This window comes from Furipterus horrens, unplaced genomic scaffold (assembly GCF_987537825.1).
Source record: "Furipterus horrens unplaced genomic scaffold, mFurHor1.1.pri manual_scaffold_10, whole genome shotgun sequence".
Classification (NCBI taxonomy): Eukaryota; Metazoa; Chordata; class Mammalia; order Chiroptera; family Furipteridae; genus Furipterus; species Furipterus horrens.
In genome coordinates, this window is record NW_028327180.1 from 1,420,373 (window position 1) to 1,560,137 (window position 139,765).

The 139,765-nt window shown below is 57.2% G+C and overlaps 2 protein-coding genes and 1 long non-coding RNA gene across 3 annotated transcripts; 2 read left to right on the forward strand and 1 right to left on the reverse strand.

Moving 5' to 3' along the window:
- Window positions 1-10,354: 10,354 nt before the first annotated feature.
- On the forward strand, window positions 10,355-83,344 carry SYNPO2 (synaptopodin 2). The gene is made up of 5 exons (XM_090288382.1): window positions 10,355-10,500; window positions 56,430-56,581; window positions 59,513-60,324; window positions 62,596-64,745; window positions 82,227-83,344. The coding sequence occupies exons 1-5, from the start codon at window positions 10,396-10,398 to the stop codon at window positions 82,758-82,760; spliced, it is 3,753 nt and encodes a 1,250-aa protein (XP_090144508.1). The 5' UTR covers window positions 10,355-10,395; the 3' UTR covers window positions 82,761-83,344.
- Window positions 83,345-105,929: 22,585 nt separating this feature from the next.
- MYOZ2 (myozenin 2) lies at window positions 105,930-125,020 on the forward strand. Its single transcript, XM_090288746.1, has 6 exons — window positions 105,930-106,092; window positions 106,558-106,646; window positions 117,441-117,610; window positions 119,834-119,963; window positions 121,815-121,998; window positions 124,588-125,020. Exons 2-6 carry the CDS (start codon window positions 106,571-106,573, stop codon window positions 124,820-124,822), a joined length of 795 nt encoding a protein of 264 aa, XP_090144872.1. The 5' UTR covers window positions 105,930-106,092; window positions 106,558-106,570; the 3' UTR covers window positions 124,823-125,020.
- Window positions 125,021-129,297: 4,277 nt separating this feature from the next.
- Window positions 129,298-131,972, reverse strand: LOC149999160 (uncharacterized). Its single transcript, XR_016513449.1, has 2 exons — window positions 130,629-131,972; window positions 129,298-129,569 (listed from the first exon to the last, which is right to left on the reverse strand). It is a non-coding gene; the product is annotated as an uncharacterized LOC149999160 (long non-coding RNA).
- Window positions 131,973-139,765: the final 7,793 nt, after the last annotated feature.

Sequence of the window (139,765 nt, forward strand, 5' to 3'; positions counted from 1 at the left end):
CTGCCCTCCCCCACCCCTGTTGCCAGGTGTCAGCTCTACACAACACCTGAGACCTTTCCCCCCTGCTCTCTATTGTGCACAGGTGTGTCCCCCAATAACTCTCTTGTGTGGCTAACTCCATGTTGCCGTCAGCTCTCCCGAGACCTGGACTGGCCCAGTCTCACAGAGGGGAGATTCGAACAAAGCCTTGGAGGAGGGAACGGGGCCAGCCCTGCAGATCACGTGGGGCAGAGCGCTCCAGGCGGAAGACGCAGCCCTCCGAAGCCCCTCTGTCAGAGAGAAGGGTTTCTGGCATGTTCCAGGAGCGGAAGGCAGCCAGCCAGGGACAGAGGGGAAGCTGAAGGAGAAGAGGGAAAAGGTCGAGGAAGGGCAGATGGCAGTGGGTCCACTGTGGAGAGGCTGGCTTTTACTCTGCGCAAAAGAAAAGTCATTTCAGGTTTTGAAGGGAGGACTAACATGCTCCGACTTACTTTCCAATACTTTTTACTTATGGAGGAGGCAGCAAGTCTTCATAAAAATGTGGTGTTCAGAAACATTTATTTCCCAAAGTCGCCATGAGACTTTAGGCGCAGAGATCTGTCCTCCAAGCACTTGGTTTTACGTCGGTTTTCTCGGGCACGGCTAGGACCTGGGGACGACCGGCCTGCAGTTCTGTCGCCTGCTACAGAAGCAGGGGGGGGGCGGGACCACGGGCCTGCACGCGCAGCTCAGCCCTTCCTCCCGGCTCGTTCCTGGGGCACTCGGATGAGGTGTGACCCCGTGTTCTCACTGCACTGGTTTTCTTGACCTAAGGAAAGAAGGCAGGAGAGCAGGCTCCTCAGGGGTGAGTGAACCCCAATTTTTACGTAACAGCCTGCCTGGAAGGAGGGTCCTCCCGCCTTCATAATATTGGAAGCTTGTGCTGTGACCTTCCGTTACAGACATTTCCCCTTTCTGCGGTCAGGACTGAACTGGGAAACAAGGCACCTGGGACTCCCTAAAGCAATGGCGGGCGGAGTAGAAAAGGCACTGACAGCCGCGGAAGTCGGCGCTCGAGAACTCGGTCATGAAGGAGCAGAAGGAGTTTTCCTTTGACTCCTTCCCCAAACCCACGTATGTGATTAACTAGAAAAATAACGCAATTCTAGCTTTCGGCTGTAAATGGAATAGTAGACGCTGAGGCTGGGGGACGTTACGTGTGTGACAGCGACGGCTGACTTTTTCTGGGTGATGCCGCGGGGCATCCCGGTGCCGGGCTCCCCAACTGGCTCTGGGGTGACAGTCCCCTCCCCGGGGGCAGTCACAGCTCAGTGCTGGTTCTGACAACCCCGGGGACGCTGTGGAACGGGGGGGGGCGCCAAGTCCCCGAGACATGGGGCCAAGGGAAGCAGCTGACAGTGGTCGCAGACCCAATGGAGGTGGGTGTGCGTGTGGGCCCGTGGCGTTTGCCAGGCGTCACGGAGGCCTGCGCTGGGTTGACAGGTGAGCGGTGTGGGCAAAGGGGCCCTCCACCGACACGGGGGAGCAGCGGGGGCAGCGGGGGAGGCCGGGACAAGCGGAATGGGAGTCACCCCAGTGTGGACCCAGGGCTTTCGAGCTGAGGCCGGGGCAGAAGTCTGGTCGGGGAGAAGACGGCCCCACGGCCTCGGCTACATCCCCTGCAGGTCCCCATGGCGGGGGAAAACCCAGTTCACTGTCCGCGCAGACGCGCAGGGCCGCGGCCAGGAGGGGCGGGGGGGGGGCAGGGCCGGGGGCTCGGCCTCAGCATGTTAATGCTCAGGGACACAGCTGTCCAGTCTGCGGAGAATCTACTTCAGGTTGACTTCTGTGGGAGCTGGGAATCCTGGGCAATGTCTTGCAGTATCATAGCCGATTTTTCTGGCAACGCTTTCTTAAAAGCGCGATCCTTTCTTTTACTGAAATTCTGAGGGGACTTTGTCATAAATCGTGTGTGTGTGTGTGTGTGTGTGTGTGTGTGTATTATATACATGTTTCTGGGTCTCTGCTTTGTTATGTTGGTCTATTTTCTCGTGTGAGTAACTTTCTAAAGCATGCATCTGGGTGGCGGCATTCCAAACATAACAAAACAAAAATAAAATAAAATGACCACCAGATCGCCCGCCCCCATTTCTCATTTGCTTCCTGAAGAACATTCTGAGCTCTTGTCTGCCTTCCAGATAAAGATCCCAGGACCTTTCCCAGCTGCTCCCAGCCCCAGCTGGCACCGTCTTCCGTCTCTAGCCGAAGGGCACAGTCCTCAAACTGATACCTGCTTGTGCCTGCACGGCCCTGTCAGGGCCCCGCCCTCCCTGCCAGCCTCCCCGCTCCTTCCCCCCTGCTCCCCGCGCCCCCTCCAGCTCCAGGACTGAGGTCCTCCCCGCCGCAGCATCTCAGCAGCACCCGGTTCATCACCAGCACCCACACAGCCCTTTTATTCTCTTCTGAGACACCCCAACCTGCCTCTGCCTGCTACAGCAGCATCGTGTGTGCCGCGTGACTGGCACTTACCCCTGGGCTCCCCACCAGCTGTCTGCGGCTGGGGAGCATGTTCCACCCGCCTTTGTCCCCAGCACCCCACACTTTGTGCAAGGCACGGAGTAGGTGCTCACCAAATGGCCCGTGATGGGAAGGCTCTGTGTGTCGCTGGACCATCTCATAGGCTTGAACACCGTGGCGGTTCTCAATAACTGCTTTGAAGGAAGCAACCTTGTATCTTCCTGTTCCCAGAGGTTAGCACCTCCCTGGGTCTGAGGTGCCCACTGGCAGACGGGGAGGGTTACGGAACCTGCCAGGGCTGCCTGCCAAGCCCTGTTCGTACCGAGACACGTAGCAGCCACTCCAGGCCACGGAGTCGTCTGAATCTGCATTTTCCAAGCCACAGCATTTCCTCCTGTCCCGTTGCAGGTGTGAGCGCGGGGCCTTCTGCCGCATAGAAACGATGGACGGGCTCCCTTATGTTCACTCTACGTGGCGCTTTAACTAGAGGATGCAAATTTACTTTGTTTTAAAAGCACCCTATGAAAATTCTTTATTCAAAAAATGTATTCTTTACAAGTATATACCGAAATACAGGCTTTGATTTTTATAATTGAAAAGAAAACCTTGGCTTCAAAATAACGTGTTAACAAATGTGTCATTGGGCTACTTATAGATTGTACTGCATTAGACCTGGGGCGCTCTTCGCCCCACCCCGCACCCCGATTCTTCCCCACACACTGAAGGAGCAAAGGAGAGACACGCGTTGCCCCTTGGTGCTTCTGTGTTGGAGGCGCTGGGCGACTGAACAGGGCCGTGCGGAAGGGTTACCCGCGTGGGGGCAGCGCTTCCGTCCAGGGCTGACTGCAGGGGTCCAGGAGATGTCACGAGTGGTCACCACGTTAACCTGAGGCCAGGCCATGCTCACTGCGTAACAAGTAAGGAAGGGGCACCCCCAAAGGCTGACCAGGACCCCAAGAGTTAAAGCAGACCGGAACACATTGGATGGGAAAAACTCACAGGCGGCTGATTTCTGGATTTGCCTGGAAAGGACTATGTGGAGCATACGGGGCACTGAAGCAGGATAGTTTTTTGTTTTTAAATCAAATGTTATAGGTAGTTTGTGAAATCACTAAAACTTTACATCTCTTCACAGACCAACATCACGTGGAAACCAGTTATAAGAAAATCTCTGCGTTTCCTCGTCAGGTTTCAGCTTGTGTCAAATGCCTGGTTTAGCAGAACGCTGTCGTGCGAAGTTACAAGGGTTTCTCTCGCGTGGGACCATCTGTCTGCGTGACATCGGTCATGAGACCATAGCTAAGGTGCACTCAGAGTATCTTATTTGCTACTAGGAAAGTGGGTGGCATTTTGGGGAGGTTAGCTATTAACTTGTAGAAGAAACTTGGGGAAAGCAGTGACATCGTAAGACTTAAGGGACCCAGAGGTGGCGGTCCCCTCCCGCTGTGCTGACGTTCCTCTTGCTTGCATTACAGTTTACACTTGCTCGTAGCTGAAAACAAAAGGGGTTCTGACCTCTGACCACCCATAGGTGGTCCTCTGGGCCAGGTAGTGAACTTGTCACTGGGGTTGGCACTGTCCTATGCACAGCAGGCCATTCAGCTGCACCCCAGTGTCCACTCACAGCAGCCAGTAGCCAGCCATCCCCTCCCACCCTCGTGAAATCAGAAATGTCCCCAGACATTGTCCTGTGTCCCCTGGAGACAAAATCACCCCACTGCTCTCGCTCCAGGGGCCCGGCAGAGGCCCCGCTGTGCCCGGCCCCGGCAGCCGCCCTCCCTGGGCAGAGCTGCGTTCTCCCCTCCGGTCCCCCCGGATCTTGGCACCCTCTCCCCCCGCTGGCTCAGCATTTCTGACGACTTTGAACAGGTGTTAAGCGCATTTACCTGGCTTCCCTGGGAGTTCTCTGGGAGTCTTTCTCTGCGGAACGGCATCCCTGAAGTCCAGAAACAAAGTCAGAAACAACTACCTTCAGCTGCTGGTGTTGAGTCGTTGGCTTAGTTTTACTATTTTCCCATTATTCTAACTGACTGCTCAGCGAGCTTCAGCCCACGGGCCACATCCAGCTCCTGCCTGTCTTGGAAACCCAGTCTCATGAGCACAGCCGCACCGTCCCATGCATGTTGTCTGAGGCTGCGGCGTGGTTGCCACGGAGATCGATCCAGGGTCCTCCGGCGGCGGTTTACCGGCTGCTCTAGATCCAGGCACCTCGAGGGTAGGGACCAAGAGCCGTTCCCCTAGCGCCTGATAGTTTGTAGCCGAGTGATTCATGTTTAAATTTTCTCAGATTCATCAAAAAATATGAATTGAATTCCGTTGTTTCCTTCGAAGAGCTGCTGCTGTCTCTGCATTATTATGTATCAAGTCAAACAGCTCGGCTGGTTAAAGGAGAACACTAACGGGTTAGCTTTAGAGCGCAGACCAGTTCTTAGCTGCATCTTTTAGATTGCCGCCTTCCCTACCGATGTTCCAAGAAGAAAACCAAAAGCACCATTTTTTACCAGGAGACCAGGACGAAGCGAACACATCCGTCAGCACAAATTCGTCATTCCTGAAGGTTGAGAAAGCGCAGGGTACCTATTAAAGGGGGTGATTGTCTTCATCTTTCGGTTACAAGAACGGTTCCATATGTACTGTTTTGCATTACACATGGACATATTCTCTTTGAAATTCATCTGAAGAATATAATAATTTATATTTGATAGACTCGGTAATGTCGTATTTGATAAGAAGTGTATGTCGTTTCTGGCCAAAGTGGGCAGTCCTGGCCAGGTTACCCTCTTCGCCCCTTCCATGGGTACCCACGAGGGTGAGGTCATGAAGAAGGTGCGTTGTTTGTTAGGTCAGGGCTGCTGAGATTGGTCATCCTTGGATTGAAACAGTACTTGTCTCCCAAGACGGTGGTCCCCGTGTGCGCCCATTTCAGAATCTTATCGTTCTCACTCATGGTCCGTCCTCCTCAGCTCCAAGGGCGCTCCCCAGCCCTCGTCCTGCATCTGGTGCCTCACTGTGTGTCCGTGTGCCACCCATTAACTCTGAGACAGAAGCACGCTTCCCACACGTCACACCTTACCAGTCTTTGAGAGAAGGCACGGCAAGCCTGAGACCCATCGCTGTATGATTCTGAGTTGTACCTGGGGAGTGTCTGTTATCTGTCTACTTGTCTCCTAGGGCTATTGGTCATTTTAATGATTTACATCCCAGGGGTTCCTTAGCCAAGACAATTTTGTAAAGAAACGAAAGGGCTCATTTTCCAAGTGAATGGCCGCACTCACTAGAGAGCATGTCCCTGCTTTGCTGGGCTTCAAACAAAGAGTCTTGCATCATCCCCACATCCGGATCTCATTTCTTGCCAGGACAGGAGAAGGTGGCTTTGGAAAGAATGACGAGGAATCCGTTTTAGTGATCGCTATCTGATTCTCCTCCGGGCTGAGAATGTCCCTCCGTGACAGGCTCTGTCACGCTGAGTGTGCGCGTCATAGGAATGAAACTTCCAGGGGCCTAATCCACGCCTCCTCCCCCTCTGACTTCAAAATCGCCCCCAAAACTACGTAATGAGGAACGCTGGAAGGAGGGACCTCATTTTACTTGACATTTCTGTGCCCTGGCTGGGTCACATTCCACACAAACGTCGTCCGATTGCCTGCGGTTGTTAAAACACTGTATTCCTTGAAAAACACAACAGACTTGCTCTAGAGTCTGCACTTTCTCAAATTACTCCTGGATTTTTAGGACGTGTTCAGAAATGAACTGCACCAGAAGCAACGCACGTGGCGTGTCCCGTGGGCCGAGAGTCTCCCTGGTGACCGCGGAACGGCGCATTTCAGAAGCACCAGTGGGTGCAGAAGCCCGGCCTTTCTCGGTGTGTTCGGGCGCCCTCTTGACCTTGTACTGGCATCTGGCAGAACAGAGGACTTCCCAAACATTTCAACGTTTTGATTTAAAAAAAAAAACTGTCTTTTAACGAAAGACGGGAAGCTTTTCCAAAGGCATTTTGGATGACTGCAGAGAAGGGCTTTGCCGTGTGCGATGGCCGTGACCGGAGCCTGGCCATTGGCAGCAGTACCCCCCGAAAAAGGCAGAGGCGGAGGCTGGTTGGTGGAGCTGGGCACGCGAGGGGAGACCAGGGAGCAGTGCTTTCCGCGGCGGAGCGGGTGCTCCTGGCGGCCGGGGCCGGGGCTGGCTCAGTGCCGGGGACACCCAGGACACGGGAGGGGACGCTGCGCTGCGGCCGCTGAGGGTGGCACCGGGCGGGGGCTGCGGATGAAGTGCAGGGGAGCCCTGCGCCCACCGCTGCGCCGGGAGGGGCTCCTGGCCCGCTCGCCCCGTCAGCTCCACAGTGGACCCTCAGTAACGAGGATGCGCTTACCTCCCCCTACCCCCGCTTTTCAAGCAGCGCCCCTCCTCCCCGACCCAGGTCTCAGCTGCTCCCGCTCCGGTGCCTCCCGCGCCCTCCTGCGACCGCATTGCTCCGGAGGCTCCCCGGTGACATCTGCACTGGCCCGCATCTCCAGTGCCACGTGGGCCTGGGACTTCCCCGTGGCTGGACCACATGGGAATTAGCCACCGAGGCCAGGGGACCGTCCTTGATTTAGGCCTTGGTTTGGTACTCACTCCTGAACGCATCTCTGTATCATGGAGAAAAGGCTACTCTGATTGCCCAAGAAAAGCAAGTCACCAGCTCCCAGGGGGTGGGACCACAGTTAGAGACTCAGCCACTGCCTGTCCCACGTGGTCTCTAAGTGGCTTAATCAGGAATTGCATTCTACTTACAGATGGTCCCAAGTCACGTGACCTGGAGAAAAGAAAAGCAGTTGAAACTCTTTCTTTTCTATACCTTCATTCTGGGGAGTCCTATCCACCCTTTTATTCTATGTATAGTAATTGAGCACCAATTCCGTGTCAGGAATGTATTAGACTTGGGCATACAACGCTGCGTAAGTCAGAATGAGCCCTCATGTGACAGCGTTAATAATTCAGGCAGATTCAGAAACCACGGAATGACAGGGACAGCGTGGGTGGTGGCAGCGTGGGTGGTGGCAGCATGTGGGAGGAGCCCCTGACGCAGACACGAGGGTCAGGGAAGGTTTCCTGGAGAGCATGACGTCCACCCTGAGGCCAGAGGGACAGGAGGGGCCGGCAGGTGACCTGTGTGTGGCTGGTGACACCCACCCTGAGAGCAGAGGGATGGGAGGGGCCGGCAGGTGACCTGTGTGTGGCTGGTGACACCCACCCTGAGGCCAGAGGGACAGGAGGGGCCGGCAGGTGACCTGTGTGGCCTGGAAGGAAGCCTTAGCGGATGGAGCTGTTCTGCACATCAGGGGACCTGGTGGTGGCTGTGCGTCTGAGCCAAGCGACTTAAGGTGAGGGCCGAGGTGGGCGCAGACGTGAGGGGTGGGAGGCGGGACGGGTTGTCTCTGGAAAGGAGCTTGGACTGTCCTAAGACCCGGGACGACTTCAAACAGAGGAAACCAGGACAGAGGCCGCGCCTCAGAAACGTCACCCTGGCGGGGTCCACAGTGAACGGGGGTGGGAGTGAGGCCGAAACAGACAACCCAGGAGACACTGGGGCCCTGCGGGGCAGCGGTGGCCGCAGCCGTGGGATGGCGTGACAGGCAGCTCTCTGGTGCGAGGCGTAGGATGGGCACAAGGAGGCGCATAAGCCTGGAGGCAGAAGCGCAATGCCAGAAACACGCACTGAAATTCAGGCAGGCAGAAGTTCGAAGCCCGGTTCTCCCACTTAGGATCTAAGGGCGACACTAGCACCTACCTAGCATGCGCTGCTTTGCGGATAAACGAAATACTGTGTGTGCATTTCCTGAGTGTAAACCATCCGAGTCCCTGGTTCTCCATCCTGAGGGCCTGGCTGGCTGAAGAAGGTCTTCACTGAGTGAGGCTGTCGGCAGTGTACTGGCTCCGAGCGGCAGGGGTCTGGACCCGCGGCAGGTTAAGCAGATACGGGTTACTGGTCTCGCACAGCGGTCGGCATTAATTAGTCAGGACTGGCGTTTTTGCAGGTGTCTCCAGCCACCCCTCATGGTCACAAGAAGGCTGCCCCAGCTCCAGCCTTCAGCACCACAATTAAATTGAAGTCAGAGTCAAAGGGAACCAGACCTAAGAGAGGTGTGATTAGTTAGTGCATTAGCCTGAGGCGTGGAGCACAGGAGAAGCAGAATCTGGGGAGAAACAACAGACTGGATTTTGAATATATTGAGTTTTAGGGTTCTGTGACACAGTTCACAGAAACCGCTTTCATGGGCAGGGGGATATATTGGCCCCTAGTGAAGGAAAGATGTCTGAGCCGGAGGGGAGGGCTAAGTTCTGCGGGTGCAGGAGAGCCCTGTAAGGACTGTGGGGAGAGAAGAGACGACCAGGACTGAGCCCCGGCACGGAGCAACGGTCCACGGATGAGGAGAGGCGAGAGCTGCCAGGGGCTGCAAGGAACTGCGGGGTGGCGGGTGGGGGGGGGGGGGCAGGAGGCCAGCAGGGGGCAAGCTGTGTCCTGGAAGCAAGGGGAGCGGCTTCAGGAGGCCCTGGGGAGCAGCCATGCCAGGCCCACCCCGGAGCCACGAGGCGCAGTGACCTTGCCGAGGGCCGTCCCCACCGCGGGACAGGAGCTGGACGGGGCAGGGCTGAGGAGCGGACACGTGAGACCGTGGAAGGACCAGTGAAACACGTCCTGTTTTCTGTTCTGTTCTTCGAGTTCACATGTTAGGATGTCACTTGTAGATGTCTTGTCTTGTTTCTGTTAAAGAAAGAGTTTGGTACAGAAGCTTCAGTGTTTGGTCTTCGTGACCTTCCAAGGGTCTGCAGTGGCACCTTCCCCTCCTCCCTCGCTCCCTCCCCCTCCTATGAAGACACATGTGCCGTCCTCACTGGCCCGGCCTGCTTGGAGTGGGGCGGCCTCTGTGGGCCGGTCTTCTCAGCAAAGTGCTTCCTGCTACGCCGACGGGCAGTGGCCACGTCACCCGTGACCACTGCCCAGGTGACGTGGCCACTGCCCAGGGGACACAAACTCCCTCCCCGGCCCTGTCTCTGAGCGTGACTTTGTGTGCGTGACTGCTGTGGAAAATAAAAATGCTCCGTTTGCGTAATCTTGGTCGTTTTAAAACACATAATTTGCATCACATGTAAAATCGGCTTTTGCGTGGGACCACCCAGACCCAGCGCACACGCCGCGGGCTGTGAGCACAGAAGCCCGCAGGTGCCGCGGTCTGTCCTATAAGGATGTGGTTTCCGGGAGGAGATTCTCTCTCCTCCAGCCGTGTGTGTGTTTGTATGTAACATATAATAGACACGATGTATATGTAATTAGTTCAGAAGACACTTTGCAGAATAGGTTTCTAAAAGCAACTATTCTGCTTGCTTTTGTCTCTTCTTCAGGGGTTGGCTGCACCGGCTGCAGACGGCAAAGCCTAGAGGAAGAAAGAAACCCACTCCGGCTCCTTCCGTCCCTTCAGGCATGGGCGTGGGCATCCTCCAGACTCCTGCTGGGGAGACTCTCACCCTCCACGGCCGGGTTCTCGGAGCTGAGCGGCCTGGAGGCGGGACCCTTCCTGGGGCCTCGCTGGCTCTAGAACTATCGAAGGAAGGCTTTGCCATCACTGAGCCCCTGAGGCGCCGGCCATCGCCCGTTGGTGCTGGGAGCGTGCGCTTCCCGCCCGATCTTGCCCCAAACGCCGGCTCCTGCGCGCTCCCCGCGCCCCCCACCCCCGCGGAAGGTGGGCCGAGCGAGGCCGTGACGCAGCAGTGGGCTGTGTCCCCGCCGCCCGCGCGCCTCGGCGGCCCAGAGCGCGGCAGGCGCAGCCCAGGCTCGGTCCGGTCCTGCGGGTCCCGCGGGCGCTCGGAGCAGCCAGCGCGCACCCCCCCCGCGCCGCCGCCCGCCCGCGCCAGCCCTGCCGCCGCCGCTGCTGGGAGAGGATGGGCACCAGGGACTTCATCTGCGTAACCATGACCGGAGGGGCGCCCTGGGGGTTCCGACTGCTCGGGGGCCAGGAGCAGCAGCAGCCCCTGCAAGTGGCCAAGGTAGGGTCCCCGGGCGGCGGCCCCCGCGCGGGGCGCGGCGGGCGGCGCGGAGAGACCTGTTGATGGCGCCTGGCTCCCCAGGCTGGGAACGAGCTCGGGGCGGGTGCTCGGGGTGGCTGCTGTCGGTGAGTTTTCTCTAGGACGTCGGGCTTCTTTGTTGGCGTAAAGGAAACTTGGCTGAAAAAATAGAGCTTGCATATATTTCCCCGTTGATGGGGGGAATGTCATACTTCCCAGCTCCTCTGACAGCCGGCGGGACCCCTGGGAGGCGCCCCCGAGGCAGTGCTGGAAATCCCCGCTGAGGCTTGTTGGGAGCCCGAGCCCACAGCCCGGGGATGGCGCTCAGCGCGGCCCAGCTGGCGGCCCGGCGACTCCGTGGGCTCCTAGGAAGTGCTGGGACCGACGTTTACAGGCAGCGTTCGTGAAAAGGCCACGGGGCAATGAGTTTTAAAGTATGAGGATGTCATAAAATCCATTTGGAAGCATATTCACGCAGGACTTGACAAAGAAAGGCAAAGCCCAAGCACTCTGTCCCGTTCGTGGGTGCTCATCTGGGGGAGGGCTCCGAGTAAATTCAGAGACTCTCAGAGTAGCCTCTAAGTAACTCAGGTAACTTTGAAATGCATCTCGTAATGGCTTTTCACGTTTCAGATGTTTTTGCTGCCACTGGATCGCTCACTTCTGAGCTCAGTACGCTCCTCTCTGCTGGAGGGGACCTGCTTGCTCTCTGGTGGGGGCTCAGCGGCAGGAAACGCTGGGGTCCGTGGAGATGAGCAGGCTTCTGTCTGTGTTACCACTGCACCGTGGCGCCGTGTGAGAGAGCGGGTCTGAGCCGCGTCCCGTTTTGTTCTTACATGAAAATGGATCGAGCTCGTTACGAAGTACACGGGCCACTGGGCTTTGTAGATCCTTCGTCCTTGGCATTTTTTCTAATGTTCGCTGTGGGGAGGAAAGGGGCTTCTCTGCAGCGCTCCGCCCGGGCTCCCAGCAGCCGGCCGCTCACAGTGTGACGGGGGAATCCTGCCACCTAGCGAAAGTTCCACCCAGGAGACGAAGCGCAGCCTTTTAGAACTGAGGGTTTCTCCGACCTCCTGTCCTGCCCCAAGTGTAGGTGAGGGGAGACTCAGAGAGGTTAGGCGATTTGCCGCAGGTCCCGGGGCTGCAGCTGGCAGGGAGAGTCAGGGGTCCAGAGGTGTTTCCCTGTGCTTGGCTGGGGGTTGGGGGGCGCAGCAGGGGCAGGCAGCATCACCAGATGTCAATGCCCCATTCTGCGACTGAGCAGGCATGAGCCTGGGGTTGTTATGGGTCTAGATAGCAGCTGGCTGGCTCCAGGGACTGAGATTTGGGTCTCATTCCAGCTTCGATCTAGCTTGCAGCCAGGCCTGAGACAAATCTCTCACCCTTCTTGACACGTGTGTGCGTTTGCATGCACGTGTGTGTGCGCGCGCACGTGTGTGTGTGTGACAGAGAGTGAGATGCGGTAGCCTATGTGACAAGGGCCTGGAGAGCCTTCTCTAGAAGACACAATTCCTAAATTACTATGGTAACCCCACTTCCTAATCTACTTTGCCCGTCCTTTCTCATCTCAGGCTTAGTGTGTTTATCCCTGTGTCCTAGCACACTTGTTGTGGAAGCCCTGGGAGCCGAGTGCTTGTCACTCTGGGTCGCTGCTTCCCACTTAACACCCTGAGTTCCCTGGACTCCATCAGTGCTGTCTCCTTGAGTTCAAGGCTGCCTGGGCACAGGCTGTCTCGTCTCCCTAGGACTGATGATACCTTATCAGGCCAGGGCACCTCCATGTGGAGGAAGGAGACAGGAAGGCTGGGCAGGGGAGGGTTACCGGCAAGCAAAATACTCATTGTTCTGAAGAACCGGCAAATGATTAATTTGGGAATTAAAGAAAGTGCATATTTCCAAGGACTAGAAAACTTCCGACAGTCCTTGAATCTGCCCACTAAACCGTGAACGCTACAAACAGTTCTAGAGATAACAACTCAGCCTGCAAAATACCCAGTGTTCAGATTTCCATCATTCCGTGTAGAATGAAAATCTAACAAACTGAAATAGCAAAAGAGAAACCAGTCTAATGTTATTCAAATGATTAGAACTTGAATGGTTTTAAATGCCCCATAAATATCTTTCTAGCGACATGTCTAGTTACTTCTGAGAGATGTTCAGACATTCTGAGTGTTAGGCTGGCTAACCAACCTGGAGGCAAAGCCCAGCTTTCAAAGATCACTAACAGAAATCTTAATAATGATAACTTGACGTCGACATTGAAACTCAAGGCCATAAAATTCTGGGTTTTTAATTTTTTTTTTTCAAGAATAAATCGAATCTTAAAGAGGCCCAGCTAACCAGTAATTTTACCCTGGTTTTAAAATGCTTTTATGTCTTTTAATTTGCGTTCTAAATACATATGATAGGAAGCAAATATTTTCCATCTGGAGGGACAGGACAGCACTCTGCCACATGCGTCTCCCAGAGAGCGTCTGCAGACAGGGTTCACCAGAAAACCCACGTGTGTGTGTGTGTGGGGGGGTGTCCTCATGGACGCGCGCCAGCATTTCTACTCCACCAAGTTGTTTTTGGAACATGCACTTACATGGATATGTCTCTGGACATGCTCTTGGCAAACCCCTTTGAAAAATCTTTATATAAAGAAGTGGGGAGAAATTTCTGTTTTACAAACAAGTCTCCTGAACGATTCAGAAATCACTTGTGTTGGAAAATAATGAGCACCGGAACGTTTGGGCTGTTTATCCTTTACATGCTTTACCGTTTAGGAATGTGAGCCCCACGCCAGAGTTGCAGACCACTCAGCTTCTCATTCTTCCACCACATTTTCACTCAAGGCTTCAAACGCTTGCTTCTTAGTATTGAAATGACAAGTTACCGTCACCCGTCGTGGGAGGCAGAAGGGATTTAGTGATTCCCACCTATTGCTGCCTTTTCTCTCTTTAAAACTTTGAATAAAAATGTGTTGTTCAGGCAGAACACATTCAAATAACATAATTCCTGTCCCTGAGTGCCATCAATGTGGTTCCTAACATGGTTCAAATAAAATAATGCCAGAAACATTCTCTAAAGGGGAGCACTGTCAGCGTGTCTGAGCGTGTGTGTGAGGGTCAGGGTTCCTTACGACGCACTGAGAGCCGTAACATCTTCATTAGAAATATGACAGATCACTTCATTTTTACTGAGGGCTGAGCACTAACTTCCCACAAACTCTAAACCAGGCGCGCGTCCGGAGGTCAATGCGCCGGCCGAACCTGTGGGGCAGCCTCACGCGCAGTCTTCATTTGGGGGTGCGCGTGTGAAGGCTGGTCCCTGCTGAGTGTCAGTGGGACGCAGCGAGGACACCACACACCTTGTCGTCATCTGGACACAGCCCCCACGCGGCTGGCTCTCTCCGGACCCCACCACGGGCCAGGGCAGGTGCCCAAGTGCTCGGCAGGTCGTACCTCTCAAACGGCCCCCCGACCTAAGCAGGATTATGAGGGGTGGCCTCAGGCTAAGGCACCGGCCAAAGTCTTGAAACCACGGCGGAGCGCGCTGCGGCCTGACCTCTCCCTCTGTGTGGCCGACCCACGTGCCCAGAGGACGAGGGCAGGGCCAGGGGGTCCCGAGGGGGGAGTTTAGGAAAAACAGTGCCATCTCCACCCAACTCGGATTTCATCAGTCAGGGGGGCCCCGGGCATCTGGCGGTGACTGGTACCTGGTCAGGGGCGGGCCCACTGCTGCAGGAACTGAGGTCAGATGTGTCCCCGCACGGCCTCCTGGCGGTGACACGGGCGGCAGGCACCCACTGCCCCTTCCCCGGGGAGGTAAGGGAGGAGCAGAGAGAGGCAAGGCTGGCCCAGCCCCCGCCTGTGAGTGGGCGTAATGATGCCGGGAGGACGTGCCCTTTCTGAAGGCGAAATGGGGAGGGGACGGGGTGCTGGGCGACTCGGGAATGGGCGCTGCAGGGGCCCTGGCAGGTCACCCCCTTTCTCGGGCCGTTGCCTGGTGTCCGCTGGCCCAGCGGGAAGGGGAGGGGCCGAGTAAAACTGGAGACAGACATGGGGAGGCGGCGGGAGAGGGAGACAGACAGAGGCTGGACGGCACCGTGCCCGTCCACGGGCAAGGCACGGCTCCTGGCCGCTCCTCGGGTGAAGGCTGTCCCAGGAAGTGGCTGGACTTCAGCCTCAGGCCACCACCCTGTCCCCGCAGGCCACGCCCTTAGCCAGGGCTGGCAGGAGGAAGCCGGCAGGGGAGGAGTCCCTGGGGCCTGGAAGGGACGGGCGGCTGGGGAGGAGCCTGTTCTCCATCCCCCACCCGCTGTCCCCTGGCAGGGAACTGTGGGCGGTGTGCCCTCCAGGGCCCCTAGGGAAACCCCGTGGGTGCCCCAGCGTTTAGACACCAGCCACAGAAAGGACAGCGATGGCCACTCGTATTATTAGCCACAGAGAAGTGCCACCTCATTCGGTCATGAATAAACATGTCAGACTCTCCTCCCTCTCCAGGCTTCCTTCCTGCCTTCACCCTGGGGGGGCGGGGGGCACTAGAGGTGGCAGGAAGCGGACCCCCCCCCCCCCCCCCGCCTGTGCGTGCCCAGGAGCCAGCAGCCTGGCCCAGGAGCTGAGGGGGAGAGAACTCAGGGTCAGGCAGGCGGTGGAAGCTGGGGTAATGGCCCAAAGCCGCCAGAAACGCGTGGGATCCGGCCAACATGTGACTAGGGAGGGAGCTGACTTGATCGCGGCTGGAAGCAGGTACTGGGAGAAGCAAACCTGTGTTTATGATGAAATGGGTTTGACAGTTCTCAGAAAGGCCGGCGGCACCACAGGCTCCTCTGATGGGTCACATGAACGGGATGTATTCTATGTTAGCTGTGAGGGTTTGTCCCCAGCCTGTGAGACCTCCACTGATAATCCTGTTGACTGTGTTTCTAGGGACAGTTACCACCCACCTTTGGGCTTAATAAGAAATGTAACTCGCTCTTCCTTTGCTTCTTCTTCTGTTGACTGGGCATCAGCACTTTGAAAACCCGGGTGCCCTTTGCTCTTGCGTGGGTGTTGGCTTTCAGTCCGTCCAGGGAGTCAGTTCTTGAATGTCCCTGTCAGCGTCCAGAACGCTCCCGTTAGAAGTACATACCCTGACCTTTTACTGGCTATTGAAGTAAAATGATTGTTGTTTTTAAAGGAAGTCAGTGTGTAATGTCACTGTGATGTGGACACTCTCCCTGACTAGATCACATTTGCGTATTTTTCATTGTAATGGTCCTAAAAGGCGGGTTAGCTTCCAAAATAAGTGTTCAGGAATACAAGCCAATTTATATATTTAACTAAGAATATTTCACACGTGTATGCCTTCCAGACATCTAGGAGGGTTGACATGTGTTACCCCATTTGGTACCAGTTGGGTAAGCAAAGTTTTATCACTCTCAGTTTATACATTAAAAAATCCGATACTTCAAAAGTAATTTGCATAATAAAATTACGTGAACGAGTCCAAAGTCCACGCGTCTCTTCCCCTGTCGCAGGGGCACCCTGCCCCTCTCTGCGTCAGCCTGGGGGAGAGGACTGCGTGTCGCTTAGTGATGCTGAAGGTCGCCGTGACATCCGTACAGAGCCAAGTCCAAACCTTAAACTGTTTCTAACAGTTTCTTCTCCGAATGGCCTGCGGAAACACCCCCCCTCAAGCTCCAGACCAATGGGAGACGAGACTGGAAAGGGACCCCGCTCACTTGTAAAGACACTGGAAACATGCATGTCCTCCAAGGTGCTGGGTGCGCTGTCCTCGCTGAAACCTAATGCCAGGCGGTGTCTGGACCAGGGAGCAGGTGGGCGTGAGGCTCTTTGGGGGAAATTCCTGTCGGACCAGCTCGGTGAGAACATGTTGATAGCGCTGAATTACCTTAGATCCCTTATTTTTCTGAACCATCTACCATTCCTTTAAAAAGCAGAGCTGGCCAGATTCTCAAAAAACTGTTTGCAGTCATGGCGGAGTCCTTGGCCGGGGGCGGGTCGCTGGCAACAGCGGGACACAGTCTCCGTGCTCCGGTGGTCTGGACATGGTTTTCCTGAGCAAACACGTAAATCCGGCGTGTTTAGATAAATACACTAAAAAACTGTTGGGTTTCCCATCTGAAACGTTATGAATGAAACACCTTGCCCTGGGCTCAAAGCAGCTGCTTCAGCGGTGACTTTATTTATATGTATCTCATAAAGCATTGATTTTATTTTCAAAATAAAGATTTCATTTACTTTTGAGCACTTACCTCCAGCCTCTTCATCTTTTTTGGTCTTGGAATGGAATCTAATACATACCCTGAGCAGAGGCCTGCCAGAAACACACGCTCCTCTGTCTAACTTCACAGAACACGTCCTCCAGCAAGATTAGCTTGCTCTTATCTTATTTCTGCCAATTTCCTGCCTCCTTTTCCTTTGCATCTTCAAAAATATTTGCTTACACCCCCTCCCCCAATAAGGTCTGTCCAGGGGTAGCCAGCCATGGAATATGGAATATAGAGACATTTATTGAAGAAGATACAAGCTACAAGAAACATTGTACAGAGGACAATGCCACCTCAGTCCCTTCTAAGTAGGCACCTTGGGACCTCACACAGGTTTCCCAGTGCCTCTTCCATTGTTCAAAATACTCTGAAAAATCCTTTGTTGGAATCGCCATCAGCTGCCCCATCGTATTTCCCTGAATCTCATTGAAGCCCTGAAATCTCTTTCCTCTCAAAGATGATTTTAGTTTTGGGAGAAACCCGAAGTCGCAGGGCGCCAGATCTGGGCCGCAGGGGGCCGAGTCACCTGGGTCGTCGAGCTTTGTTGACTGCAGCCTGTACAGGTTCAGCATCCTAAGGTGCCCTGCTTGTTACAGGCCTCCCAGGGTGTGGATCACTTTCAACGGGTTCTCGACCACCTTTGAAGGGTCTGGGCCACACTTTTATCTGTGCTGCCCTCACTGCCTTGTCCCCAGAGGCCTTCTGACTCATCCCAATAGTTTCCGCGGAGGAATGCTCAAGCTTAAGGCAAAACCTGATGCAGATTCATGGCTCTACTTGCTCCGTCATTGTGAACGTGACAGCCACACAGTGCACATGCTCACTCAGCAGCGTCTACCGTTCCCACTGACTAGTACAGTGAGGTCGTCACTGTTCACGCGTGCACAGTCCAGTCCCCTCTCCATGTTGCACAAGCTGCTCTCGTTAGATTAACAGCAGCTGGAACTTTTCTCGATCGGCCTCATACATCTTGGTTTGTTGCCATATTATATTATTTTAGCCATTTTTGACTGCATCTATCAAGAGCTTCCTGAACACGATCGTTTGGTTTAAATTCTGTAAAGTTTTAAATCAACTATTGCCTGACTTCCGCCTTTTTTGAAAACCAGATCCAGAAGGGTCTCGTGTTCTGAGCGCCTGGTTACTAAACATGTTAGTCCTGACCACTTCGCTCTGACATGGGCTGGTGTCATAGAGGCCGAGAGGCGGAGTGACCCTCTAACAAAGCGGGCGTACGCCCACCTCCCAACAGTCTGCCTGGGGGTTCTTAGTGTTCGGCCTACCTGTCCCACGTGAGGAGACAGGAAGGGTTCTCCTCTCACGGCCTGGCTGACGGCAGCTTTCTGTGGGCACGCGGAGAAGAGCCAGGGTGGGCCATGGGTGCCCCGTGGGCGTGCGTCCTGGGACAGCTTCTTTTCAGGAATGTTTTAAAGCTGGTGTCATTTTGTGAGCGTTGACACTAGATAACAACCCAGACATCCACTTATTCAAGCGCCATGAAACCTCGGTACAACCACATGTCAGGAGGTCCCTACCGGGTGGGTCACCTCAGGCGGTCTGCACCAGGGCCCCGTGCCGGTCTTGGTGTTCACGCGGCTGCAATGGCATCAGTCGGCGCTCGCTCCTTCCTCGTTCTGTAGGTGAATGTGTGTCTGCAGGAGCGCCTGGGGGCTTGGCCGGCAAGCGTGAAGGTTGGGGGAACTTCCAGGCATGGGGCACGCGCAGAGAGAAGGGTCCTGGGCACGGCCAGGCAGCCGCCAAGCGCCAGGGCAGTGGGCACATGTTTCCGTGAGGGGTTGCGCCAAGAAGTCCTGTCTCTCACAGTGAAAAACTCTGTCTCCTGGGACCCCCAGCTGTGGAACAATCCACTAACGGGTTCTAGGAGAACAGCTGGGACCTGTCCCCTCTCCTCTGTCTCCTCATCCATTGCAGCTTCTCATGACGGGCTCCTGGCCGGTCTGCAGAGTTCTTCGGTTATGTAAACAATCACCACCGCTTCTTCTGTAGAACTTTGGTTACAAATTCTATTAATCTTTCTTTTCCTCTGAAATTGCTTCTCCCAGTGAGAGAAGAAGAATTTAGGGAGTGTCTCGGCGAATTTGATACAGAGATCCTGTTTATTTTGACCCTGGTATCAGACCTAGAGGAAAGAAGAGTTTTATTATTTTTTCTAACATGTCTCAGTTTCATCTCTCCTTCAAAAAGGAAAGGACCCATTTAGACCGTGCGTGCAGCCCGGCCCGTGGCAGGGCGGGTGTGTTGGGGCTGACGGCCACCCGCTGGCCCTGCGGCCTCGGCCCTGGGCTCCGGTCTGCTGCCGGGTCGCAGCTGCTGGTCTGCAGGTGGAGGTGCTGCCGGGCGCGGATCGGAGCCCCGGGAGTCGGTTCCCGGGGTATTTGCAGCACTTTGTCAGGACCGCGTATGGGGAGAACTCTGGCCGCGGCAACGGTGCAGGAAAGAAGCCTGTCCCCGCTGTTATGTCCTGCTCAGAGGGGGAGGTCACTGTCTTCTACACAGGTCGGCTTGCTTCCGAAACTGAGAAAAGCGACAATCCAGGTCCTTGTACTCCACACAGACCGAGGCAAGCGCAGGGCCCCCAAACCAGTCAGGGACGTTGATGGCTCTTTCCTGCTGTGCACGTGTTCAGATTCGGTAAAATGCAACATTTCACAAAAGGTTCGCAGTGTGAATTGCTCATTCGTATTTCTTCGTGACACAGTTGAGTCAGTCGGAGGCAGCGGGGTCCTGGAGCCATATATTTTACGAGGCTGGATAAAACGAGCGTCAGTTACAAGCAGTACAGATTCCTGAAAGGAACACCCCTCAGACTCCGCAGACTCGGCTGTGGCACGGTTATGTCGAGCCGGGTGGACAGCCGGGCGGCCCTGGCTGGGGCATCACCTCAGTCCCTGTGCTCAGCTTCCTCATTGTAAACCTGTCCCCAAGGACTGTCCTCAGGGCCAGAAACTGCACACGTAAGGGACTTACACGCCATGAACATTCAGGGCTTTCAAAGAGAAGTAGTCTCACGTGTGTGGTCGTCGTGATGTTGTCTAGCCCACAGGCTGGCGCTGAAGGGCGGCCCCGTCTCTGCCACGCGGTGCCGCTGAGGCTGGCTCTGAGGTCGGGGAAGGGCTCCCGCGGTCCCGTCCCTCCCCGCCTGGTGGCACGGACCGGCTTCAGAATGTGGCCTCACTCTCTCGGAGGAGAGCAGCATATGGAAGTCATCACCACCAGAAGGGATCGTTCTGAGTGCTTTGGAAATATAAAGGAAAATAAATTGTCCCTGGTGAGTGAGTGCCGGGCGCTGATCCCTGAGCTGTGGGGAGAGCCCCTGGGCCTGTGGGGGAGGCCGTGAGCGCATCGTTCCCCGCCGTCCCCCCCGCCCCCCATCTTCTGAAGTGGAAGTCATTGCTATATAAGGCTGCTTTCCCGAGTGAACGAGAGGGTGTCCAGCCCCTGGTGCTTCAGCTTCTCGGACAGCAGCGAGTTACGCTCACCCAGCGAGGCCAAGCTAGTGAGAAACGAGATTTGTGAAAGGCCGTGAGGGTCAGAGGCGACCCCGGAAGTCACTTTTATTTTTATTTCTTTCATGAGAGACGTAGCATCTCCCACTGGCCGGTGCGCAGCATGACTGACACTGGGCCGAGCTGTGCGCACGTTTCCTGGCTGCTGCAGGGAGTCGGGCTGCAGAGGGCCACGCCAGGTCCCCATCTCCCGGCTGCCTGCCTGCCTGCTGCTGGGGACATGCTGCTGGGGACAGGCTCATCTGCTGCCATCGGCAGAGGACACCCATCCCTGCGCCCCATGGGCCAGATGCCCATGTAGTGTGTTCTGGGGCCTCGTGACCGCGGGTCCCCCGGCCAGGCACGGGGCTGAGTGTAGACGCAAGGGCAGTGAGGATGCCCCCTGGCGACATTAATCCTTTCTCTTCATGGCGACCTCTGACAACCCGACCCTCTGCTTCTCTCTTTGGCCAAGGAAACCCCGCCTCTCCCTTACCTCCCCATCCTCTTACTCTCACGCCTCCCTCACGTTGGTCTGGTTGTTGTACCCCTGACTTCCCTCCCCCACGGCCTCCTAAGCTGGCCGGACCCTCCAGTCCGAGGTTGCCTTATCCGCAGCAGAAAGAGGAGGGATCCTGTGCGTGTGTGCACGTGTGTGTGTGTGTGTGTGTATGTGTGTGTGTGTAGAGAGAGAGAGAGAGGGAGGGAGGGAGAGAGAGAGTCACCGGTTTATTGTTCCACTTATTGATGCATCATTGGAGGATCCTCGTGTGTGTCCTGACTGGGATCAAACCTGCAACCTTGGCTCATGGAGGTGACACTCTAACCTTCGGAGCTCCCCAGTCAGGGCTGGGAAATCGTGGTTTTAAGAATTTCCAGTTTCTGCTAATCAGTAGGATAGACTGGGAAGACCGAGTGCTGATCTCTGAAAAAAGAGAAATGCTTTCAGGGACGAGTGGCCTCAGGGGCTTTAATGGATTTCATAGATAAGCCAAGCGGTTTCCAAGCTCACTGGGCCGGGGCAGGGGTGCTGACCCACGGCCCATTCTCAGCGAGGTTAGAGGAACACGGGCCAGAACGAGCCTCTCTTCCTTATCTTATGTGGCCAGTTAAGTTCCCTAATAATCCTTTAAAGTTCAGTTCAGCCCAGCTGTTGTCATGAATCCCTCCCCAGACAAAATACGAGTTCTTCCTCTTCTAACCCATCCGTGGGGTTTATTGTCACTTTGTCGGTTACCTGTTAACACGGACCCGCCACGCAGCGCTTGTCTGCTCCCCTCGGAGAAGCCCCGGGCGCGTGTCGGAGGCTGACTCAGTCTCTGACTTTCCCCGCCACCATTTTCTCCCCTGTCGCATCCTGTCACCTTTCAGATGGCAGAGGTGGGAATGTCAACACGTTCTCTGAAGCCCGGCCCTTCATTCCCCCCGTTTTCTTTTTCCACTTGCTTTGTGCGTGTGTGACCGGTTTGAGCCTGTTCCTCTAACATTAAAAACTTCCCATTCTTCCTCCATAGTCCGCATGAAATCTCTGTGTCAAAGTCAAAGGGAAAATCTTTTCGTTGGTGGTCACGACGAAGGTCTCACCGTCTGGCCTCTGTGCAGAGCTGAGATACAATAGAAGCCCTCATTCCGGGAGCTGAGATAAGACGTGCACTCAGAACAGAACGAGTCCCGTGTTCATCTGGAGAGCCTTCTTGTCTCTCTTCAGGGTGGAGCAACAGATCTATTGTCTACAGGGAGAACACAGCCTTGTTTTATAAAGAGGACTTTCCCCAGAGGCCAGGCATGAATGAACACATCACATCATCAACAGGAGTAAGTCCAGGTACCAGATAAACTGACTGCCGACCGCAACAACTGAAAACCATGGCAGGAACTCACAGGACCGTAAAACCTTGGACCTGAAAGGGACATCTCATTTGGCGCAACTTGCCCCTTGAAGGGGGACCCCTCTTTACAGCGTCACTAACAGATAAACAACTGGCCCCTCAGGAAATAGTTCAGGTCTGGGGACCCAAAGAAATCTAAATAATTTCTTGTTGGTCGCCATTATCCAGAGGAAAAGTTTCCCAGTATTTAGATGACATCTGCTTCTTGTAACATCTACTCATTGATTCAAACTCTGCCTTCGATGAAATATCAAACGGTCTGCTCCTTCTTCCCGCGCCAGCTGTTCAGATAAATATTTGTGGAAATTCCAATCGTTCTTCCCCGGAATTTGCCCTTCTAATGGAAGACATCCACCTCGAAGGCCTCATTGTACCAGTAAACGCAAAGTTCTGCTTTTAATTAAAAAATCTATTTTCCTGGCTGGTGTGGCTCAGTGGACTGAGTGCTGGCATGAGAACCAAATGATCACCGGTTCAATCCCCAGTCAGGGCACAGGCCTGGGTGGAGGGCAGGCCCCCAGTTGGGGGCATGGGAGGCAACCACATATGGATGTTCCTCTCCCTCTCTTCCTCCCTTCCTTCCCCTCTCTCTAAAAATAAATAAATAGAATCTTTTTAAAAAGGGGAAAAAATCGATTTTATAAGTTGACGGGCTAGATAGCAGTTCAGAAAAAGGAGACCTTCCGGGTTTAAGTCGGCCAGGCCCGGTGTTAGTCGCACTGACGTTCAGCAGTGACAGGATAATCTTGGGCATCGCGGGTCAGGAAAATGCGGAGCTAAGTGTTGGCGGCTTCAGCCCCATTGTGAGAACTTCTTCCCTGTGATTTACCAACGCGGGTCTCCAACTATCAGAGCAGCAATTTCAGGACAAAAGCAGCCACACTGCCCAGGTGTATGGGTCCGGCCTGATTGTCAGCCTCGGCTTCTGACACTCACTGTAAGTAGGTAGGCATGCCTGTCGCTGGCTCTGGGGACAGCACTGTCCTGATGTGTCTTTTCTCACATCACTAAGCATTTCCCAAGCCTCCGCGGCCAGTGCCTGGATGTCTGACCCATGCGGCTCAGTTCCAACCCGGCCTCCCAGGGGAGAGGCCCACGCCCCACAGGTGAAGGTTCGGTCCCACACGATTGCCCCTCTTCAGACCCCACAAAGCCGGGTAGTTCCCTGGGCTTCGGACCGGCCCGCTACAGATCGAAGGCGCCCCAGACCACCCCCCCCCCCACCCTGGGCTTCTGTGAGTTTGTCAGAGTGGCTGACAGGACTCAGAACAGGTGCCGGTTCATTATAAAGGGTCGGTGACAGACACAGATGAGCGGCCAGGTGGAGAGGCCGGCCGGGCGGGGACAGCAGCGTTTGTCCCCATGGAACCGGGTGCCCCCCTCCGGCACGCGGATACGTTCATCCACCTGGAAGCCCCTCAGTCTCATTGTTCAAGGGCTTCCCAGCGCTCAGTCTGCAGCCCCCTCGCCTCCCCCGGGGTCGGGGGGTCGGGCGGGGAGTCCCCCCCTCGCATCACGTGGTCTTCCTGGTGACCAGCGCCACCCTGAGTCACCTGCTGAGCATCCAGAAGGCTCCTTCTGAGGCACAGAAGACACCCGGTCACTCAGGAAAGTCCAGGGGTTCAGGAGTTTCGTGCCAGCACCCGAGACAAAGACCGAATTTATGTCTGGCTTTGCCACAAGCCTGCTGGGTTCTGGCGTGAACGAGGCTTTGTCCTCGCTCTTAAGAAGCAAACGTCTGTGGGAGAGACGGACGGGGAACTGTTGTACGAGGTGACGAGGCTGTAAGGACAGAAGCACCTGCGTCCTAAAACGAGTCCCGAGGAAACTAATGCTGCGTCGCAGCATCAGGGGCAGCGCAGGCCCTGAGTGGGGCGGGGCGTCCCAGGCCCCGGAGCCCCTTCTGCGGGGACGCGCGTGCCTGCGAGAGCAGCGTGGGGCGCTCCGCGGCGGCCGGCGGAGATAGGGGTCTGCCAAGCACCCGTTCCGTGCCGGTGCGGCGGCCTCTCTGGTGCTACAGGGTGGGTGTTGGGGCGTCTCGTGGGGGACAGAGTTCCCGCAGAAGGGGACGCCCCTCCTGGGTGCCCGAGCCTGCCTCCTCTTTGGGTCTGTCTGTCGGGAGGAACGCACGTCGGCCCGTCTCCGTGGCCACCCTGGGATCTCCGCGCTGCAGGGAGTCTCCGCTTTGGGAGGCCCCTCCCCGTCACGGAAAGGCTGGGGAGGCCGAGGCTGAGGATCTCCTCGGGCTGCTGACCCAGGGGCGGGAAGGGACCGGGGTTAAAAGCCACAGTCCCTTCCTTCCCGGCTCACCCGTTGCTCTCCACGGATGCTCTCCGGCTGTCCCTGAGGGTGTCTGACGAGCGCGTGGCACGCCCTCCGGGTACCGGGAAGGGTGGCTGGTGGCCTGTGGGGGCACTGGCAGGCGGGGCGGGGGGTGGAGAGCTGCGCGGGGATCACAGTCCTCCCGTGAAGGTGACGGGTGAGTGACGCGTGAGGGGCCCCAGGTTAGAGGAGCGGAAGCAGGGACGGGCGGAAGGGCAGTGGGGGTGGGTGCCGAGAACGGGGACAGCGGGGCCGCTCAGTGGGGGACGGGCGTGGTGGTGGCTGGTGCGCCGCGTGGGAGGGCAGTCGCGGCGAGAAGACCCTGCGTCTAACCTCGAACCGGCCCCGCTTCCATGCAGCGCTCGATACGAGTTCTTTGCAATTGAAAGGCCATGTTTTATAAGTTTCCTAGAAACTGCTGGCCACCCCCCCCCCAACTTTTTTTTGCTTTAAAAAGCACCTTTAACAAGGTAGCCAAGATACAATTCCAAACTGAGACCGGATGTCTTCCTGTTCGCAGAAAAAGAAGCGCCCTTTGTTCGACGGCTCTCCGCGGGCCCCGGTGCCCGTGGTCGTGTGCTGTGCGCACGGGCTGCAGGCGGCGGGACGGGAGGCCGTCACGCACCCACAGACGCACGGGCGGGGCGGGGCGGGGCGGCCGGGCGGCCGTGGACGCTGTAGGACGCTCTTCTTCCGCTGCTGAGGGCCTGTTCAGATAGAAGCGGAAGCGAAGTTTATTGCCAGAAACAGGTCTGATTTCCTTAAAAGGCAGTTGTTTCTCTTTTCCTTTGCTTCTCTGGAGAATTGGCTCCACACTGGGCATAGCTGTCCTCTGACTCACTGGCAGGGCAGCAGGACGGCCGATGTGCGCAGATAAAACGATAGTGAGGCGGCCCCTAATTAGACCTCGTGGGGCAGGAGGGTCACTTGTAAAAGGACATTTTAGGGATTGCATTGTCTGAAATCTACTTGTAGACAAAATAAATGTTCATTAAAAAAAAAACAAACCCAACATTGGAAGAAGATTTCATTTGCCTGTTTGACTGAGTGTATCTGGTTTTTGTATTTTCCAAAAGACAGGACACACATAATTAACATATTGGGCAGTGACCCTGAAATTCCTGCTCTTCAAGTCTCTCAAAGGCCAGGCAGGGGCTGTTTTAGGTCCTCGGTCCTCAGATGATGGAGGGGAGCAGCGCCGTGCCTGCCGGGCCGCGCGGCTGAGCAGAGGCCGTCACGCCGTGGGGGGTGCGTCCTAAGGACTCTGTGGCTTTGGCCAACCCAGGCGGCCTCGGCGGGTTCCGCACGGTGTCCCCGCGGTGAGGGCGCTCTCTGAAGACGCAGACTCTGCCTCACGCTTGCTCAGAGTCAGGGCTTTGAAACACGTGTGAATACTGATCACAAGGACATGCCCATTGATACTGGCATGGGGCGTGGGGGGCATGGTGGGTGGGGGGTGTGGTAGGCATGGGGGGTGGGGGGGCACGGGGGCAAACAGAAGGCAAGACACGGCCCTCCTTCTCCACCCAGAGCCTGACTGGGTGGTCTGCCCGCCCCCTGCCCCCTCGAGCTAGTACCTGTCAGCCATTTGCAATTGATTAGAGCTGGCCTTTGAGCCAAAATCTCTTGGCACTTGGCATTTTCCCCTAATATTTTGGCCACTTTTATAAATCAATGTAATTAAATGAAAAGAGAAAAAAGGCATCCCTTTGAATATCAATTTTGCAAACTGTTCTGATGTCAGTAAACATCCCCTACGGCCGACCCTGAGTCAGTGAGGTCCTGGGAGGCAATGGTGGGGACTGTGAGGTCCCCGTCCCCAGCGAGCTCACAGAGCGCAGCGGGGTCGAATGCGGATGTGATCCGTGCGGCGCAGCTGTGTACGTGTGACCGTAGGGGAGAGTGTTAGGGGTACCGGCAGGTGCAGGAGGGAACGGCCAGAGCTTCTCCGAGGAGCTGGCTGTCTCCGCTGAAGCTTGATGCCCCAGAGGACATCAGCCAGGGTCATGGAGCGTCCAGGAGTGGCCTCAGGCCTGAGCCGGGACACCCGGTCAGCGGGGGGCACTGCAGGGTGCAGCCCTGGGCCCCACTGGGAAAGGCGGAGGCGTGGAACAGCAGGCAGGAGGTGGGAGGGGCTGGGCAGGTGCACACGGCGCCAGGGAGTCGGACTTGCAGAGAGGCAATGGGGGTCCCTTCAAAACGCTGTGTGCATTTAAGGGGCAGCATCCTGAACCCAAGGAGAAGGACCCGCTCAAGTGGGAGACGGCCGCCGGGAAAGCCGTCACAGGGGACAGGGGCGAGGCCAGAGGAGAGGGGGACGCTGCCACCGACGGGAGGCGTCCGGGTCTGCAGGGCCCGCGGCTCGCTGAGGCCGGCAGGTGGGGAGGGACGAAGCAGACCGAGGTGACATGGGCAGATCTGAGTGTCCCGCCTGGAGACGGTGACGGCAGCAGAAGGCCCGGACATGCGGGGAAGGTAACAGGTTCACTTCTCTGCACTGGAAGCACGAGGCTGCCGGAGGACCCCACGGTGCCTCGCTGGCTGCTGCGCGGAGGAGCTGCGGGGGGGAAGGGCGGGACTCGGGTCCGTCTGTGCTCGGCTGGGTGGGGCGCAGCCATGTAGCGAAGATGACCGCTCCCCACGTGGCACCCACAGAGGACGCGCCCCCAGACCCCGGGCGCCGAGGACCAAGACCCCGTGGAGCGGGACGGCAGGCGGTCCCCGAGGTGTCCCCTCTCCACCAGTCTAAGCAGCCCCTCGCAGTGCCGGAGGGCGGGATGGGTGTGTCCCGCTCCTGCTTTATTAAAACCGCGCACCGGAGCAGGTTTGCTGACGACGACGGAACCTAACGAGAATTTTCACAGTGCGCATGTGAAGCCCTGCTCTGGACACCAGTCTCGTCGTGGGCGGACTGGCCAAATGAAGCGCAGCCTCCTGCGGTCAGGGAGGAGGGCGGCCCAGACCCGCCGAGGGTCCTCCCCAGCCTTCCCGTGCCGCTCTTTGAGGGTCACGGTCGCCCACCAGACGCACCGCCCTTGCAGATGGTCCCGCCCGCAGGGGCCCTGCGCCCATCGCTCTGTTCATGGCGCCCAGCCGCTGTTTGCACCCCGGATCCTGCACTCAACCCGCCCTGTCTCAAGGCCGCCTGCCTGGTCAACCCCTTCTGCGCCCCCCACCACCCGTCCTGCCCTCAGGCAGTCCCCGCAGCTCGGACGGCTCACTGTCGGGCCTGGCAGTCCGCCCAGATGGGTTTTGCTCTCCATGGTTTTCAGCCTACATATCTGCGAAACCCACGTTCTGTGCTCCTACCTGCGTGTCCCATCGGGGCCCACACCTCTACGCACAGATGCACATACCATGTTCACTTATGAAGCCTTTTCCAGCACGCGAACTGCAGGCACTTAAATTTCTGCTGGCTGTGGCCATAAGGCAGGTGTTGTAAAGGGACAGACAGACGGACTGTGTCTTACAACTTAAACCCAAAGGGAAGGTGTCTTGTGGGAGCACGTGACACCCAGGGATGGTAGTCGGCCACGGGCTCAGCCTGCTGAGGAGAAACAGGCTGTTTCCCGGAGAGGGACCTCCCACACGGTGTGGCCGCCGCCCTGGGACCGGCCGCCCTGTCTGTGCGCAGCCACCCTCGGTATGTGCTGAAGGAACTGCGGCGTCCAGGTCGCTTGCATTTTGCGGCGGGGGGAGCAAAGTCTCCCCTGCCATACCGCGAGCATGGTGACAGCTGCAGAGTGTCGGTGTTCTAGCCAAATTCCACGCACCATCTGTAGTCTAAGAACGCAATGTTGACCTAGGAGGTGGCCCCCTGGCTCTCAACCTGAACGAGATGGGTCACTGAGGGCGCCGCCCCTTCCGGGGTCCGGCAGCTGACCGTGACAGTGCAGACGGCCACCGCAGAACGGCGCCGGGCCCTTCCCTCCGCGGCAGCTGGTACGGCGTCTCTGCTGGCGGCTCCTGCGTGCCCCCGAGCCCCTCCTGCAGGAGACGCGCTGCGTGGGGACAGGGCACACATCTCAACAGGACGCACCAAAAGCCCCCACGGTGCCAGTGCACGAGGCAGCCAGCCTTCCTGAACTCCAGTTCACGCCGCTCTCAGCTCCAGTGGCTTGCCCGTCTGTGGAATGTGTGTTTCTGTGCACATGCTGCTGTGCCAGGAGCTCCCAGGTCTTCAGGTCTGACATGTGTGTCCGTGAGTGAGTGAGATGGCGGTGCCCGGGCTCCATGTGGGTGGCCATGGGCCCCAGCAGCCCGGGACCTGCAGAGCAGGGCCGAGTGGCCGGCCTGTCACCGAGACAGCCCCCTCCACGGCGGCAGGGCCTGCAGGGCCTCTTTGCCCTCCTCCCTGGACACCGGGGTCTCCAGCCCACAGAAGAGGGGCCCATGGCCTGACTCTGATGAGAAATGCAGAAGCTCCTCCTTGGGCACTGCCTTTTTAGGGGGCGGAACAAAGCCGGGGGCACTCAGGTCATTCCTTTGGAATCACACGGCTCGTCGGAGGGTGAGAAGATGCCCCCAAACCTGCACCGAATGCGTCTGCCACATGGCCACCAATAACAGATGCGTAGCAGCAACGACCAGGCCCTGCCATCCCTGCCTGCCCCTGCCGTCCCCGCCCGCCCCTGCCGTCCCCGCCCGCCCCTGCCATCCCCGCCTGCCCCTGCCGTCCCCGCCTGCCCCTGCCGTCTGTGGCCACCTCCACAGGCCCTGGCCCTGAGATTCTCACAACCGCCTCTCTGTGGACGCGGTGAAGGGCTGAAGACTCTCCAAGAAGATACGCAGACCCTTTCGTTCCGGCTGTGCCTCCCCCGGCCAGGTACATGCGCCCCGTCCCAGGAACGCAGACAGCGGCCCTGCCGACACGTCCCGTTTCCACAGGGAGGTTCCTCCGGGCCGCCCTCCAGGCAGCAAAGCGGGGGCTGCCGGGCCCTGCTGTCAGTGTCTCGGTGGCAGAAGCCACGTCGTGCGCACTGGGCGGAGTAGCCGGCAGTCCCTGACCTGGGGGAGCTGCCGCACGCTCGGCTGTGCTGCCCCAGGGACGGAGCTGTCCTGGGACTGGGCGACGCTCCTCGTGCGGCTGGGCTTCTCTTCAATTCATATGACTGACAATTGCAAAGGACCCTAAAGATCCCCTTCTCCAACCCTGTCCTTGTCTGGGTGAGGAAACCGAGGCCCCGCGCAGTGAAAGGAATTGTTCAAAGCGACGCAACCAGGGAGTGTTGGAGCTCGGCCTGCACTCACGCCCCCGACCCTCAGACAGGGTTTCCCGTTACCATGCCGCTTCCCAGAGCTTCCCTGAAATTGCACCAGGAAGAGAAAGAAAGAAGCATGTCTTTTAGGTTTAAAAACATCAGCTCTCTGCTGGAAAAGAAGAATTGTCAAAAACGCGTTTGTGACTGTACGTTCTGCCGGTACTGCTAGGCCTCCGCGTCCAGAAACGCGCACCGGCTCCGCGGCGCGCACCGGCGACCGCGCTGGGGGGGCTGCGCTTCCCGATGGGAATCCGCGGCCTGTTCTCTCCTAAGGACGGCGGCAACGTCAGGGCCGCGACAGAGCTCTGGGGGAGCGGGGGCTCCGTGGGCCGGGCCGGCGGAGGGTCTGCAGAGGCTGTTTGTGGCTGCTGCCGACCCGCTGTAGTGGCTCGTGGTGGTATTTCATTCTAAGACAGAACCTGAAAGTTTGGAAAGTCACCCATTCTGTCCGTCTTGGAAGAAAGCCTCCTGCCCGTATGGGCTGTGCTGCTGTCACCCGGAAACTGGCCAGGAGACGGTGCTGATCTAGAAGGATTAAGTGTCTCCCCCGTTTTTACTTCTCTAAGATGCTGTCTTAGGTACGTACAGGGGCTGGTTACAGAAATGAGTCCAGTGTGCCGTTATTTAAAAAGCATTTGGGAATCATCCCGGACTCTGCGCTGGCGGGCAGGGAGCCTGCAGGGCGCTCAGGCGCTGCCCGGGCCCGGCCGCCTGGCTCCCAGGGCTGGAGCGTTGCTAGGTGACCAGAGGCGCTTTCAAACAAGCCGGGCTGTGCCCACCTGGCCCAGTGCCACCTCCGGAGGCAAGGAAGACGGCAAAGCAGGGCGGACCGCGGTGGCTGGCACGTTACCCTGGAAGACGTGTTGATGTTTTGTGGCAAGAGGTTTATTTGCACAGAACTAATCAGTCCATGTAGGGGTTTATTAGCTAATTGGTCAGGATCAGAACTTATAAAGAGGGCCTGGAAAAGAGTCCTCAGTAATTGCAGCGCCGGAGAAAGCGCCACGCGGGAGTCGGGAGTGCTCATCTCTGGGAAAGCCGGCCAGCCTGCATGTAAATCTGTGTGGGAAGAAACAGATTTAAAATATGTCCTTCTATAGTAAATTTTACAAAGCTTCTCCCAGCAAGGAAAACCAGCTGGTGCAGGTCTCGGCAGGCCATCACCGATACTTGGAGACTGGGAGGCCCAGACCCGTTCCAGCGACTTCCAAATGTTTGCCGTGACATTTCTTTTGCTTAAAAAGCTCAGGTCGTTCCCACACAGATACAGAAACAGGCGCTTCTAAAAATGAGATGATACAGTCACTACCGTAACAGACAGGCTGACCTGGATTGAGTCCGACTCCACGGAGCAGAGGTCTCAGCCAGGGAGGCCTCGTGGGCGTGCGGGCTGCGTCCTGCTTTCAGAAGGAAAAGGCGAAAGACTAAGAAAGCAAGAGGGCAGCATTGATTTAGTAACGAAAATCATATCTTAATATCATGTTGGATTAGGAGATTGGGGAGTGGAGCGTATTTGGAACACGCGTGGGCCAGCTGGGCCTCTGGACACAGCTCCTGTTTCTGCGAACTTCAGCTTCTGGACGAGGAGGGTTCCTTCCCCTCTTTTCTGTCTCCTCCTGATCAGACTTCCCTGGGGCCTGTGCAGTCACCGCGCTGCTCTGGGTGACAGCAGGGTCCCAGGGTACAGATGTCACTCAGACGCCCTCTGCCGCGTGAGGACAGATGGGGAGCAGGCACGGGGTCTCCAGGCGCCCCCAGAAGCCCGCACGCTCTGTGACAACAACGAAGCGCTGGTGTGTCAACAGTGAATTTGACAGTGTCTGGCGCAGAAATGGAGACAGAAATACTCTTCAGTCCTGTAGTATTTATAGCCTCGCCAGTTCGGCCGCTGTGCCCTATTTAGGAATATTCTTGAGTGAGCTAGACTCAAATGCCCAAGAGCACAGTCCTAGGTTGGTGGCAGGGACGCTCAGGCTGACGGCAAAAGGTGACAGGCCCACTTCCACGAGGGGGGGATCGAGAGGGACGCCACGTCACAGAGACATCCCCGACTCCTGCGCACCTGGCGGAGAAGCACGGGGGGCAATGGGCGGCCACGTGGCAGTGTTGCGTAGTGCTCACCCTGCCTCTGTGGCAGGCGCTGCCTTCCTGCGTTGGTGGGGCAGGACACGACCCTGAGCTGTGTCCACTGGGGGCTGCCTTGCTTTGCGGCCCCCGGAGTCCGGGCAGAGGCGGCTGCCGGGCGCTGCGTAGAGAGGATGGCTGATGGGACACCGGCTCGGGGTTGCAGGGCGGGATCCAGGCCTGGGGGTTAACGAGCTCTGGGAGGGGCGGGCGGTCTCCAGCCAGCCAGCAGTCCCTCCCCTCCCCGCACCGGAGATGTTAAAACGCCGCGAGACACAGAAGACGCACCACCTGGGGGGCGCAGTGCCCTTGCCCCTGCGGTCCCCTCGCCCGGGCTGGCTGAGCCTCCGGCGTCCTCAGGGCGGGCGGGCTGTCCTGCTCCCCCACGACACCCCGGTTAGGCGGTGACAGACTGAACGGGCTCCTTCCCACTGTCGCGTGTGCGGACGGTGCGGCCTGGGAGGCACCACGTTTTCTCTGAGAGCAGATTTTGTTACATCAATTAAGGAAAATATATGTTTACTTGGTTTGAGCGTGAGGGCCACGTCCCCGGCCCAGCCACGGGTAGGACTCGCGCCCTGCGACGCAGGCAGCGCACCTCTACGGCCGTGTGGGTCACACTGCTTCCCCCCAGGGGCGCTTTCGCCCTGCAGGGGGCACGTGGCCGTGTCCGGAGACACGTCTGGCTGTCCCGGCCGGTCTCCAGTGGGCGGAGGCAGGATGCTGCTCAGCACCCCGCCGCCCCTCTGTCTGGCAGGTGTGTCGCCCCTGCGCCTGGCCAGCTTCACAGCAGCGGCAGGCAGGTTACACATTAAATACGCCTGACGTCACGGGCAGCTCTGCAGGGGTGTCTGACGTGCTGTGCCAGGTCAGCTCCTTGGACGGAGTGTATAACCTCCCGGGGCTGGAGGGAGGTGTTTTCAGGGAAATACGCCCCCGGGGGGCTGGGGGTGTCAGCGGGACGTTATCGAGGGTCATGTTGCTTTCAGTGCCACAAACACATGTGGCCGTCACACCAAGGCCGCGCACACCGACGTCTGCTGGCGTGATGACGTCTACAACGGGGCTTAGCGGCCGGTCATCAGTGAAAGGTAGTGCCCCCCCCCCCGCCGTTTTATTGGGACACACTTGGCGTGTGACAGCGCGTTCCTTAGGGCGCACAGCGTGGCCCCTCGATGCGCGTGTGCGCTGCAGACGGTGAGCAGGCGAGCCCGGTGAGCACCCGTCCTGTGACCTGGTTCCAGTTCTTTCCTGTGGGGAGATGTTTCCGGATCTACTCCCCCAGCGACATTCAGACACAGCGCCGAGCCACTACCTGCAGCCACCGGGGTGTGCGTGGTGTCCCCGGGACCCAGGGACCTTGCAGCCGGAACGCGGTACTTGGGACCCCGTCACACCAACCAGGGCGGTCAGATACGGAACCGAAATAGTCAACAGTGTGCCGCCCACCCCAAAGTTTCCCTTCGAGCCGCCTTGAAAGCAGCTCTTTGGCTGAAGAGTTTAATACTCTTAGAAAACAGCGAGGAGACTGCCTGGGGAAAGCGCGGTGTGTCCAGCACAGGGCGTTGCCATAAGGGGGCCGGGCCCCATGGTCCCCGCGCAGGTAACCGGGGCAGGCCGCGAGCAAAGGGAAGGGCCCCCGCACGCCGCGCTGTGAGTAGGCCCGGATGCCACACACCTGGGCTACGTGCTGGGCTGGGGGCTCTGGGTGTGTTTTCTGTGCCAGGCCTGACGTGGAAGGTTCCGGAAGCGAGGCGAGCGCCAGGCAGAAGCAGCGCTTTCTCGCCAGGCGAGGGTCGGGCGCGCGGTGCGGGGAGGCCCGGTGCTGGTGTGGGGACAGCTGGTGGGGAGCAGGAGAAGCATCGGCTCTCTGGCTCTTCCTGGGACCCAGTTTCAGCAACTGCCACCCAACGCGGAGAGCCTAGTGCTCCGAGGACCCCGCCCGCTGCAGTCGGACCCTGGGTGGTCCTGCCCGTCATGGGCTCGCAGCCCGCTGTGCTCAGGACTTGGTCACTCCTTCTGTGACCTTGTAACTTTACTATGATCAGGGCAGTCCCTTCCGTGTCAGCATTGTGTTGCTGAAGACTGTAAACCCCAGAACATTCCACTCCAGTGCGTCAGCCTCTTTATAAACCTACTCTGACATTGCAGACCCGTTACCGCTCACTGAGCAGCTTCCCGTCCTAAGTGTCCCCTAGAAAGCGCGGAGGAAGTGCTGAGCTCCTTCAGAATGAGCTGCAGAGGTCTCTGTTTTCTGTGGGAATCGGCGTGCGGAGCAGCAGCGCATGGTGTGGGCGAGGAATTCTGGGGCGGGCCCTTTGAGTTGACTGGTTTTCTCACTGAAACAGTGAGTGGTCCTGCTTTTGTGAAATGACAGCTAAAATCTTTGACCAGATACTCTCCTGCATCTCTGTTCTGTTGAGAGGAATTTCTTGCTGGCGTTTGAGGGATCACCAGAGATCACACTTTCCCTCGGCTTCCAGTCTGCTTGGTCCACCTCGAGGCGCGCGCTGGCCTCCGTGGGCTCCGGAGCCGGGTGATGAACGGCGCTGTCAGCTCCGACCGGCTCCTGCCCGGCCGGCGGGGCGATGGTTTACGTCAGGCCGCACAGGCTGCCGTGCCCTTTTATGGGCAGGAGGACACACGCGCGGGCCGCTGCCTCCCCGGAGCCCGGCGCCCGTGGGACGGCCACCTCGCCGTGGCGCCTGGCTTCCCACACGAGGTTCCCCTCACTGAAAGCGCTGTGCGCTCTCGAAGAGGGGGGGCCCTCCAGGCCCTGTGCTCTGGAGTCTGCGGGAAGCCACCCAACATGAGCGTATGGCAGCCAGCACTGCTCTGCTCCCCCTGCGGGGCCAGAGTCAGTCCCGTCTATAAGGCCTGGCCTGGAAGGGGGGCGCTGTCCCACGGCCACCTGACGGGGGCCTCCGCACAGGAGGAGGAAAGCCCACCAAGGCTGCATTGCCACACAGCGGTCCTTCCCTGGTGCCGGGCCCGGCGGTAGCGCTCCCTTCCTTACCTCTCATTGTTTTGTGTATAGTACCCGGGACTAAACCTCATAACTGATGAGAAAAGGGGTGTCCTGTCTGAGCCCAAGTGACCTGTAATGGTGCATTCTGGATGAACTCTGAGCGATTTTATATATGATTCTCAGATTCCATTCCCGTACGGCTACCGATGGCTGAGAATGTCAGCCATCCTCGGTCAGTAAGTGGACCAGTAGCCTGTACGCATGGATATGAATCTCACTGTCTGGCTGCTGGTGTTGGTTGATCACAGAGGGCAGCAGGGATTTCACTCCTCTTCCCAGTGAGCACACTCTTCGCTCTCACGTGTGTGTGTCAACAGGGAGGATTCGGTACCTTTCAGCAATGATACTAAACTATGCTGTTTATCAGGGACTTTAAGTGTCAGACACTGGGACAGATGCTTTATAAAGCTTGATTTCTAATCATGCAACAACCCTGGAAAGAATCACCATTGTCCCAACTTTAGGGATAATCACAGGAGCAAACGGAAGCTCAGAGAGCTTGAGGAGCTTCCCCAAAGCCACACAGACGTGCGGTAGTGAAGCCAGGACTCGAACCCAGGACACTGCAAAGCCAGCTGCCTTCCTGCCCACCAGCGCCCCTGGGCCCCCGGGAAGGGACAGAAAACAAGGCTGCAGCTCCATGAGCAGGAGGAACAGAAGGGACCTTGATCTTCACTTGTTGGAAGCGTAACGAGGGATAAGAGGACGACCTCGGCAACCCTCACGCGGGGGTATAAACTCATGATCTGTTTTCAGCTAAAATGTTTGGTTGATTCATCCAAACGACGTCGAGAGTTTAGAAGAATCTGGAGCAAGTTTTCCTGCGCAGCTTGTGATTGGAAGCTCTCAGCGGCCCCACCACTGTCCCCCAGGCTCTCTGGGACTCTTATCTCACGGGACCGGCACCTGCCGCTGTCAAGTCGAGAGGAAAAGGACACCTGTCTGGAAAGGTCGCTTATGTCCGGTTGCTACCAGCAGCAACTCGCAGAGACTGTGGGCCTCGTTCCCCAGAGAGAAAGGAAGATCAAGAACAAGAGCAGGGGCGTGGGAACGAGTAGGGGTGTCAGGCTGGCCGCCATGTGCGGGGCGCGTGGGAGGCCCAGGAAAAGCGCTCGGGCCCCTCAGATGGGGGTGCGTTCTTCAGGTGGGCAGCCTGGACATCGACAGGTGGGTGTTGAATTAAAAGCGACCAAGGAAGACAGAAATTCTGGAACTACGCGCAAGGAACTCTCATAGGAATTGCCCGGATGATTGCGGGACCCTAAGGGGAAGCCTCGAGGATACCTGAAAGGTTTTAGGCCTGGGAAGCCGAGTGGCGTGAGCCCCACGGGAAGAGCGGGCCTGGCCATCCTCCTCGGCTGGGCCCTGCCCCTGAGAACGAGCGGAGCAGGGCGGGAGGGGGTCACAGGCCCGAGGGGGAAGCGGAGGACCTGCTGCCGTCTTTCTTGCCGTCACAGCCCTCCAGGCCCGCGGCCGGCGAGCAGACACGCAGCTGAGCTGACGCTGTCCCTGCAAAGGGCTGCTGGCGGCCGGGCTGCCGGTGGCCGGGCGTGACTCCTTGGCCCCCCCGGCTCCTCGACGCCCTTTCTGCCGGGACGTCCAGCTTTCGAGGCTCTTCCCAGTTCACTCTGAGCGTCTTGACTCGTACATTGTTTTTGTCCTTTTCAGCCCTCGGCCCGCGGTGGCCTTCGTGCCTGAGGTGCCTGCCTGCCGGGGTGACCCCTGTACCCGCAGGCCCCCCGGCTCCAGTCCCCGCAGTAAGTGGACCGAGGACGCCTTCACCCTCTCAGAGGGGGCACAGAGCTGGCCCAGCCAGGGGACGGAGCACTTCCCGGCGCCAGGGGCCCCTCCTCCCGTCCCCCATCTTAACTCACACACGCGGCCTCTGCGTGAGAGGTCCGAGCCCGTCAGTGCCGCAGGCCGGCTGCTGAGGCCCCAGCGGGACTCCTGTGAGCCCGGCTGCTGTTACTGACTCCTGTAATCAACCAGCAGATACTTATCCTGCGCCTTTTAAACAGAAAGCGAAGAAAAATGCAGAACCAGCCCCCGGCTCTCCGACCAAGGAGCTGTGCTGCCCAGACTGTGGGGGGCAGCATTTTCAGGGCGGTGAGGGCCGCAGGCCCCTCCTCCAGACCCCCAGGGTCAAGGCCGCGGAGAGAGCTCACCCACTTTGAGGCTCGAGCTTCAGACTATTAGTTGGACTCACTTCAAGGTGGACCCGAGGCTAGAGGGCACTTCCTGTCTTTCGGGAATCAGTGTTTATTAAGTCAAAGTTCACGGCCTCGGTGCAGGGGGGGAGGCTGACTTGCCCTTCAGAGGAGAGTTCACTTCCCTCCGGGATCTTGAAGCTCGAGGGAGCCCCCCGCCCGCATGAGCACAGCTGGTCCAAGATGGCTGGGGAGACCCCTGGCCACCAACCGTCTTCTGCTCCAATAACTGTCGTCCTTGGAAGACATGACTCAATCCCCCAGTCGTCTTGGTGACTCCCCATGGGAGCCGTGACGGGCCCACCCAGAGGTGTTCTCCTGTCGCGTCCTGTCCTGTCCGGGACAAGGGCGCAGGGGAGAGGGAACATGGCCTCCTAGCCCCGGGCTGTCCTCCCCCGACCCGGGGCCTCCCTTGTGCCCAGCAAGGGGCCCCAGCCCACGGCAGGGCGGCAGGGCGAACTCAGCCTGGTCCCCACAGAGGCCCTAACCCAGGACTCGCGTCAGGGCGTCAGAGGGAAAAGGTGCAGCGGGGCCACGTTTCCACGCGTACAGAGGCCAGGGGCAAAATCAGAGCCCTGAGGCTCCCACGTGGGAGAATAAAACACCTGACCCCACTGCCCGGCCCCTCCCTCCAGCCCCTCGGAAGGGCTCCTCGGGAAGCCCAGCGAGTCCGTCCCTCAGGCGCTGGCCTGGGGTCTCTCTGGCCTCCAGCGTCCTTCCCCAAGGACGCGTCAGCCTCAGGAGGTCCCTGGGGGCACCCTCGCCCTGGGCGCCACCTCTCAGCTCTGGTTTGAGTCCTGGCTATCTCGGGGCCCACCCTGTGACCTCAGGTCAGGGGTCCACTCTGTGCGCTTAGGTCAGAGGTCAGCTCTGTGACCTTGCTTCAGGGGTCAGCTCTGTGCCTCGGGTCAGGGGTCAGCTCTGTGACCTTAGGTCAGGGCCAGCTCTGTGACGTTGCTTCAGGGGCTGCTCTGTGCCTAGGGTCAGAGGTCAGCTCTGTGGCCTCGGGTCAGAGGTCAGCTCTGCGACCTCGGGCCAAGGGCCCGCTCTGCGACCTCGGGCAGGCCACTGAAACCTCTCTGAGGCTGAGTTTGTTTTTCTCCACAGAGGACGCACTTAATGATTTTAGTGCCTCTCCTTGGGACGCTAGACGCGAATCAGGCGTCATGGAGTCGGAAATGCTTATCTTGTGAGCTGGCTGCCGCCCCCGCCAGCCCTGCCGCGTCTCCCACCCCCGTGTGCTCGCGGCAGGTGCAGAGGAAGCGTGGACTCCTGCGTGAAACAGCCGGGGGCTCAGGCTTCTGCTCCGTCAACATCAGCCGTGCGACCAACCGTGGTCAGCCCCCGAAAGGGGCTCGTTCCTCTGCCGCTGAGTGTCACCGGGATGGGAAAGCGACGCTGGTTCGGGCTTCGGTGCTGAAGGCGAGGACGGTGGCCCCAGCACGGGTGACTCCCCGCCTTTCAGGAGCGTGTGTGCAGCAGGAGCTCCTCGTTTCTCCCGCAAGCCTTTCCCGTGTCACCGGCATGTCGCCAGGCGCCCAGTGCGGCACACGCCAGGCTCAGCGTCCCGCAGGGCGGCGCCGTTTCTGGGCAGGAGCCGCGGCCGCCTGGCGCACGTGTCAGCGGACGGCGTCTGTGGCTGTGACAAGGGAGGCGGGTCCAGCCCGCGCGCCCAGGTGCGCCCCGCCGTCCACGCTCCTTCCCCGGGTGTGAGCACAGAGCCCGCCGGGGCTTCCCGCGTGCTTTTCACACGGCGCGTCTTCATCATAAATGTCATCCGTGTGCGCTGAGTTATGGACCGCGCTCAGCACCCGCTGGGCACGCGCCGGGTCGTGTCCAAACCGTCCCCTGCCCCCGAAAGAGCCCGCCATGAACACCTACATTCTTCCTGCCGTTTGAACCACCATTTGGGGTTTTAAGGACCAGAGCTAAAGGGAGCCTGGTTTGGCCCCGAGGCCGCGTGCAAGTCCCCCGCTGGAGAAGCAGCCCTGCCGTCGTGCGAGGGCAGGTCACGGAGTGTAAAGGCTCCGGATGTGCTTCAGGGTTCCTCCTGCTCCCAGAACAGAAAGGCAGGCACTCGTGTCCCCACCTGCAGCCGAGGACATGGACGTGGAGGCGACCGGCCACTGGCTTCTCCTGGTCACGGGGGGCGCCTCGTGGAAAGGAGGGCTGACGGGGGTTCACCTCTGACCCGAGGAGGCGGCCTGTGCACAGCAGCCCCGGGGGCGGGAGCCGTTGAGGGCAGGGGCCTGGGCCGCAGCAACCGCTCGTGCGACTCTCGAGGGAAGCGCCGGGGGCCCTCACGCGAGTGAGTCCCCATCTGCGTCCCCACGCGCCAGAGCCCGGTTCCAGCAGCGACTCTTCAGGAGCCACGTGGCAGAACTGCCCTTCTCCTCAGCGAGTCCCTGCCGGCCCAGACCCGGCGCGTCCTGCCACCCTGTGGGCATCTCCCCAGGCCCAGGGAGAACACCCTGCGGCCCCCTCGTCCCTCCCGTGACTCCGTCTCCCGCGTCGATGTCCGTGACCTGTGTGGCTCTGATGCGTCCCATCTCCTTCCAGCCTCGTTCCAGCCACTCAGCTGCTTCCGACGCCCCTGTTACGGCCTCGCTAGCCGTGTGCTCCCGCACGGTCAGCGTGTTGTGGAGCCCACTGAGCAGGACGCCGGCATTGTGGGGTCGCCTTCCTAGATGCCTTCGCTCTGCCAGGGACGCCGCCCTGGTGACGCGTGCACCGCCGTCCGGTTCTGCCTCCGCGGAAATGCAGCCTCTCGCTGACTGTACCCGCCCCTGGGTCACTGCAGACAGACCCCCTCCAGGCTCTCACCGCTGCGTGCGCACACGACCCCAGCGGTCCCCTGGCAACCGTGTCTGTCTGTGAGACCCCCACCCCGCCCCGCGTCCTGCTCTCTGACGGGTCTCCGAGGCTGCTGCGGAGCCAGTGATGCTTTCTCGTCACCCTGAGTCATGGTCAGGGGACTCCTCTGGGCAGCACCCACCCACCCTCCTCTCCACAACCCGCCACACGCCCCTTCCCACCCTCGTTCAGTTAAGCTCTGCACGTCCCTCTCCCCCCAGATGGACACTGCCTGTCACGTGCGCCCTGGGAGGGGCTGAGGGAGCTGGACAAAGAGCCCCCTGGGCTGATCACATTCTGGGGGACAGACTCCCAAGGCCAGAAGGAGGGCCGGTCTCATGCAAGCCCAGAGTTCAGCATCACGTGGGAACAGGGACTGGGTCGCCTGGCAGGCAGCGCCTTCCAGAAGAAGCCCGACTTCAAGAGGAAGACAGACCAGTGTGGGGTGACAGCCACTCCAAGAAATCTGGGCTTGTGGACAAAGGGCACCTGGGTCAGCTACCGACGGAGCAGAAGGGTCCAAGCATTTGGGTGAAATCCAAGAGGAGGACCTCGCCCCAGGGCGGAGCCGGGAGGGGCGACAGGGCAGGAGACATGTGTCATCCTGGAAGAGCTGAGCATTAGCAGCTTCTCAGGGTGGGATCAGGCCCCAGAGACTCCGAGGGCCGGAACATGGTCACGGGACGCCTTCTCCAGGACCGGGCGGAGCCTGACTGTCCACACTGGGTCACCCGGTCAGAGCGACGGGCATCCGGGGGCCAGGCCCGGGACCCACGGCACAGGCTGCTACCTGCTCTGGAGCCCACCCAGGTGAACACTTTGGGCTCGGTGTTCATCTTCCTGCCTGTCCTGCGCCGTCGCGGGTCAGTGCTTTACCTTTGCTGAGCCTTGGTTTCTTCGTGCACAACAATGGGGAAAGTAGTAAAGATGTCACATGTTTCGCCTGACAGTTTGATAAGGTGCCTGCTGTGGAGGCTGCTGTTTAATCCCAGGGGCCCTGCCTCCTGCCTGCGCTTTCTTCAGGTGTCTAGTTACAGCTGAAAACTTTAAAATACAGCACTTTTCCTTTTCCTAACAAGGGAAGACACGGAAGACTTGGATCTTATCCCCGTTTTTAACAAGAAATCATGGCATTTGCGCGGAAATCTGGGCTCTCTCTCCCCCTCGTCACCAGCGGGCTTGCCAATAATCAGGGTCGTTAGCGTCGCCCTATCCTCTGTGTGGACTCTGCGTCCTGTGATGGGAAAGTGCCTGCCCTGGAGCCACGTGCCATCTTGCGTAGAAAAAGAATTGTATCCTGCGTCACCATCGTGCCACTCGGAGCACCTGTCGCTGTCCCTGTGTGACACCGCGGGGAAGGAAGGACGGACAGATGGCTGAAGCCAGGGCTTTTCCTTCCTGACCTGTCACCTTAGGGAGGGTGTTGGGTGGCTGCCCCGGGGGGCCCTGCCTCTGCCCGAAACGCCCTGAGCGGAGGCCCCAGAGTGCAGAGGGGGAGACGGGCCCTCCCTGGGGGGCGCAGGGGCCGCACGTGGTCGCCTTGTGGCCGAGCTCACTCCAGACCCGAGCCTGATGCAGGGCGCCCTTCCTCGCGGGGTCCCCCCCATGAGAGCCCTGCGGAGGCCCGGCCACAGGGGAAGAGCTCCCAGCCCCGCGTCCTCAGCCCTGGGACGCGACGCCCTGAGCTCCGAGGCGGTGAGGGTCGCACACAGGCCCGGAGGGGCCAGGCCAGCAGGGGCCCCGGCGGCGTCCCCGGGCCACGTGCGGGCACCCACCGCACAAGCACGGCCCGTGGCGCGGCTGCCGTTCCTTCTGCCACTGTATCTCCTGCGGGAATATTGGGAAACAACGCCTCCCTTTTCCCTCGCGCCCCTCAGGCTTGAAACACAACTTTTTTAGGTCGGGCTCGTGGCTTCGCTGTCTCGGGTCAGGCTGGAGCCCGCTGCGCCCAGAGAAGAGGTGGCTGTTCTCCGCCGCGGCCACCGGGAGGCAGCAGAGCCTCGGGAGCGGCGGGGCCGCCCGCCCGCCCGGGGTCCCTGCAGCGGCGCGCGGGGCGGGGTACCCACCGGCCGGTCACTGGGAGGCGCGGCCGCACCCAGCGCGCGAGGGCCGCCCGGAAACGCCTTCACGTCGTCCCCTGGACCGAAATGGCCCCCGGACGGCGCTTCGGGCCTTGCGCCGGCCCTTCCCGCTCCTGCCCGGCGGGGCGCCCTTCGCTGGCTCCCGACGCCGCTCCCCGACCAGCAGGCGCGCACCTGCGCGGCCCGCTCCCTGCGCTCTGCGCCTCGGGGGTAGGTCAGCCGCGGGCCCCAGCGTCGCGGTTCCCCTTTAAGGAGCACCTGGGAAACGGAGAAAGAGGCATCGTTCTCGCCACGCTTCCCCAAAGTCTGCGCGCTGCCTTCAGAACAAACCAGACGCCCGGCCGCAGCCCCCCCCCCTCGGCTTCCCGTGCCCACGGTCACCCCACGGGCAGAGCCACTCTGGGCCCGGGGCTCCCTGGCTCCCCTCCCGCCCCTCACCCCGCCCCGTGGGCCCCATGTTCTCTCCTGTGCACAGCGGGCCCAGCACGAGCTGAGCGGGCGTGGCCACCCGGGTCCTCGGGCGCCCGTGCAGGGCCCTCCTGCTTGTCACGTGGTTTGCGCCCTCAGCTCAGTGCTCCTCCCAGACGGGGTCTCGGGAAGTGGTTTCTGAGGGTCCTGGGTCCTGCAGACCCTGGGAAGGCCCCGTGAGAGCTGTCTGGGTGGGAGGCCCCGTGGGCTCCGTCCAGGCCACTGACCAGTACTGACCAGCTGGACGGGGCCCTCCAGCAGGGCCGCTCCCTCGGGCACACGGGCTCCGGCTGGTCCTGCTGCTCCAGGGCCCTGGGCTTGGGCCGGGCGTCTGCAGTGAGGGCAGGCACCCGGGGGCCCTGCGCTCACGCCAGCGTGGGCGCCTCCACTCTCCCGGGGTGGAGCAGGGCTGGGGGCTTCAGAGGCAGGGGGCCCCTGAGGTTCCTCTGGCTGGTCCTGCTGTGTGCTCTGCGCTCCTCAGCTGCTGCCAGCCCCTGGCCCTGTGCCTGGCTGTGCCTTGTGCTCCTGGCCCTGGCCCAGCCCCGTCGTGTCCCCTTTCACAGGGACGGCGGAGCCCTCAGGCTGAGTCCCCACAGAGGCCAATGCCAACAGCTCCTGTGTGGAGCAGGGCCTCCAACCTCAGCGGCCATCTCCTCTTCTTCACTGTGACCCCCGCAAGGGTGGGGGGTGGGGGCCTGCCCCTCTGCGCTGCAGACATGGGGCCCTTGACGCGGGAAGAGACTGAGCCCTGCCTGAGCCTCTGACACACTCAGAATTGATGCAAAGCCCTTTCTCCAGGGAGGCAGCCCCAGTGGGGGTTTCGTCCATCAGTAAGTCAGTCAATGCGCCAACAAGTATTTCCTGGATGCTGCAGAGGTGCCCGGGAGTGACAGTGCCCAGGAGTGACAGTGCCCAGGAGTGACGGTGCCCGGGAGTGACGGTGCCCAGGAGTGACAGTGCCCAGGAGTGACGGTGCCCGGGAGTGACAGTGCCCAGGAGTGACAGCACCCTGACCTTCCCTCATCCCTGACCTAGGATCTAATTCTGCACCCTGCCATCTGCCGTGGCCGCCCCTGCGACTGGGCCGGCTCGCCGAGTGGCATTCCACAGAGACCGATGCTGTGTCCGCGATCCTGCAGCCCCGAGAAAGCTAAGAGGAGCAGGGCGGCCACCCCAGTGTGACCCAGCGCTCAGGACCCTGCGTCCTGTGCCTCTGACGGTGCGGCGCGTCCTCGGTCCCCGTGCTGTGGGGGGAGAGAGTGTGCAGGCAGGCCCGTGAACCCCCCCTGCGCACACACCCAGCCCCCGCCCCGTCCCCGCCCCGCCAGCACACGTGACCTCCCTGTCCGAAGGCCACCAGTGGTGCTGGAACCCGGCTCACGGCCCCGCCCTGTCCCCGTCCTCCCGGGCAGAGGCCGGAGGTACTAACACGTTTCCAGTCACTTTGCAGCAGTCATGGCAGGAACCACATGAATGTACAACCCCGTTTCCTCTTTCCTATCAGTTTACTTTTCTGTGAACCCGAGATGGTGAAGCAGGTTCAACGTGTATTCAGACACCAACTCAGCCGGGCACTTCTGGGCCAGGAGTGGCCCTCAGGTCCCCGCACATTCTGCGAGGCCCGTCGGGGTCCGGAAAAGCAGGATTCCAGCGTCGCTGGCTCCGTGCGGGGGAGTCGTGTCTGAGCAGAACCACCGTGGCTGAGATCTGGAAAACCCCGCGCTTCTTTCTTTCCTGGGTCTTATGTGGTTTAGAAAGTGGCTTGAAAACGTGACCCTGATCTCAGTCCGCATTGGTGGCGCCAAGGCACCGAAGGGCCACAGCACGGCCGTCCCCGGCCTGAGAGGGGCAGTAGGCACCTGTGGCCACCTCTGCCCTCTCCCGTCCAAGGCGGGCCCCATGGGTGGCAGGGAGGTAGTCCGCTCCCAAAAGGGGTTCGGTCAGCGATGTCGCTGCCACACATCCCACACGCCGCGTCCGGGCGAGTGCGGCCCTCCGCTCCTGTCTCCAGCCCGTCCATCCGTCAACCAACGCGCTGGCGGGGCCCCGGCAGCCGGGAAGCAGCATGTTGCTCAGTGCGCCGCTGACGTGGCATCCAGCACCTTCTCCATCAACGTCTCGGAACAAGCCCGGAAAGCGCAGCCGGTGGCCGGCGTCTGTTCCTGTGGCCTGCACATGCGTTCTCGGTCTCACTCAGAAAACTGCAAGTTTGACCAAAGAACAGGAAGAAAGGGCCTCCTTTCAGGAGCTCATGATCTTACCCCTATTCTGGGTGAAACTGCAGATAAAGACGATGAGTTCATTGCCAATATGCAGTGGACTTGGGAAAAGGTTAATTGGCTGCGTCTGGTCCACAGAGCAACCTCATCAACGCGGAATAAACCGAGCACTGAGGTCTAACAGTGTTCCTTAGGGCTCTAAGACAATGTGTTTTCTCTTGGAACGTAGGATGTGCCCCCCAAATAACAGCAGGGGGAATTGAATAATGTGCTTTTCATTCTTTAGGATTTCACTTTGATGTAAAGCTAATGTCATGTTATTTTTAATTTTAGTCTTTTCACTTATTAAAATACCTAATATTCACCAGAATCATGGCTTCTAGGCTCTTCTCTTTATTTAATAGTGATGCACCTAAGAGAGAATAGGAACAAAATCGCTGCTTAAACACACTAGCAGGCTGTTTCTGTGTCCCACTTTTATTTGTCAAATGTTCATTGTTTTGGTTCCCTTACTCCATGTCTGGGTGTTAAGATGCTCTCTCTGTATTCTTCACAACAACATAGCAAGGCTACATCATCGTCATAACTCTGCGAGAAAGGACCGTGGCTCAGGAAAGTGATGTAACGTGAGGTCATCAGCTGGGCGCCTGACAGGCAGCCCTTTTCAATAAACATCAGCTGAAATGACCGTTCCTCCCGCACCCCCTGGGCCGCACAAGCCGCTCACGGGAGAGTCTGAGCTCAAGCTCAAACACAGCGGGAGGCTTCTGCTACGATGCTCACGCGCCTCCAATTTCCGACGCGACTTCATGAGCAGAAAGTCATTTGAATCCCGCTTCTCCGACAGGTAGAGCAATCAGTGCGTAAACGGCCCTCATCCACACCCCCACATGGGTTCACGTGTACCTGTGCGTCCCACTGTTGCCTGATCTCTGGTTTGGCTTGGGTTTTTGGTTTTCATGTTGCACACGCTCGTGCTTTTAGAAAACCTTTAGACCAAGGGCAGCGCTCTTTCCCGGGGACGGGAGGCGTAAACGGGAGGACGCAGGCCTGCTCCGAGGGCCCCGGCGCTTCCCTAAAGGCAGAGGCCCGAGCCCAGTGGCACAGACAGCAGGTCGAGTGACACCTCCTTCCAAAAATAGGACTTGCTGGCAGCGAGGAGGTGGGGCTCGGGCTTCTGGTTGATTTCGCCCTGGGGTGTGGCGGGTGCACCCCGGGCGGGCATCCTGGAGCGCAGCTCCACGGATGAGTCATTCTGGAAGAAGGCAGCAGGGACCGGGCCTCGATCTGTGAACTGATCACTGACCGCAGCTTTCTGGGGAGCGGAGGTTAGAAGTAGGGGCTCCCAGAGGGCTGCGTTCGGCACCCGGCAGGCGTCTCGGCCACTGCTGATGGCCCAGGAGCCCCAGAGTCAGCCGTTCGGGCCTCGGTCTCTGCCTCTGAAGGAAGGGTCAGCCTAGATGAGCAGACACTTCTCTAGAAGAGCGGGCGTTGGTGCTGGGCCCCTGATGAAAGAAGGAGGGGAAGGGGGTCACACAGCATGGGGTCCTTGGACGGACTAGCAGCAGTTTGGACACCACCCACATCCCTGGGACCAGCGCAGGGCCCCCAGGGTCTCATGCCCACAAGCAAGGGGCTGCTTCGGGCTCTGAGCCGGCTGGGTCCCAGGCCCCGTGGGGCTGGTGCTCGCCCCAGAGACAGACTGCGCCCGGAAGGGGGCTGCCCCTGCCGCCGCCTGCCCACCCTGCCGTGTCCTCTGCTGGGCCTCGGCCGTCTCCCCGGCCGGCGAGGGCCGCAGCCATGCCTGCTCAGCTCCCCACTGTGTCCCCGCGTCCGGTGCTCATGCACGCGCCCACTGAGTGCTGGAGGGAGGGACTCCTCATCCTCTGAGACCAAAAGCGTCCTTGCCTTGCAGGCCCCCTGTCGCAGGAGGCTGTCAGCCTCTGAGCACCTGTGGCCACCCGTCCTGCTGTCATGGCCTCAGTGTCCAGAGCCCGGGAGGCCATCACGGTACCCGCAGCCAGTGACGGGAGGCAGGGCCTAGGGTCACAGCCACCCTCGTCCCCTCTCCAGACCCCTCAACTCAGCCCTGCAGCCGCCACATGCTACTTAGGCAGCTCGATGCCGCAATTTACACGTGCAGGTGTGTGTCACCTTTGGGGGTGGACACCACGCTTCCTGTTGTCTGTTCATGGCACAGAGCGCACCGCCTGCCACCTGTCATCCCCTCTGACCTCGGAGCACGTCACAAGCGGACGGGGTCTGTCTAGCGAGGGACAGCGAGAGGGAGGCTCCCCAGCCTCCAGCCTCGGGGTGGCTCTCGGTTCCCGGGGGCCGCGGCGGTCCCCCCTCCGGGCCCCTGGGCCTGACCAGAGTCGCAGGCGCCACGTGCCCTTGCCCTGGCTCCGCCCACCTCACAGGCTGTTTCCACGCCGCGGTCAGTGAAGCGCCCCAGAGGCGTGACCACGGGACATCAGCTATTCCCCTTCATCTGCAGCTGAGGTCACTGCTGCCAGCGTCCGTCAGTCAGCAGGATGAGCCCATGGCCCTGGCAGCTCCTTCTGGGAAGTCAAAAATAGCACGCTCTCTGTCTTCAGATGCGTTCAGGCTTGCAAGGGAGCGGGGACCGCAGGCAGGACACTTGGAGACCGGAACAAACCAGGGTGCGGTCCGGTGCCAGCCTGAGTCACAGGGTCCTGGCTCCCGGCCTTGCCGAAGCCTCAGCTGTCCCCAGCTGGCCTGCAGGGTCTCCGCACACGCTGTCCACGGTCACAGCTGGCTGTCCCCGCTCCAGCCGCAGGCACAGGGTCTCACAGGCGTGGCCATGACCCACGGCCGGATGCTGTCAACCCCATTCCGCACTGTCTTGGCCTCATGGACCCTCTGGAAGGTCTCGGGGGCTCTGTCACTGGACAGTCCCTTAGGACCCGTCCCCCTGTCCTGGACCCTCTCCGTGAGCCGCCCACCACCCACGGCCCCGTCAGCGCACTTGATCGGGATCCGCATGTGCTCGGCGGCCCTGTCCCCCACCCCGCCCCCGCGGCGCGTTCTTCGCTGGCCCCTCTGTGTGGCTTTGGTGTCTCATCCGCTCAGGTCTGAGCGTCTTCTGTGAGTGGGTCGGGCTCTGGCTCTGTCCTTGGACGGCTTCCTCCACTCGGGACCCCGGCAAGGGGGCGGGCAGAGCTGGTTTCGTCTTCTCAAAAAAGGGCCAAATCCAGCAGGGCAGGGCAGAGAGCTCCCAGGGACTCGGTGCAGCCGTGGAATGGCAGGGCGACCCAGGACAGACTTCCGTCAGCCCATCACCGATGTGCAGACCTGGTCACAGAAGCAGGCGGGCAGGAAGGGAGCGTGTAGCGCGCGCACTCTGGAAAGGAGCAGCCCTTTCCGCGGCGGGGCCGAGGCGGCAAGCGCAGGCCTGCCGGGCTCTGTGGGCCTGAGACGTGTCTGGACACCTTTTCCCGGAGACAAACCCGCCTCCTTCTGCGAGGCCTCCCTCAGGGCGTTCGGTTTGAAATTCGACGGAAAAGCGCCGTCCCTGGGATCCAGTCGTCAAGGCGGCTTGTTAACAGGCTGCGTGAACACCTGATGTTTCTAAGCAGCCGAGGGTCCCGCCGCTACGCGCTGTCTGTGTGTGCCCCTCGCTGCAGTGGCATTTCCCACACGCCACGTCCCTCGTCGCTCTCAACAACTTCACGCGACCCTTGGCAACTCCCACGGGACAGACGAGGGAATTGGGGTCCCCGATCCAGCACGTGCTCACAGTCACACAGTCTGAGGGCACAGGACGGGCGTTTGGGGGGCCCATGGGGTGACGATGTGTTTCGGGGCCTTTGACGCCGGAGCCAGAGCAGCTGGGTTTGAACCTTCGCTGCACCAGTGACAGCTGACGACAGGGAGCCCGGGCCCGATGACCGACTCGTCTGCGCGTGAGGCGCCCCCTCTGCACCCCAGGGACAGCAGCAGCGCCGCCTCGTTGTGCTGTCGGAGGACCGAGGGCACATGTGGACGAAGAGCCCTTAGAGGGACGCTTGGAGCGTGGGAGCCTATCCAGCGTGCACCGTGGGCGTCACCCCGCCGTAGGCATGGCGCCCCCGCTGCCTGTGGTCAGTGAGCCCCAACTAAGGCACGGCTCCCTGCCCAGCCCCGTCCCCATGTTCCCGCGGCCCAGTCACCCCACAGGGTTTCGCCCTTTGCTCTGGGCACTTTCTCATCACCTGGGTGCAATGTTATCTTTCCTGAGTCCAGTTCGGGCCTCCCCTCCCCAGGAGGCTCCAAGCGTGGCCCGTCTCTCCCTTGGTGACACTGGGACTCCGTTCGCCTCTGATTCCTGCTCCCCCACACGTGCCACCCACGTGTCCTTCTGTCACCCTGCGAGCCTGGCTGTCCGGGCCGCTCCCTCGCCTCCACACTGACCCTGAAAAGCGGTCACCGGCCGGACCAGGTGGAACATAGCTGCTCTCAGGGAGACACGCGTGTGGGCCCAGGAGTAACTACAGCGCAGGTGTCAGCGGGGCCCCGGGGCAGAGGCCGGTGGGTGTGCGTCTGTGGTTCCGACTGAGGTTTGAACGGAGAGGCGCTGAGTCCGGGCGGGGGTGCTCCCGTGGGCCTGAGGAAGGACGCTCTGCGGTGGCCCGACCTGGTCAAGTTTGCCTCATCTGGGGCCACCCCTCACGACTCAGATTCTGGACCAATGCTGTCAGGGTTCAAGCAGCAGCTCATTCGGGGCACAGGGACTCCTGCTCCCTGGAGACACAGGTGGGGAGCGGGGAGCTGACAGTTGGGCTTCTGCCTTTGAAGAGATGGGGCCCACGGGCCAGAGGACTGACACCTGCGCCCTCCGACCCGTGCTGAGCACGCCTTGGAATCCAGGTGGGTAGGAAGCCAGGCCTGTGTGCGGGCTCAGAGCAGGGCGCGTGAGCTGGGACGGCAGGCGGTCGGGCCTGCGCACTCCCGGGCTCTGGGAGGCGCCCGTTCCGTCGGGCCGAGCCCTCGGCCTGGGTGCCAGCTCTCCTGGGTGCTACTTTTATGGGCACCGTGTCCCGCGCTTTCCTGACTTCCATTTCTGGACAGCCCCTCAGAAGGACACATTCTTTCCTTAGCGTGGTAATCCCTTCCACCAGGCCGCTGCGGCCGGAGCTCAGCCCATCCATCCGAAGTCAGCTCGAAAATTCCTGCTGCTGAGCTCAGAGCTACGCTCAGCGGCCACCCCCTGCCTGGTTTCCAAGGCCTTCCATCTCCCAACTCCTGCCACAGTGCTGGGCGCTGATGGGGGCGGGGGGGCGGTGCTGGCATAACACGGCTCTGCCTTCTGGACCCGGAGTCCTCGAGGACTGGCTGTGCTTGCTGGACACATTCTTCGGAAAGTAGGTATCAGTTAATCAGGGAGCATTACAAGGCCCTGAACTTGGCCCTCAATATATATATTCCGGTGCCCACCACTCACTGGCTTGGTCATGTTCTAAACTTGGCCGCCTGTGTGCTGTTCAGAGGGGTGAGCTCAGCAGGGTGCTCCCGGGGGGAGCAGGCCGAGTGCAAAGCCCATGTTAAAGGCCAGACGCTTCCTTGTTTGGCGACCCAGCCAAAGCCACTTATGGCAGCTTGTGTATTTTAGATATTCGCCTGTGTGTGTGGAGATGAGAATAATATTCAAGAAAACGTCTAGAAATTGTAATTCTTGCTTTTTGGCTGCTGGGGGACCTTGGAAAACAAAAGTTTAAACAAGCAAACAAGCTTCCTTGTGTGTTAGCTGGTGTCTGCTCAAAATTCACATCCCCCCCCCCCCCCCAGAAAGGTGCTCTGGGTTGGGAGTCAGGATCCTCGAGCTGTGTCCCTGGCCGTGCGACCGTGAGCAGGGCGCCCAACCTCTCTGGTCTCAGTTCTGTCCCCTGAAAGGAGCAGAGGACAGGGTGTGTTCAGTTTCTTCAATCCCACAGTCGTACGGCTCTGGGAGTCTGTGAAGTGTGATTCCAGCCAGTGGGTCAAGGCCTGAGACTTCTAAGTTTTCCTCCCTGCTCCCTCCCTCCCTCCCACGTGTAGCAGTGTTAGAAGACAGATTCTGGTTGAAATGACAGGTCAGTGAAGTCCTGACCGCCTCCTGAGAGCCTGACCTTGGGTGGGCACATCCCAGCTCAGAGACTCAGTTTCTTCTTCTGCAAAATGGATGCAGAGTCCCTGCCCCGCCTGGGGGTTGTGAGGGTCAGAAGTAGCGTGTGTGTAGCCAGTGGTGAGCGTGGTGGCGGTTACTGCTTCTTGACCACATCAGACGATAAGGAGGTTAAAACAATGTTCCTGTTTTCATAAAGACACAGTTTCGGAGTGAGGATAACATCTTCTCTAATAATTAAAATACAAATTATGAAGTGCCGGAATGGAGACTTGAAGCTACTTGTAATGAGCTCATAGACGGAATGCTTCTGCGTGGAGGGGAAGGTGGGGTGATCTGGTGGGAGCCCATCAGCTCTGGGCTCTGAAGGAAGACCCAGACTGGCAGGCCGGGGGGCAATTTGGGAAGCAGAGCAGCTTCCAAATGGAGGAGATGCTCTTCCAGGCTGTGGTCCTCTCCCAGCTCCCGGCTGTTGCCTGGAGCTCCCTAAAGGCTCTGACGAGGGGATGCCGCAGCCCACACGTTCGGCCCAGGAAGCCGTTTTCCCCGAAGGCATAGGCAGGGGAAGGGCGCAGGAGATGGAGACGCGCCTCCAAGCATGGCCCCCCGGGGACCAGCCTGGCCCCGCAGTGTGACTAGAGAGCTGGAGCGCCCCTGCCACTGCCCTTCCGTCCAGGTGACGAGGTTTGGTGACTTAAGGACGGGACGGCCAACACACAGAGGGTCTCAGAGAAGGGACATCGGAGAAGGGCATTCCTGTGTCCACCTTTGTTTTCTTTCAACGCCCAGGGCCTTGCCCATGCGTGAGAACCCAGGTTAGGGTCATTCCGTTTCTTCCTTCCTCGCGGCGGCCGTGGGAGAAGAGGGAGGCTTGCTGGGCAGCCGGACAGAATAGGAGACGAGGAGACACACACGTGGGACGCAGCCAGGGTCCCCGCCCTGTCCGTCCAATGGCCGGACTCACAGCTGCTGCCGAGGCCCAGCTGCCCCCTGGGTTCTGCGAGCCGGGCAGAAATGCCGGCCGAGCGGAGCGGCCGCTGCCACCACACCAGGCCCGTCGTCTGGGGCCTGCGACCTCGTCCCTGCAGCACCTGCCAGGGCTGCGTTCCAGGGGCCGGGGGAGGGGGGCGCAGAGCAGCGGGTTGGACAAGTGAGCACACGAATTCCACTTCTCAGAGTTTGAGCCCGGAGGGTCCGTGCCTTCCCGTGGCCTCCGCCCCCTCCTCTCCCAGCTCCTCTCCCAGCTCCTGCGGGGCCGTGAGGCTGGAGAGGCTCCGAGCACAGCCTTGTGAGGTCGCCCTCGGGGCCCAGGTCTGCGGGCTGAGTCTGAATGGGGCGGGGGAGGGACTCGGAGCTTGAACCTCGCCATCCGCTGGAGGGTCTTCACCCCCACGGCGTGCCCTCTGCCCTCATGCACCCTGTCAAGAGGTCAGAAGTCACTGCCGTCCCTGCGTGGCTTCACGCCCCAGAGGGGGTTCACTACCACCCTGTGAGGTGACCGCCTGGGCACTGGGCCCGCTCTGTGCAGGTAGGGGTGGGAGGATCCATCCACCGGACAGAAACACGGGGGGGGCGGGGGGGGGCAGCGCTTCGTCACCTCGAAACCAGGCCGAGCGTGCAGTCCGTTACGTGGACCGCCTGTGCCTTCCCGCGTCCACGTCCAGGCTGCAGACCAGGCACAGATGCCGAGGTAAAAGCAGCGCCTGCAAATGTCCCTTCACTGGACGCGTCCCTGTTCACCCGCGGATCCGGCAGGTGGCTGGCCTTTCCCGCCCATGGTCACGGACCGGAGTTTGAGGCTCTCACCCCACCAAACCGTCGGTGCGGCAGGAGAAACCCACGTGGGGCAGGGACCCGCGCCGACAGCCGTGTGCCAAGGAACGGGCTGGACCACGAGAGGCCGCAGAGGCGCGTGTGGCGGTCTGCTTGTTGCCTCTTTGTGACACCAGCAACGTTTTATTCCACAGGAGGTGCGTCGGGTGGGCAGCATCCCCGTTGGTGAGGAGTCGAGGTCTCTCAGAGGAGGAGGAGGAGACTCAATATTACTTAAATTTTCTTTTACAAGCTATTCGTCCAAGTAGGAAAGTCCTTGTCTCAAGAAATTAATATTTTTTGTTCTTTAAAAGCATAATGCCTGTAGGTTACTGCGTAGTCTGCTGGCGTGATATGAAGTGTTTATATACTAGCTCTCACTCATTCAGGTACTTGTGTATTTGTCTTGCATGCGACTTCTCCAGTCCCTCTGAGTGTGAGGACGTGCCGTTCTGCAGGCGGAGTTAATGAGCGTGGGGATCATTCTCCTTAGGAAACAAGGCCTCAGCGATTCCGCTGCTCAGTTTCAGGGTCGCGTGAGAACAGGCAGGAACGTAAAAGGCCATCACGCTGAGTTCCACGTGACAGCGAAGAGTCCCTGGAGATCCCATCTTCGGCACAGCGAGGTCTGTGGCCAGCCAGACGGGGCAGGCGGTCACTCAGGCCGGTCAGAGCCTGAGAGTGTTGTTGCCCTTGCGCCCGGCACGTTCAGCACCAGGGCCATTGGGGCTGCCGGGGGCGTCTGTGCGGCTGGAGCTACACGCGTGTTTTTCTAGAGCTCATTATGTGCCTGCCCGGCCCGCTTAGGGATCAAATTCAAGTTGCCGTCTCTCCATACACGTGGTGCGCCCGCCACTTCTCATCCAGAACGTCCTGGCTTTGTGGACCTTCATTTTCAGGACAATAAAAGTTATTTATCTAACCGTTTAGACTTTACATGTGTTTTTAATGAGTTCTTTTTCAAGTATTTGTTCATCTTCGTTCTAAATGTTTATAAAAAGAGCTGCCTGTCGTTCAGAAGCTGTGTGTGTCCCCCCCACGGACTCCAACGAAAAGCAGACGCGCGTCCCGCCAGCCCGGCCTGGCCGGTTCTCCTGAAGGGCTGCGTGTCCACGTTCCCAGGAAGGACAGGAGCGCAGAATACCATTCCATATTTGAACTCACTCCTCCAGCCGCGCGGGGCCTGCTTTGTAACAGCTCGTGGCAGCCCCATCACCGCCTGCTTCTGCCCGTGGGACCCGGCGGCACCCTGAGGACGTGGCCCGTGGGCGGGGCTGAGCTCCTGTCCTAGCCAGCTCCCAACTCCAGGAATGGCTCCAAGGCTGCTACCAGGAATACTTTCTGCTTTTATGGCAACTTGGTCCCTAAGGACAAAGCCAGTCACCCCAAAGGAAGGCATCTGCCACGTGTTCGTGTGGGTTCTGGTGCCCAGAGCAGACACGTTCCGTCTTCAACCCAAAACTCAAACTGACCACAGCCGAGGGAGCGCGAATTGAGGTTCGGAGGATGGAAGGCCCGAAAGCCCCTCCGTCTGCCTCCGCGTGCGTGGCGGCCGGGTCTGAACTCACCACTGAAGGGTCATCGCCACGTCCACACGATCGGCATGGTGGCGTCCCATCTTCGTCTCCTCCCACACTTCATGACGCTTCCTTTCCGGAGTCTCCTGCCCCCCTCTAGACAGCTGTGCCCGCGGGTGGCCCCCTCCCACCGTTCCTTACGAGTTCCCCATGAGCTTTCATTTCTCGCACAGTGGTTTCCTGGTTTGCTGTCCGCGGTCGTGCCCCGGCACTGCGCTCATCGGCCTGCTGTGTCGGCTCCCGGGTCCCCCCTTTCCTCCTGAGGGGGTGGCCCCGTCCCACTGACCCGGCGCCCGTTCTGGCTCTGCCCCTCCTGTCAGGCCTGAGCCGCCTGCACTGGAGTCTTCTCTTCTCTGCGCCTCTGACGTGGCTGCCTCCTCCTGTACCTGCTGTGTTGGCTGCGGCCCATCATTCAGCCTCAGTTCAGGGCTCACTGGCAGGAGGTAGGAGCCCCTGTGGTTATTCTGGTCAGAATGGGACCTGGTCAGTGCTGGGGACGCTCTGTCAGCTCTGGAAAGGTGGGCTCAGCACCCGCCCGTGACTGCCTGGGGGCTGGACCATCGGCCACAGTCAGACGCCCCCGGGCCAGCTCCGGGTCTCGGGTGTCCCCCCTTCCCCACAACCTGGGACTGCTAAGCTGCCAGTGCCCCTACTTTGCCCAGAGTGAATGCCCCTTCCCACCTTACCCTCGATCTGCAGGGAAACGTAATAAATAGGCCTGTCCCTTTCGTGTCTCAGTTATGAAATGTGTCCTTACTGAGGAAAAGACGGATAAAACGTTATCTTCCGTTACGGTGAGACAATAGCACGGATCCAGGACTGATGGCCTTGGAGAGCACTGGGTGGTGAATTCCTGATGGAGGCCCAGCCTTGTCACTGCTGATTTTAAACCCTGACCGTGTCTCGTTTTCACAATTAAGAGCAGCTTCAGGCCCTGGCCAGGGAGAGTGTCTTCCCTGATACGTCAAGGTTGCGGGTTCGATCCCCAATCAGGACACATACAGGAGTCAACCAATGATGCATAAATAAGTGGAACAACAGACTGAAATTTCTCTCTTACTCCTTTGCACCCTCTCTCTAAAATCAATAAAAATCTTAAAAAATAATATTTTCAGGAATTAGAGTTTTTACTCACGTGCCTGGTGCACAAGTATTTAAATTACAACGATATGTAACAATACACAATATGAGCTAAAGACCTTCTGTGCACTAATAAATGCTCTTCCTGATACCCCTGTGGGCAGGGCCGTGGTGGTGATGCTGGTGCCCGCAGGGGACGTGCTGGCGCGCAGTCTGTGCTGGGCTGGCAGTCCTCTTAAGAGTGGAGAGCCGAGTCCTTCGGGCGCCCGGGCGGTGAGGAAGGCATCGCCGTGGCTAGTCAGCGCGGTTCTGGAGGGAAAACGCCTCCTGCTGCTCGGACCAGAGGCGGGGCACTCCTGGCCCTGCGTGCAGACCCCGGTGCGTGCCGCCAGGAAGGCCGATGACTCCTGAGGTGACGTCTCGCTACCCTGGACACCGTGACGAGCTCCACGGGCCGGGCAGAAGGACACGCCGCACTCTGCCGCCCCCAGTGCAGGCAGGGGTGCCAGACAGCTCTGGTAACCCGGGGACCGCCGAGCTCCCCAGGACTGTGTCCTCGTCTCATCTGCAACCCCCGAAGCTGCGTGCGGCTCATCTCCCCGCTGTGCTGGGAAGACTTCCCTAATCGCCCCCCCCATTTTCCTTGCGGCAGTTAGTGCCCACCCCCTTCGCACTGCACCAGGCTCCTCCGATTTATCCGAACGGCGCGACTCGCTCTGCGACCAGGGTCAGATCTCCCAATGTGACATCAGTGTTTTTAATGTGAACTCGCCTTAAGTGTGTCTCCCCTCCTCTATTCCTTACTTCTCATATCATCACTCTCCTGAATAGGCTTCCTCTCCTTTCCTGTCTGTTTACAACGATATGCATTGAATGTGGGCATCGCGGTATGTACTACATTGTGTGTGTGTGTGTTCACGCGTGTGTGTGTGTGTGCGTGCGCGCACGCATGTGTGCAGCATGTTTAAGGCGGCCCTACAGGTTAACAGGCGGACACAGGACCAGGCTGACGCTGTAGTCTGTGCGTTTACCTGCTTCTCCCAGATGCAGGCGTCTTGGGGACAGGGGCCTGGTTTCTGCGAGTTACATGGTTGTGACGGCCGCCTCCTTCTCCTCTCCCCTCAGATCCGAAGCCAGAGCAAGGCATCGGGGGCGGGGCTGCGCGAGGGGGACGAGGTGGTCTCCATCAACGGCCACCCGTGTGCCGGCCTCGCCTACGCCCAGGTCGTCCAGCTCATGGAGAGCGTGACGGACTCCCTGCGCATGCTCGTCAGACGGTACGGCGCTCGGGCCGCAACGCCCGTTCTCTCTGGGAGCTCGACGGGGACGGTGGGGGACCCTGGGGGCAGGGGGGAGGGCGGGGGAGCCCGGTGAGGTGGGGGGAGCCGGGGGACCTCTGGAGGGAGTCCGTGCAGTTACACAGAAAAACCAGGGTTGGGAAAGTGGCGATTTTAATCCACTGCATTTTCTGGTTGATTGGAAATTAACTTGAAAATCACTGTTTCAAGAACATCATTGGAAGTCTCACCTTAGAGAGTTCCACATGTTGAGCATAATTTAGTCCTTCCAGCTCAAGGTTGGTGGTGGCTCAGGATCAGAAACTTGTAATCCCCAGATTCGCAGATGAATTAAAACCATTTAAATGTTAAACCATCACTCGGTACACTAGTTGTTTCATAGGAAGAAAATGCCTAAGAGAAGGAAAAGAGCACCAGAACCTTAGCAGCAGCTGGGCTCCTCGCACCAGTGTCTGGGTCTGGCCCGGAGGACGCGTTAGAGCAATGGGTTTGAACGGTCCATGCAAATGACTCGTGAATCCGGTCTCCCCAAATCCACCCTCCACACTCATTGCTGAAAATGCCGAAGTTTAAACATCAAAAGAAAAGAAAATAACACAGGCAATCACCAAAACCCTGTAGCATCCAGTTTCCATGCATGCAAAGCACTGTTCAGATCACCCCAGCCTCGCAGGGGGACCCTGGCCGCGAGGACAGAGACTCCGGGGGGCGGGGGGGATTGCTCGCCGGCACGGGGGTACCAGGGGCCTCTCACGGAGCCTGCAAGCCCTCCAGGGTTTGCCCCCCACTCTGCAGAGACCCGGCCCACAGCCTTCCCTCTCTGATGGTCGTTCAGCGTGACTCCATTTCTCTACAAATGTGGCCTCTCTGTGGCCAGATTCTTGTGAAAATAGAAGGAATCTAGCTTTATCGCAGGAGCTCCCGTCCAGAGCTTTACGCACGCGGCCCAGCGTCCCCGCCCCAGGATCCCGCCTATTTGTGACGCTGCCACTTAGACCTTTTGGGAAGGTCTAATGACTGCCCAGACGGGGAAGTACCCTTTCTAATCTGTGCCCTCTCCGGGGACTGCATGATTTAAGGAGGACCGTTCTCTGGAGCGTGCTGTGGTCCGGGACATTCCCCCCACCCCCAGCCCTCATTTGGCTGCGACGCTGTCACTGGGAGAACCAGGGCGGGGGGCAGGGAGCAGTCAAAGCCGGGTCCGAGGGCCACAGTCACCGTCAGAAACACTCAGACGAGTTCTCTGCTACTTTCAATAAGTGGCATCGGGATTATTATTATTTTCTCTGAAGTATTTTGACTTCACCAAATAAATAATGGGTGATATTGAAAATGGAATCTCAAATCAATACCCACCCAAAGGCAGCCAGTGTACCGCCATCACCACCACCATCACCACCGCGCTGGTCTCTGAGCATCGTGCCCTGGGGCTAAATCTCTCCCACCCCTAGAGCTGTCCTTTGTCACTGGGGGACAGCGTTTCGCTCTTCCTGGGCAGCTTCCCAGGGACAGCTAGGTCAGGCTGTCCTAAAGCACGTCTTCATCATTGTCTCTATTGTCTTAAATTGTATTAAAATAAGAAATTTTTTAAATTATGCAATTATGTGTTGGAGAGAAGGAAATTTTACCCTACCAGTCTAGGCTGTTCCGGCTGGCCTAAGAATTATGTTGCCGTGAAACCGATGAGCAGGAACAAATAACCAGATTTAATTACGTTTGCGGGCACAGGGGCTCATCTGGGCTGGGGGCCCCGGGCCGGGTGGGCTGGGACGCCACCCTGAGCTAAGGCGGCGCGGCTTCCAGGGGCAGGGAGGCCAGAGGGTCTTCCTGAGTCTTTAGTTCCTTAAAACTAAAATAACCCTCCTGCCAGGGAGACCCCGTTTGAGGTGCCCAAGATTGTTCTCCTACGTTGGACACAAAAACTGTGGCATTGAGCACCTAGGAGACTGAATGGAAACGAGTGTTTTCAGGGGCACAGCTGTCGTCCCTGGAGCGTTCATGGTTGCCTGCGTGTGTGACCATGTTCCCTCGGCTACCGGTCAGTGTTCTTGTTTGTCCAGCCAGGGAGCCTGTACCACGGCCTCTGGGGCTGGGACGAGTCCCGGCTCCCAGCTCCACATCCCAAGTCACTGTGACAAGATTCGCAGGGATTCTCTAGTTCCCGCCTTCACCCCCCTGACCTCCATAAGAAAGATCCTATTTGCTGCCCTGGTGTTTTTAAGATACATATTATAATTTTCTTTTTGTATTACCAGGAAGCCTTATAGATTACAGGCTCAGAGGAAGCTGCCTTTCCTTTGATTGTTTTAGCTTCGTTTCGTTTAGTTTAGTTTAGTTTAGCGACACGCAGACAAAAGTGAGGTTCGGAGTAATTCTAAGATGAGGCTGAACTTGTCTGCCCCCCAAAGTTCTGTGGTAGCGCCCTGGTGTGGACGGGACAGAGGGCCCGCGCCCTTCAGAGGCTGGCACCGCACCGGCCAGGGGCGTTTGAGGAAGGAACAGGGCGGAGGGACAGGGCTTCGTCATGTGCAGGCCTAAACGCAGTCCGTGGGATGGCGACATGCTTTGCCAATATTATAACAGCTTTTTGAAAACCAACTACAGATAAAGAGCAGCCATGTAGCTATAACCTGTCCTTTTAAAAAAATAAAAGCCGAGTTTAGGATGGATTTGGGTTTTAAAATCTCTCGTAAGCATTCTTGCTTGGCTTTAAAGAAGAAGTTATTCGGAAGCCCTTTGAGTGATCACGTAAACACGCTACCCCCTTGTGCTTCCGGATGTGCCACTGTGGACCTCTGGGAGGCAGCCTGGGGACAGGGTCGCATGTCAGCCACCAGGAGGGTGTCAGGCAGGGCCTGGGCAGGTGTGGGCGCTCTGTGTAACGGTCTGGGACAATTTCTCTGTGCGCAGACCTTCCAGTGGGACAAGTGAGACTCTGCTCTCCGACACGGGAAACAGAACCCAGCAGCATGCTCCCCACAAGGGCTACATGGAAAGTACCACCCTGCAGATCCGACCGGCCCCCCGGAGCCAGGACAGGGGGCCCCGCATCGCCCCAGGCGTGAGTGGCGCCCCTCTTGCCAAGGACCAAGGAAGTGGCCCTGCTTTTCCTGGGAGCAGCAAAGAAGAAACAGGGCTGAGCTACCCTGGGGTTCCCCGTGCACCTGACACCCCCAGAGGATGCCCCGCAGAGGAGCTGGTCTGGCGGGAGAAGGCGGACGCGGGCCGGCTGGGCCCTGCGGTTGAGCTGCAGTTGTCCCCGTCACAGGAGGCGCGCCCGGGCACCGGCACCCACATGGCGGCTCTCCTGGGAGCCGAGAAATCCGAGTGTGCTGACCCAGGTCCTGGCTTAGGCTGTGGCGGCGCCGCCCACATAAATGCAGTCCCCACCGGGGAGGAGGGGGGCCCGCCTCTGAGGTCCAGCAAGACCATCCAGATCTGCAGAGGCCGAGAGCTGAGCGGGCCCCCGGGGAAGGAGGCCGGGGGCGCGAGGCTGCCCCTCGTGGAAGTGATCTTGGACCGCGCTGACAGGCAGCAGACAGGAGGGGCCCGGCTGCCCGCGGCGGCAGGGGGTGTGGATTCCCTGGTGGAAGGAGGGCCGTCGGAAGCACCTCCCTCTCTGGTAGCCTGTGCCGTCTCTTCAGAAGGCACAGAGCCGGGGGAAGAGGCGCCCGCAGACAGGGATCCCAGCAGACCCCACAAGCACAGAGCACGCCACGCACGTGAGTCCTGCCGCGGGGCTGCCAGGGGCGGGGGCTGCGTGTCCTGCTGCTGCTTGCCTGCGGGGAGGGCTTTTGCTTTAATAGGTTTTCCTTATGTCTTTCATTGGCTCTTTTTGAAAATTCTTAATGTACAAAGTGACAAACACGAAACTGTGGACAGTAGCAGTTTTCGAACTGGAAGCAGCAAGTTTGGACTTTGTGACAGAGTTCGGGGTTTTCCATGCACTTCTCTTACCCCGAAGGCACCGGCGCGGCCCCAGACAACGCCGGGGTAAGGCTGCCCGTTCGGTTAGCCTCTGCGAACGCAGCCTCAGGGAACACCCCTCGGGAGGGCTGTGGACTCCGGGTGTCCACGCCAGGGACTGTCGAGCCTGCTTCTCAGAGCGTCTGTAAAATGCAGGCTGCACCCTGACAGCAGAAGCAGAGCCTCGCTTTCAACTAAGTCACTTGCAGCGTGATGACGCGGGCAGAAGTGAGTTGACGGACAAGGGCATGTGGCACCCCGGTCGGTTATGTGATCCTGCCCCTCGGGCAAGTCTCTGCTGCGCTGCAGAGCGTTCCTTCTGCCCTCTGGACGCCCCGGCCTGTCTCCAGGGCCACGCGGAGGCAGGCCCCTGTCCGCAGACAGAAAACGCGTCCCCGTTTGAGGCTTTTCCAGGGTTCTATTTTACCCAGGGGCGTGATCAGAGGAGGAAGGGTGAGGATAAGAGCGGCAGTGAGGCTTTATGGTTTTTGTTCTTTTCCTCCTCTGTCCCCACAAATCTTGGGATGTCAGCAGAGGAGGGAAAGGCGGACAGGCAGAGGCACGCGGGTGTCTGAGTGACAGTCAGCAGCCAGGAATCTGCTTATTCGAGGCAGTGGAGTCCTTCTTCCAGAGCCTATTTTTAGCACGGCCACTTGCAGCCCCGTCGGCCAGCGCCGTCCACCACCCCGTTGACTGGAAGCGTCTGTCGGCATCTCCACGCTTGTAGACGTGAGACAAGCGTGTCGGGGCGGTTCACATACCTTGCGTGTTGGAGTGACGTCAGCAGCAAGGGCACAGCTGTGACCGTCGGTTCCACAGCCCGTTGTGTGACACATCACAGAACTCTGGCGTTGGGACTGACCACACATTTTATTCTTCCCTCCTAGTAGGAGTCCGTGACCATGAATGTCTAACTTTGTTATAAAACTATTTACTATGATTGATTTTATACTTTAAAATTAATTGTTAAGTATGATTTATTTTTTAGTACAAAAAGAGCAGATTTTCAGTCATAAAATACTCAAAAATTTTTTTGGAAATTTCCACGTAACTATTTTGAGGAGTTCAAGACTTATTTGTGAATATGCTCATTATCATTGGATGCATGACCACAATTAAGTGATGCTATAAATCAACTTCCTTTCAATTTCTTTTTATAACAATGATACATATTTTAAATTTAAATGTTTATTTTAAAACTGTCAAACTCATTTTAACTGATTTAATCTCTGTATCAGCTCTTACCCACAATTAATAGGGTCCCTACTCATATAATTTTTAAGTTTCACCAAGATTTACACTTATTCTTGCTGCAACTGAAGTAGGATTATATTTTTAAAATACCAGTACATTACCAAGTTATCTAGACAGCCGAGCTCAGGTTTCTTACATTCACAATGATCTAATGTTCTGAATTATTATTGATCATGATTCAGTACTTTCAATTATTACTCATTTAGTTTTCTGAATTTATACTAACTCACTCCCCATAAGTGGAAAGACTTTGGAGGAAGGACAAAGCCAGGAAAGGAAAAAGGAAGAAAACGTGAATATCTGAAGTCATTACATTAAAACATGAAGCTGAATAGCATTTTTGTCCCCCTCCCCCACCCTGACTTTTTAAAATATCTTGGGAAGTTTTATGTGGACATTTTATTTCTTAAATATGGAAGTGCAAGATACGGCTGAACTTTCCAGAAAATGTCCTTAAATGGCCTCCTTTTTAGTTTTGATGGCATTTGATTAACTGAGTGAGATTGCGGGCACCCTGTCCTGTCCCGGCTCGGGGGTCCCCAGAACCAGATGATGAAGGTGTTTTCCCGAGCAACGGCCGGGGGGGGGGGGCCGGGGCGCAGGCACGCGAGTCCTGGGAGACGCGCGGGTGGAGGGGCGCGTGGGAAGGAGCAGGGCTGCATGGCTTCGGCGTGGAGCGCGAGGGCGGGCGCGGGTCGTCCTCCCCGGGGGGCAGCGGACCCCCTGGGAGCCTGCCTCGCCCTCCCGCTCAGCGTCCCTCTGTTCCTCCCCAGGGCTGCGGAGGAGCGAGAGCCTCTCCGAGAAGCAGGTGAAGGAGGCCAAGTCCAGATGCAGGAGCATCGCGCTGCTGCTGACGGCCGCCCCCAGCCCCCCCTCCCGCGGGGTGTTGATGTTTAAGAGGCGGCGCCGGCGGGCCCGGAGGTTCACGCTCGTCAGCTACGGGACCGGGCAGCTCCGGCGGCCGCGGGAGGACCGGGGGGGCCCGGACGACGACGACAGCGACAGCCCCTGCGAGGAAGCGCTGCTGGGCGCCAGCGAGTCGGACGCCGACGAGGAGCCGCCGTCGGACGCCGACGACAGCGCCCAGGACTGGGACTCCGGACTCGGGGGCATTGAGAGGAAGCTGACCCCGGCGGGGAAGATGGAGATGCTGCCCGACACCTCGGGCAAGGGCGCCGCCATGTTCGCCCGGAGGAGGGAGCGGATGGACCAGATCGCGGCGCAGCAGGAGGACGCGGCGGGCGCGGGGGCGCACGGGGCGCAGGCGGACGGGGCGTCCTACCGGCTGACGGAGGAGACGGCGGCGACCAGGCAGAGCTGCGTGAGCAGGAGCTACATCGAGGTGAGCCCCGGCCCCGGCCCCGGCCACGCGCCCCAGCACAACGGCTTCGGTGCGGCGCCCTACGCGGAGGAGGCCCCGAGGATGGTCCCCACGAACCGGACGGCCCGGCCTTTCCCGGGGTCCGGCGCCCAGCCCGCAGCCGCCTTCTCTCCGCCCCGCGGCGTGGTGAGCCCCACGGCTGACTTCCCCGCGCCCCCGCCCTACTCCGCGGTCACGCCGCCCCCGGGAGCCCCAGCGCGCGCAGCGACCAGCCCGGTGGCCGGCCCCTCGCAGCCCCCGCCCTGGCCGCAGCCCGCGCCCTGGTCCCCGGAGCGCATGGCCTCCCGGGACGAGAGGATCGCTGTGCCTGCCAAGAGGACGGGCATCCTGCAGGAGGCCAAACGCAGGAGCACCACCAAGCCCATGTTCACGTTTAAGGAGCCCAAAGTGAGCCCCAACCCCGAACTCCTGTCGCTTCTCCAGAACTCGGAAGGCAAGCAGCGGGGTGCCGGGGCTGGGGGCGACTCGGGCCCCGAGGAAGACTACCTCAGTTTAGGGGCAGAGGCCTGCAATTTCATGCAGAGCCCCTCCGCCAAACAGAAGACCCCGCCTCCTGTGGCTCCGAAACCCGCAGTCAAGTCCTCCTCTTCCCAGCCGGTGACTCCGGTGTCTCCAGTCTGGTCGCCGGGTGTGGCTCCAGCCCACCCTCCTGCCTTCCCCGCTGCCACCCAGTCACAGGGCAGCATTGCGTCATCCATCAAAACAGCCCAGCCGCCCTACCCCCCTGCGCGGCCCGCCAGTGCCCTCAGCCTGGCCGGTCCCTTCCGAGGACCCCAAGCAGCAGTGGCCAGTGTGCACTACGGCTCCGGCACAGCCAAGCCAGCGGCCCCCACGCCTGCAGGGGGCGCCGGGCCCACCCACGCTGCAGGGCCGCCCAGCGAGCTCCCCGGGATGCAGGGCAAAGGGGCCCAGCTCTTTGCCAAAAGGCAGTCGAGGATGGAGAAGTACGTGGTGGACTCGGGCACCGTGCAGGCCCACGCGGCGCGCGCCCAGTCCCCCACGCCCTCCCTCCCCGCCACTTGGAAGTACTCCCCCAACGTCCGGGCACCGCCTCCGGTGGCCTACAACCCCATCTACTCGCCCTCCTACCCCCTGGCCGCGATCAAGCCCCAGCCGTCGGCCCCGCAGGCCCCCAGACCCAGCAGGAAAAAGGGCAAGAAGCCACTCAATGCTCTGGATGTCATGAAGCACCAACCGTATCAGCTGAACGCCTCCTTGTTCCTGTTCCAGCCTCCAGACGCCAAGGCTGGCCTCCCGCAAAGGTCACCCACCAAGGTCAACGCGCTGCCGGCCACGAAGCAGGCTCTCCCACCCCCGGCGGTGAACGCCAGCTCGCCCGCTGGCGTGCGGGCCCCGTCCGTGTACTCCGTGCCAGCCCACAGCCCCCCGCCAGCCTTCTTCCCGGAGGCCACCTTTCCCGTCAGCGCGTCCCCCGTGCCCGGCGGCATCCCCAGCTCCCCAAAGCAGGAGGCGGCCTCCGCCTCGTCTTTCCTGGCACCCAGGCCCAAGTTCTCGGCCAAGAAGAGCGGTGTCGCAGTGCAGGTGTGGAAACCCTCGATCGCGGAGGGGTAACGGTGCGGAAGCCGGGTGTCCGCTGTGCTTGCAGCTCATAGCTGGCCGTGTCACTTGAGTCCCTGTGCGTGCCTAGCGAGTCCTCCACTTACTTAACGTCACGTGTCACCTCCCAGTGTGGGTCCAAGGAACATAATATCCGTGAGCAAAACTAACTCAGCTTGACTTCAACCACATTTACCTTTTCTGTGCACTTAAAAAACCTGGGGCACCCCAAGTGAACACATACCATGGTATTAAGTAAGCAGGACACTTAGGGTCCACGTGGTAGCCGCGGGACGGACAGCGATCAGCGTTAGCAAACACTAGGGCGCAGCCCTTCTGGAGCAGGGCAGCTGGGCTCAGGGCGACAGCTTCCACGCTGCAAGCTTGCCACACGCGGGGACTGAGGTTTCTCTTCAAGTAGTGCTTTATTGCTAGCGTTGAGGGATGAGAAATTTACTGAGGACAGGGACTAGCTGCGGCCGGTCCCTCAGCCAGCTGGGGGACTGCAGAGACGGCTCCTGGGACCGTTTGCATGTACGAGTTTAGTTAGAGGGTGAGAGAGAGGGTGTTGATCGTTACTGAGCAGTTACGGTATTTGGTTCCCAGCCGACGTCTGACATACGTGAGGTCATTTCAGGAGACAGCCTTAAAGTAATGGGACACGGCGAGAAGGCTGGGTGCCCTGCCGCCCCGCCCCCGCAGTTACCTCGGGGACCTAGCGAGCCCGACTACAGGTTCCCGGGAAGCACGTTGGTCTTCCCGAGCCGAGGCGGGTGGCAGAGCGCAGCGCAGAAGCGCAAGGCGCAGGCCCTGTGGTCTTCCCACGGGGCCACAAGGTGCAGAGCGCGGGCTCCGGGCCACGGGCCGACTGCAGCCGGAGGGGCCAGTGTGCGGAGGCCGAGGTGCGCACCCGCGTGGCTGCACGGGTGTTTTCCTTGTTTGTTTGGCTCTTTGACAGTGGCCTCTCCCGCTGCGTCTTGCAGCTCCAACCTCACACCTTCTTCACCTTCTCCTTTATCTTGGATGGACCCGGAGGGCTGAGACAAGGTTACCTTGCAGGTTTGGGTGGGCCCCCCCTTGTGCCGTCACCCAGCTGGCCGTGAGGGTGGCTGTGTTCCTGACAGCACCGAAGGCCTTGCTCATGTCTATTTTAAGTCCGCTCTGGCCAACCGTGGAAAGTAGTCGCCACGAGTTCATGCAGAGAACCACAGAGCGCTTCTGACGGCTCCGGGGAAACCCTCCTCCTCCTCACAGGAGGTCTGTCGAGAGACCTCCCTAAACACTGGCCGCCACTGTGTCCCCCGGGACTCACTCCTGCGTCCCCGGCTCTCCGCTCTCCCTGTCAATCTGCTGTGTTGTTCACCATCCTATTAAAGTGGTACTTTCTTCTTTATCTGTATGTAGTTTTTAAAAATCTGTCTCTGGGCTGTTCTGACCCACATTTCTCTTCTGTTGCTTCCCAAACACCTGCGTTTCCTTTCTGTGAGCTTGTCAGTTTCTCATAAAACGACAAGCTTCAGTATTCTAAGACGTGGCACCCAAAGGGGAGAGTGACGTCGCTGCAGAGCCCTGGGCCGATCCTCCCGCCTCTTCTCTGGGAGTGTTTCCATTGCCCGTGGTGGCCGTTTATCTAGAGGGTGTAGCTTGGCCTCTCCTTCACCTCCTTGGGAAACCGCTGAGAAGGTGGACGCGGGCGTGGGAGGGAGCCGTCCGTCAGGTCTGTAACGCCGCTGTCCGCGTCACTCCTTCCCTGCAGAGGCGTCTGTGGAATGCTGTGCCTTCTGCATTCTTTCTAACAGAACCACCAAAAAAGGCTCCCTGGGGTCAGGCATGCGAGGAGATCGCTTTTCACCCCTTTGCGTTCTTCACAGAGCATTCAAAGAACGGCACGAATGGGAGGAAAGGTCACGGGTCGCAAGGCAGCCGTCTGAGATCATCGGTGTGGAAGTAGCCCAGGACGGTGACGACCACGGCCTCCCCACCTGTCCAGCGGCCTGCGGTTTGCAGGCGTGACGGGTGTTTTTGGTCCCCTTCCTGTGGGACAGGTGGTGATTTTAACAGAGCCACCTTTGGGGTTCATGAGTAATGACACGATGAACATAACAGACTGTCATGGGGCCCCCAAAAGCTCGTAAGACACATGCCAGGCAGAGCAGTCACTGCCGCAGCTGGGACGCAGGAGCATAGGGTTCATCTCCAGTGACACGGCCCCCATTGCGGACAGGCAGTGGCGGGGGCCCGGGCCGGGCCTGCTCCCCGGGGAAAGGGAGATTCCTTTGCCTTCTCTCCCCTCCCCCAGCCCCTGCGAACCTGCCTGTAGCATAAGCTGCTGGTGCTGCCTTTCTGTGGCGCGACGCCAGCATAGAAGGTGGGGGACCGAGGACCCGGGAGCCCAGCCTCCCTCCCGTGGGATGCCCTTTGCAGCCTGGGTGTGGCTGGCTTTGCTGTGCTGGCTGGTTGTGGGGTTTGGGGGGGCAGTCTTTGTGGCGTGTTTAGCGCCCTGCCCCTCCCCCGCGCTGGTTTAGCGAACGTCTAGGCCGTGCACGCACGGAGCCTGGTCTTCGTTGCAGACGCCGTAGCCACGAGGAGGCGCTGACCGCCCACGTCCCGTAGGGTGCGCAGCCTCCACCAGACACCGGACAGCCAGGCGCGCGGGGGCTCAGCCGCGCCCTTCCAGCCTGGCAGGAGGACACAGCGCGTCCCAGCTGGTCAGACTCGGGGTCGGAATGCCGCCACTGGGCTCTGAGAACGTGTACCGTCTTACTTCTAATATCTCTGTGATAGACACGCTTTGCTATGAGAGGAAAAACACCGTGTCTGCATTTGGCTGTTCCCTGCTAGTGTAACCATGCGTCTGTAGGAGCCGGTTTTGTAACCCACACCCGACTGTCATTGCAGAGCATTCACACGTTCATGCTCCAAGCCGTGCCTACTGTGGCTGCTGGTGACAACGTGGGTCTCGTTCAAGCCCCACCGGGAGCAGCCCACGCCGACCGCAGGAGAACCGGCCCAAGTGGCCGGTCGTGTGTGAAGTGGGCCGGGCTCCGTAATGAGCCTGCAGAGCGCAGACCCCTTTCCAGAAGCGGGTGGGCTCCCGAGGATGTTCCAGCCGGGCAGCGGTCCCATCTGAGATGCCAGAACCCACGGGTCTCCGCTGAACTGGGGGGGCTGGCACTGGGGCTGGGCGACCGCTGTCCTGTCTCGGTACTCGGTTAACGACCCTTGAAGGTCCCTTTGCAGGGACAGGCACCCGAGCGTGGACTCTAGCACCCTCCCAGTGGGGCCCCTGAGCACACAGGACGTGTGGCGGCCACACCCCAGCTGCCTCTTCCCAACGGAAGGCCAAGGCCATGCTGCGTTCTGCCCTCGGGACCTGCCAGCTCCCCTGCTCTGGGGGGCACCCGGGTGGCGGTCACTGGGCAGAAGCGCTTGTTTTCTACAAAGCCACAAGCTGTTCCCTCCCGAAATCAGAGTTGTTGAGTTGGTTTTAAAGTTTGTTCAAAGTTCAGGAGAAAACTATGTTAATTTGAAGGCCCAACATTATATTCCCAGAAACACTGACCCTGGCTGGTCCTGTGTTCCCTTGTCCCGGGACTCTGGGGGACACAGACTCATGGGACACTTCAGAGCTGCTGAAGTCGTCACCGAGTGTTCTGGGAAAAGGCAGAGTTCAGTTCTCGAGACTTGCCTCCGCGTCAGCCGAGGGCCAGCAGGCCGGTCGGTCCCGCCCCGCACGACCCGAGCACCGGGCGGGGGGCCGAGAGGCCGTCTGTCTCCCCCCTTGTGAAATTCTTTAAACAACGAGTGTCTCCATGGCACGCGTATCTGTACACTAACTTACCATTAGGCACTTAGAAGTTACAGAACTTCCTACTCAGAGGCAACCAAATATAGAAAAACTTCATTTAAAACTTTGACACCAAGTGCTGTCTGGCGTTTCTCAGGCGCCCGACTCTGAGGTTCACCAGCTAGTAAAGCACCGCTCAGGTACCGAGGGGGCAGTCAGGCCTCCTCGGGCTCCCGCTCAGATACGTGTCTGTTCCCGAGACAAAGGGTTCCTCAGGTTCTCATTCTCTTGGGGCTAAATGTTCACCTCATTCTCGACTTGCTGATCTGAATCACGTGTGCATAATCTAGGCCTTAGCCCCCCCCCCCAAAATACCCTGGAGGACCAGCTTCCCAGCCTGCCTGCCTTTCACAAGCCTTGAGTGACGTCAGGCTCAGACCAGCGAGGACACGCAGGTGGACCTGGGAGACGCCTGTCCTCACAGCCCCTCCTGCCGGGGCCCCTGATAGCCGCCCACGGTTTGTTCGTGGGGAAAAAAAAACATGAAGGCTTGCAGCGGGTTCTGAGCTGGCAAGACACCCACAGCTTGGGAGAAACCTGCGCCCGTAAACAGCAAATAGCGAAGGGCTTTGTTTTGTCCTACGAGCCTGGGAGTGTTTGGGGTCTTTGTCGGGTGGCATCATCTGCCTTCAGGGCCACCGGAGGGCCTGACAGATGGAAACGGGGGCGTGTCCTCGCTAGGAGGGGCCCGCAGGGACCACTGGAGGCCTCGCGCCGGGTGATTCTGACCAGCGACGCGGTGGAGCCGCGGGGCTTCAGGCCGCACTCCAGGCGGCCGTCACCGCTGGCCGTTAGGGCTCTGCGGGGTCCCCAGCTGAGCCAGCACGTGTCCTGGACATGCCAGGGGTGGCCCCTGCAGCTCGGTGTCCTCAGCGGACATGGCTCAGGCAAGGGCGTCTTTACACCTTACATCCTTTCCACTGTTTTTTTTTTCCCTTAACTTTGTCCCGTTGTTACTCTGAAAACATCCCCTCAGGAACGAGTGTGGAGGAACCCACAGGTGGCCTTGAGCGTCCCGATCTCTCACGTCAGGGAGGGAAGACAGTCGGACAAACCCCTCACAGTGCCCGCGAGCGCCGCTGTCCTCGCGTCAAACCAGAGCCACCAGCAAGGAGACAGCGTGCGGGATTCTGTGTGCGAGGTGCCGCTCCCACTTCACAGTCACCCCGAGATGCCCCGAGTGGGACGTCGGGTGAAGTGATCACCCCACTTCACTGATGGACCAATTGAGGTACAGGCAAGTTAGGGGATCTGCCTGGTGTTGGGCTGAGACTCCACCCCAGGGCCGGGCTCCCGGGCGACCCTCCTCCCGGGAACGTGAAGGTCCCTGGTGAGGGGACCTGCCACCGGGACTGAGCTGTGCCTGTCTCAGAGACAACGCAGTTACTTAACCTTGTACATCAAGGCCGGTGACCCCGAGAGGACTTCCGAGAGCTGGGTAGCCCCGGTGAGCCACACTTGTCAGAAGCAGAGGGGCGGGACACTGTAGTTTTAGTTCCAGCAGCCTCTTTGCTTGGAGCTCAGTCAGTAGTGGGGACACCTCACACCTGGCTGGTCACCACTTGGTGGACATGGGCATGCACCTGGCCACATGCCTCAGGCACACCCTCCGGCCTCCTCCCAGGAACAGGGTTACTGCGACAACGTGACGTCACGCCAGGTAATAAGGGGAAAGAAAGTCCCCACGTGCAGTAACAATAACATGAAAACAGTTCCCCCTGATTTTTAAACTAAAACAGAACACCATGGTTGGGTTTAGGGGAAGCAAAAGGTAACTGTTTCTAAAGGAAATCCCCGTGGGTCTAGGTGACACCTGGCGGGTAGGTAGCACGGGGCACCGAGAGGCACATTTGGGGCTGGGGCCTGTGGATGGCCAGGCCTGCCCTCTGGGCCTCAGTCCCCTCGGCTGGGACGCGGACACGGGGCCGGGCGTTGCTCAGCAGCTGTGTGGACTGTTAGGGGCCCTGGGTGCTGCTGGCAAGGGCCCTCCATAACTAGCCAGTGTTTCAGGGGCCTCCCAGGGAAACCCTGACACACAGGCAGGCGGGCTCTGCGCTCTCTGCTGACGGGGCCCGTGGAGGAGCCCAGAGCAAAGCTGGAGAGCCGCCGTGTCTGCGTGAAGCGCTGGTGGTGTGGGCAGGGGGGCCCTTGTCACTCCCCCCGCCTGTCCCGACTGAGGCCTCCCCAGTCCGTGTCCTCTGCTCAGCCTGCGGCCAGCTGCTTCTCTGTCTTCCTCTATTGCCCGGCCCTGTAGGAGTGGTACCAAGCTGAGGCCAGGATTTAAAAGCACCGGCTCAGTGTTCTTTTTAAAAAAGAAACCTAACGTCAGCTGTGTGCAATTCAAAGTACCGATGTTGACTAGACAAGTGGGGCGCCCTTAGCAGCGGAAAGGGAGCTCTCACGGGGAGCGCCTGGGAAATGAGATGTTTTCCCAGAACAGGAGAGGGGAGGCCACCCCCACTGAAAGTGGGGCAGTTGGCAGGGCGTCCCCGGGCCTCAGCAGGCAGCTGTTGCCATCCCTCTTCCCACAGCGTCCCTGGGACAAAGGGTCAGCACCCTGGCCCCTGGCCCCCGGCCCCAGGAGCAGGATCGGTTTCCAAGCAGAGACCCGGAAGCTGGGCGTGCTGGGGCAGCCTCCAGCCCCCGCCGGCCCTCGAGGAGAAGGGGTCCTCAGAGGCTGAGCCGCCCAGGGAGGGAGGAACCCAACATTCCAGCTGCCTTTCTAACCCGGGGGGATTTTTGTGGGTTTTCTGGAACTTCTAGAATCCTTCTGAGTCAGAAGCAGAAGTCAGGGCTGACCTTGAAGAGAAAAAAATCAAAACAAGCTGAGATTCTGAAAAATCTTGTCTGATTCCAAAATTGCTTTTATTCCAAATACAATTAAATTGATTTAGTTCAGTTTTCCTTTTCTGACATTTAATTAAATTCTTTCCTTTGAAAGTAAAAGAACAGCTATAGGTCTGTTTCTTGCATTGCAAACGACTTAGTTCTTTCTCTTCTTCATACCTCAGGTTGATTTTTTAAAGTGTTCACAAAACTGTCCTCTAAAGCTAAAAGTCAGGAGGAAACAGGCTGGGTTAATAATATAAAGTGTCACACCGGTCCTTCCACAGTGCGGTTTGTTTCTCCAGAGACACTGAGTGGGTTGATGGTGTGGCCCACTTACCAGAGTTTTCAAATAACCCCACGGGGGGCTAAATGGAGTTTGAATTCTACCTGACGAACTAGCCAGCATGACGTCACAGCTCATTTTGGGTGGCGTCCCTGCAATAAGGGGCAAAGCAACAAGCACCCCTGGGGACCTTGGAGTCTGGCTTTGACTTTACACTTGACCCCACCGACTGCCGGCTCCCTCCTGCACCGGCTTCAGCTGGGAGGGTGGGGAGGCTGTCTCCCCAGCTCCTGGCACTGTCCCTGCATGTGCCCTGGAAGGTGAGGGTCCTCGGGCCCCGCCCGCGAGGTCCAGATTTGGTGGGTCTGGGCGGAGCCTAGAATCCGTTTCTGTAACACAAGCCCCAGGTGATTCCGATCCTAATGGGCTGTGAACCACGCTTTGAAAAACACTTTTCCAACCCACAGAACGCGGAAGCGAACTCCTTCTCTGAGCGGGGCGGCAGCCCTCCAGCTCCGCGCCCGTGCGCGCGCGCCCGCCGGGGACGCGGACTCGGACTCGGACTGAGGCTCGGGCGCGCGCGCGCTTCCCCCGGTCCGTTCGGCGACAGGGCTCCCCGCGTCCAGCAGGTGGCAGCCGGCGCTGTCCCCGCTGCTCTCCGCCCGGGAGGGGCTTCCGCAGTCTGCGACCTCGTGACTCAGAATTCGGGCGAACGTTCTTTCCCGGTTGTTCCTTAAACCAAGACTCCCAGGCCCCTCGCTGTGGTTTCCTCCGACCCCCGCTGCTCGCCCAGGCGGAGAAGAGACGTTTCCCCGAGCCGAGCGATGCAGTGCCTCCCGCAGGGGCGGGCGGTGCCAAGTCCCTTATCTCCGGGCTGCGATCGCTCTGCCCCGGCGCAGTGGGGCCTGTTATCGCCCATCAAAAATGTGCTTCGTAATAACTAACCTACAGGAATCTCTGGCACCGATCTAAGCGTTCTTCTTTGGGGAGCTAGGCGGAAGGAGAGCGCCGAAGCCCTTGGAATGCGCATCAGCTTTTTGAAATGAAATCAAGTGCGTTTGTGAAAGTGGCAGAACTAAAAACCTCTGTGATTTACAAGCGCAGGGAAAGAGCCCCCTGCAGTCGCCGGCCTGTGAGAGGAGGGGGCGAGGGGTGACGGGGCGCAGGGGCAGGTAGGGGGTTGGGGCCGCGGGGCGGGGGCGCCCACGCAGCGTGCCCCGGCCTTGGGACTGGTTTCAGACCTCTGGCCCACTCAGGTCTCTCCCTGAAACGAAGGGGGGGGGGTGCTAGGGGCGGGGGTACGGCTGGAGACTTCAGGACGAGAGAGTAAAGGTCTCTGTTGGTGAAAACGAAGCAATTGGAGCTAATGGGTGGAATGACAAGACTACATTTCAGCTTCACTGAAGAGAACCCCACGCCCTTTTGGGGAAGGGACAGAGAAGGACGTAGTGTATATACGGGGCACATGAAGTGCGTTACAGGCTTTAATACATATACTTAACTTAATTCTTGTGACGACCTTAGTTGGTGGAAATTATCCTCATTTTTTTCTTAACCGATAAGGAAACCGAAGCTCAGAGAGGTTAAGAACACCGCCCAAGGTCACCCAGCTAGTCTGGTGGCAGATGCAGCAGGTGTCCCTTCCTGTTTGGGTGCCCTGTGTTTTCCCTGCTACACGCCAGGCGGGTGTGTGAAGGGCTCCTGCGCCCCAGGGAGCTCCGCTGGGTGGCTCCAAAGCCCCTCTCCTAAGAGTGTACAGTGTGCTATGTAAATATCTTCTAGAAGGTTCTTCAGTCTTGTGTTTTGATTTAGTTCAATCCTTTTTAAAAACCAGGGTCAGTTTAAAGCGTGACAAGACAAAATGTGCTTATTCCTTACCACTCTAATTCCAGGATACTTGAAAGAAAAATACCTTAAAATTAAATACATCATTTTTTCTAATGAGAGAAAAAGCAGTGCTCAGGGGGTGAGAGAATGAATCTCCGGTCCTTGACGCCGTGCCCGGAGGGCTTGCTCCGGTCTAGTGTCACTCCGTGTGGTCATGGTGCCGCCCCACTGGTCCAATGTCACTCCGTGTGGTCATGGTGCCCCCTGACTGTTGTGGAAACAGGCCCGCCCGAGAAGGGGGTGTTCTGAGACGCAGCCGGGCCTGTGGCCCTGGGACGGCACAGGCTTCCTGGACTGGGGTGGGGACTGGGCTTGCCGTGCTGCGAGGCGGAGCATCTAGAACCGTCTGAATCACAGGCTCTCCAGCCTTTGCTGTGGGGTGCACGTTCTGTTTGCTACAATTATGTCAGCTGTCACGCTCATTCCTACAGAAAGCAATTTTTTAAACAAAGAACCATTTAGAAATCACTCCCTCTGCTTTCACGGTCCAACCTGTTCTGTTGTTGTTTTGCTTTGTTTTTTGAATCTTGTGCAATAGTCTGCCGAGCTCTGTCACCGTGCCCAGGTCAAGGCCCGGCCTCGGGGGGGGGGGGGGGGGGGGGGGCGCCGGGTGTTGGTCAGTGCCCCCTGGGGGCACACTGCATGGGGGACACCGGGTTTCTCCGCCTTCAGTGTTTGCAAAAACAAAAACATCGCACGGGTCCAGACTGACCCGAGTTTAGCAACGAGTTGTAACATCCGAGGTGCGTTCGATGTGAGACTTACGGGGACCAGGCCTGTGGCCTGACCGGGAATCCAGCCGGCGCCCTTTTGGTGCGCAGGCCGGCACTCCGGCCACTGAGCCACACCAGCCGGGGCTCGGTGGTTTGTTTCTTTCATTATAGTTTGCGTTGCACACTATTTGGTTAGTTTCAGGTGTGCGGCACAGCAGACGGACTTTCCCGCCAGCTGCAGAGCGTTCCCCCCCACAATCTGAGGGCCCGAGGGCCTTCAGGTGAAGCCGGTGCACCCCGGCGTGAAGAAAGGGGCCGGACGCTCCTGACAGCAGGTGTGTCCACGTTTCCTGGGTCCTGTGAAAAGCAGCCCCTCGTGGCTGTTGCTGCTTTAAGGCACTTTCTGCTCTCCTCCGCCCCGCCCACACCCGGGGGTCTTTTATCTACTCCAGAAAGACAGTCATTCAAATCCCACTTGCTTGGTGGTGTCCCTGCACCTCTAAAAGGAAGGGACATACGTGAATTCTGTGTAAATTCCCTCAAAAAATATGTCATTAATATAAAATTTACCAGTCGGCCCGGAGATGCGATAAGGCATTCAGCAAAACCTTTCCTACTCGGTGCTAAGAAAACAAGTGGGTGGTGAGGTCCCAGATGAAAAGTTATATTTTCTACTTCTAATTTTAAATATCACTCTGGGACCATGTTTTTGACGAAGGAAACATAAATGTGATTTGGCAATAAATCCTAAAAATTTCCCAAGAGCAGTAGGTTAAAGATTTCCCCTAGGGCTCAAGATATGAATCAAAGGATGTACTCAATTAGCTTAAAAATGTAATGGACAGAAAAACAGTTACAAAGATTGACCAAGTCCTTTTCCTCCTACCGACTTCCCTCGTCCTGGTGAGATAATGGCATCACACGTGGTGCTACTAAACTGAAGGGGGCCGTTCACGTGCGCCCGGCAAAGCCCAGCCCCGTCAAACCTACACAGGAGTGTGCGTTGAAGAAAACAAAGGCTTCTTAGTGGAGGACAGGGCACCAAGCCTGGAGTCCCAGGTGAGCTGATGCTCAAAGACCTGCCCCCCCCCCCCATGGCTTCCAGGGGTTAGGGTTACCTGGGGGCAATCACTGATCACGGCGTCTAAAGGAGCAAGGGTCTTGGGCTCCCCTGGTTGGCTGGGGCCAGGGGCGGGGGTAGCTGATCACCACATCAGGTCCTGATGTCGGGGGTGGTGGTGCTCAGGTTTGGAGAGGATGTGGTCCGTGGGAGCCTTGTGCTTTCCTGGGCCTGGGGCTGAAACAGCTGAGGTCCAGATGTTATCTTCCGTGTGACAGGAAACTGTTTCTGTGGTCAGTGGACCGAAGCTTCGTTCATAGGACAGTTTGACACTGAGCAGCATCTGGTGTCCTGGGGACTTAATGATCGAGGAAGGGAGCGGACGGACAGGGAGGAGAGAGGCCGTGTCACGGAAACGGAGCCCCTGCGCGGTTACAGGGTGGGTGTCTCTGGCATTACCGTTGCCCAGCATTGGTTCGTCAGTTCTGTGACAGAATCCATTGTGACGGAATCTTGCTTACAAACACGTCAGTGGGAAACTTGGAGAATGTTACCGTGCCAAGGGCACAGTCAGGGTTGTTAGATGACACACCCAATGTTCCTTAAGAACCTTGTTCTTAAAATCGTAACTGATCGAGTTTCCTCGGAGGAAACGGGGCATGGGTTTGCTTTGGGGACAACGGGTCTGCCTCCAGTGTCGACACAGGAAACCTCCGGGCCTGGAGAGAAGTTTCACAGGAGTTCAAGGCCAAGTGATGACGTCCCAGGAGCAGGAGCTCACATGCTCCCCAGAATGACAGTTCTACATTTTCTGTTATGCATTTGGAATGAAGGAGAGAAGCAGGAAGACTATGTGTTGGGGGTGGGGGAAGAGCCAGGCAGGGGTGGATTACAGGGCAGTGAACAAGACCCCGGGCTCTCCTGAGGGTTCCCACCCCCTGCATTGGGGATACGTCTGGCGTCTCAAAGGTGTGTGACCTCCGTGCATGAGGACAACGGACAGGCCTGGCTTCACACCTTTCACTGAAGACGTGACAGGCCAGGGGTGTGGCTGCCCACCACGACCTGCCCAGTTAGGGGTGTAGATTGGTGACATCACCCCTTTTGCGTCCACAAATAGTAGCACATAATCTATAAAAAAAACCCTCTCTCTTATCCCCGCTTTTCTTCCAGGGAAACACACGTTCATGGTGACCTTCTGTGAAGGAGGGAGGGCGGGAGGGGAAGTTTGCCTGGGAAGGATGTCTGGGGTATTCAGGACCGCTGCAGCTGTGCTCACATAGTTCAAGGTACTGTAAGTGGCTTAATAACTTATCATAACTCTAATTCTAATAAGGTACATGGTGTCACTATTAATTTTATACTAACAATGATGACCGTCCTTTATTGAGTGCATATATGTGCCAGACACTGTTTTTCTCTGCGGAAGTCCTCCACAAGGTCAGATGGTCACCTGTTTCCTACAGGACCACACCCTTTGTTCATCGTGGAAACTGCTCTTTTCTCCGTAGAGGTGCACGGACCCTGAACCCCTCACATCTGTTATTTATCTCTTTCTCCTGCAGCGACGACCTCGGTGACCTGCACTTGGAGTGAGAGAAGACTTCTCAGACAGTGTTTTGAAATGTGTTCAAAAGATTTTAATGTTCAAACCATTTAAAGTCAACTTTTACAAAAATGTGCCAAAGTGAGGCTTTCCCCAGGAATCACGAAAGCTCACGATGGCAACCCCAGCTGCTGAACTGCGCGAGGGCCGCGCTCAGGGGAGCGTTCCCGTCTGTGGGCCCCGTTCTCAGCCCACGCGCTTCCTTCTCAGGGCGGACGGCGGAGGCGAGGAGTGGCCGCTCGAGTGCTTCCTTTATCTAAGTCCGTGGTTTAGGTCGATGGCCTCACTTCTGCAGCTTCCCTGCACTAACACGTGCTGGCGGTGCGACCAGAGCTACGTCCTCCGGTGTCCTTCTGGGCGAGGTGGAGGTGGCAGGGTCGCTGACCGGGCTGACGGGGGAACGTGCGCGGCCCTGTGCGCAGTAAAAACTCGGTGCGTGTTGGGGTTCTCATGGCTCCTGCGTGCGGAGTCCCCCCAGCCCCAGGCTCCCTGCCCTTCAGTCAGTGTGGCCGCTGTTGCTGTCCTGCGGCGGGAAGCCCAGGGCGTGCAGAAGTCTGCGTCGGGCCCACCCGGGCCGGGAGGGGACACCAGCGCTGCTGCGTGGCTGGCCAGCAGCCCCCGTGCTGGCCCAGTGGCACGGCCGGATCTGCGGCTGGGCGCTCAGGCCACTTCAGAGGCAAGGCCCCCCCTATTTTTATCCCAGTCGGCAGCCCGCCTGCGTGTTTGCCTCTTGAACAAAAGGTCCTGCCAGGTCTCCGACGCCTCTGAAGGCCTCACAGACACTTCTCAGGGTGACAAGAATAACCCACGTTTGCGTGCTCCGTGGCATTCGTCGTATAATACGAACGCGACCGGTCCTCTCCCGTGACCCGGAGAGGGTGGCCAGCGCCTTTGCCGTTTTACAGCCGAAGGCAGCAGGGCCGGGAGGTGGACTCCCATCACTGCCCAGTGCGGGGCCGAGGCAGGACCCCCCGGCCGGGCGGCAGGCACCCAGCTGGCCTCGAGTGCGAGGCGTCCAGCCGGCTTCCCGCGCCACCACCCGGACCCTTTCTCACAACAGGGTCCCTCCAGCAGAGAACGGAGCTTCTTCGGAGGGGATGGGTTTAGACCCGAAAGCGTTAGCTGAAGGCTAGTCTGAGCGGAACGGAGGCGAGCCGTTGGGGGCGGAGGCGACGGGAAGCTCTGGCTGCGAGGCGCCCTCGTCTTCTGGGGTCTGAGGACCTGGCCGCACGCACACAGCCCTTTAAGCAACGTGGCTGCCCCCGCCCGCCCCCCCCCCCCCGCCACCCCCCGTGGGCGATAACACGGATCAGGAGTCCTGGCCTCTGCGCTGTCCTTGGCGAGCGGATCGGACAGTCCCTTCCGTTGAGATAAGACAGCAAGCAGGGCCCCAGACCCCCCCGCAATGCCTCCCGAGGGACAAGCGTTTGAGTCCCTGCAGAAGGTCACAGAACAGGCGGCAGAGCCTGCGCTATGGAGAGGCCGGACCACAGAGGACCTTGCCATTCTCCTTAGTCCCCGACTTCCAGCTTGGCTGTGTCTCAGTCACCCCCAGGGAACATTTGTCCTCTATTTAATATCTACATAGAGGAATTCCATCTCTCTAGGGAGGGTTTTTCTAAGACTTTTCTCATTTAGGGAATCAAAGCAGTTTAAACCCCTCACACTTACCTCCAGGACCTTTTACTTCTGTGTTAAAATCTACCTGTTTAGAAGAGCGACTCCTTTGTAAATGTTGGTTAATCCCGCGTGTCTCGCCAAACGTGGCCTGGCGTGAGCGTGGGCGTGTGTGTGTCGGGGGCGGTGGGTCCACATCTGCTGTGTGAGAGCCCCGTCTTACATAAGTGACATGTGAGGACAGCGGTGTCCCCAGACCCGACCACATCTGGGCTCTGGCCCGCCCACCTAGAAAGGGTCTTTTATTCCTTCACACTCACGGTGCGGCTACCTGGCAGGCCCTGTTCTGGGTCTAAGAATGTCTCGGGAATAAGGCAGTCACCCCCGTCCTTCGGCAGAGCTAAATTCCAGCGGGGAGAAGCAAATAAGCCAAATAACCAAAGGAGCCACGGATTGTGTCAGGCAGGCATGAGACCATGGGGAGACTGAGGCAGAGAGGGGACAGGGTTCTGAGGGAGAGAGAGACTGGCCGAAGCGTGACCACACGGTGTCTGCATAAGGCCTGACGGAAAGGAGGTCGGGGTCACGCGTGAGGTCTGGAGACAGAAGGGTCAGCAGGTGTAGCCATCCTGGGCCCCGGCCGGCCTGGGTGTGTTCGCGGCCCAGGAGGAGGCCGGGGGGCTGGGTCAAAGGGACAAGGAGAAGCCGGAGGTGAAGATGGGGCATCAGGGGTGGGGGGCGGTGGATTTCAGGGGGTTGTGGTCAGGGAAAGGGGGTTGACTTTCCTCTTCTGAAATGAGCCATGAGCTGGCATGGAACAGGGGACTGAGGGACACGGTCATTCTGGCTATGGGTTGAGGGCAGACCGAGGAGGAGGTTGGAACCAGGGACTCCAAGCAGGAGACAGTCGTCCAGACCAGAAATGTCGATGGCGGAGGAGGTGGAGGTGGCGGAGGTCAGGTGCAGAGCAAGATGGGATGGGTCACAGTGACTCCAGAGGTCTGACCTGAGCGCTGGGGACCGGAGAGCGTCTGCGCTCCCGCCCTGCCTGTGCCCCTCACGAGGGTCTACTTTGTGAAGGTCTGATGGTCAGAAAGGCAGAGCTGACGCCACTCACTTCCGTTTGCGGCCATGGCGTTGGCTCAGGAGACAGTCACATTTGTGCGCAAGACTTACCGACGCGTGTTTAAGAAAGAAAAGAGAGGCCAGAGTCAAAATCACACCTGTCAGTTGGAGACAATCTGTCTGCTGGGCTCACGTAAGCAGGGTTTCAGCCAAGAGAATTATTGAGCTTTCTAAAAGGTTATGGTATGAAATAGTGTGAACTTCAAAACATGTATCACGTGGAACTTCTTCAGCCTCTGGGCTGGTCGCGCCTTCGTCCCCAGGAAACCCCAGTCCATGTCAGGTGTCACCAGGCAGTTCAGCAAGGACGCCCCCGAAGCTGCTGCATTAACAAGCTAAGCGGCTGACCCCACACTCACTCGGTGTGCAAATGTGGCTGTGGGAAGCCGAGAAGGGTCGTCGGCGTGTCTGCGCTTGGCGGCCGTGCTGAAGGCGGGGCCCGCGGCGTTTGTCGCCACAAGGGGTGGAATATTCTCTTTTGAAATGAACCGGTTTGGGCAGCATAAGGTGACCTTGGGACTCTTTTCTAAACGGAAGGACGCTCCTGAGTCTGTCACAGTACCTGCCAAGTTTTCAGCCAGCGGCTGAGCAGGAACTTCTGTCGTTAGAAAAGGTAAAGGGTCGTAGGAGACAGAAGCCATCTGTGGGCCCATCGTGCGCCCTGTCACACACTGACAAGAGTCAAGGGCTCGCATGTGACACTGTAAGGTCTTCTGATAATAACACAGCCGTGGTGGGACCACACCGGGATCCACGCCTGTGGTCCTGGGATCCTGCCGTCAGACACACAAACTCCACCACTGGAGGGACAGCTCTGTGACGTCCAGGCCCCTTAGGTCACCTCCGGCTCCAGGCGCAACACGGGGCCTCCTCCCTCCAGCCAGAGAGCAGTTTGAGCCTGGGGACTGAGGCTGACAGAGGAAGGGGCACCCGAGGCCAAGCCGTGGCCATCGCACCGGGGAAAGGAGTTAAAGGCAGGGTCTGGGTGCCGGCAAGGACGAGGGGCCCGGGGTGGTTTTGGCACAAACAACCGTGCCCTAAAAGGCCTATTCGTTTATGCCACAGGGGCGTGCAGGACTCACTGAGACCGCTGGGGACCGCCTCTCCTGGGGGGCGGCCGGGGGCTCGCAGAAGACGCGGAAGGGCGTGGCTCTGCCCTGCTCCCGGGGGCGCGTGTGGTTTGGCCTCGCCCAGGGCGGCACTGCTGTCTGCAAATTGTGTTCCCCACACGATGGTTTTTCAAACCTTCGGTGCTATCGACCTTCTTTCTTTCAATACTGCGCTTCAGCGTCCTCCCCCAACACACAGTCAACGGACGGATGCTTCGTCCTTAGCTGAAGAAAACCTCTGAGCTCTGTGTTAGGGTATCATTCAGCGATGTTGCGGACCTGCTCATTTTCCCGTGTCCACCCTTCTGATGGTTTTGGAACTTCGTAGGTGGCAGGAAGACCAGAAAATCAGCACCTTGTTGTTTGTTGATTTGCTGATGATGCCGTTCTGACCGGTGTGAGGTGGTGTCTCACTGTGGTTTTTATTTGCATCTCTCTGATGGCTCGTGATGGCGAGCATCCTTTCATGTGCCTATGGACCCTCTGTGTCCCGTCCTTGGAGACGTGTCTGTTCAGGTCCCTTTGCACATTTTTTAATTGGGTTGTCTGTCTTCCTGGTGTTGAATCCTATGAGTTCTTCATTTATTTTGGAAACTAACCCCTTGCCCTCCAAGGCTGACTCGTTGCCCCGTGTGCACACATGCCGCGTTTGCCAGGAGTTTGCCTACGGGCGTCTCACGCGGTTGGAGCATGCGAGAAGCGCAGAAGCGGAGAGCTTTCGCTACGTCGTCTTTTGCGTGTTAGACAGACTGAGCATTAGCTTCCACAGGGAAGTGTCTCAGGGACACACACTCTCCGAGAAACAAGGGGAGTCACACGCACAAAGGGGAGAGAAACGCGATGACGCAGAGGTGGGCGGTTCCCCTCAGAGACACAGGCAACACCCACACGTGGCCAGAAAACACCCACGTGACCGTCACTGGCCTAGAAGTGGGTTCTGGGAGGAAAGGCCTTCCCCTCTGTGACATGCGTCTGAGTGTCTCATGCTGGTTTGCTGCATTCAGGGGACAAAAGGAAGAGATCAGATTAAAAGTCACTTGAGAAAAGTCAAGAGCCCAGCAGGTCAGGGCTACTTCCATGTTGTGGATACCCCTCATTTATTTTGTAACGGAGCACAGGACTCGGGCGAGGGTGGGCTGTGCATGCCGACGTGAGCGGTGGGGGGCAGACAGAAGTCCGGGGACCGCGGTGATGACAGGTGGTCAAGCCTGAGAGGGCGTGGCAGCCTCGGGGCTATGGGTTCCGGGACGGAGAACGAACACCTTACGACCAAGCACGGTGGGGACATGGTTTTAGAGAACTTCGTCATGGTGCCATGAATGCTTTGCAGGAAGAGTCAGTTGGCAGAAGCCAAAATGAATAAGCTTTCCTAACCCTCCCTTGTCTCTAGGAGAGTGGACGCTCCCTGTCTCTTCCTGGAAGACCAGTCCCACCCGCCGTTTCTGCCGCGCCGCCGTGGGCTGCTGGGAGCTACCCCACCAAGCCCGCGGAGGGGCCGGAGAACGCGAGCCAGAGGCTGACGCCGTGGGCAGCAGCGGCCAGGTCTCCTCTCGGTCTCGTAGACGATGCCTTTGAACCCAGGAACATCCAGGAATCCGTCGTGGCGAATGTGGTCTTGGCAGCTCGGAGGAAGGCGCTTTCGGGGCCCCTGGAGGATTGGAACGACAGGCCATCCTGTGTCCCCGGAGCCCCGAAGGCCACCAGGGGCTCGCTGGGGAGCCGCGAGTACAGTGTTGTGTCCCCGCCCAGCAGCACTGTGCCCCCCACCTCCCGGGACGACTCCCCGTGGCGCTATGTGTACGCCAGGCAGCCTTCCAGAGCCGAGTCTGAAGCGCTGTCCTTGGAGGCCTGGTCTGATCGCTGTCTCTCCGGGGCTGGGTGCGGCTCTAACCCGCGGCCCAGGGGCTGGCGCGGCCAGACGTGAGCATCAGGAGACGTGACGCAGGCCCCCATGACAGCCATCGTAACAGTGTTCCTTGGCAGGGCTTTGATTTCTTCAGTAGTTTAGATTCACTTTGCTCTTAGTTCATCCTCAGAAGCCACTGAGTGTTGTAAGTCCGCGCACACAGGGGTGCAAGCCATTTCCTCTCTGCTGACATACAGAGAAGTTCTTTGAAGAAAAAAATGCATTTTCTATGTTGAGATGCTGGCCCTTGTATCTCACGCGGAATCTTAATTCCACTTATTCCATGGACACAGGGTGGACGAGGTAATGACGCCCAGCTCAGTTAAAATGAAACTTAGTATTTTCTTCCATGTGTCTTGGTCCAGGAAGAAACGAATGAAATATGATGTGCTGGCTGCCATTCGTGTTACCGGCGAAAGGGGGTCCTTTCCCGTGGCACCTTGGTGTAAAAGCCAACAGCTAGAGTTGAGAAAAATGGGTCTTTATTTAGTGTTCCAACCTGCGGAGGGCAGGGAGCACTTCAGCTCAGAGCCCTGTTCTCCCACGGGACCCAGCGCTTCCCTTGCTCCCCAAAAGGCAAGAGGCCAAAACCATGCCCAGAAGTTCCCGGTGCCTTATCTGTCAGCTGCCTCCTTCGGGCTCTGAGGTGCGATGTCATCAGCCTCCGTATGACAGCCCAGGAAAACACGTGCCGGGTTGCACGGGACCACGCGTGGTTCTCTCTCTGCCCTTTCCAAGCCACATGCAGTTCTCACAGCCAACGTGCCTGCCGCCTATTTTTAAATCCCTGACTCCGTCCTGTGATGCCGTGGGCGTGGTAACGGGTTCTGACCCTTCACAGCACCCTGCGCAGGCCCCGTGTGCTCTCTCCACACCACTCCATGGTCAAAACCCCTCCCATCTCCTTGGGCCCTTGGAAGAACCAAAGTCATTTGCGTAACTAAGACACTAGCCACCAGCCATAGTCATGCAAAGGCATCTTAAAAGCTGTTCCCTTCTCCCTGTCCCCCAACCCGCAGGCTCTGGGGAATTTGGGGGACCCCCACCCTGTAACATTAGCAGTGACGTCAGGAATAGCACACGGGGAAGATGTCAGCGGGAGCGTGCCCGTAAGTAATAATTAGATATAAAACAAGAGCCCTGTGGTGTTATTTTAAGCAGGTCTCAGAAACGTTTTTAAAATCTAATACAATTCTTTTTTCCTTTTTTCTTTAGTAGAGTGGAGATACAGGCGTTCTCAGAGAGAAAGGAACACCTGAGAGTAAGATAGCCCTGCGCTGCGGAAGGCCTCTGAGATCGGTGGGGTCGTGTGTGGGAGGAGAAGGGTGTAGGTGTAGGGTTTATTCGTAACCTACTTACAGCCCCCAGCCCGAGACAGGGACAGACTCGGGGTTCCGGCATCTGCGCTGGGGTGCTCTTGTTCGCGGAATGAGCTTGGACGCGTCATTCATGTTTGTGGCTCAGCAGCTAAATATGGGGCGCCTGTGGGGAGGGGACCGGGCCGGCGGGGACACCCGTGCGTCACTGAAGGTCCCGAAGGAGCTGCTGAGCGGAGGGTTGGGTGCGGTACGTGGAGCGGGGTTGGCGCGGGTGAAAGGCCATCGGCGGGGTGAGGAGGTGGTAGGAGGACGTGTCTGTCAGGGCGCAGTTGCAGCCTGTGGCGCCTTGTTAGCCGCAGAAAACGTGCCGCAGGAGCTCACGCAACAAGGGGCGTTTCTTTAAAGAGAAAGCCACCACGGGGTCCCCGAGGCGGCCAGACAGGGGCGCGGTCCGCTCCTCTCGGGCCCTGTGCCTCGTGCGCCCCACCTGAGACGGGGAGTCCTGCGCCCGCTCCTCACGGCCCCCCCCGAAGTCCTGCCCACAGGGGCGGCCCAGGCTGTCCCTCAGAGGCACGCACTGAGGCTGTTTGACAATACAGGACATTTGGAGTATTAAAAACTCTTAGATTTTTAAATTTTTATTTAAAATTTTTTTTATTGTTGTTCTATTGGTTATTCCAATTCCCTCCCCCCGGCTCTCCACGGCCACCCCCACGCTGCTGGCCATGGCCATGGTCATTTGTACTAGTTCCTTACCTCTCAGACTTTGAAAAGGGGTTGCCTTGATTTGTTTGACTTTTTAACTCTTGAAGTTATGAGGATGGTGTCTTTCACTGAAAAACAGCTTTAAAATTTTTCCCCGGAGTACAAGTGATTCCTTAGCTTAGAAGTAAAAGGACATAAATGTGAAGAAATCCCAGCAAGCTCTAGGACGATGGCCCCGACCAGACGCTAGTTTATGCAGTTACGGAGAGAAGAGGAGTGCTTGCTGACGTTACTGTGCCCGCTCTCTCCGACTCTGAGATGTGATTACCAACCCCTGAGAGGGTAATGTTCGTATCCACAGTCTGCCGGCCAGTCCTCAGGACGCCCCCACGTAAAACGCTTCCTCGCGTCACACGTGGCTGTGGTTAAATATTGTAGGTGCAAGGGTTTTAAGGTGAGCACTGATTGAGCAGAAGAGACTCTGCCTGGCAGGATGAGATTGGACTTGCGTGCTTTTATAAACTTGGCAGGGAGTCCCATGGCTCCCAGGATGAGACAGACCCCATCCCAGATGCTGACGTCCGGTGTCACCGTCCCTGAAACTTCCACTGGACTCAGAACAGAGGGAAGCAGCCATTTTAAACAAACAACCTGGTTAGGAAACCGGCCTCTCCCTGTCTGCACGCACACAGTCGGGATGCTCACTTGTGCTAAGTGGTGCCCACAAGGAGATGACGTCTCAGGTGCTTATTAGAAATCAAGATCTCAAGGCATACTTTGTCACTAGGACTCTAAACAGCAAGACGTCATTGTCCAATCATCACACAGGCCAGTGTGGCTGTTTACCTCCAGTTCACTTGAGAAGGAGTCCAGCTGGCTGCTGCCACTCAGGCTCCTGTGTGAGACAGGACACGTGCCCCCGGGACCCCGTGCCCGCACGTGAGCGTGCTGCCGGCCTGACTGTGGGACCCTGCAGCCTTTCCCGCGGCGCCGCTGCTAGTCACACAGCCCACGGGCACTGCTAACTGCCCTTCGCTGCCATTAGCAGGAGCAAGAGGGTCTGTCCCACCACGGGCCAGAGGGCGTCTCTACAAGGGCAGCGTGCTGGTCACAGGACGCCGGTTTCATGCCTTTCCTCACCCTTGAGTTAAATCTTTATCACTGCATGCGTGTGAACTGTGTGTTATTAAGATGACTTAAATGTGGTCTAGGATTTTGAGTTTTCTAAATGCACGATTCTGGTCCGATGATCTCAAATGGGTCTCTCTTATGTCTGGCACCGTAAATCGGATCGGAAAGGGCTGCCCGCTTAGGGCTCAGGCATGTTTATGTGTATTCATGCACGGATACCAGCATGTAGTTATGCATGTATCAAGTAGGCTCAGTTATTATAAGTAGAGAGGAACTGTAGAAATGTTTCTTTTTAAAGAGGAAGTAGATTTTCACATTTAATTTCTAGTCACAATAGAAGAATCTACACTGTCCACTGTTTTCATTAGAAAGACTGTTTTCCTGTGAATTAGATTGACATTTCCACCTGTGTTTATCCCAAACACTGTGTTCGAAAGCTGTGTCCTGAATTCAAAATTGTAGTACTAATAAAAGGCAACTTGAGAATCAACTGGAAGTGGCTTTTCGTTTTTCCTTAAAAAGAATTGTTTCGAGTTAGTCCTCACCCCAAAGGAGAGGTAATCATATCCACTGCATGCTACATAGTTTTAAATGTCAATTGCTACAACATCAGCTTCCAGAGACACCAGAAGAATTTCATGCCCATCGGCAACATTAAACTGTAACACTGAAAAACTTTAGAAAAACCTTATCTGAAAACAGGATCGATTTCAAATGCAAGCTGACAAGTTTGAGATCCAAACATATTTTCATATTAGTCTTTTTAAAATCTTTCCTTCCTGGCGTGTGGAAGATGAGTCCCAGGCACAAGCGTGGCCCGTGGCCATGTGACCTAAGAACTGCATGGAGTTGAACTTCAGAATCTCTGGACTCAGAGTCTCCCAGTGCCGTGACCTCCATGAGCAGGCACAACACTGGCCTGTTAAACGGACGTCCTTCTGATAAAGCGTGTTTGGGTTAGACTTTTGAAAATGACTTCAGCTGTCCTGACATGGTATAAAAACTGTCAACGGACTGTGAGCTGCCTATGCCATCAGTGCCATGCAGGGCCATCACAGACTGGGTGACAAGGTGGGGCCAGCGAGCTGGGGCCCCCCGAGGGGCGGGCAAGGCCTCTGTGCAAGGCCAGCGACAGAGAGCTGCCCCGATGTGGAAATGCACGCGGGGGTTTCATGGGACGTTCCTTGGGGACCTGCCACCGGAGTTTCATGTACTTTTCACAAGTCATGGAGTCGTTTTCTTTAAAACATTTTATAAGCACCTGAAAAGGCTGACACTGTTAGTAACTCACTGTGCAAAGCCGGGGTCAGGTGGGATTCAGCCCGTCAGCCCAGCTGGCTCCCCCCAGCTGTCAGCTGGCACCGGACAGCATCAGGCAGCACTGGGCGACACCAGACGGCACGGGGCAGCACCGGGCAGCACCAGGCAGCACTGGGCGACACCAGACGGCACGGGGCAGCACCGGGCAGCAGCAGGCAGCACTGGGCGACACCAGACGGCACGGGGCAGCACCGGGCAGCACCAGGCAGCACTGGGCGACACCAGACGGCACGGGGCAGCACCGGGCAGCACCAGGCAGCACTGGGTAACACCGGGCGGCACCAGGCAGCACTGGGCGACACCGGACGGCACAGGGCAGCACCGGGCAGCACCAGGCAGCACTGGGCGACACCAGACGGCACGGGGCAGCACCGGGCCGCACCAGGCAGCACTGGGCGACACCAGACGGCACCAGGCAGCACTGGGCGACACCGGACGGCACTGGGTAACACCGGGCAGCACCAGGCGGCACCAGGAGGCACCAGGCAGCACCGGGCGGCACAGGGTGCCCTGGCACGCAGGGCAGGAACAGCCGGGCCTAGGAAGGAAGTCTGTCCGGGCAGCGCCGGGCAGGGGGTTCTGGGGGAGCAGGACGGAGAGCGGCCGTCCCCCCGGGGACAGGTGGGCACCCTGCCTCCTGGACAGCCTTGTAACCTCAGCACGAGTGGGTCCCCGGGCCCGCCTGTGTCCCCCGCACGGCTCACCCCCACTGGCTGGCCTTGCCTCCCCCTCCTGTGTCCCCCTCCCCCTCCCCCCCCTTCCCACCGCCCCACATGCCTTGGCCGCCAGCCAGCTTCCTCTTCAAAGGCCTTTGCACAGAGCGGGGGCCGGGGGGCTGTGCTGAGCTGGCCCCCGGCGGCCGCTTCCCCGACTTCTGTGAAGAGGGGGTGGCTGAGTGAGCCCTGCGGCCGCCCGACCCCTGCCCAGCCGTCCACACCTGTCAGATGAGGTCACCATCTTCGGGACGCTTATTTTCCGGTTCACAGAAATAACAGCCTTTTTTTACTTTTTTTTTTAAATTTGAATTTGGCAGAGGAAGCAAGGGGAAGCAAGGCTGTCTGGGCACACTGCGGTATAACCCGAGACTTTCTCCTTTGCTAAGTCATCCTGAGTTCAAAGCACTTAAAGTTAAGTACGCCACAAGAATGCTTTGGTACCAAAATTATTTTTGAAAGATTAAGAGCTAAAATAGGAACATTTCTGGTACGTTTTCAAAACGCACGGACTGTGAGAAGGGCCCCAGAGACCAGGTAATGCGATGCAGGTGGGACTGAAGCAGCCAGAAGGCGCCCGGCTCCGTCCCTTCCGTGCGTGTTCTTGCTTCAAAGGCGGGATTACAGGGCCCCAGCGTCCCCGTGGGCAGCCCCGAGGCGGCCCCGCCTCAGACGGGACGGGCACCGTGCTCGGGAGCCCGCACCACGCTCCTAAGCGCCCTGAGCCAACGTCTCCTCCTTCCAGACGCAGGCCCTGTTCACACCGCCTCGCTTCCTGGTCCCCAGACAGAGGTGACATCAGCGGCCACCGACAGGAGAGCTTCCTGCGCACCCTGTCATTATCTGTGTCCCGAGGCCCTCCCAGCATGGACAGCCGCCAGAGGAGGCCGCAGTGGTGGGGGCCGTGTGACAACGGGCGCATCTAAACGCAGAGTCAGGGAGGCAGGGGGCCGGGCGGCCGCGCGGGAACCCGGGCGGATGGAAGCGTCTGGGGACCCGCGCGTTCCAGTCTGTTCCAACCACGCACACAGTGAACTCCAGGATGACCCAAAAACCTTTCAGAAGGACATGAGGAATATCATAACAGTAATTACAACAGGAATTAAAAGAATTAAAACAGAACTTCCCTGCATTTATCATGGATTTTCAAAAACAGGAAAAAAAAAATGTGGAGACTGTCACGAAACCCAGGCAATTGGGCCACAGGTGCTGTGCCCCCCCTCTGCCCGTCCCGGGGACCCTCCACGGGGGGCGGCAGGTGTGGCCTCTCTCCTTTCATAGCATCAATGAGAGTCTTGTTCAGATAGCCGAGGGGAGACTCAGGGAGGGCTTATTTGGCGTAATGGGCCCGTCCAGCCGCCCGTGGGGAATGTAGTCAGTATGCGGTGTTCTCAGGGGGCTGGCACTGCACCAGGGCTGGAAGGTCAAGGAGAGAAGCAGGAAGGCATCACAAAGCTCCGTGGAGTCCCGGCCCGCGCGCTGGAGGGGACTCCCCGGTCTGGGGCGGGGCGGCTGCGCAGCTGCAGGTGATGCTCAGATTTCAGGGTTTGAACCGCTGGGCGGGGGCTCGTGTTGACTGAGATGAGGAGGGGAGAGAGAGCTCCCTGTGGACGTACCGACCAGGGAGAGGAGCCCCAGCGATAGGAACAATGGCTGAGGACCGGGGGGCTGCCGACCGGGGGTCAGGCCTGCTTTGCACGGTAAGTTACACGATCCTCAGTGGCTCTGTGAGGAAGTCACCACGTGATCTCCTGCCGCAGGCGCCGGAAGGAGCAGAGCCCCAAGCACAGGTGGCCCTCCCCACCCCGCACGTGTCCCTGCTCCCGCCGGGCCTGCCCACAGCGCTCGGTTCTCGTCACCCGGCCAGGCGGGCACAGCGCCCGCCCACCTGACGCGGTCCCCGACAGGACACTCGGCCCGCCGGGCGCAGGCCCCACGGGGAGGTGAAGGGCAGAAGGGAAGGAAGCAGCCCGTTTACGATCGCAGGACGGAGCCTGCAGTCCCACGTCCGCGCCTCCCGGCAGCTCCAGCGTGTTTAACGGGCCTGACTTACAGACGCTCCTTCTAGAGCCCTGTGCGAATTTGATATTTTTAAACCTTAGGTCTTCTTTTCTCAGGGGTGGGTCCCCAAATTGCATGCATTTCAGATCCCACAAAACCTGCCGCCACACCTGGTTCCCGGACCTGGGTCGTTAGCCGGGGTCAAACACTGTCGTAAACCAAACTCCAATCACAGGCCGCGGTGACCGGGGCGGCCGGCTGCTGGCGGCCCAGGCTTCCTCCCCAGCTGGCTGGTGCTGGACACGTGGGCGAGGCGGGGCGGCTCCTGGCCACGACCTCCTGTCCCCTCTCCGACCTCCCACACCCCTGGAGGACAGCGAGGAGGGAGGGACAGAATGACGAGCAGCACCTCGGGAGCAGCCTTGGGCCTGAGCCCCTTCCAGAAACGCACCACGTGGTCACTCGGGGCCTCCCTGGTCCCACGACGTGACCCAACTCCAGAGCAAGACGTGCTGTGCTTGGGAGCTCAGAGCGGAGGGGACTTCACGGTGAGGGGACAGGGAGGGCGGACGCTGACCAAGGCAAGGACAGGAGTCACGGGCGCAGGTCTCCCCGGCCGGCCGTGGCCCGCCTGGGCCCGGATCCGGTCCTCGCACCCCCAACCCCCAACCCCCCGCCGCCTCAGCTCTGTGTGGCAGGAGGGAGGCCAGGCCACGGGGACAGGCAGCCCGTGCAGGTGACTGGCTCCGTCTTGGGCAGGGTCCACAGGGGCTGAGGCCCCGGCGCAGAGAAGACTGGGTCCACCCCGCTCCCGTCCCGTCGTCCAAACACCACCTTCATCCTCGCAAGTGACACCTGAGCTGGACGAGGGGACCTGTCTAGGTGTTGGGACGGTTGTTTCCTGGACAGGCCGCGGGGGCTGAGTGTCCCTGTCTCCCTGCCTGGCACGGGCATGGTCTGCGCTCCCGACCACCTGTAGTCCAGGGCCCTGGGTTCGAGTTCCTGTTCCCACACTCCCTTGCTTTGTGACTTGAACAAGTTTCTTAACCTCCCCGACCTGGTGCATCCCCTGCGTGACCGCAGCAAACCCACGCGCCCGTTCCAGGCCTCGCGCTCAGAGCGGCGGAAGGAGCGGCTGAGCTCTGTCCCCCGTCTTCGCCCTCCTCCTCTGGGTGCCTGCTGTCTGCTGCGCGTTGTATGTCCACATTTTTACCAGCTGCTCATCTTCCTTGGGGGTCCTGAAGGCCTGGGAGGGGGGGTTCCTATGGAAGGATCTCTTTCTGCTCCCGCCCCATGCCTGGGCACCCCTGCGCTCCGTGCAGGTAAACCAGCGCTTGGCGGGGTGCGCTCTGGTCCGCCCATACGCTGAGGGCACAGACCTCTCGCGTCCCAGGGTCAGGGAGGGCGCGGCTCTGGCTGAGTGAGCTTCCCGTGCTGGGCAGGCCCGGGCTTCATCTTCCTCCCCGTAAAACTGCAGAGATGCGAGTTCACCCAGGTCAGGGAACACCCTCAAAGCGTGTGTGTACTCTGCTTACCTCTCCGCGCTCCCATCTACACGCAATCCGTGGCCAGAATGTTCCAGCTGGTGGATACAAACAAGGAGGGTTTTTTGTTTTTTTTGTTTGCTACCAATATTGTAAGTGGTTTTTAGCAACAGGCTCAGACTGGACCCTTCACGGTCGGTCGTGCTGCGTGACCGCCTCCCACGCACTCTCGGGCCGGAATCCTCAGGCTGGGAGGCGCGCGGCAGAGAGTCAGCGGCACGGTCATTGCTCACCGGCGCCTCGGCAGCCGGGCTTCGCTGCGGGAGAGAGAAAGAGGCAGGTGCTGACTCAGAGCCTCGGCGGCGGTCACGCCGGAGCCGGGACGGTGCCGCTGCCTTGCCCCGCTCAGGATTCTGCTGAGTCGGCCTTCTCACTAGGGGCCCCGTGGATTGTTCACAAATGTTTGAACATCTTCTCACTGACCCCGAGGCTGGGTGTGCCTCTGGGATAACAAAAGATGAATAAGCTAAATAAACTTCATTTTATCCTCTTGAAGGAAACTTTGAAAACGAGCGATACGGAATTGGAAGTAGGCGTGTATCCCGGGTTCCAGCTTGTGACTTTGTTTCCACGACACACCCCCGGAGGCCTTGCAGTAGAGAGCAAGACGGGGGTCCCCTCACCCAGCTGTCTCTCATCACCGAGGAGAGAACCAGGCCCCGGCCTAGCCCCGCAGTGCGGGCGGCCCTGTCACAAGGAGGCCTGTTTTCCCTCAAACTGATGAGCATATTTACTACACCCGGTAGGTTTTGTAAATTCAGCTTCTTTCTATCAGAACAGAAAAAGCAAGAACAGCAGTTAAAGAAAGCGTGCCGTCACCTGTGCAGGTGAATCCTGTTTCCCAGGGTCTCAGCCGCCCTGCCCGGCTCGGCAGTTACAGGAGGAGGCCGCCGCGTGCGCAGCTCCTCGGGAAATCCGTTGTCACGGAAGATAGAATCTTTATTGCGTTCATATCTAGCTCACCATTTGAAACCGACTTAGAAATGTATTCAGATATTTAGTAATAAATATTCTGTCAGGGTCCTCTGCCATGGTCACTGCTGGTGGGACCAGAGGAATGGTCAGGAAGCGCTCCGGGTGCTCGGTGAGGCGGAGTGTGGAGCGGAGACTGGTCTGGAGGGGCCCATGAAATCTGGGGGGTGGACGACGCCCAGAGGGAGCCTGTGAAATCGGGGGGTTGGGGGGGGCGGACGAGGCCGGTGCTGGAGGCCGAGCGCAGGGTAAAGCATCCGCGTCACCACTCATGGTGGCAGCAGTGAAGCCCGCCAACGGAGGGACCACCAGTCTCTCGGGGGTCAGACCCCAGTCACAGAAGGGACCCATCAGGACAGCCCCGAATGGCTGTGTATTCAGAATCCCCTCATTTTACCTTCATCGGATTGTGTGCAGCTGTGACATTCCCTCTAGGGGAACAGTAATAACTCACACTTAAGATTATTTTTGGGCTCTGGCGCTTCAACCTCCTATTTCTATCACCTCCTCTGACACCTCAGGCTTTGCAGCCAGACATTCCAGACGCCCAGGGTCACAGAGCTTTTAGTCACTGGGGGGCACTCAGATCCAGCAGGGTTGTTGTTTGTTTTCTTTTGCTTCAAGGGTGGACACAGGAAGCTCACGGAACTCACGCTGGTTTTGTTCCCGGTCTCCGGGGGCTCAGGGCTGGGGTGGCGAGGGTCTCTGGCGTGCACGAAAGGCCTGCACACGGCAGGAGAGCAGACGTTTGGGTAAAGGCTCACGAGCGAAAACTGAAGGGGGAGGGGGAGCATGTTAATCATGATAAGTGCTCTGCCAACGAAGAAGAAAGGGAATAACTCCATAAAAATCAAGCCCAATAAACTATGGAGTTTAAAAGAAAGAGTTTAAAAAATGCCAGTATTTTAGCAAAAATAACCGAGGGCACCCAGCAGTACACTAGGTAAGTAATTATGAAAAAATGACTCTTGAAAGAAATGTCACTCCTTCCTGAGAGAGTTTTGCTCCAGAATGAATACAATGAGACAGAGGCTAGCAGAGAAAAATTAGACATATTTTTAATGTCATCGCTGGCCCCCCAAAGACTAACTGAACCTTCAATTTCCAAACCGTGTTCAGCTAACTGCAGGGACCGTCCTCCGCGTGGACACTGGATGAGCACAAAGAAGAGGCTGATGGCAGAAGGAAACCAGAGGACGGGGTTTCTGGGAAATGCAGGAAGAGCCCCGATGGCAACAGAAGGCTGAACCCCCAGGAGAAGACCCGGCCGGCGCCCCAGGTGAGGCCGCGTCTGCCCCCCCTCCTGTGCACTCAGCACACACTTGCCGAGGCCCCGTGACTGCCTGCGCTCCTCTGGACGCTCCGCTGCGTGGGCGTGAGCTCCGGGGCAGGCGCTGGCCCGCGTCTCAGTGACGGGCCGGACACAGAGTTCAGGCTTTGTGTCCCCCTCCACGGGCTCTGTCGCGACGACGACCTCCGTGCTGTGAGTGCCACAGCTGTGACAACAGACGGGCAGCCCCGCAGCTGCAGGCCGGGAGCCTCCGGTTGGCACAGGTGCCGGCTGATGGGGCGCACGCGCCCTTGTTTGCCAGCCCGTGCGCTGGGGGGCGGGGACGAGGAAACCGGTCGTATCACTGCAGGTAACAACGGGACGCCGTGAAGCAAAGTCCCACGGGCTGAGGGGAGCAGGGCAGACGGCGGGGGGGCTGCTGTCCCGATCCTTAGAGACCACAACGCAGAGCTCCGGAGTGAGCAGGAGCTGTCACGGAGAGTGGGACCCCGCGACGCAGGGGACGGTCACCCTCCTACAGCAGGAACGGGGGCAGGGGCCTTAGCATGTCCTGGGGATTTTCAACCTTTTTCATCCCAGGGCGCACGTCAACTAGTTACTAAAATTCTGCGGCACACCAAAACGATGTTTTTACCAGCCCAACAGAAAACGGGTGTAGTTTTGATTGATTTACAGACGGTAGACATTATTTACCCTCTTTTTCCCAAAGGGACTTTAAACAACCAGGTGCCGACACTAGTACATAGGATTTTTGACACCAAGAAATAACCAACCAGATGCCCCCTTTTACTGTGTGACGTGGCCAGTAAGGTGCAGCCCTGTCACACGACCCGTGTATTTCTGGAAAGAGACGACACGGGCCACACGAGCCACACCCACCCTCGCCTCTTGTCCTATTTCTAGACCCTCTGAAGACAATAAATAGAAGAAGTATCGTGGGCAGACGGGAAGTCTGCAGGGGGTGTCTAATAGCGTTTCCAGAGGAGGCGAGAGACAGCGCTGGGGAGGGCGCGGAGCGCGTTGGCGGCTGACCGGTGGCCGGAGCCGCGTCTGAGCCGGGCGGGGACGAAGCGCGGCATTCTGCTGGGCAGTGACCGGCACGGCTTAGGGAAGGCAGAGAGCCACCGGAGGAACTTCAGAAACGCTGTTAAACGTTTCCACGTGACTGGCAGGATGGCCTGCCCGTGAGGGCCCTGCAGGGTTCCATAAAGAGGAAGCAGGTGACACTGATGGGAGGGGAACGCTCCACTGGTGCCGGCGGTGTGAGCGTCCCTGGCGAGGGGGCCTGCTGTCCCCGCCCAGCTGAGGTCCTCGCTCATTTGTCTCACCGAAGCCATCCGAGCGTGAGCCAACAAGGCCAAGTTCACGTCATCGAAGCCCAGGAAAGAGCTGTGACAGAGACAGCGGCGACACAGGAAGTGAGGCGGGACAGAGGTTCGGGCCGGGAGCAGACGGAAAAATGAGCTCGAGGATTAGGAATGGCCCGTATCTACGCAGCATCAATGTCTAAACACCGCAGAACGACAGGCGCGGCCTCATTTTCTGAGAAGTAAATAATAGAAACCCTTCCTGCCCAGATGGCAGCGATGCCTGCGTGAGTCAGAGCTGGCAGAGCCTCTCCTGAGCGATGGCGTCACACCAGGTAGAAACCAGGTGGGCGGAAACTGTTCCAGAGTCAGAGGGCGGCGGGTCACGCCTCCTCGCTCCCTAAGCCGCTCATGGCCTGAGGCAGCTGCCTGAACTTCAAGACCTTTGTCCTCCAGGAACAATCAGCCTTTACAGCAAGGTCCCTGCAGAGAAATTAGCAATGGGTGAAGAATCTTCACCTGTAGATATGATCTCAGAATAAAACCAGGCGGTGCCCGCGGCCTCCGCAGAAGCAAATCCTACTGCAAGCCGCTGTCTCCGCCGGGAGCAGCTCTGTGGTCTCACCGAAGAACAAGCCACTTGACCTTCGCAAACGCCCGTGGGCCCGAGGGGGCAGCGGGCAGAGGAGGCAGGCTGGGCCTCTGGGCTGCGTGACTCAGCCTTGTCCCCTGAGCAGCGCACTGAAGTTCCCAGCACCGGGTTTCCTCCCATCTAGTAACAATGACCTAATGCTCAGAAAGCCTGGAAATCCGAGACCGCTTCCTTTCTTACGCTTGCCAGCTGCTAACAGTAATACGTGACCAAGAGAAAAATGACGCAGGAACCGAAAGTAATTCATTCTTTGTCACGGTGTCTCCGCCACCGAGTGGCTAATGTTTTCTCCAGAAGAGTTCTCTGTGAGCTATTTCAACACGGGCCCTGGGACAGCAGAGTCTAGAAACAAGGTTCTGCATTTCCCCCCGCGGCGGCTCTTTGTCCAGGTGGGGTGAGTGCGCGCCAGAGTCTTCCCTGAACCCGGTGCTGTGCGTTCATGGCTTGGTGTCCCGACCCGCCGGGGTAGTCACAGAACCCTTCGTAGCTCTGGTTCAGGAAGCGCGTCCGCCCGCGTCAGGATTCCGATTAGTGTCGGAAGAATGAGGGCTTCAGGCAGGTCTCCGTTCCACAGCAGAGATTTCAAAATTTGTTCTGTTATGATTTTTTAAAATATTTTATTTTTTAATTTTTAGAGAGAGGGGCAAGGAGGGAGAAAGGGAGAGAAACATCAGTGTGTGGTTGCCTCTCGTGCACCCCCAACCGAGAACCTGGGCTGCAACCCAGGCCTGGGCCCTGACCGGGAATCAAACCGGCGACCCTTTGGTTCACAGGCCGGCGCTCAATCCACTGAGCCACAGCAGCCGGGGCTTGATATGATTTTTAATAAACCCAAAGGGGGTAGGTCATGATGCAGGGTTAGGGCACAGATGGCAAATGCACAGGCCTGGCGCAGTTCACCGGCTACCCAGTGGCTCAGGGTCTCCGGCTTCTTGTTTGCCCCGTGGGGGGCAGGGGCCCCACCTGTGCTCTCGCTGGGAAGGGCACATGAGGGGAACACGTGTATGAAAAGTACATATGAAATGCTACATGGCAGTTAATGCCGCGCCTGGCGCGTAATTGGACTTGGCTTTTATACGTGAGGAGAAAGTGGGGCCAAGCTCGCAGTTTCATTTTCTTTGTCTACATTTCAGCAACTCAGAGCTTTTAAAGATTCTTCTTTAGAAAGAAGTGACTTGCAGATTCTCTGCAATCCTCCACCCAGTTTAGGGCAGACGCCCCCCAATGTTTCGCTTTTCTGTGGGGACAAACGTGAATCCCACACCACCTCCTCTAGCACCTCTATCGTTATTTTAGATCCCCGAACTCTGGACATTTTCGGTGATTCCGAAGAGGCTGCTGGTACATCAGGAAGCAAGATGGAGATCACCGTTCCGGCCACAGCAGCTTGGCAACCCGAGTGTTTCGCAAAGCAGCACCGCCGTCGGAAACACAGGCATCCCGAAACGGAGGGCCCAGCCCTTACCTTCTTTAGCCTTGAGTATAAATAGCCAAGCCTGGTAATTACGTGGCCCTTTATGCCCCAAACAGTAAAAATAAAACCCAGGGCACTTGTGGCAGACGCCGCCCTCCAAGGGCCGCAGGCACGGCTCCCTGCCCGTCACATGTCCTGAGCCGGGGCCCACGGAGGCAGGCGACCTGGCAGAGGGAAGAAACAGCGCCGAGGTCCCTGGGGAGCCCATGAAGCAGGACTGTTAGCGACTGAAAAACGCAGGCAAGGGTCTGCTGCGCCTTCGCTGCGTGTGCCGTCCATGCCGATCGCCTTTGCGCCACCGTTGAGGGCCTGGGAGCTGGGAGCGGGGTGAGGACCACGGTGCTCCAGCGGCCGCCCTGGCAGTGCCTCCGGCCCGCAGCCCTGGGAGAACACCCGGGGTCCGCCCCCCCCGGCCTCTAAATCCCCAGCGCACCTCGGAGCACGCGCTTCACCGAACATGGGTCTCAGGTCGCGCTTTCTCCAACGTCCTTCTCTGAACATTTGCATTAAACGGGTGTTTGCTGTTGTCATTGCTGTTCTGTCACTTAGTTCCAGGAAGACAGTGTCAGCCAAGAAGAGTGTAGCGGAGCGTTTTCTTGTCATGAAGGACGCAGCCTGCACAGGGAGCCCGTGACAGCGGGCGCATTTTTAGCCTTTTCAGTGAATCCCCCCCCTCTCAGCTGGAGAGACTCAAAAGGACTGAATCCCAGAGAGTTATTATGAAGAACAGAATCAGAATCATGGGGCTTGGAAAAGGTCATTTAATTCAGCATCGTCTTCCTGCCCCCAAATCTTGCCATCGGTTAAAGTCTGTATTAATCATCCACATATCATTGCATATCACCACATGTATATAGGTACACAAATACATTTTCAGTATAAATAACCTTTTAAGTAATGCAATTTGGGAATAAAGATTCTGGGTCCAGGATTCTGTGATAGCAAAACAACCAGATTCTCCTTAAAATAAGTGGAGTGGATTAGAGAGAAGATTTTAGGAGATGCTGGAACATGGAACACGTCACGCTGGAGTCCGTGTGAACTCAGAAGAGCAAAGGCCTGCTTCCTGCCATTCAGGAAGCATGAGCCGTCCTTTCTACTAAATAAGATGGACAGAGGATGTAGTTGAACCCGACGAGCTGGCTGTCGGCCTCACAGGAACTCTCCTGGGAGACAATTGAAGCCCGCGCTTGGGAAAACCCTGCATGTCTCCCCTTCTCGGGCTTCGACTCTGCAAAGAAGGGCAAGCGGGGCCTGAGACCTGCGGGCCATTGTGCCAGCGAGTTCTCAGCACACAGGATCTGCCCGGCTGGACTTCAGCCAGAGCAGCTACGCCAGAGTCCACCGGGCCCTTCATTTTTCTTCCCAGAAATCCCAGTGGGGGGTGGTCTGGCAGCGTAAGTCACGAACACTGAGAGAGAAACCAGAGCCTTGCTCCTGACACGGCTCACCTGGTCCCATCGTGTACGTGACGCGCTGGTGGCTGAAGGACCTGGGGCCCAGCATGGGGGCGCAGGTGCGGGGGGGTGGGAACGGTGTGGGAACTGGGGGAAGGGAATTCTTCTGAGTCTCGGCTCTGCCTCCTCACAGCTGGGTCAGTCAGAGCTCTTGCTGAAATTTGCCGAAACTCAGAACTAGCCTCGGCTCGGGACGCTCACCGCTCAGGACAAGGACCGGGTAGTCCCTGGGGCCACTGGATCGGGGGTGTGAATGCCCCTTCACGCCATCAGAACTGTTTTCCCAGGATGGTGTGATTGGCACTAAACAAAGGCCTTGGGGTGTTCGTCACTCACAAGGCCATGCAGCGCCTTCTGAAGGGTCAGTGCAGGGACTCTGTAAACCCGCCCCCTCGCTCGGGGACACAATGAGCGCATTCACGGGCCTGCGCCCGAGGGGCAAGGGCATGAACAGTTCATCCTGAGCACCAGGAGTTTCAGAGGCGGGAGGACTGCCAGGCCGTCTAGGGCCGCTCCTCTGCCCTTTGCGCAGCACAGGGCACTCGGAGAATGAGGTTGCTGTGGCCTGGGGGGGATGAGACAGTGGGGGTGACCGGCAACCCCGGGCCCGCTCCTCTGTGCCCTCCGCGGGGGCAGAGACACTGGGTAAGCCCGTGCATCTCAGGCCCAGCAGGGGTCAGGCCCCGAGGCTGCCTGGGCACCAGGGCCATTAACAGTCCTCCACGGGGTCGGGGATGGGGGGTCTTCACAGGTGCCCTGTGTGCCAGGCCGATCCCGTCATTTCCCGTCGTGGGTGTGGTCTGGTCAACAGATCCCCCGATCCCCGGAGGCCCCCGCATGAGCACCAGCCTGAAAAACGGTCTTTCCCACAAAAATCAGTACAGTTTTGACTGCAGTTAAAGGCTAACTTTATTCCTCGTTCTCTCAATGCATTGAAAATTGTTACATAGAACACAAAGCGATAAAACCCCACACTGAGGATGGACGAAGAGGCCCTGAGGGGTTAAGCAGGAGTCCAGGGAAGTGCGCGTGGGAGCCGGGTGCCAGGGCTTCGAGCCTTCCGTGCTCCCCCCACCCCTCTGAGCTCAGGAAGAGCCCTGCCCACCGCCAGGCTGCAAGAAACAGCCGCGCGCCGACCCCCCAGAGGTGCGCAGCCGAGGAAACGAGCAGAAACCTGGCTCTGGGAGTGGCGACCCTCCTGAGAATCCGCTGCCACTGGAAGGTTCAGATAGGGATTTAGGATCAAAATGCGCACTGGTCAGCTGTGAGGGGGTCACGAGCCACTTTCCCTCCTGAGCCCAAGGAGAGCGGAGCCAGGTCTGGAGGGCCTCACGCCCACGGCGGAGAGGAACACACGCCCTCCCTGGGCAAAGAATGAGGAAACTCAGTGACTGTGTCTCATTGTGAACGAAGGGTCATGATGGAAGAAAAATCATACATGTGTGAGAACAATGCCACACACACAGACACATGCACACATGCGTAGACATGCACACACACAGGAACACAGTGCAGACACACACAGGCACATGCACACACATGCAGACACCCATGCACATACAGAAACACATGCACACATGCAGACACATGCACACACAAGGAACATGAGAGCAAGGGACACGCTCCTACGCGTTTTGACATGTGTGTGCATGTGGGCACACGTGTGCTCACGCGAGCACACACGTGCACCCGCAGCGTCATTTCCCCCGGCGCCCGAGCTCTCCCCGCTTCGGTCCCCGCGGGCAGGTCACAGTGTGCCCTCGCCAGCCACGCCCGCCGCCACAACTGTTCTGTTCGGCTGTTTCCTCCTCGGTGAGAAGGTCGCTCTAACCCCTCCAGCGACCTGCTGCTTGCCGAGCCCAATGGCCGTTCCTGCTATGTCACCTCTGTGGCTGGGGCGGACGGGACAGGGCCTAGAACTCTCTGTTCTCCGGACTCCGCCCTCCTGGCTCTTCCCGACCCCTCGTGCGTGTTCTCCTCCGGCCGGTCGTGCGCCCACCGCCCCACGAGCCCCTCCTGAGCTGGACGTTGGCCTCTGAGAAGGGGCTGCCAAGGGGTGGCAGGTGAGGGAGGAGCCGGCAGACGGCACGGGGACGCGGGGCCTAGTGGGTGGGGGTTTGCGTGGTGGGCGGCGGTCAGAACGGCAGAGGTAGTCACTCGACCCAGACGGCGGTACGGATGCCGGGGGCTGACACGCCGGGAGACCTCCCACGTGGGCCATGTGCTTGTCACGGCCGTGGGCGCCGCGTGGCTCACTTCCCATGCTTGGCTCCTGGGCCCTCCCGCCCTGGCCCACGCGGGCTGCACTCACATGTATGAACGCCCGGGCACCTTTCTCCGCGAAGGAAGCACCCCGCTTTTTCTGTCTGACCCGCGGCATGGGACAGCCCCTCTGTCCCACCTGAGAGGGGGACCCACCGCTATTATCACAGCTGACCTCACACACCTTAACCATCCCCCTGGCCCAGGTGCGCGCCGAAGGGAAGCTGTAGGACGATGCACTGGTAACGGCGGGCGCTCACTGCCTGCGTCCTGCGTGCCCCACGCTGCGACGAGCCCCGCGCGCCACAGCCCACGACACCGTGCGTGTCCTATTTTACAGTCACGCTGTGACATACAGACTTGGGCCTGGGAGACGTGGCTGAAAATCGAATTCTGTCCCTAAACTTTGTGACGCTACATTTAAAAAAACAAAAACCTGTGTGTTCTCCGTAATGGACTTTTAGTTAAATTTGTCCGTAGAAGCAGGATTCATTGTCGTGTCAAGAAAACTGTCCAAGGAGCTGCTTCGGCCGACTATAGGAAAAGTACAGGCTGGCTGGGACTGGGAGCGGAAATGTGACCACGCTCTAGACCCACGCTGGGATTGCGCAAGCAGGGAAAACATGATTTGCAGGTTTTCTTTGGCAACTTGCTTCTTAACCCTCCTGCATATGAAACGCTATTTCCTTCCAAGTCCCCAGCCCCGTTCCGTTAGCTTCTGTCCTTGGTGAGCTGGTCCCGGGCTGTTTGCCTCTGCTCTCTCCCTGGTTTACCTCAAGGCTTAATTTAGGCATCTGGGAGGAAGCGCTTGAGCAAGAGAAACGCATTTGCAGGGGAGACACCTGGGCCCTGCGTTTCCAGGGACAGGGTGTGTTTGTGTGGCAGGCGCCCGGCCCGCACAGCCCACGGCCGTGTTTCCAGCTGTTTATGTTCCGCGGTTGCTAACTTCGGTGTTTGCACAGCTGAGGGGAGGGAAGGCACCCTGAGGACGCAGCCCAGCAGGAGCTCTGGAAGTGTGCAAGCCAGAGAGATATGAGCTGGAAGAGGGCCGCCCGCGCCACGAGGACCAGGGCCACAGCCACAGAAGCCGAGCTGGGGTGCCGAGCTCCAAGGCCACGGCCGAGAACAGCGTGGGGGGCGGCCCTCGATGGTGCCCAGCTCAGCTCTGCCTCTTCCCTCCAGTCGGGAGGGAGCCACGCCCGGGCGCTCAGGCTGCCGGACGGCCGAGGCCTCTGCACAAGGCAGGGCGCGTACAAAGGCCTGCGGGCCAGACAGAGCCGGGGTGTGGGTCCGTCTCAGTGCCTCTCAGGTTAGGTGAGAGGGGACCGCGTCTCTCACTCAGAGCCTCCGCATCCTCACGCCACACAGGGCGACACCCGGCCGCACACACTGCGGGGGCTTCGCAGCTCTCCGCCCCCTGCTCTGGGTGCCTCGGCCTTCACTGCGCAGACTCATCCATCTGCCCTGCGCTTCCCCCCGGGTGGGTGGCGTGGTTGCTGCAGCCCGGCTGACCACTGACCTGCCCCTGGACGGCCCGCTGGGGAGGCCGGTTGTAAGCAGCCAGCCACCAGAGCGACGGGCTGACCCACCAGCTGTGCAGGAGGACGCAGGGTCGCTCCGCACGGCCCAGGCGCCCGCGCCCACGGACAGCTCAGCGGGGCGGTGTGTGTCCCCCAGTTCCTTCCTCCCACGCTCAGACCGTGTCTGAGGCCCGGCAGCAGCCCGGCCTGGGTGTGGGGTGCAGCGGTCAGCTCACTGGCCCTGGTGGGCTGTGTGCCCCCCTCTCAGGCAGTCGGTCCCACATCCTGCCCGCCCCCCACCCGGCCCTGACCTTAGCTGCCCACAGCCACTGAGCAGAGGCTGAAAACGGGATGAAGAGGAACAGAATCAAAAACAAGTGCTCAGTGTGGACACCTTGTCCAGTGCGTGCTGGTGGAATAAGGTTGCTTTCACGGGCACCCACGCGTGGCTCTCTGCCAGGTGGCACGGTTCCCCTTGTTTAAACTTGTCCTCCTTGCGCAGGTGGGAAGCAGACACACAGCAGCTTCTGTGGCCTGGGGGCAGGGGGCGGGGGTTGGCTGCAGGGGTTGTCCTCACCGGCCCCCCAGGGCGCGCGGTCCTGCGTGAGAGGCCCCTGCTCTTGCCTAAGAGAAAGACGGCACGAACTACTCTAACACACTTAGGGCCTTGAGGGGAACACAAAGTACTCCTCTGCTTAATGCGGGGTGAGGAGGGGGCCTCCAGGACAAGAGTGACTGGCAGGACCAGACAAGCGCAGGAGCCGAGATCCTGGAGGTTAGCGGGGTCCCCGTCCGCTGTACGGACTGGGTGGGGGCAGTCCTGGGCCTTGGGGACCAGAGGGCGGGGGCTGCGGACAAAGGCAGGTGGTAAACAATGTGACACATCTGGGGGGAGTCTGATCTGGAGTAGCCCTCTGTGCGGGTGACGTGGAACCACATTACCTGTGACGCGGTGAACAGTGGAAATGCCTCGGCTTCGCGGCGGACCGCGGAGCGCGCCCGCTAACACCGTGAACATTCCTGCTAACGCTGAGCTGGGTCCTGGAGCCCGCGGACGGCGGACGCTGGAAACTACGAGGCGGGCTGTGTTCTTTCTTTTTCTCCAGAACAAACAGTAATCAGAAACCAGAAGGCCATCAGAGACACACATAAAGGAGCTTAAAAAATAAGGCAAAACCGTTTTAATTGAAAAACAAGCCAAGACAAGTAAGTTGGTATATTTTTAAAAACACTTAAAATATCTCCTTTTGTTTTGGAAACACACGAGCACTTGACCCTGTCCCACTGAGAAGACACGAAGTTGGAAACTTCTGAAGGTGACCAGGTAGGCAAACTGGGCTTTTCTGAACAGATTTGTAACTTTTTACCGAGTAATTCAGTTGATTATGCTAAGGTTCTAAATCCTGTCATATTTCAAGAATAATAATAATAAACAATAGTGTTACACTCTTATTAAGCATCAGGAATGTCTAAAAGCATTACGTGTAAAATGCCATGACACTCTGTGGAGGGAACCATGACCTCCGCTTCACGCGTGGGAAGCCCGAGGCTCTCGGAGACCAGGTTAAGCGCACACGACAGCCCCTGCCGACGCCGGAGCGCAAAGACCAGACGGGGCTTACGAGGGAATTAGGATTCGCTGGCTCTGCCACCACGGCTTCCCCTCGGAAGCCAATTGGTATCTTCCCCGCGGACGCTGGCTTGGAAGCGATGGCGGCAGGCCAGCTGAGACCCGGCCTCTGTCCCCTGGAGCTCCCGGCCTGCGACCGGGCACCGAGACGTCCGGCCCGTGTTGGACTCTCACAGAACAGCTCTCTCCTCAGCGGCCAGCATCTCCTCAGATTCGAGGGGCCCCGGCTACCCCCAAGGAGCTGACGTCACCGGAAGGGAATGCCCAGCTCGTGCCAACCTGCCGGTGCCATCGTCAGCTCGCCTGCGTCACACGCGTTCAGTGCCACCAGAGGGACTAGGGGCGACTCTCGCTGCTGAGGACGTGGGCACAGCCCACGCCCGTATGGAGGCCGCGTGTCAGCAGGAAAGCAGATGCCAGGCAGGCGGATGGATGGACGACTGGACAGACAGACAGACGGGCGACAGATGAAGTAACGTGGCTACGCTCTCGCGGCAGAAACAGAGCGCTGGCTCCCAATAAGCACCTGCCCTCTTTGGGGAGTCGGCCTCTGGATTTTAGCCGGCGCACGGCCGCGCAGAATAGTCAACGCTGCCCACCTTTCTGGAGCCGCCTGGGACTCTCTGCCTAAGTCCTGGCCGCGGGCTGTGAGAGGACGAACGAGGTCTGCGCAGCGTCAGCCTGGGACCCGAGGCAGAGACGCTGCCTGGCTCATGCCTTCCGTCCCCTGCCCGCTGAAGACAAACGCGCCGCCCAGCGCCGGAGCGGCCGCCGGGTCCGGGGGGCTGCCTTCCAGGGACCGTGGAGCGAAAGTCGGCAGGGGACTGAGCCCCTGACGGAACCCCCATCACACCAACACGAGGTGACTCCCCCCGAACTGGGCTTCGGTGGGAAAACAGCTGCCCCGTCTTACAGCGTCTGCGTTGGGGGCGTTCCCTGTCACCCATTTGACTTCAGTCGGTTCGGTGGCCGCGTAGGAGAGAAGCTGTTTTGTGTGAGGCTGACATGGGTCACATGTCTTGGTGCCTGGTCAGAGGACAGAGAACTCAAGGGGGTAGGGGGTAGGTTTCGGCGGCCCTACTGCCATCGCCTCTGAGCCAGTGTTTGTGCTGAGGGTGTTCGTTAGGTTCCAAGCCGACAAGATACACAAACATAAAGAAACGGGAAGCGGAGTAAGGGGCGAGGGCGGCACCCTGCGGCATTTCAGACAGGACGCGTGGGGAAGGGCCCGCGAGACCCTTGAGTCTTGCATGCGTGACAGAGCCACTGGGGTGGGGACGGGCCCAGAAGCCGGAGTGTGGTCCCTGTCCCGGGACCCGCAGGAGGCGGCGCGGCTGCCCTCCCCAGGGCGGGGACCCCGGCTGCAGGGCCGGCAGAGATGGCCGCCGTGTGTGCCCGGCCCTGCAGGCCTCTTCGACGAGCCTGGCCCGGCGGGCGTCTAAGCTTTTATCAGACAGCTCGTGGCTCAGCACCTGACGTCCACTTCAGAATGCTCCCCGCTTCACCGGACGGGTGTGACCCATCCTTCTGAGCCCAGCCGTGGGCCGTGGTGCCGGCCACTCCCCATCGCTTGCCTTCTCCTTGCAACCCCGTCCATGCGTCACCCACGCCTCCGTTTTCATTGTTAGTCATCTGCCACCCTGTCCTTACTCGTGCGCATTGACCATCTCAGTTAAGATGTAGCACGAGAGCTACCTCCTGAAAAGGTCTCCAAGTCCCCTTTGGCTACCGTCTCGTCCAACAGACGACGCTCCACAAAATGCTCCGTATGCTCAGCCGTCTCACCACGCAGAAACGCGATGGAGAGAACCTACCCTCCTCTGTCCCTCTCTTTGGCCAGGAAGATATGAGTAGCTGAAGTATTTGGTGCTATATATAGTCGGTTGATGTCAGCTGCATGCCAGTCTCTTCAGAAAGGCTCAGCCCCCAGCCGGAGTCAGAGCGAGGGGCCATGCCATCTGAGGCTCAGGGATAAAGTCCACCAGGCCCCAGAGGCACCCCGACTCCACGGCCAGTCTCTCCTCCGACCTCGGGGCGCGGTGTGCGAGCAAGGTGGGTGTCTTGTCCCCCTAAAGGGTTTTCTCCCTCCCTCGTGCGGGACGGTTCAGGGTTGTGACTCATAAATGGGCATTCTTTGCTTCAAAGGACAGCTGTCGAGGCCAGTTTTAAAATGTCACCACCAAAGCACTGTGGTTTCCGCGGGCGTCCTTTCTCCGCCCTCACCGGGTGCTGGAAGTGGTGTGCGGGCGCCCTGGGATGCTGGTGCCGGTGAAGGCCAGCGAGCAAACACTGACGGAGGGAAGCGGGCTGGAGAAGAGCGTGGGGTGTGTGGGGGCAGCTCTCACACTGTCTCCCGGGCCGGCGACCGGGCTGCCAGGGCACAGACGGGACTCAGCCCCGGCCGCCGCGAGGCCGCCTGTCTAAGATCATGGGTTCTGCCTCAGACAAAGAGCAAAGATGCTCTCTTCCAAAAGGACGGGTTCTTCATGTGGCTTCAACACGGTTTATTTCTCACAGGGGACAAAGAGAGATGCTGTCACACAGCGCCATGGTGAAGCAGAGGAAGCAGCAAGCGTCGGCCGTTGTGAAGGAAGTTCATGGACATGGTACCATAAAACCCCGGGTGGCATGGATGCAGCTCCGCACTCACGCACGCCCTCCCTGACGTTAGCGTCTTGGGCTGCGGTCCTTTGCATTCCTGGTCCTCTGTCACAGCAGCCTGGAGCGCCGGGGGGTGGAGCAGCCCGGGGTGGCTAATCTCTTTGTAGTCCTTTCTCATCTGGAAGCTATTTTCAGATGAACAACTGCTCCGCCTGACAGCTGATGTGCATTCTGTGAGCTGGCCTTCCACGTCACGGGGCAGTATCGCCCTCCGTCCTTCTTCTTCTCCTTCTTCTGGGCAGGTCTCATATTTGTCTTCATGGTCCGTCCCAGATGACAAACCTTGACCTGTTTCCCCTTATATTACATAAGCCATTTAAAAGATGTTCTAGCATCCTTTTTATTTTCCAACAAAAGATGTTAAGTTGGAATTCATGTTCATTGTCAATGTCCTTAATCCTGAAACCAGTCATCATATTTAGTAATTAATCTACCAAGATATTTTGTGTGAAAATCTGCTTTAATTTATAATTTCTAGGAAAATATAAAGTTCTTGTAGTCTTAAAGCCTGTGATTCCAAAAAAGTGTTTCAGTATAAATTAGACGGAAGGGAATATTCCACTCTCTCCTTTGCTTTAGGTTCCAGCAAAAACCCCGGAGAGCATTGCGTTTTATGTTGCACGTCGGTCGCTGTGAGGGAAATCCAGCTTTGTTCATGAGCCAAGGAGAGCATCAGTGCGCAAGGAGAGCGAGTGGGCTGTCCGGGTCCCTTTAAGGACTGATTTGAGCCCCTCCAGAGATATCTGGGCAGTTTTCGGGGTGCCCCTGTGGTCCCCTCCTCCTTGGACAAGGACTGTAACCTTCCACCTGAGCAATATTGAGACCTAGAAGCATGAGACCCGGAGGGGGCGGCCGGGGAGCGGGCGGGCAGTGTTTTCAGCTCTCGTCCCCTAATGAGGGCGGAACGGAGCCGGCGCAGGCTGGTGTGAGATGCGCCCCAGATGGGGCCGTTCAACGGAAAGGGGCCTGCGGCTAAGTTTTCTGTTTTTGGCAAAACAGCGTCGGCACACTGGGCTCGGCCAGGTCCGTATTTCATGATGTCCCACGAGCTTGGCATGAAGTGAGACTAATTCTGAGTAAGGGTTCAGAACTGAAATCGATCCAAAGTCTCAAAATGCGCGCTTCTTTACCACGTATCGTTTCTTTGCATTGGCGGCTTCAGGTCGTTCACTTGAAATTATTTTTACAGTTTTCTCGCTCAATGTGGCAAAAGCAGATGATCGCCTGAGCTTGAGACTGGATTCTTTACCTTAAAACTCGACCTGAGGCGAGTGACCGCTCTCTCACTGCACCATAACCATGAATCCATCGGCCCACTGCACGTGTGGCCGGTTTGAATCGTATGTTGGGCATTACCCTGCTAGTCCAGGCACAGACCTACGAGGACGAGAATACCTTTTTTTTTTTTTTATATATAGCATAACTTTTGTGATTACGAGATATAAAAAATACAATTCTATCTCATGGGGGAAGAAGCCTCTCAACACGACAGTCTTGGCTCCAGCGGGTCCCGGCCGTGTGAAGTCCCCGGCAGCCCCCCTCCCGGTCACGGGAGAGTCCCGGCCCTGTGAGCGGGGTCACACGCTGCCTCTGGATGCAAGCTATCCAGACAGCGCCGGGGTCCTCGCAGACCTCCCACCTCGCCTGCCGTAAAAGAGCTGCAGCGCCTCCTGAAGCGGCTTAAGTGGGCCCTTCCCGTGGCCTCTGGGCCTCCTGGGGAACTGCAGTGTCTGCACGTGGCCTGACGTCTGCAGGTCGGGAGCGCAGGGGGGCGCCGTGTTTCGAAGGGCGCAGGAGTGGGGGCCGGGCGGCAGAGAAACCTCTCCGGGCACTTGCCCGGCGGTGAGCACCGGGACGACTGATGGGAAAGCACGTGGCGGCTTCCGTTCAGTCTGAATTCAGTTCAAACGGAGACGAACTCAGTCACGGGGGGACGGGATCGTCCTTCGTAAAAATGAAGAGAGAAGAATGTTTTCAAGGCCCTTCTTCCCTGGTGCATCAGGAATGGTTTGTGATATTAAAACTAATTTTTTTTTATATTCCTTTTGAAAAAAATTCTCCTGGAAGAGAAAGGGCTGTGTTACTAAGATGGACGAACAAGCCCTCTTCTAACCACGAGGGGAGTTCAGTCCAGTCCTTGCTGGGGGCAGACCGCAGCCGGTGAGCCTTTGAGATCCATCAGTGCAAAAAGGTAAAAATAAAAAAAAAACTGGGAGTCTTACCTCCGAACACTCATCCCGTCTGCAGGAGAAATGAGCTCAGTGTATTACTGAGAAGTCCTGTCCGCGTGGACTAAACCACACGAGACGGGGTACACTTGGTGAAAACGTGAGCTCCCAGCCTCTGCTGCCTGCACCCCACGTTGTGACTCTCCTGGACCCAGTATGTCTGCAGTCCAGTTGTGTCCCACGTGCTGACGCAGCTCGTTCTCTGACTCTGTGTTCCACTCGATGGGGCCACGGGCCCACGAGGGACATCAGTGTGGCCAAGTGGCTCCCCAATAACAAAGGCAAGGATGATACTGACGTACGTTGCAAGAACCCTTTGAAAAGTCCAGAGTGTGACATCTTGATTTTCAGGTGGGAGATTATGTGAGGACCCTTTTACTTTTCCCGTGTGAGATACCCAGTCAATCAAGTCACATCCATCAAAATAAGGGCACTGGAAGGCCTTCGGTACCACAGATCAAAGTTGGGGGGCAGGAAAAAGAACCTGATGCTTTAGTGTGCACGTTGGTTAGTTTTCTTTGGTTTAGTTTCTCCTAATCCTAAAACATAAGACATTTTATCTTGAAAATTGGTGTGCAGGAATCCCTGGGAACTCAGAGGTGTTCCGAGCGTGACTTCAACAGCTGACGCCGCAGCGAGGCCCTCGGAGAAGCGGCAGCAGAGAGCCAGGCTGAGTTCTAGTTTACAGCCGAGCTGAAGTGACGGTGTACATGGTGGCCACACCGTCCCATCGTCCTAGTGCCTTTGGGTCTTGTTCGCACTCACACGCTCTAGGTGTACGTCCTGTGAACAGCACTCGGTGATTCTGTTTGTGGGGTTCAGTACATTGGGGATCTCATTTCTTTTCTTTTCCTTCCTTTTTAAGTATATTTTATTGAAAAAGCTGTTATAGTTGTCCTAATTACTTTCCCTTTGCCCTAACCCTTCCCTCCAGCGATCCCCACATCCTTAGTTCATGTCTATGGGTCGTGCATGTATGTTCTTTGGCTTCACCCTTTCCTATGTTATTCTTAACATCCCCCCTGTCTATTTTGTACCAACTGATTATGCTTCTTAGTCCCTGCACCATTTCCCCATTTCTCCCCTTCCCCCTCCCCCTCCCAGCTGATAACCCTCAAAATGATCCCCATATCTATGATTCTGTTCCCGTTCTGCTTGTTTGCTTAGTTTTTTTTTAAATTCAGTTGTTGATAGTTGTAAGCTTGTTGCCATTTTGCTGTTCATAGTTTCTATCATCTTCTTTTTCTTAATAAGTCCCTTTAACATTTCATACAATAAGGGCTTGGTGATGATGAACTCCTTCAGCTTTACCTTGTCTGGGAAGCACTTTATCTGCCCTCCCATTATAGATGATAGCTTTGTTGGATAGAGGAATCTTGGTTGTAGGTCCTTGCATTTCATCACCTTGAATACTTCTTGCCAGTCCTTCTTGCCTGCAAAGTTTCTTTTGAGAAATCAACTGATAGTCTCATAGGCACCCCTTTGTAGGTAACTATCTGCTTTCCTCTTGCTGCTTTTAAGATTCTCTCTTTATCTTTCACCTTTGGCCTTTTAATTATGATGTGTCTTGGTGTGGTCCTCTTTGAGTCTAGCTTGTTTGGGACTCTCTGCTTCCTGGACTTGTATGTCTATTTGCTTTGCTAAATTTGGGAAGTTTTTCTTCATTATTTTTTCACATAAGCTTTCGATTTCTTACTCTTCCTCTTCTCCTTCTGGCACCCCTATGATTCAGATGTTGGCACACTTACAGTTGTCCCGGAGTTCCCTAAGCCTCTCCTCATTTTTTTCCCCAGTTCTTATTTCTTCTTTCTTTTCCAGGTGAATGTTTATTCCTTTCTTTTGTTCCAAATTGTTGATTTGAATCCCAGCTTCCTTCCAATCACTGTTGGCTCCCTGTATATTTTTCTTTATTTCACTTTGTATAACCTTCACTTCTTCCTTTATTTTGTAGCCACACTCAATCATTTCTCTGAGCTTCCTGATTACCAGTGTTTTGAACTCTGCATCTGATAGATTGCTCATCTGCATTTTATTTAGCTCTTCTTCTGGAGTTTTGATTTTTTTCTTTCATTTGGGCCATGTCTCTTTGCCTCCTCAATTTTCCAGTTTCCCTGTGTTTGTTTCTGTGTATTGGGTGGAGCTGCTTTGACTCCATGTCCTGGTGTGTGGCCTAACGTGGGAGGTGACCTGTGGGGTCCAGCAGCACAGCCTTTCCTGTTACCCAGGCTGGTACTCAAGGTGCGCCCTTCCTGTGGGCCGAGTACGCACTCCTCTTGTAGTTGAGCCTTGATTGCTGTTGGCAGGTCAATGGGAGGGATTCACCCAGGGCAGTCAGCTACAAGATCTGGCTGTGACCACTTAGCACCAACCTCTGCCCTCAGTGGAGGATCAGCTGTGTCGGGGAATGGGTGGTGGAACTCGGACGTGGTCTGTAGCTTCCCACTGGGTGCACTGACCCTGGGGTTTCCTGGGGGGTGCAGCCAAGGTCAGCCCCCACCTGTGTTTTGCCTGGGGCCCCTGCCTGAGCTATAAAGCAATCTGAGCTGGCTGCTACTTGTGTTGGGCTTGGAGATTCCCAGGTGAAGCCAAGCTGTGAATCTAGGCTGGTTGCTGCTAGTGTGGGCCTGGGGCTACTTAGTAAGAAATATAGGGGCTGGGGGCTCACAGAGACAGGCTGTTGCTTGTTTGGGAGGATTTAGGGAGTTGTGAAGCAAGAACCAAGGCCAGCCATTCATATGGAAAAACAGCTTGGGTGGGCCTGTAAGTTGGGTGCGGCAGCATCTCTGGGGATCTCCAAGGCAGGTCAAACAGTGTCAGCCAGGTCGATGGAGTCTCAGATATGGCACAAGCCTGCCTGCTCTGGGAGTGAGGGTTTAGAAAAGGGACAATGGCCTCTGCTCCCCTTGATGCCAGACACTTCAGGGTCTCCCTGTGTGCCACTGGTGCCTTTCAAGCTGCTGCCCTGGTGCTGGGGCTCAGAGGGAGTGAGTCTGAGCAGGTGAGTCCATGTGTGGGTTCTTCAAGAGGAACTGCTTGGGGCTCCAGCAGTTTCTTCCACCGAGTCAGTCCCCGCTGGTTTTTGCAGCCAGAAGGTGTGGGGACTTACCTTCCTGGCACTGGAACCTGGGCTGGGGGCCTGGTGTGGGGCTGGGACTCCTCACTCCCGAGTTATCCCTCTCAAATTTTTATCCACCACACGTGGATGTGGGACCAGCCCGATCCACACCTGTGCCCCGCCTACCTGTCTGGGTGGGTGTGGTTTCTTTAACTCCGTAGTTGTCAGACTTCCTTCCGTTCAGCTTGATTTCTGACCGTTCTGGCTGATGATTGTTCTAAATTTTTGTTGTAATTTTGATATGGTTGTGTGAAGAGGTGAGAAATGTCTGCCTACACTGCCATCTTGACCAGATCTAGAAACATTTCCTAAATGTTTCTAGATTTATGCAGTCATCAAGTGATAATATTTAAATTAACAGTAAATTTTGAGACCTTTATAAGATAGTCTTAGAACTCAAATCAAGGCTAATAGATGTAAAATAGAAGAATAAAAAGTCCCAGATAGATTTTAATATCAACTTTTTCATAGAGAGGAAATCATGAATACACTTTTTACCAACTGCAGTCTTTCCGGACACTGTTCAGAATCACGGTCTGTGCTGTTGCCGTTCATGTGGCCCATTGCACTGTGTTACAGTGTGCGCGTCACGGCTTAGTCTGGGACCCACGCAGGCAGACCGTCCATCCTGGGCCGTCCCGTGCAGCTGCCGGGCAAATCCACAGGACCCCTGACGGCCGGTCGGTTTCAGGGCCCCCCTCTGGGGGTTCTCCGGACTTGGAGCTGCCTGGGAAACAGTTCTGAACGATTGCTTGTCTTACTACAGTTACCTGTCAGTGGGTATCTTCACAAAGTGGGAAGCGAATTCACTGACCTCCCTAAACAGGTAACTTGGGCAGGATCAGCATCGCCAGTAAAAAACACAGGGCGGCTGGGCCACACAGAAATCTGTGCTGACTCGGTTTCCAAGGGCTCACCTCTGAAAGAAGAAGGGTTCCGTCTGGAGGAACTTAAGCCCGGTGTGCGCTCGTCAGAGGCCACAGGAAGGGAGGGCTGAGGAGGCAGCTGGTGGCTTTGTCAGTGGGGACGGCTCTTCTCCCGTGAAAGGTGCATTTCCCCCCGGCTCCCGGCACTCAGAGCAGTGTGGCTCCCGAGTGGGAAAAGCAGAAGGAACATGCCCTGAAAGATCAGGACCTGTGAACTTTTTCATATCAGATTTCGAATCTCAATTAACTACAAAAATATCGTATATTTGAGGACACTGCTGAGAAAGAATATTGGTAAGAATTATTTAATCTTTCTAGTAGATTAAAAACTCTGTTTTTTGTGTATGTGGAAATTAATCTGATTATGGTCAAGACCCTAAAGTTTTATGTTGATATCCTTTTATAATTAAATATTTATTGAAAGATAATCACTGATTTCCTTCAAAGAGTGGCAAAATACAAGGTCTATGAAATGATTAGAGAATAAACGGGAAAATCTGGATCAGCATCCATGCCATCAGCAGGAAAGTATGCCCAGCAATATTATTTTCAATAGATGACCTAATGCCACAAAGACAATCTTCTAACCCTTGAGGCCAGGGATGTGTGTCCCAAGCAAGTTATATCATCAATCAGGCATCCCGCTCACACGCACGGCTGAGACCCTGCGCAGGGGTTGCCGGGAAGGGCAGGGAACAGCTGACCTTGGACTCCGTGTGCCCCACTGACAGCCTTCTTCCCTGGGAGAGGGGAAGGAGGGAGAGTGCCTGTCCACTGGAGTCTCATCTCACAGGCAGGCTGGACTCCTGCTCTGGCCACATCACAGATTTACCCATTGGAAGGGATGGACGGAAACCTTGGAGAATTTATGTATTTGTTGTTTGTGCAAAGTACATCGGCCACATATGCCTGTGTCTGACAGTGAGCTAGTAAATGTGTAACTGCTGGTTCTTGTAGGGGCAGGGGCATGCCTTGGTTTGCTGGGTTTGCTAATTTCTGTGGTGCCAATGCTCCCACCATGGCCAATGTCATGCTGGCATCAAGGGCTCACTGCAAGCAGACTTGGGAAGACATGTGCTGCATTACGGCCTTGTATAGTTTCCACCAAACACATACATTAGATATAAAAAAAAATCAAGAGCACAGATAATAGCAAAAAGGTGGTAAAGGATTTAGAGAGTGGTCCTTTTTGAGTATTCATTGCTGTGTTTTTCATATGATTCACCGAATTATAAGCTTTATATGATTTAATTTTAATAATGGTTTTATTTGCGGAGTGAATTCTGGCTCGCAGAATTCCTGGAAATGTGTCAGCGGAGGCTGGTGAGCACGTAGCCTTGACAGACTGGCTTCTTTCCCTCAGTACTGTACGTCTAAAGATCATTCGTGCCTTTTCATGGCCTGAAGCTGCTCCTTAAAAAATATTTTTTATTTATTTTTAGAGAGAGGAGAAGGGAGGGAGAAATAGAGGGGGAGAAACACTGGTGGGCAAGAGACACGTCGATCAGCTGCCTCTCACGTGCCCTGAGCTGGGGACCTGGCCACCAACCCAGGCATGTGCCCTGACTGGGAATTGAACAGGTGACTTTTTGAGCCACAGGCCAGTACTTAATCCACAGAGCCACGCCAGCCAGGGCTTGATAGCTCTTGATTAAACTTTGTATTTTAGCATAATTATAGTCTCACGTGCAAACCTAAGGAAAACCACAGAGCTATCCCATGGGCCTTTCCCGGGGCCCCCGATGGTTGCATCTTGGGAATGACAGACAGTTCAATACCCCAAGCAGAATGGCACCACTGAGCCAGCCACAAGAGCCCACCTCTCCGTCCTCTGCTCCCCATGTGCGCAGCCGTGTTTGCGCCTTGTAAGAAGGCTCTGCATGTGGAGTCGTACAGAGTATGATGCGTGGGGGTTGATGGGTCTCCCCCAGGGCGGCTCTGCAGAGGTGTACCCAGGCGTCGCGTGTTTCCGTAGCCCGTTCCTTTTTGTCGCTACGGGTCAGGGTACAGATGAGCCAGGGTTGTTCCCTACCGGCTCCCCGGCGTACAGCGGCCTTCTTTCTGGTGCTTTATTATTATGAAGGTTAAAGCAGCTGTGAGCATCTGCAGGTAGGTTCTGGTGGGCACCGAGTGTCCGTCCACTGGGGTAAGTGCCCAGTAGTGCCGGGGGCTCTGCGTTCCGTTGGAAACCGAACCTACCGAGTTGTTTTCCAGAGTGGACGGCCCGCTCCCCGTCCCAGCGGCAGCGCGGGAGGGGCCGCTCCCCCACACCCTGCCCGGCCCCAGGCCTGGCGCGCCTTCTCACCGCGGCCCCTCTGGCCCGTGCGGTTTTAATTTTACTATGAGTAACCATCTGACTGCCTTTTCCTAGCTTAGCTGTCCTCTGCACACCCTTTTCGGGGACATGTCTCCGCGCCTTTTGTCCGCCAGCTCTAACTGGGTGGTTGGCCTTCCTTCCCGGCGAGTCCTCATACACCCCAGCCTCTTGTCCCCTGTGCGCTCTGCGGGTGCTGCTCCTTCCTCTGTGGCTCGTCTCTCATCCTCTTAATGGAATCTTTCTCAGAGTGAGTTTTTAATTTTGAGAAAGTCTGGCTGATGAGCTCATTCTTTAGTGGATTGTGCTTTTGGTGTGCACGCTAACACACCGCCCAGCCAGCCCTGCATCCCAAGGGCACGGTCGCGGGACGTTTCGCCTTCAGCTGTCCGATGGATGGTGGATGGTTACTGACGCATTTTTTGATATTGAACCGGCCTCCTGCCCCTGAGGTGCCCCGCTTGCTCATGGTGTGGAATTATCTCTGAATTCTGTTTGCTAATATTTTCTCATGCTTCTCCGTGCCTGGGGGCCGTTGTTCTGTGGCTTTTTCTGTGTCCTCCTTGTTTAATTATGGAGTCAGGGTTTGTTGGTTTAACAATGAACTGGGACCTGCTCCCTCTTCTTCCACTTTCAGGCAGAGGTTACGTGGTGTGAATTCTCCCTTCAGGGGAAGAATTCTCCAGTGCAGCCTCGAGCTCTGAGGGTTACTTTCCTGAGACATTGTGAGTGGACACACCCACCAGCCTTGTAGGGACAGAAGTAATTAAATAAACTGCTTCACGTTGGTCGAGATGGGGTACTTGGTACTTTTCAAGGAATTGGTCCACTTTCTCCAAGTTTCCAAATTTACATGAACTGATGAGGAGCGCTGTTTGTAGTAACGACTTATTATCCGTTTGCTGCCGGCGGTGTCTGCGGTGACCGTCTGCCTGGTTCCTGAAGTGGGTCACCGGTGTTTCTATATCTTTCCTGTGTTGGCGTAACTAGAGAATTGTCAGCCTTATCGATCTCTTCAAAGACCAGCTCCACGTGTACCTGACCTTCTCCCCCGTCCCTCTGTTCTCAGTCCTGCTCTCGCCTCAGCTGTGCGCCCCTCCTGCGCCCTCCGGGTCTCTCCAGCCCTTCCCTTGCCACGTTTTTGAGGTAGAAGCTGAGCTCATCAGTCTGAGGCTCTTCCTCTGTCCCTACCATGCGGGTTTGGTGCGATGGCCGTTCCCTCACCGTGTGGACAGCGTCCTGAGCATTGGGATGCGCTCGCTTCTCGTTCCTATTCAGCTCACAGAATGTTGACTTTCCCCACGGCCCCCGCTTTGACCTGTCGGTTCTTCAGAAGCGTGTTGTTCGGGTTCTGGGTGTTTGGGGGTTTCCTCTCATCTCTCTGGTTTCTGGCGTGGCTCCTCTGCGTTTAATCGTGGGAGGACAAAGGGTGAGACACGACGGGGTCCAATCCCCAGGACACGTGAGGCGGGGCCGAGGGGCGGTCCTTCGGCGCGGGAATCCAGAGACAGCAGGCGTAGCCGCGAACAGACTTGGGAGAAGGGGGTCCCGCAGGGGCCCCTGCACTGCATTTGGGAGGATCCGTTCCTTCCACACTCACCACCCGCCTTCAGCAAGCTGGGATCCCGGGGGCGGGACGCAGAGTGACCAGTGTTTTGGCAGAAGCGGGGGTGGCATGGGTGAAAGAGGGGCATCCCAGTGACGGGACAGCTCGGGCCGATGCACAGAAGTGTGGGAGCCACCCTGAGCTCGTAAGGAGAGCTCTAAGCAGGGCGGTTTGAAAACTCACCGAGGGTGGAAAGACTCACTTCTGCCTCTGGTAATGGCAGCTGACGGCCGCTCACTCTGTGTGCCCAGCACCGTGCGAAGCGCTCTGCGTGAAGCATCTTAGTCAATCCTCACGTCAGCCCAGCAGGGTAGGTCTTACTCCTCGGAGCCCCGCTGCAGAGATGAGGATGCTGGGGTTTAGGAGAAACGCGTGACGTGTCTGTGATCACGGGGTTAGAAAGCAGTGAAGCCGGGATTCAGCCCAGGCCAGCGCGGCGCGGGGCCCAGACCGGCCGGCACGCCAGCCCAGAGCAGGCAGCACATGGTGGGATTCAGGAAAGCGGCTCAAATGCTCACCTCAGTGTCCTCACGCGTGTGTCGTTTTCCAGACATAAATGGCATGGACCTGGGCAAAAAGGTTAGCGTCCCCAGAGACATCATGCTGGAAGAACTGTCCCATCTCAGTAACCGCGGCGCCCGGCTCTTTAAGATGCGGCAGAGACGCTCTGACAAATACACATTTGAAAATGTCCAGGACGAGTCGAAAGCGCAGATCAACGTAGGTATCCTCGGTCGTGTGGTATCTGACTACACGGGCAGCCTTTCTAAAGTTGTGTGTCTTACCAGGTTCCCAAAGCAGTATTCCTCGTATTCTCCGCTGGTCCTGTTAGAGGCTGTGTGTGTGTGTGTGTGTGTGTGTGGGTGTGTGTGTGTGGGTGTGTGGGTGTGAGTGTGAACGAATTGTTTCGGTGGGTCAGTGAAAGAAATGTCATGTATAATTGAGAACCTTTTAGTTCAACAGGGACACTGGGAGCTGGCACCCCTGCCCCCACACTGCGTTCTGCTAGGTGCAGGGAAGGGCGGGGAGGGCCACTGCGCAGGACCACGGTCTTATCACCACCAGGTAGACATTTGGGCGGGAAACACGCCAGGGCACAGGGCGCTCCGCGGGCGTGCAGGAGCGTGTCACTGTCTGGGGGCGCCCTGGCCCTGACACGGGCCTGGGACCGCAGCTGCCCGCGGCCTGCAGAGCTGCAGCTCCACATGGTGGGGGAGGGGGTCTGCTGCTGTCGACCACGAAACTAGGAGGACAGAGCTCTTCAGACAAAAGCGTCCCTAAATGGAAAGCTATTCACAGGCAAACAAACTCCCTTCCTAGTGATCAATGTCATTTGCTCAAATATGAAGTATCATTTTAAAAATGAAAAATACAGGTGCAGTTTTGAGCTAACTCTGCCGCTCAGAACCTGGCCCGTCGCAGCCACACGGACCGTCTGCGGCCTAAACAGTAACAACGGGAACTGTGCCTTCTTAAACCAGGTGCGGCCCCACTGCTCGCCGCGCGGGCCGTTCTCGGAGCGCTGGGCCGTGAGTGAGTCAGCTTCACACACGAAAAGGCCAAAACGGAAATCAGTGAAGAAAATAAGCCTCCGGGGAAAACAGAACAGAAGTGTGGTTCGTGATAATTAAGATTCTCTTCTATAAATCACTGCAAAAGGATATTTAGCAAAACAATCTACATTTTACAGTTAAGACTACCTACGTATTTAGTAACAAGGGACTTTTTAAAATCCCTAGAAATTTGAAACTGTATTGGGAAAAAGGAAAGTATACTATAAAAAGTAATTCTGAAATAAGACCAAACTAAATATACTGGAATTCTGAATATGTGTTCATTTTGTTCAAAGAGTAACTTTTACGATGTGTTTGGCACAAATTATAGAACACCTCAGGTGAGGTCCTTAATTTAGAGCCTTTAATTATGGTATTTGGATTTTAGAGGGGGAAAAATAGTCTTTTATCCGCACATTCCTATAATGTTACAAACTAAAATGCAAACCTGTACTTCACTATATCCCCTTATAAGTAAAGAGAGAAATAAAAGGCATTAAAAGTATTTTCTGCCCATCTCACAGGAAATAGTCAGAGTTGGTCTTTATTTGCTATGCTCTTTACTAAGTTTTTCTTTCTAAATTTAAAAGCTAATTTGTCTTTATATACTTCTTACATGTTGTAGATTGGCTTTAAAAAACACATATTTCCTATATAGAAGTAAAACAATGGTTTATTATAGAGCTAAGGCCTGTACCTCTGAGGACATAACCTATTATGACGTCTATTTTCTCTGTTAAAATGCCAACGGGCTGTTTTTGAACTGCTTTGTTATGGCCATTGAATAAATTGTAAGTTATAATAATACACAAGTTCACCTAAAATGAAAAACATCTTTCAAGCATTTCTTTTTCTAGAAATCCCAAGCCATTCCTTCCATAAGTCGATGCCACTTAAAGAACATGTTTTCCGTCACACGTGACTAATGTTCAAAATTAAAAAACTTTAAAACAAGACATGTTAAGGAATTTAATTCCATCCAACTGTCAGTGAACTAGGAATGGGACCAGGACTGAGCTCTGTGTGTGACTGTACGCCCTGTCCTGGATTCGGGGAGGGGTCAGAACTGAGCAGACTCACCCGACGGGGGTGCTGTCACTGGGACGGTAAGTAACTGCTGCAAAGCCTGGACCCAGAACCTGGCGCACAGTGGGGCTCGGTGCACCGTCACGAAGAGATTGTCATCGCGAAACAGATCTCAGATGGGTTTCAGGGAAATTTCTTGCTCAACCGCCCAACCAGTGACCGTGTACACGACCAAGGTCCCATGAAACGTGGCGTGTCCTTGTGTCTAAGCCCTACCCGTGTGAGTGGGGCACGTGTGACGGCCCCTGTTGGTGTGTCCAATACTGCTGCGCCTTCAGCTGGGTTTACTTTTAATCCAACACAGTACAGCCTCGCCATGCAGAACGGGAAGATGGAGAGCAGCCCCGTGGGGGGCGGTTCCCAGCAAGCCCCGTTCACGCCGCCCAACACCCCGGATCCAAGGAGCCCCCCGAACCCGGAAAACATTGCACCAGGTAATACACCGCCGGACAAATAGAACAATACGGTCGCTGTGCCTTTAAATATCTGACTCAAGTCACTTTGATTTTTTAGTAAATGGTATCAAAGGGACACGGTTTGTCCCCTCCCACGCAGTGTGCGCAGGAGGAGGTTTGTAGCAGTGAGTACACAAAACAGAGTTCATTTGTGTATGACCGTTGGTTAAATACTGTATTTTCTTTATGAACGACTTTGGCCTCTTTTTGCCCACCCGTAACTGTTTGTGGGTAAACTCAGTCAGAGTTAAAACTCAGACGTACGGGCGGCGTGTGAGACAGTGACAGCCGGTCTTCTGTTCTTTCAGGTGGGCCACTTACTGGTTGGCATCACCTGTTCTGTTAAAAATTAAGTCCTTTGTAATCATGTTGAAACTTTAGGTGTATAAAATGGTTAAGTTTATGACGTGCTATGACATATATTTGTCTTAATTTCACAATAACCCCACCACGTGTTTATTATGACCTGAATTTTACAAAATAAGAAACAGAGGTTACAAACGGCTGTGTGTCACTATTGACCGATGAAGAATTAAGTCCGGGTCTGGGACCAAATGAAGACGCACTGGGAAAAATGCACAAAAACAAAACAATTATGTCAGGGCACTGGGATTTTAAGAAATGTTTGAAAATATAAAATTTAGGAATGTCGAGGGTCCGAATGCCTGACCTCTGGTCAGCTGTGGGGAGGAGCAGGAAGTGAAGGGGGCCGTGGCGGGAGTGGGGGTCTGCATCTGCGGGCCGCGCACAGGACGGACACGGGGCGGGCAGCGGCTCGCCTCGGTGTGGGGGGCGGGGGCGGGAATGGCCACCCAGTGGCGCTCGTCTCAAGCTGGGGCTTCGCTCGGAGCTGGCAGGTGACAAGAACTGCAGAGGGCGACCCCAAGGAGCACATGGAACAAGTCAGGGAGGGGGGCAGAGGGAACAACAAGCTAAACCAAGAAATCTGAGGGGGTCCTGTCGGGGGCCAGGGGACGGTCAGGCTGGTGGACATGTGTGTCATGCCGAGTGGTTTGGACTTGTGTCCTGGGGACGTGAGTGACATGGTCAAGTTTTCCAGTCGCCAGGGCACTGGGGCAGCGGCGCTGGGGGGCGGGAGGCGCTGGGAGTTAAGGATGAGTGTGAGGATGGTGAGCACGGGGCTGTGCCTTGGGGACTGGGCCCGTGTCACCCGACGCATGTGGAAACGGTCTGCAGTGATGCCAGGAGTCTGGGTGACCTTCAGCAGCACTTACAGAAAATGCCCGGCTGTGTGAGGAGGCAGGCCAGACGCAGAAGGTAGGAGAGAGATCTTCAGGGGCAAAGCGAACAGGGGCGCACACATCAGGGACGGAGGGGACCGGGTCTGACGATGGCAGCGGAGGTAAACCATGCCACCAGCCTACAGACCACTTAGCACGTGAAGACCCACGAGACCCGAATATCACCCCTGCCAAGTCACCTCCAAGACAAGGGATACTTTGTATTCACTGCTACTTCCCGGGAGCCCAGACCACAGTAGCCAATCCATATATATTCTCAAATTAATTCATTGGTTGTGACATCTAAAAGTTTGTGTCAGTTAACGGAAGGGACCCAAGTTTTAAAAATTAAATGAATAGTTACACTGAACAAATATATACTAAGATAGAGGTTTCTTTTAAAAATTCCTTTAAAGGGACTTACACGCATCTAATACTTTCAGATTTCTCCTTTCTGAGAAGTCATAAAAAGGGTGCATTCTTCATAAATTTACTTTGCATGAGAAATTAAACATGGTAAAATGCCAGGTGGAGTTTCATGACTCTCGGGCGCCCTGTGTTTACTTATTCTTGCTGTGTTTTTCCAAAGGCTATGCGGGGCCACTGAAGGAAATTCCTCCCGAGAAGTTCAACACCACCGCTGTTCCCAAGTACTACCAGTCGCCCTGGGAGCAGGCCATCGGCAGCGACCCGGAGCTGTTGGAGGCCTTATACCCGAAGCTGTGCAAGCCCGAAGGGAGGGTGGAGCTGCCCGATTACAGGAGCTTTAACAGGTAACACAGCGAGCCTGGCTGACACGGCCGGCATGCCCTGCCCCGGTCTGTGTATCATGGTACACAGGGCTGAACCCTCTGCTAGGAAGCCCCCGAGCCTGGGGTGTGCGAGGAGGAGGGGTTGAAACAGTGCAAGGTTTTAGCTGGGAACGCTGAAGCGCTATCCCCGGAATCCAGGAAAACGAGTGTAAATCAGTGGTCACGAAAATAAGTGCTTGTGCCTGTCACGGCCACCGCAGCTTGCATCGTGGCCCCTCCTTTAAATCACACTGCTGGTCACGGACAAACAGACAAACGTAGATCCTCTCTGCGGGAAAGAGGATACTGCTCAGAGACTCGGGTTTTCGCCACCACGTTCATCAGTCAGGTGAAAATTGCCAGGCACACTGCGGGGCTAAAAATGAAGATGAAAATAATAAGCAAAAGACACGGACGTGCAGAAGATCCCACTGCTGGCATAGGAGACACTTTGAACTAATTGTGAGAAGAGATGGCAAGAGGGAGAATTCTGGCGGACTGGGGATTGTTTTTGAAAGGCGTCAAACGGAAAGTCTACACAAATCAGAAACACAGCAACTGAGGTTAAGTCAAAGTATTAAGTCGCTGGGTCCATACAGCATTTACCGGAAATGTGAAGGACAGAGAAAAGCTAAAATACGCCCAGGGAAGGTCATCAGTACAGCCGGTGCTGGGGGGTCACAGGAAGCAAACCGTCCAGCGTCTTCAGTACATACGCAACCCCACTCTGGTCAAGCTAAATATACAAGGAAGCATCTATTCACGGTGAATCCTAGTGAAACAGGCCCCTGACTTACCCCACAGACAACCGAGTGTCAAATCATGTTAGGTCAGACCCAGGTCTGAAGAGTTTTTGTAGGGATGACAAGGGTTCCTGGTTGTCTTTGGTTCCAAGTCTTTCAGCGGAAATTTTGGCTTCTCTATCTTTGACTAAAACTTGAAACTGTTTTCAGAGACCTTCACTACCCTACAAGCAGCCTCACTTTGAATGTTGAACATTTCTGTTAATGGGCTCTATTTACTTTGTGTGCTGAGAGCAATAAACTTTCAAACAAACAGGATGCAGCCTCCATGGAGCCAAAGAAAAAAACGCCCTGCTTTTCAAAGAGCAAGCCTTCCCTGGGTGGGAGGCAGGAGGCCGATGACCGGTGAGGGGGCGGAAGGGACTGTTTTCATTCACAGGAGAAGAAAATGACCCACAAACTGGGAGGGAAAACAACGCAGAATCGGACAAAAAGGGGAAAAGTATAAACACTTAATACTGAACCCAGACACTGGATCTGAGGGGCCGAGGAACATTTCTTCTTTGATTTAGGGAAGAAAAAAAAATAAATTGGTAAAATTCATTTCTGGAATTCATAAACATGAAATTAATGGACCAGATTCAGCCTAAATCTAGATGTGAAGTCCAGGTTTTTACTTGTCCATGGAATCAGATTAAAGTCATAAAGACTCTTCAATTCATCACATCAGATGAGCACATGTGGGACTGACTCTGAGTCAGATGGTGGCATCATGTAGGTGACAGCAACACGGTTTGATGTCATCCAGACACAGCCCAAGGGGTTGACATTCCCAAACACACCGCCTTTAGGAGGCGGCCTCCGAAGGCCCCGTACTCACTGAGGAGGACCCCATGAGGGTGTGCTGTAGGGCGACCAGGGGGGCCGCGGGCCTGGGTTCAAACCCTGGTTCCACAGCGTCATAGGTGGGAGACTGAGCAAAGCATCTGACGGACCTGTGCCTCAGTTTCTTCCGTGGCATAGGGACACTAGCAGGACCGACTCACGAGGTCGTGAGGATGGAAGGAGACCGCCCTGTAAAGTCTCAGCACTCAGAGTGTGGGCCACAGACCAGCCGGGCGGCTCGTGGGACCTGGCCAGACACGCCGCCTCTCCGGACGCGCCCGGGACTAAATGAGCACCAGCACCTTCCTGGGCCCGGGTGACTCCCGCGCCCAGGCAGTCTGAGCAGCCCTGCGCACGGTGGCTGATGCAGGGCGCCCAGGCGCTGATGGCTAGCTTCCATCGTTATCCACGCCTGCCGGAGTTCGATAATCATAGAGCGCTGAGTGGTGATCAAGTTCTTGGGTAAACGCGAAGGCTAAGGACCGCCAACGTCCTCTCCTGAGCCCTGAGAGGCTGACAGCAGACAGCCGGTGCCGCAGGAACGTGGCTCGGGACGGGCTGTGGCCGGGAGAGGTGTCGGGAGGCTGAGCCTTACAGGCCGCAGGTGGCGAGGAGGCGGGGAGGAAGCATCTTGTGCAGGGAAACCGGGTGAGCAAAGGCCCACAGGCCGGGATGCTCGTGATGGTCTCCAGGGACAGGGCGTAGGCCAGTTTTGTTCCCACCCAGAGCACACGCAGAGAGCTTCACAGCAGTTTGTGACCGGTGTCTGTCGTCACAAAGGCACAGTCCCTCAGTGGAGGTACTCGTCTCAGAGGTCAAAAATGCAAGGCCATGCAGAGAACAGGGCGTAACATGCTTATAAAATGATGAATCAAGTCGGTTTCTACTTTCCAGTAAATAAACTTGACAGTGAATTTATTCTTTTTCTTTTCATTTCCCACAGAGTTGCCACCCCATTTGGAGGTTTTGAAAAAGCATCCAAAATGGTTAAATTCAAGGTTCCAGATTTTGAGCTACTCCTTCTAACCGATTCCAGGTTCATGGCCTTTGAAAACCCTCTTTCCGGCCGACGGTCCTTTAACAGGACTCCCAAGGGGTGGCTATCGGAGAACATCCCCATCGTGATCACGACCGAGCCCGCTGAGGACACTGCCGTGCCAGAGTCGGAAGACCTATGAAAGGGAGGGTGTTCATGCCCCCGAAACCTCTGACCCTGGACCTCGCTGCCCCATTATTCTGCTTCCTGGCAAAGCTACCCACACTCTTCATCAGCAGCAGTAATTTAATAGAAAGTTAGCCATGTTCCTTGTATGGCATTTAATTTCAGCCTCAGATCAAATAGTAATAAACAACTCATAACCTTGTTTTAAAACCTCTCCCCTCCCTTGCCTCGATGCTTCCTTTTGTTCTCACCTGGTCCAGACCACCTGGCCTTTTCACTGAGAAGGTTCAGAGCACACAGAGCAGAAGCTTCCATCCTGGCTCCTTCCCCGTGACCTGGTCCTGAATGGGCTTTTCCCATGGAATCTAGAATCAAAACACAACCAAGATATTTAGACTCATTCCATTTTATTTAAGGCGTGGAAGTTATGGACGATGAAAAGGGTGGGGTTGGGTTCTTCTTCCTGGTCACCATGATCCAGCAGCATGTCTGGTGGAAGAATTTTTATGAGCCACTCTTACAGATTCCATAGGGCTTTGTCTTTTTCCGCGTGCTTTGAATCACAGGGCAATTATTCCAGACACTCTCCAGAGTTCAGCTGGATTGTTACACGCACCTCACATTCGGGCAGAGAGACAGAGACGGTGACTCAAGGACCAGCCAGCTTCCTCGTTCAGGACACGGGACCAGGAGTGCGGACGGCAGAGGAAGGAAAAGGCCTCGTAGCAATGCCGCTTATTGACAAGAATCTGCACCTAGGGTTGGAATTGGTGACTGTCTTATTCCCCCTCTAGACTCCTAAGTAGAGTAAAATTCAGCCTTAAACGATTTTATTACATCTAGACAAACAAACAAACAAACAAATAAACAAACCCCTCCATTGTCTTAGTTGGGCAGATGCACCTATAAGCCGAGGTATTTCAGACTCACCCTCCAAGGGCGCCCAGGCCCTGCTAACCATAAAAAGCTGAGCTCTCGGACTGCATCAGAGTGACCCAAGCAGGACGAGCCACGTGCACGTTTAACTGTGAAATGAGACGCTGAGGCTCTGGTGACCATGCTCACTTCTGCAGAGACCCCCGCACGGCTGGGCAGCCAGCAGGCTGAGCGCATGCCAGACACATCTTTAAAGGCACGGATTTCCCACTTTCGAGCTCCAGAGGAGGCCCTCCCAATGGCCCTTACACTGTCCAACGGATGTCTGGGTCGTGAAATTAATTTCCTACTTGATTTAAAAAGTTTCTTGGTGGGCAGCTGGCCAGCTGTTCTGCCCATAACCCGAGCCCCTTTAGTAGCTAGAACTACCATCTGAGAAGGAGCCTCTTGGCCCGAACCTCTCCTCTGCCTGCAGTCCTCTCATTTTCCGCTCCTGCGTGTCTGAAAGGACTTGACCATGAAAGACAACCAGTTATTGCTTATTGCAAAATCAAGTGCTAACACAAACAGTCATTTTTAGTCGAAATGACCATCCGTTGCTTCCCCTGAGAATTTCACAATTTCCGGATGGATGCATTTATAGACGCGTTAGCAGCCTGGACGTGGAGGCAGCCGGCCGTTCCCACAGAGGCAGGACGCCCAGCGGTGGAGGGAACGGGGTGGACGCGCAGGCCCTGGGCACGGCTGTGCCCACAGACTTAGTCATTCTGGAATTTCCCCTCGGCTGCTGATGCAGGGCCCGCCTCCGTGTTTCTCCCCCGCTGCTCTCTGCCTCGCTTCTCCTCCGGAGTACTGCTGTGAGTGCCCCTTTCTTATGAAAAACCCTTCCAACGCCCACGCCCACCCGTTCTGGGCCACTGAAGGGCCGCAGCTCACTTCCTACGGAAGGTGGGTGAGGGCCAGACTTTTGCCCAAAGAGCAAGGGGAACCTGTTGCAAACTAACCGATCCCAGCACTTCCCAGATGTGTCAGAGGGTTTTTAGAAAGTTTTCATGCTTTAAAAGGTGAAACCTTTCAAAACGAAGAAAGTAGTAAAATTGTCTAAGGGTTTCGGTGGCTCGGATGAATAAAGAGCGTGTCCCTATTTAATGTGCTTCCACGGCAGAGCTGGGTGTCAACCCTGCCTGTGAACGTTCCTCGGCTTCTCAGGGTCACGGGCTTTCAACAGGAAAATTTGCTGCCTGTGAGCAAAGAGGGAGGAAAAGTTATCTCTAAAAGATTATAGGTCAGACCCAGAGAGAATGTGCTTGTCATTCAGCAGCATGGGATGTTTGGAAACACATTTCAATGACAACTTATTCAGCATGGGAGATAGGGACGCTCCGGGGGACAGGACTGGAAAGGTCGGAAGGAAAAAAGATAAACCTCATGTCATGCCCCGCTCTAAAACTGCTGATGGAAGAATCCGTATGGAAGCTGCAGCACCAGCCACATGCGTATAAAAGGACAGGAGAAAGGTGGACCAGGGCAAGGCGGGCTGAAGGGCGTGCGGCCCGACCCTGCGGGGCTCTTCCCGCAACGGCGGTCTGTTTACATTCGGGATTGTCTGCAGTGAACTGTGGCCCAGACACTCTCATCACGCTCTGTCACGGCTCCCCTGCGAACACCTAGGAGAGCCGCGTATTTAAAGGTGCCAGCTCTCCGCTGATCTGCCCAAAATCAGTGACCCAACGCTACGCAATTCACTGCACTCTGCAAGTCAGTCTTCTGCGGCACTGTGACTGGAAGAGACTTTTGTTCTTTCCCCCTTTACCCTGAAAGAGCAGGCAGGAATAATTTCCAATTTCCACTCTCAGGCTTAATTTTAAAACTCGGTTCCTAATACCCGTTTGACTTTACTTCTCCCTGTGGGCGCGCAGGGCCAGCGAAGCGTCTATGACCCAGCTGAGGGGCCTCAGGGCCCAGGGCGCCGGGCCAGGCCTCCTCTGCGCCGCACAGCGGTCCTCGCCCAGGGCCTGCTCAGGAACGCGGTGTCAAACGGCCCACGTCTAACAAACACCTACGTTACCTCTGATACATTGCGATTCGCACATGGGATTCATGACAGTAGGTTTCCGCACAAACTCATCAACACCTGTTAAAGACGTGTTACACTTACAGCGCCACGGCCTGGACGTGTGTTCCCCTGAAACTGGTACGTGGAAGCCCTGACTTCCCACAGGGTGGCGTCGGAGGCGAGGCCTTTGCAAGGTCACGAGGTCACGAGAGTGCAGCCCTCATGAATGGGATTAGTGCCCCTCATTACGGAGACGGCACAGAGCTCCCTCCCCTGCCCCCAGATGAGGCCACAGGTAGGGGACAGCCTCTATGAACCCGGCAGCAAACTCTCAGTAGACACGGAGCTGGTTGGGGCCCTAACCTTGGACGTCCCAGCCTCCAGGGCCATGAGAAGCAAGTCAGTGTTGTGTAGCAGCCCGCACAGACTAAGATGAACAGGAATTTTCTCGTGGTCAGATGCCTATATGTATAAATGCGTCAATTATGGTTGATACCACAACTATCAGACTCTCTTTCACTGTTCCATCCGTGCAATTCCACACCCTGATGCTAACCAGTGTCCCGTTAGCACAGGAAAAGGATGTAAATACTGTGGATATAAGAATAAGCAAAGAACGGGTTACTCTTTTGCCAAAATCACCTTGCTAATACTATGTTAATAGAATAACAAAACACTCCTTTGGCTTAAATAAACAACCATTTGCTTAGAACTGATGACTTTTAGAATTGCACACTCGTCAAATATCCTAGATCGATTCCATTTGCAGAACGGAAGCTCGGAGAGTGGAGGCACTAGTCCGATCTCATGTGCAGGTCTAAAATCAGGGTTCCCTTCTGATCCTACAGCCCCTCCGCCACCTCATTCTGTCTCCTGGCTCCACTGAATGTGGTCAGACCCTGGGCACGACCCACACAGCCTCTGGGGACAAACAGTAAGTAACACCTGTCTAGACACAGCCGTACGCCACCAAGAAATAAGACTGAGTAAGGGAGAATGTTAGTAAAATGTGGAGCCAGAGAGGTCAGGGCCTTTTTTTACAATGCTACAGGTTTTACTGTCGTCGGCAAAAAACTGTATCAAACCAAAACAAATCCTCTCTTCCAAGTGGAAGGGAGTAAATTTCCATTCTGTGTTGAAGAAAAGAGAGAACGCGGCTCATTCCACTAAAAAGCCCCTGCTCTGTGTTTTTCAAACTATAGTTGTGTTCTGATACGTGGTCTGGAAACCCACCCAGTCGGTTGTGATCAGCCACTTGTCACATGAGAGAGAATAAAGGAGAATAAAACACCAGAGCACATGGCTCCCAGGGCCAGTGCCATTTCACGGACGTTTGATCAGTTTTCGTCTGTCACGTGGCCGGGACCAGGGCAAACACGTTGCTCCCTCTAGGCTGAGGGCCACTGTTCTGCCTACTGCCAGTTGCTCTTTCAAAGGAAAACATTAGCGTTGTCTGTAGCGACTAAAACGGCTTCTCTCCATCACGTAAAAACCACGGTAACTGATTTGATGAGCAGAGTTCTTCTGCACTGAAAGGATTTGACACAGTAGAACCGAACTTGGACAAAACAATTTAATCAGAAAACGTTGATTTGAAAGTGTACAAAAAAGGCTTTCACAGACATTCCAGGGAGGGAGTTTGCCAAGAGTTACTTACTCGTCCCCAGTGAGTTCCAGGCTGAGGGGTTGCCTCACGCAGAGGAGAGACTGGGGAAGCAGTGACGGGTAAGAATGAGAAATAGACTCAGCACCCGGAACGTGTGCCTTTGTAGTCACCTGCAATTCTTGGAAGGATTTCTATCACTGAATACTTTCCAACCATTTTATTACTCTGTCAAAAAAAAAAAAAAAAAGTCTTATTTCCCTCTTTTCTCCTGGCCGTGAAGTGCATTTCAACAAGGGAGTTCTACTAGGAAACCCGGTCGCCCTGAATATTTTCGTCACCTTGACAAAGCGATGTGCTCTCCAGGGTAACTTCCTTTGCGGGGCTCTGTGCTCCAGCCAATGTGCCTCAGGCAAAGGACACGGTGTTATTTCCCTATTGTATTCTTAAAGGACTGGTTTCAAAACAAGCCAGGCAGAGAGGTCAAGCTGGGTGTGTGGGTGTGTGGGTGTGGGTGAGAGAGAGAGATTGTATGTTTGTATGTACTATCCCGGAGGCTCCTATCTGCCAGGTTCCCAAGGGGTGGGAACAGAAATGTGGTAAATTTCCAAACAGCTCAGCGGCTTTTCATCGGGTCCAAGAACCACCCCAGGTGGCGTAGCTCAGGATACGACCATCTATCTGCCCCCGTGAACTGCTCTGGCCTCCCCTTCCCTTGGCTTTCAGAGGGCACAGAGGTGCCAATGCCTGCGTGCAGAAGAAGCCTCAGGGTATTTCCCAGCAGGCCGGTCGCGGGTGTCCAGGGAGGGCCGCAGCCCTGGTCCCGCTGTGGCCAGCATGGGGGGGTCGGGCAACCTCACCTCCCGGAGCCCCGCTCGTCTGTACAGTGAGGGAGCTCAACAAACGAGGCTCTGAGGTCCCTGCCACCTCTGCCGCTCTGAAGACTCTTATACATAAAACATGCTATAAACTTTGTTTTATAACCAACGAGAGAAGAAGGGGGAAAGCCGGGGGAGGGGCTAGTCAAGGAACTCGTGTACATGAGCCATGGCCAGGGACCACAGGGTGGGGACTGACTGCGGCAGTGGGAGAGGGGTGGGCGGGGTGCGGGGAGCAACGGGGAAACAGTGGGACACCTGTAATAGAACAACAATAAAAAGAATAAATAAGAAAACTACAGAGAGACATTTATGCACAAAAGCCCTTTCCTTCTGGGGTTCTTAGTGGCGCGCACACTGCTCACAACTGCGTACTGTCCCCCCACGGCCCCGAGCAGGCCGCACGCACCTCCGTTGGCTGCCAAAGGGGCACAGCTGCAAAATAAGTGAAAAACATCTTCCACTGTCCTGGGAAACATCCAGCGTCTGAACTGAGAGAGGATATAGTTGCCCCAACCACGAATCAGGTCAGCTGTAAACACCTGGTTTTATTTTTGGAGCCGCATTTTTTTTCTGCGTTGATAACAAAGGCGCGGCGTGTGTTCAGGGCAGCGCGATGAGCCCTCTGTCAGGGAACACAGATAAGGGCGCCCTTACGTGGGGCCCGCGGGGGAAACGGCGTTGGGCGATGACAGAAACATGGTTTCCTGTTACCGACGGCTCCGGCATGCTCTGGTCACAGGCACGCTTGATGTCAGGTCCGAGCCAAACAGGTCTGGGCTCCAGGCTTCTCCCTCCGTCTGTCCTTCGGGTCTCGTTTTTACGTTCCACTGGCATGTGAATTTCCCTGGCTCCGATTCTCTTTATTTATATTGGACCACTGTTTTATATGATGTATTCACTTTGCTTACAATTTTAAGACTGCATTTTAAATCCAGTGTGGGATGAGGTGAAGTAGAATGGATTAGTTTTATATTTACTAGGCCTTTAAAAATTGAGAGAACAGAGTATTTTCAGTTGGAAAACACAGGATGTTTCCAAAGTTAAATAGTCTTATGGAAAAGAGAATACAGACTTCCGTGGGGACAAAGAACAGAAGTAAGACCAGTGTGTGGAAATTACTGGGAGGTGGACTTATGCCATTGTCATGAAAATTCCTTAAGAGCTGAAGAAATCTTAAAAAACAAAAGGCCACCCGGGGAAGCATCAGGTTTTGCATCCTCGTCGCCATGCCATGTGGGCACCGAGGGCGGGACCAGAGGCCGTCCAGAGCCTGCTGCACCTGGGAGGCGCTAATAAAACACCTGCCGCAGGAGGACAACAACATGCAGGCTCTTAAAGCCTCACATTATCCCGGACAGCAGCAGCAGCCCTGAGACCAGCACTAATGGCCCTAATGACACACCCGGGACTTGCCCGTGGCTTTTATCTGGGGCCCAATCAAAGACATCCGGTCTAAGTGTTACTTCTCACCCTGGGTTTACAGATAAGAAAATCAGAACGCTTCCAAGTGAAACATGAAGGGGAACGAAACCACCGAAGCTCACCAGTCAGCAAGAGGGAAGGGGTCCACTGGTTAAGCCCGTCCCTGGGGTTCACTAACACATGTTGAAGGGCAGGATGCCACAGGTATTGAACTTGACCTTCGGCTGTTTAACATAATGTCCCGCTGCCTGGCTTTGAGGAACCCAGTGAACATTCACCTCTCGAATCCCCAGTTTTATGAGGACACAGGCCCCCCAGGAACTGTCTCTCCTCTTCCCCGCTTGTTCTTTCAGACCAGTTACTCAGTGGCAAGGAACTTTCCCGCAGACAGCTCTGAGCTCCCATCCCCCCAGTTTTGCAGTCAGAGAAAAAAAAAGGGATCTCTCCTGCCAGCTGTAATTTGAAAACTCTTTGAAAAAGATGCCAATTAGCCTGAATCACTTTGTTGCGATCACTGTGGCCAGAAAAGTGTGAAATACCCCGCTCGGAGTTACAGCCACGCTGCGGGTGCGGGGCCTGACCCTCTTACTGAGCGCAGAGAGACACAGACGCTGCCTCAGCTGAAGAGGAAACGTGTATCCAGCATATTTCCAAATACATTCTTTACCGACTTTTTTCAGATGTGTGCATATAAAAGAACTGTTTTTTTTTTAACTTTTTAAGAGATCATCAAAAATATTATAATTTTATATCATTTTTGGGTACTATGGTCCCATACCTTCTTTGCTTCCTGACCGATTTTTACCATTTTACAGAGCAGTGAATTGGGCCCATAATATGACTCCACTTCTGGTTCTGGCTGCTCAGGACAGACAGGGCGTGGAGCCCATCTGGGCTCTGACAGCAGACCGTGGCCCTCCAGGGCCACTGCCAGTCACAGCCCCTTCTCCCAGGTGTCTTCATTCTGCCCTCTCAGGTACTGCACTTGTCCTTTTACAGGAAAAAATAAGAGACCTTGTTGTTAAGTTTGCATTCGTGACTTACGGTGGATACCTATTCGGGTGTGGAACTATGGGTCCCCACTGTGTGCCACTGTACCTGGCTTTGCAGACACATGGGATTGTCTTCATAGATTGTGAGAAAGATGATAAGCAAGTAAGCAAACACATAAGCATGACAGTCACAGGCTGTGATGAGCAGGTGCATCAGCAGGGCACAGGAACGGAGGCAAGCAGGCGGCTCCGGGACACGGAGAAGGGGAGCTGAGCCTGGGGTGTGGGCCGCTTGGAAACACGGGAAGGGTGTCGCAGGCCAACCCGGCACTGCCGACGTGGTGGGCCGTGCAAATTCTCCTCTGGGGACTGTCCTGTCCATTGGAGCATCTTGACTTTAGCAGCATCCCTGGCCTCTCCCACTGGACTCCAGTAGTGACCTGCCCCAGCTTCCACGCGACAGCGCTTCTGGCCAGATGTGCCCCAAACACGACATCAGCTCCCGTTGAGAACCACTGTTCTAGACGCAGGGAGTAAGACGCAGGGTTTGGAACAGCATGAGACACTGGTAGGGAGCCAGGCGCTGACCGTTTGGGGTCTGCGGGCCTCGGCGAGAATTTGGGTTTTGTTTTATACACACAGTCCGTCAATGAATAATTTCAAGTTGGGGACTAACATGTCTACATTCAAATTCAAAATAGACCCCTCTGGCTCCTGCGTGGAAAGTGGGTTTCAATCTCTGAGGATAAAAGAGATCCCAGGGCCAGGCACGGGGCCCAGCCTTGTCGGGAAGATAAAAGCAGAGTGGAGAGGAGGGGCAGAGGGGTTGGGCAAAGCCAGGAGGAGAGGAGTCCCCACCATCGGAATGTGAGCGTGCGGAGGACGGAGTGGGGACGCGACTGCATTGTTCTGGTGGCCCCGTCATCACGTCCCAGCCTGAAGACGTCCCTGGAACTGCCCTGCTTCAGCTCATCCTCTTGCTCAGCCAGTTTCCCCTGCAAATCTTCTGTGCATAATCCCAAATTAATCATTTTGTTCGCAAACATACAAAGGCTTCCTATTACAGCCCTACCTCAGCCTTGTTTATTCCTGTTTCTAAAAATTGGCTCTGGAAGCGGTCGCGTCTGTTCCTGGAACCCTTCCGATATGCCTCCCGTGCACCCCCCAAGCTGAGGCTCCGGCCGAAGCCCTCCCCGACACTGTGACCCACAGGGGTGCCTCTGTTCTCTGAAGGGCATCAACGAAGCATCCCCTTTTCCACTCCGCCCATGAACGCGCCCTCGGCCAGCGTCTGCACCAGGCGCTGCGCTACGCCCTGGAAATACACAAAGTGCAGGTGCGGGCTCCGCGCTCCGCTTCCTTAGAGCGCTCAGGGGAACAGCAGCGGGTCTGCAACCTGGTCCTGAGCCAGCCACTCGGCGGCCACTTCTCCAGCCTTGGGGCGTTCCCCCACCCCGGTCGGGCACGGTGCCCCGTGCCTTTAGCCATTGCTCATCTCCTGGAACTCTGTGGTCACAGCTCCTCGGGAGGGACAGCGCTACCCCTGCTACTCACCAGGGTCAGGGCCGGTCCAGCCGCGGGCAGCATGTTTCCCAAAGCCCGAGTCCCGGCCCTCCCGAAAAATGGTGACGGTGTGGAAGTGTGGACAGGTGGCCGCGGCGGAGCAGTGCGAGGCGGTCTCTGCCACACCAAGCTTAGCCCCGCGTGAGGGCATAAGATCCTTCTTCGTAAATGTGGGTCCATTCAAACCTGAGTCACACACACACAGTGCCCTCAAGGACAAACAGTAATTCTTAGAGGCGCTACACTTAAGACCTACATCACGAAAGTCCGGACACAATGTTTTCTGGGAATTCTTGCAGTGAGGAATGTCACATGGGTTTTAAATGAATTTCAAAATGCGTATTTCTGCCCTTCTATGCAGGACGCTGTCACCTTTCCTTTCCTCCATGCTTCAGCCTGACCGCCCGAGACTTCGCTTGTGACCCATTACACGCCTGTCATCTAAAACTCAGTCCTCAGACGAGCCACAAGCGGGCCAAGCGTGAAGCTGCTCGACTGAGAAAGTGTGCCGTCGGAGCGCGTGGGCGTCCTCCCGCGACCCGCAAACGCGGACGGCAGGGAGCGAGCGCGCGACCCACGGCGCACGTCATTTTTTCAAGAGCGGAGGGGAGGTTGCTCCGTCCGTTGTATTGGCAGAAATAGTTATATTTCCATGTCAGGACATTCCCGCGGATTCGGTCTGACGCCCTATTCGCCCGGATCGGGCTGACACGTGTCTTCCCCCGCTGTCGTCAAACGCACGTGGGTGACCCGTGCGCGTCCTCGGGTCGGCGCCCCTGCGGGGTGAGTCCGCACCTTCGTTCCGACCCGCGGGGGCGTCTCCAACACCGACGACGCCCGCGCGTCCTGCCCTCGGGCGCTGCTGTCCCTGCGCCACGGCGCGGCCGGAACCGGGTGTAACCGATCCCCACGCGCGTCACTGCGAACCTGCCCGGAGGCCCGGGACGCGGCGGCCGCGTTCTCCTGCCCACAGTCAGCCACGCGCCGGCTCAGCACGCACGCTCGGGAAACCCTTCGTTTTAGTAACAGTCGCGGAACGGCGGCTGCGGGGCGCAGGCCCTGCGATCGGGCCGACAGCCGGCGGGTCCGAGGCCAGAGGGCCGCCCTGCACCCCGGGAACAGCACCTCCCCCGCCCCCAGAGCCCGTGCTCGGCGGCGTCGCCCTCCCGAGCCCGGAAAAGTCCGAGCGAACGACCGGGAGCTCGCCCCGCCCCGCGTCGGCGCCAGGAGCGCTGCCCGCAGCCCCCCGCCCGGCCCCGGGACCCCGGGACCCCGCGACCCGCTCCCGCCGTCGGGAAGATGCTCCGGCCCCTGCTCTCGCGGGATCTCGCGCGCAACGAACCCCCGCGGGAACACCGCCCGGCCGGTCCAGACCCAGGAACTCCGGGCGGGGCGGGGTTGGCTGGGCAGGGCGGGGGCGGGGCCGGCGCGAGGGGCGGGGCCGGCGCGAGGGGCGGGGCCGGCGCCGGGCGCCGAGGGGCGGGGCCGGCGGGACCTGTTGATCGCAGGTGTCGCTGCCCGGACGGGCCCCGCGGGTGTCGGCGTGTGCGCATGCTCCGTGCGCAGGGTCGCGCTCTGGCCGGCGGAGTCCGGCCGCGTCGGCTCCAGTTCCCCGCGCGCTTCCGAGGCGGCTGCGGCGATCGGCGGGAGGCGGCGCCGCGCCGGCGGGACGGAGCCCCGTGGCGGCGGGAGGGCCGAGCGCAGGTGAGCCTCCGGAACGGCTCCCGGGATGGGGACCCAGCGACCTGCGGCCCCCGCGGGCCCGACCGGAGCACCCGGGCTCCAGCGCCGCCGCCCCGTGCGCCCCCCACGCCCGGCGCCGAAGCGGGGTTCCGGCCGGGCCGGAGGGGCCGCGCGGAGCGGGTCGCGGGCGGGCGCTCGGGGCGGAGGGGGCGGCGCGTGCCCGCTCGCTGCCCCAGGCGCGGCCCCCGGGCGGCAGCCCTCCGGGGTCCCCCGGGCCCTGTGGCCGTCCCTCCGCGGAGGCGACAGGTGACGGGGTCCGTGAGCGGCTCGGGGCCGGCGCTCGCCGGGCGGCAGAGGTCCCACGCCGGGTTAATGTTTAGCTTCTGGGCGGCCACGTACGGGACCTTCCCCGAGGTCCGCGCGGCCGCGTCGGGGAGCGGGAAGTACCTGCCCAGGTGTGGCGGGGGGGCCGAGCCTTGTCCTCCGGCCGCGGAGTGCCCTGTCCCCGCGCGGGCCGGGCGCGGCTGCGGGACGCGCGCACCGCCGAGGGCCCGAGGGTCGCGCTATCGGGGCGGGGGGGGGGGGTGTCCTTTCCGCTGTTGTTCTCACGACCTTCTCGAGGCGGGTGTTGAGGGAGGGTTAACCGTGAACTTGGGGGGCTCTGTGCTGCGGCGCGGGCTCCGTCCAGGGCTGGCCCCCCGAGACAGGCGTTGCTGAGCCGCAGTGTGTGGACGACGGAGCGCTGCTTCCGCGGGGCTCCGCGTGAAACGAACGCGTGGCCGCATGGACACGTGCGAGTTTTGTCTTCTGGGCTTTTTAAGTTCCACGACGACGGCCCAGGCAAAGGTCCTGCGTTCCGTGAAGGGCACATTAAACCAGCAAACAGACCGTGTTTTGCAAAAGTGATATGTGCGTTATGTGCCATTGTCGCGAGCATTCCAAGCAGAGTGAGTTCACTGTAGGTAGGAGTTAATTATAGCCCGAAAAAAGAAACAAGTTTTGTTTTTGTTTTTGTGTTACATTTCAGAGGGTTTGAAAACTAGCCGTTTGGGCAGTTTGACTAGGCTCGTGATTACTGCTCAGAAACCAGGAAGGTGGTTTATTTACATTTGTTCACAAATTAAACTCACGGGAAGCTATGTGTGTTCTTTCCTACAATGCAAGAAATAAATGCCCAAGAGCAGACCTTTCTTTTTGCTTCTTAATTATTGAGAAGATTTTATAAATGTTTGGAGATGCTAAATTGTTTATGAAACTTCATATTAATAGGCACTCCATTAATATTACTTTCTCCAAAAGATATTAAAAGTAGTTTTTAAAGAGATAGGCATTTTAATGGAAGGGGGGGACACCCTGTTCCCCCTAGTTTATTTTTTCCTTAAAAAGAAAAAATCACAAAACTCATAATTTTGGTATGCACTGTGATTCAAGATCTTTTATATTATTTAGTGTCAAATAAATGTTTATTTTAAACTGTGTAGCATCAAGAAATACAGTTCTGGAATCATATGGCTTAGAAGTTTGTCTTAGCGGGACAGAGTTAAACTATGAAAATTCCGATCTATTTTAAGGTGATGTACACATTTAAAAGTCAAAGTCTGAGTTATTTTGCGTGCAGGGCCTGTTTTGGATTCACTCACCCACCACTCTACAGAAGGTGTTGCTTTACCTTACAATTTGCCAAAAATATGTTTGCAATCTATAAAGCGGTGGGTGAGGCTACCCTACAGAGATGTTTAGTTACTAAAATACGTAGCAGGTGTTATTTGACGGCTTTAACTATAAGGTGTTTCTTAATTACAGACCCCACAGACAACCTACGGCAAGGCAGCTCGTGTGCTGAGTCTGGGGGTGCTGGGGACACATTGCGCTGGGTCTGCTCGGGCCTGGACGGCCGTCAGTCCGGCCGAGTGGTGCCCAGGCGCCCTTGGACAGAGGGCGGAGTGTGCTAATGTGTGTCATTTTTGGAGAGCCGGCTAGAAATGAGTGACGACACACGTGTGAAGTTAGCGTATGATTACTGCTTTTGAACAGATGTAATGCTTTCAGTTGTGCATTGCACTACACGTGTGTAGGAGGAGCAAGAAAGGGATGCCTCCTGTACTCCCACGGAGAACATCTTTAAAGGTCACTTAACTTTAAATACCTTTATGTAAAGTTCTAATCTTGGCAAGTTGTTAAGAATTTTATTTTTCATAATAGGAATATGACGTATGTACCAAGGCCAGAAGTATCTGTTGCTTTTTGCAAGTCAACCCGTATCTTCTATCAGGAGTTCCGAAACTGGGCTCCATGCTTAGCACCGTGGCCCGTGGTGAGAGCCCAACACTAACGTAACGCACGGACGGGGTTCGGAGGAGCCCGCAGGCTCGATTAGGCGACCGGACGTCCCTGGGACGCCAGCAGAAAGGCTGGGAACCCCCGAACGTTGTACTTTCTTTCGTTAAGGATTTATGCTGTGTCCTGTGAAGGGAGGACCGAGCAGCTACGGGCATCTGAGGATGATGGGGTGTCTCGTTGTCTGAAGTGCGTTGGGATAGGACTGGGTGGGCCTCACCGGGGACGGGGATGCGGCAGGGAGGGCCTTCTCAGGGGCGCAGACGTGGTGACAGCCAGGTTGAAGGTAACAGTTTGGGTGCGCTCGTGATTTTTTATGGCTGGACGGACTATCATGTTATTTACGAATTAAGTGATCATTAAGGACGTTGTAGTTGTTTTTCTGAAAAGTTTTACGGATGAAAGTCCCCCCTTATCAGCAGTTGAGCTTTCCCCGTTGCAGTTACCTGCGGTCAATCCCAGTCAGAAAATACTAGATGGAAAATTCCAGAAGTAAACAGTTCCCAAGTTTTCACTGTGGGCCGCCCTGAGGAGGGTGGCATCTCGCGCTGCCCATGCTGCTGCTCCAGTGCGACCCCACCTCTTGCTCAGCCGCGCTGCAGGGGCCCCTGCCCGCCGCTCAGTAGCCGTCCGGGGGGTCCCATCCACGGTCAGGGCCCCCGCAGTGCTTGCGTGCGGGTCACCCTCAGCCCCCTGCCGGCGGCGCAGGGACAAGATGCTGGCAGCTCGGACGCGCCCGGGAGAGGCTGGGTGCGCTCCCGGTAGCGGAAGGCGGCTGTTCCGGACACAGTGTGCTCAGGCTGCTGAGGGCTGCGGCGAGCAGCGCCCTCCTGCACGGGAAGCTGTGGAGAAGGAGAAACTGGTGCTCGCTTGCTGGGCGGGGAGGACACGCTCGCGTCCCGTTGCTTCCAGGGCGCGGTTTTCTGTTACTGTTAGTTGGTGTCTTACTGGGCCTGGTGTGCAAACCGCACATCGTCCTGGGCGTGTGTGCGTAGGACAGGCATGGCCCGCAGCGGGTTTGGGCCTGTGCCGGCTTCAGACACCCGCCCCCGGGGAAGGGGCCCGTGCCGGCCGCCGATTTCGGGACTGACCCTTCCCTGGGGCTCACGTGCCCATTTCCGGGTCGCCGCCCCTGTGCTCTGCTGTGTTGCCTTCGGGGTTGAGCTCCGTCCTCCTGCTGTGGCCCGGCCGGCACAGGGGTGTTTAAGTCCACTTGTGGGGTGAAGCGCCCCCCGTGTTCTGTGAGCGAGAATTGTCGTGTGACATTTCCTTAGAGTGACACATAGCTGTGTACAGGGAGTTGCTTGTTTTCTGAGCGGGACTCACTGACACATGTTCAAGTGCGGAGACGGACGCTCCGGTGCGCCGTTTACCCCAGCCCGCGGGCTCCGGGTGGGGGCGGAAAGGGGGCGCACGGGCCACGGCTTGCACTTTCTGTGCAGGCGTGCGCGGGGGCTGTGGAGCCTCCCCTTAGCCAGCCGTGGTGGTGTCCCCGCGCGGTCCTGGGTGTCTACGCGGCGTCTCACGCATGCGTGCCGAGGTGGAG

Coding starts and splice junctions, on each gene's coding strand:
- SYNPO2 (XM_090288382.1), top strand. CDS start 10,396: ATGGGCACCAGGGACTTCATCTGCGTAACCATGACCGGAGGGGCGCCC. Junction 56,582..59,512: donor CTGCGCATGCTCGTCAGACG/GTACGGCGCTCG, acceptor CTCTGTGCGCAG/ACCTTCCAGTGGGACAAGTG. Junction 64,746..82,226: donor AGAGCGGTGTCGCAGTGCAG/GTGTGGAAACCC, acceptor CCTTGTCTCTAG/GAGAGTGGACGCTCCCTGTC.
- MYOZ2 (XM_090288746.1), top strand. CDS start 106,571: ATGCTGTCACACAGCGCCATGGTGAAGCAGAGGAAGCAGCAAGCGTCG. Junction 119,964..121,814: donor CCCGGAAAACATTGCACCAG/GTAATACACCGC, acceptor GTTTTTCCAAAG/GCTATGCGGGGCCACTGAAG. Junction 121,999..124,587: donor GATTACAGGAGCTTTAACAG/GTAACACAGCGA, acceptor CATTTCCCACAG/AGTTGCCACCCCATTTGGAG.